The 110,210-nt window shown below is 43.9% G+C and overlaps 2 protein-coding genes across 2 annotated transcripts; one reads left to right on the top strand and one right to left on the bottom strand.

The window, feature by feature from the left end:
- The first annotated feature begins 21,483 nt into the window (after positions 1–21,483).
- On the top strand, positions 21,484–59,903 carry LOC140847149 (zinc finger protein 541-like). Its single transcript, XM_073226399.1, has 19 exons — positions 21,484–21,727; positions 34,611–35,014; positions 37,611–37,854; positions 39,720–40,374; positions 42,009–42,067; positions 42,335–42,511; positions 42,710–42,881; positions 43,562–43,688; positions 43,992–44,123; positions 49,480–49,543; positions 50,116–50,258; positions 52,369–52,432; positions 53,027–53,169; positions 53,545–53,645; positions 54,835–54,910; positions 55,467–55,555; positions 59,129–59,269; positions 59,432–59,613; positions 59,725–59,903. Exons 2-19 carry the CDS (start codon positions 34,708–34,710, stop codon positions 59,894–59,896), a joined length of 3,048 nt encoding a protein of 1,015 aa, XP_073082500.1. The 5' UTR covers positions 21,484–21,727; positions 34,611–34,707; the 3' UTR covers positions 59,897–59,903.
- Positions 59,904–60,673: 770 nt separating this feature from the next.
- On the bottom strand, positions 60,674–98,209 carry LOC140847148 (uncharacterized). The gene is made up of 4 exons (XM_073226398.1): positions 98,203–98,209; positions 97,648–97,980; positions 69,661–69,765; positions 60,674–61,154 (listed from the first exon to the last, which is right to left on the bottom strand). The coding sequence occupies exons 1-4, from the start codon at positions 98,207–98,209 to the stop codon at positions 60,814–60,816; spliced, it is 786 nt and encodes a 261-aa protein (XP_073082499.1). The 3' UTR covers positions 60,674–60,813.
- Between the last annotated feature and the right edge of the window lie 12,001 nt (positions 98,210–110,210).

Genomic DNA, 110,210 nt, shown 5'->3' with positions numbered 1-110,210 from the left:
CAAAGCCAGATAAGGAAACTACTAGAAAAGAACATTACAGGCTAATATCCTTGATGGATATAGGTGCAAATATTCTCAACAAAGAACTAGCAAACGGAAATCAACAGTATGTCAAAAGGATAATTCACCATGATCAAGTGGAATTTATTCTTGGGGTGCAAGAATGATTCAACATATGCAAATCAATCAAAGTGATACAGTACATTAAGAGAATGAAAGAAAAAATCATATGATCATCTCAATAGAAGCAGAAAAAAGCATTAGACAATTGCAACATCCACTTGTTATAAAAATCTTAACAAAATAGACACAAAAGGAATATATCTCAACATAATAAAGGCCATATATGACAAGCCCATGCCTGACATCATAATCAGTAGCTCAAATTTGACAACTTGTCCTGTAGGATCAGGAAGAAGACAGGGGCGCTCACTGTCACCGCTGCGAAGTCTAGAAGTCCTCGCTGGAGCCATCAGGCGAGATAAAGAAACAAAATGCGTAAGAACAGCCTTGTAAAATCCTATTGGCAAGGGTTGTTGGCCATGTGACAGTGTTTGTATCCCTTATTTAAAGTTCATGCTATTAATTAATAAATGTCTGCTTGTCTGCTTTAAAAAAAAGAATTAGAAAGGAAGAATTAAAATTGTCTCTATTTACAGATGACATGATTTTTATGCAGAGAAAATCCTAAAGACACAACCAAAAACTATAAGAACTAATCAACAAATTCAGTAAGTTGCATGATACAAAATTAATATATAAAACTCAGTAATGTCTCTATACACTAAGAATTTTCTGAAAAAAAGAAAGAAATAGATCACATTTACAATAGCATCCATCCGAGTGTCCATCAGTGGATGAATAGATAATGAAGTTGTGGTGTATATATACAATGGAATAATATTCAGCCATAAAGAAGTGAAATTCTACCATCTGCAACAACATGGATGGATGTTGAAGGCATTGTGTTAAATGAAATGAGAAAGACAAATACTGTCTGAGCTCACTTTTATATGTGAGTCTGATAAAATAAACCCAAGAAGCTCAGCTCACAGAAAAAGATCAGAAGCAGGGCTTGGATGCAGGGGGACCTGGAGGAGGGAGGTCAAAGGTACAAAGGTTCCAGTTATAAAATAAAGAAGTTCTAGGGATGCAGAGAACAACATGGTGACCAGAGCTAATTCTCCTGTATCATATACAGGAAAGTTATTAAGTCCTATGAGTTCTCATTACAAGACTACACAAATTTTTCCTTTTTTTCTTGCTTTATCTTTTCATTTTATTGTATCTATATAAGATGGATGCTAGCTGAACCTATCACGGTAATCATTTCACAATATATGTAAACCAAACCATCACATGTATACCTAAATCTTATACAGTGATGCCGTCAATTATTTCTCAGTGAAATTAGAAAAAATAAAAATAATGAAAATGTAAGCATATTCTTGTCTCATCCTGGTGCGAAACTCCACCTTATATTCCTTCTATGCTGCCAGTTTCCTTGATATCAAACTCAAGACCTGCATTGTTGTGCTCTTTCTTTCAACTAATTTATATTCTCTCCCTGGACCAGAGGTAACGTACTCAGTTGCCCACATCACGCTCAGCACACGGGGATTCCAGGGGCTTTCTACGGGCTCATCTCCTCGTGAAGCACCACAGTGATGGAGACCATAGGATTCCTTTGTTACCCAGGGGCTCCCAAAGGGGAGGGGTCGCGGAGGGCGGGTGGGAGGGAGGGAGAAGGGGATCGAGGGGTGTTTGACAGGCACACATGGCGTTTGGGGAATCATGGGGAAGACAGTGTAGCGCAGAGAAGACAGTGACTCTGTGGCATCCTACTGCACTGATGGACCGTGACTGCAATGGGGTGTGTGGGGGGGACTCGATAATATGGATGAATGTAGTAGCCACATTGTTTTTTCATGTGAAACCTTCATAAGAGTGTATATAAATAATACCTTAATAAAAAAAATTTTAAAAAGAAAATGCAGCATTCACACCCTTCAGCCACAGGATAGGTAGGGATCTGATCTGATCCGATCCCCACCCCCTCAAAAAAAAAAAAACTAAACAAGATGATCCTAAAGCTACCCTTCTGTTCCAGAATTCTAGGATTCTGTCAATTAATAGCATTTATTCCTAGTCCACGATAGGTCGGTCCTACTGTTTAAAAAAATAACCTATACCAGGTTTTTTTCTTTTGCCAATGTTTGGCTAGTATTTATTTACTATATATAACATGAAGAGGAATTGATACCTTGCATATATAGACAAATGGAATAAAATAATTTCAAATAATTCCTTTCTTTATCAATTATAGATATACAGAAGAAAAATGATATGGAAACTAATTTTATAGTTACACTTTAAGAAAAATTTAAAAAGTTTTATATTTCAAATCTAGTGGTCTGACAAATGGCCTAAGAAAATTATTCTATATTACATAAAATACTATAAAAAAGGTAAGACTGATAGGATCCACTCTGCAGAAAGGGCCTTCTCAGGATTGTCACAGTTGCACATAGAATGGGGAGCAGTGTCTCAGATGTATTTGAGCAGAGATCAACCTTACCTTAAAAGACCCTTATACTCTGGTGAATTCATGCCCAACATAAGCCATGATGAAAATGCAGTTATTCTTGTAAGAGTTTATTTTCTGGTAATACCTGGCACCTCATAGGGAAATAAAAGTCCTAAAGGTGGTATTGGTTTCTGGAAGAAATGTATATTGGAGACTGTAGTAATCATGCACTTTTCCTAACTGTGATTACTTCAAATCTATTTTGTACAGTGACAGTGTTTAAATAATAATGTTATTTTGTGTTTGTTGATGTGTTAGTGTATTCTATGTAAATTCTGTAAATCATAATCTTTATTTCTTACTGTCATCCTGCTAAGATATCTGCCTTACCCTACCTAGCTTTCCAAAGTCTGCTCTACTATCCTGATATATTTCATTATGGTTATTCTGCAGTCAGCCCACAGCTTATTTTCAGAAATTAAAGCCCTCAAGACAAATGTAAACTCTTTCTCTTCTTTCCTCTCTCTCTATCTGCCTCTATGTCCCTTCCTCCCTTCTTCCTTCTCTCCCTTTCTAGTGCTGGTTAGATGTTTCCAAAATATTCTGAGTATATTTACAAAGCAGAACATTTTGCAAAGGACAACATAGTTTTGTCATTTGCCATTATATTTCAATGATTTTTATCATTCTAGTTTAATATTGAATTATTTTTGAATAATTGAAATATTTGGCTTTGCCATTATATTTCAATGATTTTTATAATTCTTGTTAGAATACAGTTGTTAAATTTAGTATAAATTTCTGTAAAGTGAGATAAATTAATTTATAGAAAGGAAAACTTGGTTACGATGAAGGAAAAGGTGTTTAACATTCCAGCAGAACTCCTGGTATACAGGGGTAACTTAAAAAAGAACCATTGGCCAATGTATTTAGGCTACTAGTCCTCAGTCATTACTGTACATTACAAATACTTAGAGGACCGGACAAAACACAGATTGCTGAGTTCCGCCCCCAAAGTTTCTCATTGAGTAGGTTTGCGATAAGGCTGGAGAATTTGTTTTGAAATCGCTTTCATGTAATGCCAATGCTTTTGTTTCAGGGACCACTTTTCAGGACGACTGATTTAGGCTCTAGTCAAAAGAAATCTAATTGTTCCTGGTGGTTTACATATACCTTTTGTAAATAGTATTTAAGGAAATACAATTTCTATGACAAGGACTTGGTGACTTTACGTGCAAAAGTAAGTTTTGATCATTCAGGGATTATCCCTGAATTATAGCTGGTGAATTATCCCTGCTTAATACTTTGAATATTTTTGTCCTTTGCCATTTGATGGTTTTTATTTTTATTCTTATCTACCTCTAATGAAGGAGAGCTGTTGTGGAACTCCTTATATAACACTAAGTACTAGAAAATTTGAAAGCAGGTTTGGCTGCATTAGTTTACTGCAAAATATATGTCTGCATAACAGTGACCTTTGATCTGTGAACAGAGAAGAATGTCTATATTCCTGGTATATTTTAAAGTCACATTTCAAAATAAAGGAATGAAAAGAAGGAGAAAGAAAGGAAGAAAATACTCTCCAAATCAGATACCCAGAATAGCCAACCCAAATTGATTGAGTTAATATTTTAATACAGTGTAAGCTTTTTAATACTCTCATTTTGTATTATCAGTGACAGTACAGCTTTCCAAATAAAGATACTTTTTTATTCATGAAAAACTATCTTTAATGTTTAGCTGCACACCAAACATTTTATTAACATTTTGTCTTGAGTTCTTCTTGGCATGATATTTCCATGCATATTCGGCCCATGACATTTTTTGGGCTGATGAACACTGTATAATGCTATGTGGATTCTTCCAGTCCATAGGAATTTTGCATTGGAAGCCCACAAGATCAAAGTATGTGTTCTTTGGCTTTCATGATCTGTGAGTAACAGGTCAACTGAATTCCTGTATACAAACATGAAAAACAAAGAGTGAAAAATACTAATATCATTTTTGACTGATGAAATACATAGATACATGTGATCATTTACCTTATTTCTACCCATATGCAAAATACATTATTTAGCTCATTGTGAAAAAATGCATCAGAAAGATTTTAATTTTTTTTAATTAAACAAGTTATTTTTTTGACAGTCAGTATGTGCTGAATGTTAACGGAACTCTTTAGTACTGGTTTATCTGGAGAGTTATCAAATAGCCATAGAAACTGGCAATTCAGAAATCAACCAATAGAAATCTTCCACAAGTGATCTCAATTCTTCTAGAGCCAGAAAATTCCAGTTGACTGCAGTTAGAGTAAATTATCTGGAAATGCAGCTTAAAAATAACATTTATGTAGAATTCTAACCATATGCTGGCATATATTATCTCTTAATAAAATTTTCTCTTTTAAATTAAAGGGGTCATAAGATAGAGAATGTTGTAACTTTTTCTAGAAGGACTTCATGAGTAATGGTAATGAGTATTTGTAAATCATTGAGTTTCATTTATTTCTATGTCTGAAGAAAATAAAAGAACAATATTTGTTAACTTTTAATTTCTGTCCTCTCCATGAAGATGCTGCTTTTGTTTTGTCTCAATGTTAAGTAATCATTTTAATGGAATTTTCAAATTCTTAAAGTTTTAGGAATTTTACTCAGTAATGTAAAGCCCTCTAAAATTGGCCATCATTTCCCAATCACTTAGTGAACTGAACCATTATGAGGTCCCAGCCAGTCAACAGGAAAAATACTAAGTATGAAGTAAAGACATTGAGGTCAAAAGGTAGCTGATATTTTTAAAAGGCTACAAGAGTTCCTGTCAAGGAGAAAGTGTACAGAGTACACCTATTAAAAGCCATGGCTTGATCTGATTCCGTCTTTCATTCAGGAATGGCATGAAGGAAATCTTACTAATCTCCAGAAATACCCAACCACAGGTCCATGTTTCATGACATCGTGGGGTCAGTTAGTGTACTGGATACCTTACTAATGCTCTCTGGTTATTTTCTCTCTTTAGACCAAATGTATAAACTGCCCTTTGTTTCCACACATTCATTCCACTGTTTGGAACTTCTGGTAACACTAATGTTCATTCCCTTTAATTGATACATCAGTCACACAAACCATTTTCTACCACATATACTTCAAGTATCCTGTAGATCAAACATATAGTAAGTAACAGGATAAATGTGACTGGTGTTTGGAAATATAAAACTTACTCTCCCTTAACCACCCACTTTCTGATTTCCTCTCAAGGCAGACTTTGAAGGGGTATTTTTAGATAATTATTTCTTCTTTATTCCTCCCAGAAGAATTTAACTTGTTTTCTTATTGAAAGGGGAGAATAGTTTTTGCAGACTTTTTTCATAGGAAAACAAAATAGAAGATCAAACAGAAAAAAATGGGGAAAAAAGCATTTTTCCAACAACACAAACTTGGAAAATAGCTGTTTTAGCAACATGTTACTAGCAAAACAAATAATGATAGAAAGTTAGAAAATTATTTTTCAATAGAGATAATAAGCATAACAGTATTTTCACACATTACACCAATGAATATATACTAAAAAGCTCTGAATTTTCACTCTCTGATTAACCATGTGATTACCTTGGCCAAAGCAAACAGCCTTCACAAATAATAATAATTGCTCTTCTTACCATTCAGGACAACTGCCTGAATGAGATGAGAGAATGATGCATATAATTTTAAAACTTTCATGTGTTATTTAAACATACAGTGTTTTTCATACTGTTGTTTTCCTAACCTTATCAGCTTAGATAGGATTAATATTAGCTTTCATTCATTCATGAGTTACTTGATGAACATTAACTGATTGCCTCATGTGAAAAGTTTGAATGAACATTTCCACTGATAGAGTGTTTCCAAAATAGAGGTAAAAAATGGAACTGACTTTTTATATTCATTTTTCTGTGTTCTGAGAGGAGAAAGGGGAGAAGGAAAGAGACAGATAATACACTATTAGACTGTTCAAATGGGAAATTCAAGTATTAGAGGATTTTCAATGAATTCTTTTTGAAAATGGAATGTAACAAAAACAAATAGAAAAAGAACAAATGATAATAAGGAGTGGAGGCCCTCTGTGGGAGTGGAATAGATAAGACTGGAACAGATAAGATTTAAAGGGCCTGGCACTTCCGGTGCAATTTAGTAACTGTCAACAGTATGTGTATGATACTGTCCTTTTACCTCCTTTGCCCCTAATCTAGCTATCTGATATTTATTAATTCCCACAAACATAAGTTATACCAAGAGGCAATATGTGCAGTGGTTATGAGCACAAACTATAATGAAAGATTTTCTAGGCTTAAATCTTGGCTCCATTACTTATAGCTTTGTGACCTTAAAAAGGTTCCTTGAAGTCCACCAGTAGAATGGATAAAGAAGTGGTACATAAACACAATGGAATATTATTCAGCCATAAAAAGAAAACAAATCCTACCATTTTCAACAACATGGATGGAGCTAGAGGGTATTATGCTCAGTGAAATCAGCCAGGCAGAGAAAGACAAGTACCGAATGATTTCCCTCATTTGTGGAATATAACAACAAAGCAAAACTGAAGGAAAAAAACAGCAGCAGACTCACAGACTCCACAAAGGGACTAGCGGTCATCAAAGGCAGAGGACTGGGGAGGGTGGGTCAGGAGGGAGGGAGGGAGGAGGGGATTAAGGGGCACTGTAATTAGCAATCACAATATAGGGAGGTCACGGGGAAGGCAGTGCAGCATGGAGAAGACAAGTAGTTACTCCATAGCATCTTACTACGCTGATGGACAGTAATGCAATGGCGGGTGGGTGGGGGACGGTGAGATAATATGGGTGAATGTTGAAACCACAATGTTTTTCATGTGAAACCTTCATAAGATTGTATATCAATGATACTTTAATTTTAAAAAAAGGTTACTTAAATTCTCTATGCTTCCACCTCTTCATTGCAAAATTGGGGTGATAATAGTACCTATCTTGCAGGATGGAATAAATTCACATATGAGAAATACTTCAGATTGCATCTGGTACATCATAAGCACTATATTGCTGTTAAATATAACTATCTCCATATGTTTCTTTAGTCTCTAAGTGAAAACACCACACATTAATTGACAATAAGATAGACTGTGATCTGGACCATCCCCCCAAATTTAAGACATTAATAATAATAATAATAATAATAATAATAATAATAATAACTATCATGGATAGAGAGAGATTAGCTTTGTCTGGCACTTCTAAATTTGCTCCATTCAATTATCAGCTCAATGCTAGTTACTATAATTATCTCCATTTTGCATATAAGAAAACTGAGGCATCTTGAGATAAGCTAATTTACCCAAGATCATAGAGCTAGAAAATGTCTGAGCCGTAGTTTTGATTCAGACACTTTGTCTCCAGACCTGCACTGTCAACTTGTAGAGCCTCTAAGAGCACCATATAGATATAAATATTTATGTCTGTAGCAATTTAAAACTACTTAAATGTTAACAAGAATATCCAGTTTCTCTATTATTCTGGATAAACAAAATTTTATTACACATACTTGGAATGCACTCTTAAATATTCTAATAAACTGTAAGCCCTGAGCTGCCTTAATAACCCTGCACAGTAAATTGTGTTAAAAGATTTGCCACAAGATGGCAAACTTCAGTGAGAGGTGCTCATCCTTGTCAGGTGCAAAGACATATTATTAGGTACTTTACAGTGAAGCCAGGGGAAAACAAAAAGATGAGCAGACTTCTGTATTTTATATAAACAAAAATACTTAACCTTCATTTAATCATGCTCATTCTTGGAAGAAAAAATGCAATAATATTATTCAGTTCATACATTCAAAGTCACATCTTTTGTTTCTCCTTATTAAAAGCATCATATCCTGTTTCATATACTCAATATTCTGCTCTCAAGATCAAAGCTCTTGGTCTGGCTTTGTAATGCTTTCTCATGAAATATGTTGATTATACAAAGATTATATATCCCCTGGGAAAAACACTCTTTCAGTGTACCTATACCATGTGGGTGCTTCAGATGGAAACAAACATTTGCATTTGCACTGTTCTGTGGCCCATCAACACTGGCAGGGCATTACCAGGAGACTAAACACCGGGGCAAAAGCCTTGATAAGTTAGACTAACTCTGAACCCATGAAAATGGTCCTTTATGGGAAGATTCTGAGGGCTAATCCCATGCAGAAAACAAAACACTGACCTGTTTTACACTTGTAAGTACAACTATATTAAAAAGTGGAATGAAAACACTATGAGACACATGACAAAACACCTTCATATTATCAAAATGCAACTAATTTTTCACACCGCGGTCCTCATGGAGTTCTAAGGCCTTGCCTGCACTTGAAAAAGTTGGATATGATTAAGGCAGATTTTCATGTTTAAGTAAGAACTTCCAGTGAGTGATAGGATCTGCTCAGAGAGTTGTCAGTTCTCTTTAAAGTGCATAGTACAATTCCCAGACAGCTAGAGGACAGTCCCTCTACAGCGGGGTGAGGTCAATGAAAAGTCATGAGTGGCTCAAACTTTCTCACCCCTGAATCTGAGAGACAAAATCTGCAGAATTCCCAGCTCCGGCCAGCTTTGGAGTGGAAAATGGGTTGGCGAGATTAAACCTAAATCTCTTGTGTGTGGAGGCAAGGAATTAAATTCAGGACTCCTGTGCTGGCTGAGTGAGGAAGAAATGCTCAAACCAAACCCCACAGACCATAATCTCAGCATTGACATCTAAAGCTTAAAAAAAAAACCTTTTTTAAAACCCGTCAGGAGGAAAAAGGAAGTTTTAAGATGCAAAGCTTTTTTATACATAAAAACTGTTGTTTTTAACTTTCTATCTGTTTATTTATATATACAAGAGGATTTGCATGGGTTTCTAACCCACAAAAAGTGCATTTGGTTCTGGAGCACACACTTAACACAGAGCTGAGAACGACAGCCCCGATGACTGCCACCTCCTGCTGAGCGCTTACGCTGAGCCAGGCACTCGCAAAACACTTGTCCACACAGGACCTCACATGATTGACACAAAGGCTCTTGAAAGAAACATCTGTTACTATTCTTGTACTTCTGGTTTTCTAACCTGGGATTAGAGAAGGGAAATAACTTGCCTCCACATCACAAGGTTAGAAGGGGCAGAAAGAAGACTGGAACCTGGGAGGCCGACCCAGGTACCCCTTACCTCTGGGGGTCATCCCATCCATCCCCCTACCGCTGGCCAAACTTCTCCAGCTCACCCTTTACCTGGATGATTTCTGCACAGAACAGCAGCATCTACACCCACACTGAACACCGCAGGTGTTAAGTCCCCAAAACCGTGTAATCAGAAACGGCCCCTGTGGTGCGAGGTTCTGGGTGGCCCAGACAGCAACCTCAGCAAGGTCCCAAAGAAGGGGGCACAGAGAAAGGGCAACCTGACCAAAACCCTCTCCCTGCTGCCTCAGTTTCCCCAACTGTGAAATGGACCTAATGTCTTGTCTGTCACAGAACATGACAGATCCTGGAGGTGGCGAAACAGACTCGCACTGCAGAACCAATGCCATCAGAATGCACAGTAATAATACAGCTGAAATAGTATGAAGGCTGGAATTTCCTTTATGGTATCTACCAAAAAAGAAAAAAAAGTGTGGGGTTGGGAGAGGGGTAATGGACAAAAAAAGATCAGCAGAAAGCCAGTAATGGGTACACAGGGTTGATTATGCTATTCTCCCAACTCCTGGTGAGTGCTTTTAAATTTCCATGATAAAAAGTTAATAATAATAATAATAACAATAAGCAAAGTGAACCCTCACTGCCAGCTCCCAGATCCACCCGGGCCACCTTCAAGACTTTCTGCATCTTCACTCAATTCAGCCTCACAAAGAACCCCCGAGGGAAGTTCTGATACAGGGGAGGAAGCTGAAGCCCACAGGGTTCTGCCTTGGACCCTGTCCTCGGTTTACAATGCCAACATTAATTGCCCAGGGTTTGGGGGAAGGCAGTAAGGGCTTGGGGATGTGAGCCCATGGGAGCCTTCGCTAATGCGCTGATAATCACCACCACCTCAGCATCACCACCCCCCACCAGAGCCACTAATATGACCACCAGCATGGCCACCATCAGCATGGCCACCTTCACCACGGCCACTAACATTTTCCTGAGCACCTGCTATATGCTAGGCACATACTAAGCACTGAACATCCATGAGCACGTCTGAAGTGGGCTTCCTGTCATTCTCATTCCCCCGGTTGAGGCCCAGAGCTCGCAAGCCCCTGGCCTGCAGCCACTCAGCCAGCAGTGGCAGAGACAGGATTTGGACCAATGAACAGTTGGCTTCCAGAGCCCATGCTCTTGACCTCCACGCCAAAGTGCAAGCACATGACCCAGGCCACAGGCAGGAAGGAGGAGGGCAAGGAAATCACAAGAGGGTAAAGACAGTGGGACTGACAGGTTGGCTGTGCAGAACAGGAGGGGAGCAGCTTCCTTCAAGGCACAGCTGCAAAGGTACCAAGAAAGACCAAATGACACAATGCAGGCTCTTGATCCAGCAATGCCACTTCCAGGAGTTTATCTCACAGACATACCCACCTCCCGATAAGATTGGATGTGTACCTTCCAGCTCTGCATGCAAGGAAACGCCTCCACACCCACGTTAAGTAAGAGAGGGTTCGCCCACCCTGCAGAATATCATGCAGCCAAGATGAAGACAGGGTGTGCGATAGGGTCTCCCAGGGAGATGACCTGACGAAAGCGAGGTGCAGCACGATGGGCAGAGCGAGCTGGCCCGTGCGAACTGTTTCTGAAGACATACACGGTATATAAATGTGTGTGCACAGAACATCAGCACTGAGGTGCTGCCCCTCGGGAGGCAAACTGGGGGTGGGGGGCAGGGAGGCCAAGGGGGTGGAAGGAGAGACTTACTATGCTTGGGTTTTTAATTTGTCCCACATGAATGTGTGGCTTGGAAAACAAGAATGAGACAGAAAGAAAGAAGCTGCTTCCTCCTTGGAGCCCTCCAGACCACCCAGACAGAATTAATCAAATGCCCCAGCAGCTAATCCAGCCGTGCGGACAACTTATCTCTAACCTCCTCCTGGACTGGGTCCCAGTATCCTAACTGAGCCCCAGGGCCCTGGCACACAGTAGGCCCTCAGGAAGTTTAGGTGGGAACGACAGAAAGAAAAAATTCCCTGCCACTGTGAATACACAAACATGTACCCAAAACTAATTGCCACCAAACTAGGAATATCTTAGAAAACTCCATTGGGGGATCTTGCATGTCATGAAGGCTTCAGTCTGAGGGGACAAAACTCTAATGGTGGCAGGGACTTCTACGGAAGGAATGAGGAGGGAATCCTTGGGGACAATTCAAGCAAACATTTCCCCATGTGTCTCTGGTGTGACAGATCCTACTCTGGGAGCCGCCTCAGACAGGCCCTCCAACCTTAAAGAGGGAAGAAAAACTCAGATATGAACAGGAGAGTCAGTGGGGTCAGGAGGGATCACTCTGATGAGGGGGGTGGCTTACATCCGTGGACCACTAGCTCAGGGAACTGCTGTTTCCACCAAGAGGGAGGGTGCCTGGGGCGGAAGGCCCAAAAGGGCAGGGCAAGACCACCGCAGCCCCCACCCTCTCCCCTGCTGTGGGACAGGGAGAAAGGCAGCCCTTCCAAGCCCTGGCCAGCTAGAAAGGAATGCCACGTTTTCCTGTTTCCAATTAACTTCCCCCACCAGCAGCCTTCTGCATTCTTGAGACCAGGAGTCAGAATGCACAGGGGAAAGCTGGGACCGCTGGCGGGAACTCCCTGGTGGCTGGGCTGGGGGCTAGAAGGCGGCCCTTAGGACCCTGGGAGGGAGACCCCCTCACCCCTGCCCCAGGACACCCTGCCCCTTCCACAGCCTCAGAGCAGGTGGTGTGAGAAGACCCCACATCCCCAGGGAAGGTTGGGAAGGCCCAGGAGGCCTCTGGGAAGGAAGTCAGCAGGAGGGGGTGGGGAGGTACAGGCCTGTCCCCTGTGGGCCTTACTCACGCTTCCCTGCTCAAAAAAACCAATTCCTACTTTCAGGAAACACTCACCCTCGAGATCTGTGTGTTTCCTAATGCCCATCTTCTCCTGCCCCCCCACCCCACCCCACTCCTCCCCCAGGAATTGTTATTAAGCCTGTCTTCTCAGGAGGGTGCACGTCAAGAAGAGGGCAGCAGGGGAGGGGCGGCACAGGGGCTCCCTCAAAACACTGCCTCTCCAGCTCTGCTGACAAATACTGAGTCCCTGCCCTACCACGCCTGGACCCTGCTATCTGGGTTGGAGTCCCCTCTCAGCCCTGGACTCAGTTTCCTCATCTGTACAATGGGAAGATCATCTGTGTCACCTCCCTCACTGGGCCATCCCCAGCCACCCCCGCAAATGTTTATTTACCACCAGAAGTGCTGAAGGGGTAGGGGCCCGTTCAGAAAGCTGGAAGGCAGCCTATCACCAAAGTGGATTTATTCACAGTCTCCCCTTTGCCCCCCACTCCCACCCCAAAGCACAGGGAATTCCTCCAGGGTGCCTGCCGTGGCTACTACCCCTTAAATGCCCAGCACTCAACACTGCTCCCCTTCCCTACAGGCAGGCCATATCCCCTCTGCTGAATGAGAAATAAAAGTTAACATGCTTGCATAATACTTCCCCCACCTCAAGGTCCATTAAAGGAACTCTAATTACGCCCAACTGCAGAGGAACCTGAGGACTAGCGAGGTCAATGGCCTGCCTAAGGTCACAGAGTGGGACAGGGGGTCTGACACCCAGGCCAAGGGCAGAAAGCTCCTTGCCAGCCACATCAGGTCACCGTGGAGGCTGACAGGGCAGAGTGACTGCAAAAGTCCCCAATAGTTCAGCTGCCCTCCCAGCAGCAGCAAGCTGGGCCAGCTTCCAGCTCAAGTGGAAAAGGAGGAGGGTGACAGTGGGGCCACTCCCAGGTGCCCCCCCACCGTGTCCTGCTTGGCCAAGCCTGGGGCCCTCCGTCCCCTGACTCCCCACCTCCAGCTCCCAGGTTCTGTAGGCAAACACTCTGCTCCCACCCCAGGGGCAACGATCCTGCCCTCAGCCAAGTTTCCAGGTCCTCCTTACCCCTCCCAAAACCAGCACTCAGGGGGAAAAAAAAATCCAACACCTTTTCCAGGTATTATCCCTATTTGAGACCCATGCCAACAAAATCAAAAGGGACAAAATGCCACAGAGGGGGTACAGGAGAACCTGACAGTTGGAGCTGAGCTGGAGAAACTTGAGAAGGTATAAATGGGGGCTGTGTGACCCCAGGCAAGTCATATAGCCTCTCTGAGCCTCCATTAGCCTGTCTGAAAAATGGGAATAACTGTTTCCAACTTGGGCTGGTTCCACTCGTAATGCAGGTAGCATCAGCCAATCCATAAAGCTCCCTGGGTAGACAGATGTTGTTATTTCCGGCTTGTAGAAGTTGGGGAGCCAGGGAGGAGGGTGGGGTAGGTAAACATGCTCCTCAAGTCCCACTGCACAAGGGCACACGGGAAGGGATGGTTTCTCAGCTGTCCACTGTCCCCGATTCCCACCACCCGGTACATCGGAGGTGACTGCACCCCCAATCCCCAGCCCAGGTGAGAGAAGAGACTGAAAGACCCAGACAGGGCTTATCATAAATCTCAGGCCTTGGAGTCTTGGGTGGTCCCACAAACTGTTCCCCAACAAGCACCCTCGGAAAGGAGGTGTGAGCGCAAGGCCAACACATCCCCCAGTGCAGAAACAGCACCTCCGCAGACTGCTACTGCTCTGCTGGAGGGCTGTGCGACAAAAGCGGCTGATTGTCAGGACAGAAGGCTGGGCACAGACAGCAGCCCACGGGCTGGGAACACCAGAGGGCTGGGACCTGTCACCCCCGCCACCCCGATAGCCGACACGGTGGCCTCTGACCCCACCTCCGAGGAAGTTCAGCTGCTCAGAACCGCAAAGCAAAACAAAGGGGCGCGGAGGGGAAGGGGCCGCGGTGCCTTCCAATCACGGCTGGCTGCGGACCCAGAGCCGGCCCTCCCGCGGCTGCTCGCCCCGTTCTCCGCTGGCCGCGGACCAAGGCCTGGGCAGCCCCCGCTCCCTTGTCTCCCCGCGGCCGCCCGTGACAGGAGCCGGGGAAGCAGCCGAAGGGCAGCCAGGGATGGGAAAACCAGACGGCTCCATCCCGCCTCCCTCCTCCTCCATCCCTCCCTCCGGGAGCCCGCGGCCTGGCCGCCCTCCGCAGGGCCCTGGGGAGGCCGCGGGCCCGGCTCGTCCGGGCTCAGCCCAGGGAAAGGGTTGCCTTTGTCTAAAGGTCACCACCCGAGCGCGGTGCCCGGGCGGGGCCTGGTACCTCCCATTCCCAGGCCGAGGAGGCGGAGATAGGGGGCCGCCCCAAGTCTCGGGAGGTGACAGGGGTAAGGCTCACCTCCCTCCTTTTACCCCCACTCTCCCCCCGCGTAACGCCCCCCTCCGGGACTGGCCAGTAAGCGGGGGAGGGGGCTCAACTCCTTTCAGTGCTGGGGAGTGGGGGACCAAGTCAGCTCCTTTCATTGTTTAGGGGCGGTGGGGAGGGGGAGACCTAGTGGCCTCCTTCCGCATCCATCCCTGCCCAGCCTGCCCGAGGCCCCGTTTCTCCCCGGCACCCCCTGGAAGGATTTGGGGAGGGGGGCGCAGGGGACGGGCGAGAAGCGGGGATGAAGGCTTGCCGCCTCCACCGGGAAATCACCATCCTCGGCCCCACTGCCCTCTTCTCCATCGAAAGGCGGGGAGCACGGCCAGGGGAGGGGTCCCCGATCGGGGTAAGGGGGGGTCTCTCGCCCCTCCCCCAGTGGAACGTTAGGTCTTGTTTTTCCGCCGCTCCATTGTATCCCCGGCAGCCGGCGGGAGGGCCTGGGAGGCCCCGGGCGCCGCTTTTGGGCAGGGGAGTAGGGGTGGGGTGTCCGCGGAGGATCGGGCGGCTGTGGTGGTGGGAGAGACGCGGGAGGTGGGGGGCTGCCGGGGGTGGTGGGGGCCGAGCGAAAAAGGAGGCAGCGGTCGCTGCGCCCCGATTGGGGGTCTGAGTGTGTGAGTGTTGTGGGGGGTTCGGCCCCGGCTCCGGCCCCCCCCCACACTCGCTTTTGCGCCCTGTCACAGCCCCGACTCGCAGGTAGAGAGTTAAGAGATTTAAAGAGAAATTGCTACATTGTGAGAAACTCACCCTGATGTCCGAGCAGCCGTCGGCGCGGCATCTCGGAGACGGCCCCGCACGGGCTGCAGAGGGGGGACCCAGAAGGGGCCGACCGGCCGGGCCGCTCAGCGCACTGCCTGGTAGCATGGGGGCCGCCCGGCAGCCTCCGCCAGGCCCCGGACCCGTTCCCGCTCCGGGGAGGACCCCTCGGGTTTGGGAAGAAAACAAAATGTTTTTTTAATTAAATGCAAAAGAAAAAAAAAAACCTTGCAGGGTTTGTGTTCCGCGCCCCCCTTCCGCCACCGCCGCCTCCTCTTCCTCCCTCCGCCCTCGTGGGGGGACCGGCTTGGGGGAGGCCCCGCCCCGCGCGCCGCTCCAGCCCCAGTCCCGGGGCTTTGGGGGAGCGCCTTCCAGGCTCCGAGGCAGTCCGCTGGCTGCGTGGAGCGGTGCTGTGGCTTGCGAAGGGGGCCAAAGGGCTTCGCGTTCTCGGACCCGGGCGCCAGGCCCTGCAGGGGAGGGGGCGCCGTGCGCCCTGGGCGGGGCCCTGACGCAGGGGATGGTCGCCGGGTGGCAGGTCGTCCCCGGGGCGAGCGCCGAAGGTTCGAAAAGGTAGACGGAGGCGAGGATGGAAAAGAGGGGAGGCTTCGCAGGTGGGACCGCGAAGGAGCCGGAGTACTAGCCAAGAAGGTGAAAGGCGGTGGGGGCCTTGGGGCCACCGGCCCGGACACCCAGCGTGGTTTGATCACACACCCCAGCCTGTCTTTGCCAAGCGGTGACGACCCCAGAGAAGGCGCCGGGGACGGGGCCGTTCTGCCTCCCGACGCCTCTCGGGCCGCGCTGTTGGGATTCCCAGAAGCTTTGATCCCAGCGTGAGAAGCACTGTCCCAACCTATGGAGAAGATCGGGTGGTCTGCCTGCAGGCGAGGCAGTGGTGGGAGGCACAGAAGACGAAGGGGGCAGCTTCACCCAGCGATGTCCCAGGGAGAACGTGGTGAGCATGTGACTCCCAAGACGAGGTCAGCCACAGCAGGGATTCCCAAACCTGGCTGCACACCGTGATCACTTTTAAACAAAACAGCACTGGGGTCACATGCCTGCTCACTTACTTCATAAGTGTTCAGGCATGAGACCTGGCTGGCGGGCCCCAGGACAGCACCCTGGCTAGCACACGATTCCGTCTGGGGTTGGTTGTGTGAGATCTGGTTACAAGAGAAGTTTTGCCAGGTGGTGAGTTTGACGCCCTTCACAGATTCTCCTTCTTTCCAATTACATATAATGAGCCCCTGTGACAGCTCTAATTGTTACCTGGAATAGTATTGCTATTAACATTAGTAAGGTGACATATATGGAGGACAGTTATGGAAATTTAATTTGGGCTGTTTGATCAAATATTTGATAAAAATCAAGGATGAGGATAGAAATTTAATGCACAGAAATCTGTTACATTCCTATATACTAACACTGAACTAGCAGAAAGAAAAATTGGGAAAACAGTTGCATTCACAATTGCATCAAAAAGAATAAATACCTAGCAAGGAAGTGAAAGACCTAAACCCTAAAAACTACAAGACACTCTTAAGAGAAATTAAAGAGGACACTAATAAATGGAAATTCATCCCATGCTCTTGGCTAGGAAGAATTAATATTGCCAAAATGGCCATTCTGCCTAAAGCAATCTACAGATTTAATGCAATCCCTGTCAAAATACTATCAGCATTGTTAAACTAACTGGAACAAATAGTTCTAAAATTCATATGGAACCACAAAAGACCCGGAACAGCGAAAGCAAAGCTGAGAAGGAATAAAGCAGGGGGTATCTCGCTTCCCAAGTTCAAGCTCTACTACAAAGCTGCAGTAATCAAGACAATTTGGTACTGGCACTAGAACAGATCCATAGAGCAGTGGAGCAGAATAGGGAGTCCAGATATTAACCCAAGCATATATGGTCAAATAAAGGAACCACGGACATACAGTGGGGAAATGACAGCCTCTTCAACAGCTGGTGTTGGCAAAAGTGGACAGCTATATGTAAGAGAATGAAAATGGATTACTAACTCCATACACAAAAGTAAACTCAAAAAGACCTGAATGTAAGTCATGAAACAATAAAACTCTAAGAAGAAAATATAGGCAAAACTATCTTGAATATAAACATGTGCAACTTCTTCATGAACATATCTCCTTGGGGAAGGGAAACAAAAGCCAAAATGGACAAGTGGGACTCTATCAATAAAAAGCTTCTGTACAGCAAAGGACAACACAATTAGAAAAAAAGCCATCCTACAGTGTGGGAGAATATATTCATAAATGACATATCCAATAAGGGGTTAACATCCAAAATACACAAAGAGCTCATGTACCTCAACAAACAAAAAGCAAATAATCCAATTACAAAAATGGGCAGAGGAGCTGAACACAGTGCAAAGAATAAATTCAGATGGCTAACAGGCACATGAAAAGATGCTCCACATTGCTATCATCACAGAAATGCAAGTTAAAACCACAGTGAAATATCACCTCACACCAGATGGGATGGCCAACATCTGAAAGACAAACGATAACAAATGTTGGCGAAGATGTGGAGTCAGGGGAATCCTCCTACACTGCTGGTGGGAATGCAAACTAGTTCAGCCATTTTGGAAAGCAGTATGGAGGTTCCTCAAAAACTCAAAGTAGAAATATCATTTGACCCAGGAATTCCACTGTCAGGAATTAACCCTAAGAATTTACGAGCCCAGTTTCAAACAGACACATGCACCCTTATGTTTATCGCAGCACTAGTTACAATAGCCAAGAAATGGAAGGACCCTAAGTGTCCATCAGTAGCTGAATGGATAAAAAAGATGTGGAACATATACACAATGGAATATTATTCAGCCATAAGAATAAAGCAAATCTTACCATTTGCAGCAATGTGGATGGAGCTAGAGGGTTTTATGCTCAGTGAAATAAGGCAGGTGGAGAAAGACAAGTATCAAATGATTACACTCATCTGTGGAATATAAGAACAAAGGAAAAACTGAAGGAACAAAACAGGAGCAGACTCACAGAACCCAAGAACGGACTAACAATTATCAAAGGGAAAGGGACTGGTGAGGATGGGTGGTAAGTGGAAAAAGGAGAAAAGGGGGCATTATGATAAGCACACATAAAGTAGGGGGGGTCATGGGGTAGGCAGTATAGCACAGAGAAAGCAAGTAGTAGTGACTCTAGCATCTTACTATGCTGGTGGACAGTGACTGTAATGTGGTATGTGGCGGGGACTTGATAGTGGGGGGTGTCTAGTAACATAATGTTGTTCAAGTAATTGTACATTCATGATACCAAAAAAAATGTATCCTCTGACAGTCTGTCCTCTTTCCTTATTTTTTTTTAAAGTATAACCATATTATATTCATAAAGCATTGGTCTGTCCCCCACTAGAGGTATGCTGTGGAGTACCGGAGCCAATCGCTATATGTGGCTATGATGTGGCTAGTCCGAACTGAGATGTCCTGTGAATGTAAATATACATCAGATTTTAAAGAATAAAAAATAAGTATATTATCTCATTAAAATTTTTATATGGATTAAATGTTAAAATAACATTGCAGGTTGAATTGTTTATTAAAGTTGTTTTCACCTTTTTTTGTAACCTTTGTTTAAAAAAATGATTACTAGGAAATGTAAAATTGTGTCTGACACTTGAGGCTTGTATTTCTTTTGGGTGGTGATGTTCTGGAATACAAGCTGAGGCAGAAACGTTTGTTTCTGAGGTACAGACACTGCTGTACCTCAGAAGAGAACAGAAACTCAGTAAGCAGTATTTGCTGAATTAAGGGACCCAAAAGTAGAATGGCAGTCCTTTTTGTTGTCTACCCCAGGGGTCCATTATGAAAAAGTAAGAAAACTTTGAAGCATAATTTCCATAAAAGACACCCATTTTAAGTGTATAATCCAACAATTTTTAGTGAATTCACAGGATTGTCCAACCGTCACGTCCCTTTTAGAATATTTGCATCACCCCAATCAGATCCCCTCATGCTCCTTTACAGCCCATCCCCATCCCATCCCATCCCAAGGCAACCACTGTACGTCGTATACGATTTCCTGTGTTGGATTTCTAAGGAATGAATCCCTGTGTCCTTCCAGGGAGCAAACTCCCTGACCAGACCGGGCCATTGCTCCTCCCGGCTTCTGTCTGTCCCTCAACGCTGCTCAGCACAGGGCCAGACCCGCACATGGCTCAGGGTTTGCTCAAGGGAAGGCGGGTGAGCTCGCGCCCCGCCCCCTTAGGGGTTCTCAGCCCCGCGCCTTCCCAAGGCCCCGAAGGGCAGGCCTGGGGGCTCGTGGTCCGCTGCCGCCTCCTGAAGAGCACGTGGGGCCGCCTTGCTGAGCCCCACAGCCCTGCGGGAGGGGCGCCTACTCCCCAAGCCCTCCTCGCGGGGACGGGGACTGCGGCTCCCAACGGCCCGCACGGGCGCGAGCTCCGCATCAGCGCGTTCCGGGGCGTCCCCCGGCGGCTCCTAACCCTGCAATGCCTTCCCCCGGCCAACTGCCTCCCTTCCCGTCCGCCGCCGGGCGCCTAACCGCGCTCAGCCCCGCCCCGCCGGAGGCCCCGCCCGGGCCCCGCCCCCGCCCCTCGGCGTTGGGCAAAAAACCGCCGAGGCCGCCCCGCCGGGCCGCACGCGCGGGGCGCCCGGGCGTCTAAGGTGCGCGCGAGGATGCTCCGGGCCGGGCAAGGCGGCGGCGGCCGGTGCCGCGCACGCGTGCCCGCGTCGCGGGTGAGCTCACAAGATGCCCCGGGGGCAGGCCCGGCTGCGCGAGCGTGCCCGGCCGGCGGGCAGCGCTGTGGAGACCTGGGGACGCTTGGAGACCCGCGAGGCCCGGCGCGCGACCCCCGGAAGCGGGTAAAACCCGGTTGCTGCCGCCACGGCCGCCTCTCTTCGTCTCTATCCACCTTCCCACTCCTTCGTCATTTTCAGCCTCTTATCCCTTTAAAATCTAATTTGTTTGTACATTTATTTTTGAGAGCACCTATCAACCTTTGTAAGGGCGCAGGGGGCGCCGTGGGCGCCCCTCGCCCCGCGTCACGCACGCACTGTCTGCCCTCCCAACGGCTCCGGGCCTCGCTGCACCCCGCAGCCCCTTCTCTCTTGGAGAAGACTCAGCGGCCGCTGGCCACTGCACCCCTTTTCTTACCCACGCCGCCCCCCAGGCCCCAACTGCCCCCTCGCAGCTCTCCAGCACGTATCTCGGGCCCTGCCCGACCTCCGCCCTTTCTGCATCTTGGCCTTGGATTTGCCGACCCCCACTTCCAGGTTCGTTCTGCTAAAAATTCTGTTTCCTCCTGAAGAGTCCTCCTCATCTTGGGGACCCAGGTTTCTTTCTTTTTAGGATCATCCAGCAAAAACAAAAATCTCTCTCTATCCCTTGAGTACAACCCTCCCTCTCCTTTTTGGAACTTAGAAGAAAAAATATCTTTCTTTCTTCACAGATTTTTTCCCTCCGTCCAGGATTGCTGTCCAGCAAAAATTCTTCCTTTCCGCCAGGATTTTTTGGTGTGTCTTTCCAACTCATTAACAAACCATTCATTCCCAGTTTCTCTCTGGTCTGATACTTGTTTTCCCAACCCTCTTCCCCAACTCTCCAACAAAAGCCTCTCTTGATCACCAGTTCTACCCCAGTTAGGCTTGTCCCAGCAAAATCCCCAGGTCCCTCCCCAGACAGGGGAGATAGGAAAGGAGGAAAAAACAACTTTTTCTTAACAACAGAACCCTTTCTCCCACCTAGATCTCTCCCGTTTGCTATTGCTTCCTTTCTTCTAAAAGCTGCCATCTCCTCCAATTTCTCAGCAGTGTCCTGGCTTCCTTGGGGACCCAAGTTCTGAATTGTCCCCTTCCTTTCCAGCACCTGCTCTTCAGGACAAAAGAAGTTGGACGAATCCTGAATTTACCACCCGGCGTTCCAGGAGGCAGTACCCAGTGGTCTGACCGTTGCTGTCCCTGTGGGTCCTGACCTGGGCCCTCCTGTTCCCTGGAGGATCCCTCACTTGCTCTTCCGGTGAGTTTCTGCCCTTCCTCGGTGGATTCCTTTCTTTCTCAGAAGTGTTTCTAATCCCTCCAAAAATCTCTGTACCAGTGGTGAGATCATTATGGAATTGCTGTTTGGGAAATCAGATAAGGAAAGGGGTTTTTTGTTGTGCATGTTGACCTCCCTGGAGGAATGCAGACATTTATTAGACTGGCTTATGTTGCCTTGTTTATTGCAAAAATGCCTTTTCCTTCTCTAGCCCAGGCTAGCAACTTAAGATACCCACAGGCCCTGAGTGTGACCATCCAGACTGCGCCCTAAGCGACGCCAGTCAATGCAAATGGCCACATAGAAATGCCAGGACAGTGTTGCGAGAACTTCATTATTTAAAATTAAAGTATCGTTGATAGACAATCTTATGTTGGTTTCAAATGTACATCATTTGGTTTAGCAGTCCCTGTGACCCCCTAACGTTGTGACTGCAAATTACTGGGCTCTCTTATCCCCCTATCGCCACACACCCCACCCTCCTCACTGGCCCCATCCCCTCCCCCTTGGTAACCACTTGTCACCTCTCAGTGTCCATGAGTCTAGTGCTGTTTTCTTCTGTTTTGCTTTGCAGAACTTAATTTTTTTTTTTTTTTGGTGAAGAGACCAGAACACTGTCTCTGTGTGGAACCTTTTGAACTTTAAAAATACTGACAAGTTTAATGAATATTTAAAGACAGTGTAAGCCCCTTACAAAACTTGTCTGGTGGCCGCCAGTTTAGAAGTTTTGTTTTAGGGTTTCTTTCTGTGTTAGACACACTTACACAGATACATATACCCCTGGGCCTATGCGTATATGCAGGACTTGTTTTCTTTAGGACCAAAGTTCTCAAACTTCTTGATCTTAGGACTTGTCTGCACTTTATTATGGAAGACCCCAAAGAGGCGTTCTGCATGTGTACTCTATCTGCTGACATTTGCTGCATTACAAGTTTAAACTAATAAACTTAAACAATTTTTTAAATTCATTTATAAATAGCAATAGTAGACCAATTCTGTGTTAACATAATTGACATTTTTATTAAAAGACTGTTTCAGAAAACAAAAAATGTAGTGAGAATAATAGCATTGTTTTATAGTTGTTTCTTATAACTGCTTTTGTATTCAGACTCTTTGGATATGTCCTGTAGCCTCTGCAAAGTTTCCCTGAGAATGAAAAAGGCAGATATTTTTATGAAAATAGTTTTGACCTCGTTGACTTCCTGAAAGACTCTTGAAGACCTGGGGGCTCCCCACATTGCCATCCACCTCACCATGAAAACTGCTCCTCTAGATTTTAGTGCTTATTTGCACCTTCTTTTAGGATCAGCTTTTAGAGTGAGAAACTTTGGTGTCTCTTTTCTTCGTTTAGTTAATTCTGGGTAAGAAATTTTCCTGGGAAGTACAGTCAGAGGCTACTGATTGCACCATGTCTTTCTCTTTCACAATGTAAGCTTTAAATCTGCTCTTTTCATGAGATATCGGAGGAAATGAGTTAAACCTCTGGTAAAAATTATATTGGTTGGATGGCCAGAGGAGGGAGTCTTTCCTGACTAGTCAGTTTAAAAATGTGGGTGCAGAGTATTACACAGGAGTTCCTGCCTCAAGTGTGGAATTACAACACAGTGGAGTGGTTATGTGTGAGAGCTTTGAAGTCAGACTACCTGGGGGTGAATCATGACCTTGATTTGGGGTAAGTTACTTAACTTCTCTAGACTACGTCATCCATAAAATAGGGTTAATAATACAGCATATTGCCTCAAAGGGGTATTGTGGGAATTAAATGAGATGATACATACATGGTTAGAGTAGGGCCTGGTATATGATAAAGCCTTTATAAATGTTTGCTTCTACTCTTACTATTATGATGATGATTATTATAGGGGCCTGGCAAGAAGATAAGTGAGGACTGTGGGAACCGGAGGCCACAGCCTTCTCCAGAGACGGCACCATCTGTCAGCTCTCTCTTATTGATGACTATCAGGGAATATCAAATCTGGTAATTTTTAAGAGAAGTCAGAAATCCACATATTTAGTTGAAATCTCTCCATTAAAAGAAATGTCAGTGGCTGATCCATTTTCATTTTATTTTATTTTATTTTTTATGGTTTTTTTTCATTTTATTATCTTTAATCTATAGTTACATGCTGAACATTATGTTTCCTAGACTCCCCCTTCACCAAGTCCCCCCCACAAACCCCATTACAGTCACTGTCCATCAGCATAGTAAGATGCTATAGAATCACTACTTGTCTTCTCTCTGTTGCACAGCACTCCCCATGCCCCCCCACACATTATACATGCTAATCGTAAGGCCCCCATTCTTTTTCCCCACCCTTATCCCTCCCTTCCCATCCATCCTCCCCAGTCCCTTTCCCTTTGATAATTGTTAGTCCATTCTTGGGTTCTGTGATTCTGCTGCTGTTTTGTTCCTTTAGTTTTTCTGTGTTCTTATACTCCACATATGAGTGAAATCCTTTGGTATTTGTCTTTCTCCACCTGGCTTATTTCACTGAGCATAATACCCTCTAGCTTCATCCATGTTGTTGCAAATGGTACAGTTTGTTTTCTTCTTATGGCTGAATAATATTGCACTGTGTATATGTACCACATCTTCTTTATCCATTCATCTACTGATGGACACTTAGGTTGCTTCCATTTCTTGGCTATTGTAAATAGTGCTGTGATAAAAATAGGGGTGCATCTGTCTTTTTGAAACTGGGCTGCTGCATTCGTAGGATAAATTCCTAGAAGTGGAGATTCTGGGTCAATAGGTATTTCTTTTGAGCTTTTTGAGGAGCCTCCATACTACTTTCCACAATGGTTGAACTAATTTACATTCCCAGCAGCAGTGTAGGAGGGTTCCTTTCTCCACAACCTCGCCAACATTTGTTGTTGTTTGTCTTTTGGATGGTAGCGATCCTTACTGGTGTGAGGTGGTATCTCATTGTGGTTTTAATTTTCATTTCTCTGATGACTAGCGGTGTGGAGCATCTTTTCATGTGTCTGTTGGCCATCTGAATTTCTTCTTTGGAGAACTGTCTGTTCAGCTCCTATGCCCATTTTTTAATTGTCTTATTTGCTTTTTCTTTGTTGAAGTCCGTGCACTCTTTATATATTTTGGATGTCAACTCTTCATTGGATCTGTCATTTATGAATATATTCTCCCATACTGTAGGATACCTTTTTGTTCTTTTGATGGTGTCTTTTGCTGTACAGAAGCTTTTCAGCTTGATATAGTCCCACTTATTCATTTTTGCTTTTGTTTCGCTTCCCCGGTAAGATATTTTCATGAAGAAGTTGCTCATGTTTATGTCCAAGAGATTTTTGCCTGTGTTTTTTTCTAAGAGTTTTATGGTTTCATGATTTACATTCAGGTCTTTGATCCATTTCAAATTTACTTTTATGTATGGGGTTAGACTGTGATCCAGTTTCATTCTCTTACATGTAGCTGTCCAGTTTTGCCAGTACCATCTGTTGAAGAGACTGTCATTTCCCCATTGTATGTCCATGGCTCTTTTATCATATACTAATTGACCATATATGTTTGGGTTAATGTCTGGAGTCTCTATTCTGTTACACTGGTCTGTGGCTCTGTTCTTGTGCCAGTACCAAATTGTCTTGATTACTGTGGCTTTGTAGTAGAGCTTGAAGTTGGGCAGTGAGATCCCCCCCCCAACTTTATTCTTCCTTCTCAGGATTGCTTTGGCTATTGGGGGTCTTTGGTGTTTCCATATGAATTTTTAAACTATTTGTTCCAGTTCGTTGATAATTTGATAGGGATTGCATCAAATCTGTATATTGCTTTGGGCAGGATGGCCACTTTGATGACATGAATTCTTTCTAGCTGAGCGCATGGGATAAGTTTCCATTTGTTAGTGTCCTCTTTAATTTGTCTTAAGAGTGTCTTATAGTTTTCAGGGTATAGGTCTTTCACTTCCTTGGTTAGGTTTATTCCTAAGTATTTTATTCTTTTTGATCCAATTGTGAATGGAATTCTTCTCATGATTTCTCTTTCTATTAGGTCATTGTTAGTGTATAGGAAAGCCACAAATTTCTGTGTGTTAATTTTGTATCCTGCAACTTTGCTGTATTCCAATATCAGTTCTAGTAGTTTTGGAGTGGAGTCTTTAGGGTTTTTATGTACAATATCATGTCATCTGCAAATAGTGAAACTTTAACTTCTTCTTTGCCAATTTGGATTCCTTTTATTTCTTTGTTTTGTCTAATTGCCATGGCTAGGACCTCCAGTAATATGTGGAATAACAGTGGGGAGAGTGGGCATCCCTGTCTTGTTCCCGATCTCAGAGGAAAAGCTTTCACCTTCTCTCTCTTCAGCATGATGTTAGCTGTGGGTTTATCATATGTGGTCTTTATTATGTTGAGGTAGTTGCCCTCTGTACCCATTTTGTTGCGAGTTTTGGCTGATCCATTTTTAAAGAACATTGTGTAGCTCAAAAAAACAGGCCTGTGGTTTTTTTAGTTTTTGTTTTTTTGATTTTTTGTTTTTTGGTATCATTAATGTACAATTACTTAAACAACATTATGGTTACTAGACTCCCCTTTTATCAAGTCCCCCCCCCACGTACCCCATTACAGTCACTGTCCATCAGCGTAGTGAGATGCTATGGAATCATTACTTGTCTTCTGTGAATATGCTGCCTTTCCTGTGTCCCCACCTGCTACATTAAGTGTGCTAATCCTAATGCCCCATTTTCCCCCTTATCCCTCCCTTCCCACCCATCCTCCCCAGTCTGTTTCCCTTGGTCACTGTTAGTCCATTCTTGGGTTCTGTGAGTCTGCTGCTGTTTTGTTCCTTCAGTTTTTGCTTTGTTCTTATACTCCACATATGTGTGAAATCATTTGATACTTGTCTTTCTCCACCTGCCTTATTTTACTGAACATAGTACCCTCCAGCTCCGTCCATGTTGCTGCAAATGGTAGGATTTGTTTTCTTGTTATGGCTGAATAATATTCCATTATGTATATGTATCACATCTTTATCCATTCATGCACTGATCCACTGATGGACACCTAGGTTGCTTCCATTTCTTGGCTATTGTAAATAGTGCTGCCATAAACATAGGGGTGCATCTGTCTTTTTGAAACTGTTCTACTGCAATCTTAGGGTAAATTCCTAGGAGTGGACAAGCCTATGTTTTATAACAAAGTTAGGACTGGGAAATGAGGAAAAACTTTCATAGGGTAAAAGCTGCAGGTCTGTCTCTTCATGCAGCTTCCAGCAGCCTGCTGTTACTCAAAGATGATCACTTCCTCCCTGTAACACCGATGCAGAGGGAAAGAAGAGGGTGGTGGTTGGGTAATAAAAGGCTGATGGTCCAACAGGTTGGGGCTTCTCAGAAAGGAAGAGAGGTGGCACAGTGGAATCCTGTCACTCTTCAGTGAAAGCGCTGCTGAGAGCCTTCTTTGATCAGAGTTCTGTCCCAGCTGAGATGTTATGAGAAGTATGCACACATAAAGCAGAGTCACAGCCACCTAGAGCTTATAGTCTAGAGAAAATTGAAGAACCTGAAAAATAAATTCTGAGGCCATTTGGGATAAGTGTTAGGATTATCAGACAAGTGCTTATTGGAGTTCAGAGGAGGAAGAAATAACCTCGGACTGTGTTATGTGAAAAGTATTCTCCAGGTCAAGGGGGCATTTAGGCATGATTCTGAAGGGCTTCATTTGGCAAAACTGACTAAAGAGATGTTGGTCAAAGAAAACCACACAAATCAGGGTTTTGAATTCAGATGCCTCTACAGGCCTGACAGGGCATATAAATGAGAGGATGGGTGGGTGTGAGAGAACAGGGAGTGGTGAAGACTGTGGCAAACTGATGGGGGCATGCTCTGTCTAAAGTAGCTACAGCTTCTTAGCTCCAGCCAGTTGTTACTTTACAGGAATGTGGACTCAGTGTTGAAAGATGCTCAGATTTTTTCCCCCAGAATTTTAAATACAAGTTGGCAGCCTTACTTAACATAGAATCTCTTAATCTGTAGTGTCCAATTTGGTAGGCACTAGCCACTTGTAGCTATATAAATTTGAACTGAATTAAAATAAAATAAATAGTCACTCAGTTGCACCAGCTGCATTTCTAGGTATTCCTTAGCTCTGTGGCTCGTGGCTATCATTAGTGCAGATTTAGAACATTTCTGTAAGTACAGAAAGTTCTTCTGGAGAGTTCATACGCTATCCAAAAGAACTCAGACAGATTTTTCAATTTGATAACTAGTAGAAAATATTTAAATTTACTGCAGGCTAAACAAAACATCTTTGTAGACCAGGTAAACATTCAGCTTTTCCCCTCCCTCCAAACAATGCTACAGTAAACATTATTTATCTAGTGTGGACTTCCTGCTGCAGTCTAGAACCATATGGCAGGTTACCCCCCACCAAAAGGTAGCATTTCACAGAGTTCTTTCTCTTCCTACCCCCACCAGTCATGGAGTGATGACCCTGTTTTAAAAGAAAAAAATTGAAATTGCATTGGATCGCCAGTATTGACTTATTGTTTTTTAAACAGTTAATGCAAAAATGTTGATGAAACAAGGCTTATATTCCTAGAGTTTAACAGTTCTTATACAGTTCTCTCTGCTATAAAGTCAGCATACACTTAAACACAAGCCAAACAACCGAGCCAATGTAATTCAAAATACAAACATGCTATTTTGTTGAAGTTTAGCTGCTTCCTTGAAACAACTACTTTCCCGACTGCCACACTGAGCCCTTCTGCATTTAGCAGACCCTGTGATGTCTCAATTCTTCCATTCTTTCTCAGTTTGAACTACAGTAAAACCTCCATTTGTACCAGGATGCCTGTTGGCTTTTAATTGAACAGAAGGCATTGCAATGAGCTAAATCCACCTCTAGCTTCTCATTAGCCTGCGGCAGTAAAAATAGTCCTTGTTTGCCTTAGTGCCATTGTAAACATACCCTAGGCATCAAAACCAAATGGTAGCACTTGGTTATAGAGTGTTAATCCAATCATATAGATACACTGATTTTTTTTCTTTTAGTTAATTCTTAAAATGAAAACACATACAATTCTTGGAAAGAGTATCTGGACCCTTGGGTATGTCTACAAGAATCCAGGGCACCACAGACCCTGCCCCACAGGGACATGGAAGGTGCTGACACTTGATGAATTGAATTTGTGTGATGACAGAACCCAAGTAAATTCAATATCGGCTGAGGGGGGCTTGCTTTACTTTGTGGAAAAGCACGGCCTTTGGACTTTGGGCTTGCTTGCCCGAGGTTGTGACCAGACCGATGTGTTCTCTGGACTTTGGGAGTATGCTGGAAAGCAGGTGATTCAAGCGTTGGGGGATTCCAGAGACAGTCTGTCTCCCGCCCTGGCCCCACCCAGAACCTCTTGTGTTTTCTAGTTTAAAGGGTACACAATGTGGTCTGCTGTTTATTCCGTAAGGAATCAGTGTTGTGTGGTGGATAAGCACACAAGCTCTAAGGTCAAATTATCTGGGTTTAAAATCTGGCTCAACTACTTGTTAAGTACATGACTTTGGACAGATTACTTGTCCTCTCAGAGTCCCTTTCCTTCCCTGTAAAATGGAAGTAATAATAGAACCAGCCTCTGGGTAGTGAGTGAGGAGTGAGTGAATGAATGCATGTAAAGCACTTGGTGTAATCCATGAGAAGGAGAAAATGCTTAACATCTTATTTTACAAAATACTACTTTATATTTTATCAGCTTGTTTTATTACTGGGAGATGAATAAAGCTGGGTTCTTTGCTCCTCGGAGGACTGAAAACAGCTTCCAGCAGCCCTGTAAAAGAAACTTGAGAATTGGCAGGGAAATCATTTTGCCTCTGAATATAAACTAATACAGTTCACACATACCCTTTTCTCTGCAGTCTAGAAACCTAGGAAGTTCTGAGAATGCCAGGGTGTCTCCAGTCTCCTTTGGTGGCCAAACCTGAATTCACATGTTGCTCTTTGCAGTCTATTTATTCCGCTTTACTCTGAGTCATCCTAGGTGTTATGATTTGGTCACCAGGTGCTGTCCTGGACTCCCTGGGGATTATTTAAAACACGGTGTATGCATTATGCACCTTTCTAAATCCCCCATGTTGTGAATTCTGGAACTCGGTCAGGTCCCAGAGCTGTGGTCCAGGTCTGTGGACCTGTATTCAACTTTGAATTTGAGCTCCCTCGGTGGGCTACACACGCAGACACACAGGGAGATGCACAATGTGAAACGCAGGTGTTGAGGGCACAGCCGTTCCGTTACATCTCAACACAAAAAGTTTTTAAACAGTACACGCTGATATGGCCTGGAGTCCAGGCCCAACTCCTGGTATCCTAGCGTCCACCAGATTTGTTATCAGTGAGTCAGTGCATGTTTATTAAGTGTTTAGGTGTGGATAGAAGTATTCATAAAAGCCAAAATGGAAACAATCCAGATGCCCATCAATAGATTAATAGAGGCAGAAAATGTGGTCTCTACAGACAATGCAATGTTTCCTGGTCATAAAAAGGATGACGTTATGGTAGATAAATGCTGTGAAATGTGGATTAACCCGAAAAAATGCCATGCTTACTGGTAAAAGAAGCCAGACATAAAAGGCCACATCTTGTTTGATTCCTTTTGCATGAAATGGATGACCCTGTGATTGGAACATCTTTGTTTGCATGCGTCGTAACTTTTTGTTGAGAAACTGGACATGCTGAACATTCCAACGCGGGGACTCTGGGAGTCGGATTTTCCCTCTACCCCAGGGCTGCCTGCTGCTCTTCCTCGTGGTTGTAACTGTTCAGGGACTTTTCTAGACTACTTCTGTGGACTGTTCTTTGTCAAATGCTGTCAGTGAAGACTCTTTCCATTATTATTTTTTAATATTTTATTCAGGTATTTTTGATATACACTCTTACGAAGGTTTCACATGAAAAAACAATGTGGTTACTACATTCACCCATATTATCAAGTCCCCCCCAGACCCCATTGCAGTCACTGTCCATCAGTGTAATAAGATGCCGCAGAGTCACTGTTTGCCTTCTCTGTGCTGCACTGTTTCCCCGTGATCCCCACACCATGTGTACCAAACATAATACCCCTCAATCCCCTTCTCCCTCCCTCCCCAACCCTCCCCTTTGGTGACCGCTAGTCCCTTCTTGGAGTCTGTGAGTCTGCTGCTATTTTGTTCCTTCAGTTTTGCTTCATTGTTATATTCCACAAATGAGGGAAATCATTTGACACTTGTCTTTCCTGCCTGGTTTAATTCACTGAGCATGATGTCCTCCAGCTCCATCCATGTTGTTGGAAATGGTAGGATTTGTTTTTTTTAGCTGAATAGTATTCCATTGTGTATATGTATCACATCTTCTTAATCCATTCATCTACTGATGGACACTTAGGTTGCTTCCATATCTTGGCCATTGTAAAAAGTGCTACGATAAACATAGGGGTGCATATGTCTTTTTGAATCTGAGAAGTTGTATTTTTTGGGTAAATTCGAAGGAGTGGGATTCCCAGGTCAAATGGTATTTCTATTTTTAGTTTTTTGAGGAACCTCAGTATTGCTTCCACACTGCTTGAACTAGTTTACCTTCCCACCAGCAGTGTAGGAGGGTTCCACTTTCTCCACATTCTTGCCAGCATTTGTTGTTACTAGTCTTTTCTATGTTGGCCACCTTAACTAGTGTGAAGTGATATGTCATTGTGGTTTTACTTTGCATTTCCCCAATAATTAGCAATGTGGAACATCTTTTCATGTGTCTTTTGGCCATCTGAATTTCTTCTTTGGTGAAGTGTCTGTTCATATCCTCTGCCCATTTTTTAATCAGGTTATTTGTGTTTTGGGTGTTGAGGTGTGTGAGTTCTTTATATATTTTGGATGTTAACCCATTGTCGGATATGTCATTTACAAATATATGCCCCCATACTCTAGGATGCCTTTTTGTTCTGCTGATGGTGTCCTTTGCTGTACAGAAGCTTTTTAGCATGATGTAGTCCCATGTATTCATTTTTTATTTTGTTTTCCTTGACCAAGGAGATGTGTTCAGGAAAAAGTTGCTCATGTTTATATTCAAGAGATTTTTGCCTATGTTTTCTTCTAAGAGTTTTATGGTATCATGACTTACATTCAGGTCTTTGATCCATTTTGAGTTTCTTTTTGTGTGTGGGGTTAGATAATAATAAGTTTCATTCTCTTGCATGTAGTTGTCCAGTTTTGCCAACACCAGTTGTTGAAGAGGCTGTCATTTCCCTATTGTATATCCATGGCTCCTTTATCGTATATTAGTTGTCCATATATCCTTGAGTTATATCTGTGCTCTCTAGTCTGTTTCACTGGTCTGTGGGTCTGTTCTTGTGCCAGTACCAAATTGTCTTGATTACTGTGGCTTTGTAGTAGAGCTCAAAGTCAGGGAGCATAATCCCCCCGACTTTATTCTTTCTTCTCAGGACTGCTTTGGCTATTTGGGATCTTTTGTGGTTCCATATGAATTTTAGAACTACTTGCCCTAGTTGCTTTAATGTTTTCAACAAATGCCATCCCCATGGCTACTCTACTCGCTGTCCTGAGTTCCAGGTTAGGCAAAGTCAAAGCAAGACCTTTGTGTTAGCTTTTCAAGAGCCATCCGGGTCAAGAGAGACATCAGTTCTTTGAGAACAAGATTGTCTCTGCTCCCTCCTACACCAGGAGGAACTGGGTGCTGTCTGCAAACTGCCGTGGAGCTGGGGAGTGGGATGGGGTATGGGGAAGTTACAGTGTCACAGGCTTCTCCTACCAGATTTCAGTCACCATTTTCTTGATAGGAGTTCACTTGGTTACTATAAACCATTGACTTTTTTCCAGAGTTCTGATAAAGTTTTTCTTGGGGGCACAGGGAGGAACTTTTTAAATTACCAATTCTATCTTTTTACTTATTACAGGTCTACTCAGGTAGTCTGTGGTCCCTTGAGTCAGTTTGGATAATTTGTATCTTTCTAGGAATTTGTCCATTTCAATCCAAGTTTCCTAATTTGTTGGCATGTAATTGTTTGTAGTATTCCTTTATAATCCTTTTTATTTTTGTAAGGTCATTAGTGATGTCCCCTCTTTAATTTCAGATTTTAGGAATTTGAGTCTTTTTTTTTTCTCTCTTTCTTTTCTTGAGATAAATCCTACTAGTTTAAATGCTACATAGTTTATTCCTTTCCTTTTGGTAGTTACACTTAGATTCCTTTAGAGTTTATACTTAAAATACAAAATCAATCATTGTCACTTTCTTTTTCCCAAATGATTCAGAAACCTGTGAACTCTTAAGCCTTGACTGAGAAAAGTCTGCATTGCTCCTTAAATACAGATGTTGCCGTGTGTTGAGTTCTGGGCTGGCTCTCTCCTTCCCTTTGCTGATGGTATTATTCCACACCTTCCAACGTTATTTCTGTTGAGAAGTTTGCCACCAGGCTAGTCGTCTTCCCTTTGTAGATCATCTGCCTCTTCTTTTTGGTAGTTTTTAGGGTGTCTCTTTGTCTTTAGTGTTCGTCAGTACTGCTGCATGTCGGAGTGAATTCATTTTCATTTATTCTGCTCTGGCCTTGGAATGATTGGTTGTTATTAACCCCATGTCTTCAAGGATCAGACCTTTCAGCCTGGCGTCATGTGCTTCTGCAGTCCCGGGAGCTCCTCCGTGATCTCCTTAGTATCCTGTCCTCCTGTAGTGTCTCCTCTTTCCTCATTTCCCTATTAGACACAGGCCTGGGACTTTTGCATCTGCTCCTCATAATTCCTCAATTCCTCAGTCATATTTTCCACGTCTTTATCTCTCTGTGCTGAATTTGGGAGGGAGTTCCTCAGATTGCTCTGCTGATTAATTATTCCTCTTTAGCACTGTTTAATCTGCTCTTTAACCTGCCAGTGAATTTTTATTTAAATGCCTTTCATTTCTAGAATTCCAATTGCTTCTTTTAAAAGATATTTGCTCTTGTCTCATACTGACTTTTTCTTTTCTTGTGCTGGGTCTTCTCATCTCTCATCTTTTAGTTCTTGGAATGCTTCTCCAGGCTTGTGTGCAGTTTCTCTTTTATTTCTTTAGTTGTCCTGTGGATGTCACAACTCTTCTGGGGTCCCAGGTCCCCATTTCCTGTGAGCTCAAGGTCCTGTTCCTTTTCCCTTGTGTCTATTTTGACCCCAGGTGCCAGCCTCCAAGGTAATGCTCTGTAATAGAAATTTAATATAAGGCATATATTATTTATAATTTTCTTGGAGCCACATTGAAAAGTAGAGGTAGACGAAATTAATTTTAATAACATTTAACCCACTATATCTAAAGTACCACTACAACATGTAATAATGTAAAACATTACAGATACATTCTTTGTTTTGATTTGCATTAAATCTTCTAAATTGACTGTGTATTTTATACTCACAGTCTGTCTCGACTTGGGCCTCCCACAGTTCAAGCGCTTCAGAGCCACATATGCCTTGCGGCTGCCGTATTAGGCAACAGCTCCGAGTCCTGTATCTGAGTCTGATTTTCCCCTAAGGCAGACCTGAGCTTGTACCTCCAAGTCGTCTTTCAGTTTTCACATTTTTCCTGGCAACTTGGGGTTTTACCTGTCTCTTGAGCCTGGCTATATATTAAAAATTATCTTTTGTCATATTTGTATATGTTCATTGCTGGAGAAGAAGTTGGTTCAGTCCATGAATTTGCTGGAAATCTTTAAATTTATTCCCAACAACCACCTTATGATGGAGGTGCTCTTAGGCCCAACTTACAGAAGAGGAAATAGGCTTGTGGAGCTTAAGTGAATTACCTGTGTTGACATGGCTGTTAAATGGCAGAGGACAGACCCAGATACAGGTCTGTTTGAAGTCCAAGTCCATGCTCTGTATGCTCCATGGCCATCTCATGATTTTGATTCCTCCTTGTTTGTTTTCAGGACTTAGAAACCACCGAGGGATCTCTCCTCCCCGATTCCTTGCAAGCCTCGCTCGTCTGGAGAGTAGCTCTTGGCCAAGATTTGGCAGCAGAGAGCCATGGACCAGAACAGCGCAGGGGAGGAGGGTGCCCATCCATCCGAGATACACCTCCCTTCATTTTCTGAGAGTCAAGGACTCAACTGCAGCAATGCCCTCAACCAGGATCTGGGTCCCAGCTCCCGAGACCTCTTCTGTGCTGGCCTGAGTGGTTTGGACATGGACCCCAGCCTCCCAGCACCCAATGTGCCCAGCAAGGTGCTGGAGGACAACGTAGATGCTTTCTCCCTGTACTCTGGGGAGGACCGTGACTCCGTGAAGCTGCTGGAGAAGTATGCAGACCCGGAATCTCAGGCTTCTTTACAGGGTGAGGCTGTCCACCTGGGTCCCAGGGCCTGGTGGGCTGTGTGGAATTTCCTGGGCTACCTACATGTTGATTCTGTGTGGATTGGTTAAGGAAACTTTCCGTTTCTGTGGGTGAATGGGGAAGGACAGTCACCTTGTGGTTTTCTGCTTGGGCATTGTTCCCAATTCACTAGTCAAGGAAACTGAATACTGATCCTAGGAAATAATGCTGAGAAATGTGGATGTTTGGAGATATCCTAATCTTGTGTGTGGAGTGGGCAGACCTTTGAGGTGGTGAGAGACTTTCCTGCCCATGCCACATCTCAGAGGCTCTTCTCCTGTTTGCAGAATGAGCTAGGATCCTGTCCATTTGCTCCTTGGTTGTCTCTTCTTCCTAAGGATCAGTGTCTTCGTCTGCAAAGTGGGGGATGACAATACGCACTCTGCTTTCCCCAGAGTGACAGCGGTCAGAAGCAAAAGAAGAAGTGAATGTCAAAGCCCCTCGTAGATTATAAAGCACTGGACAGTGCGCAGATTTTTATCGATATTGTTTGAGTTAATGCCGGCAGCCCATTGATTTAGTTCTAAGTCTTCTCTTCAGCAAAGAGAGAACTACGACAGTAATTAGAGTCCTTGCTTGTTGCCTTTTGCTTTGCCTTCACGCTTCCCACACAAGATAAACTCAGTTTTTGTTTTAGCCTCTTCACGATATCCTTAGGTAGGATGCTTAGGTGGGTTGATCGAGTGAGAGTCACAGCACGTGCGGGGAAAGCCACATCTGGAGTGGCCCTGCAAACCAGATATTACTGCTGGTTGGGATAAGCAGCTCACGAAGCCCCCTGAAGACTTGCTAAAATGAAAAACATCCGAGGCCCCCACTCCACGCAAGGTGCAGTGCTCCCGTGTTGCAACAGTGGCTAAATATAAATTCCTAGAGTTGGGACATCCATGGTGCTGCCCTGGGCACTGGACAGGCCTGTGGGTACCGTAATTGGGGTTCTCAACCCCGTCCACAGAAATTAACATGAAAATGCCAGTGTTAAAACATGTGCACATTTCAGAGAAGATAGGTAGTGATTCTACAGGATCTTAGTACGCTGGTGGATGGTGACTGTAATGGGGGTCGTGGGGGGGACTTGGTGAAGGGGGGAGCCTAGTAAACATAATGTTCCTCATGTAATTGTAGATTGATGATACAAAAAAAAAGTGTGTGCACATGTGTGCATTTTGCTGGCCAGAGAAACTGCAGCTTTCACCAGATTTTCATACGGATCCATGCGCCCCACTGAAAAATGTTACAATCATTAACTTAGTTCAACATTTCCAAATTCATTTTAAATTGCATTTTTTTAACCTTATTAAAAAAGTCCACTGAACATTAAGTTTTAACTCTTTGTTTTTTAATGCTTACATAACTTAAATTCATAAATGCATATACTTTTATTAATTTTAATTTTTAAGTTAGAAAAGTAATGCTTATTTATTTAAGAAAACCTAGAAAATGAAGAAGAGTAACAGGAAAAATCCCCACCCCGGCTCCCACGCATAGATTTTTTAAACCATGGGTGAAGTCACTCAGAAAGACATGGTTTTGCAGAAATTAAGTGGACATTTCTATTTGAAAATTTTAAACCTTAGTATATTTGCTTTCATATATAAAGGTAGAATATTCAGTTATCGTTGTAACGATTACTCCGTGGCGTTGGGTGGCCATATTCTTGCTGGTTAGACTGTTACGGTGTTTCTGTGAGCAACTTCTTACACGTGTTTTCTCTTGGATCGGTTCTTTGAGCGTATTCCTAGCAGTGGGTTTGTCCGTCAGGGACGCACACAGCTGGAGAGCGCCTGGAACCCGGCCTCCGGGGAAGGGCAGGCGGCTTGCTGGGCCGGTGACTCGTTTGCCTCTTTGTCAGGGTCCTTGCTAATCTTTTGAAGCAACATTTTGTTTTCTAGTTTAATTAAATTGCTTTAATGAGCATTGTAAAAGTAACTCAGCAAGGCTGGGGACTTGCCCCATAAGGAGTCCTGTTTTTCCTCATTTACACTGTTGGAATCATTTGACCGCTGGGGACAGTGATTTCCCACAGGAGGAGAATGTAGATCAGGCAGGTGAAGTCACAGGAGGCAGCGGCCAGAGGCAGGTCGGGACGAGAGGCCGGGCCTGGAGGCCCAGCCCGGGCTCCGTGCTGCTGGGTCTCTCCGCTGGGTCTCAGGCTCAGACGCTGAGCACTCGGCTCCTGAAGCTGAGCCCCTCCGCCCCCCACAAGCTGGCCTGTTGGATTCTTGGATCCCACCTCTGCGGAGTCCCAGATAAATGGTGTCATAAAGCCCCTGCCGCCACAGCACCCTAGTCTTTAGAAGCCTTCCAGGCCACAACTGTCCTGAGTGTGGCCTCTGACTGGGCGCCGTCCTGCAGCGTGGCCGGGCCAGGGTCCTTACTCTCCCCACTGCCCAGTCTAGGCCTTGTTCTCTCTGTGAATTAAGGTGCTGGAGATGGAGAAAGGGTTCCCGGGCCTCTCTTCCCGCGTCTACTGCGGTTCTGAGAGTCGGGGAGCGCTTTAGCCGAGCTCTTCCATGTCCCCGGGTGTCTCTAACGTGGCTTTCTCCTGTTTGTTTAGACCTGAGGCTGGCCGTGCTTCAGGTGCCTGGAGAGGCTGACGAAGGAGGCAGGGCCACCTCCGGGAGCGCAGGGAAAGAAGAGCAGCATCACACTTCGCCTCAGAAGCTGCTTCTGGACTGCAGCGTCTGCGGGAAGGTGTTCAGCAGCACCAGCTCCCGGAGCAAGCACTACCTCACGCACAGCCAGGAACGGAAACACGTTTGCGGAATCTGCAGCAAGGCCTTTAAGCGCCGGGACCACCTGTATGTAGGAGTGTGGTCACCAACGTCTGTGCAGGGGCCTGGGGTCGGGGGGCATGTTCCTAGGTCATTCTCATCACCTCCCAGATGAGCCCGGCACACCCTGTTGGTGTTGGGTCCCTGTGACCGGTGCTTACACAAGAACTCCATGTCTGGGGACAGGTCTGGCACTGCCCTGAACAGGTCACCCTTCCAAGCCCCCAAAGTCTACCAATGAGAAAATCACTGCCTTGATTTGCAGACAGGACGTCCCGAGGCAATGTTGTCATGGAGGGAGTCGGGTTAACTTTATAGAGAAATGTTTGGAGACAGTGGTGGGTACCTGAGGAGAACCAGCCCCTGTTTATATGAGGAACATGTACCTGGACTCCACAGGGCATGAGAGACTCTTGTCTTTTTTAACTTATTATTATTATTATTTTTAACTCGATTTTAAAAAGAAAGCCCAATAAAAGAGTCTGAAGCAGAATTCCTTTTGTTCTTAATGTCTGGTAAATGATAAGCTTTTCCTGCTAGTGAGGAAGGACAGACAGACTTTCTCAAACCAAGAGACTGGCAAGTGGGAGACAGCAGTCCATTGCTTTTTTTGTTGTTGTTGTTATCATTAATCTACAATTACATGAAGAACATTGTTTACGAGTCTCCCCCCTTCACCAAGTCCCCCCCAGAAACCCCATTACAGTCACTGTCCATCAGCATAGTAAGATGCTGTAGAATCACTACTTGTCTTCTCTGTGCTGTACAGCCCACCCCATGTCCCCCACATTATACATGCTAATCGTAATGCCCGCTTTCTTCCCCCACCACCCCCTTATCCCTACCATTTGCAACAACATGGATGGAGCTAGAGTCCATTGCATTTTATATGGTCCTGGCCGTCCCACAGGGCTTTGACTGACCCACCTTCCAACTCATCCTCTCACCAAGCCCCCCAGGGAAGGGCCACGATTTGCTCATGTCACAGACCAGTTAACAGGGGAGCTGGAGATTGGGTCTCTCCCACTCTCCTCCGATGGAGGCCGGGGCTGACCTTTAGGGAAGGGCTTTGTCATTTATCAGACACGTCCCATGTGCAGTATTATTAGGACTGTCCAGACTAGGGCTGCTTGGAGTGCAGAGGGTGATTTTCTCATCTGTTTATAGTTATTAATGTAGATATGAGTATGACATAATCATTGTGCATATTTGTATTCATTTATATTATAGGAGGCACATTTGGCTGTTTTCTAGAAAGTTCTGGTAGCACATCTGTAAATTGTATTTTTTCCTGTGGGGGATTTCAGGCAGCTGTCTCCTTGTAGGAATTCTATGGTAGGGGAAGGACTCCTTTGATAAAGGCAGGATCCTCCCGAAATGAGCTTTTCCTCAGATGTATTCTACAAAACTTTGGTTCTTAAGGGTGCAAAGAGGGGCTATTTCAAAAAACAGTTCTGTGGGCAACTATGTTTCAGAGACATGGCAAGTTACATAGATGACCCTCTATCTATCTACCTGCTATGTGGCTTTTAAATTTGCTCCCGTGAACCTCCAAGAAGCAAATGGTGTTTTATAAGAACGGACTTGCCAGCTGAGCCCACGTCCTCAGGGAGCAACTGTGGAGGGCTGGTGTTCCTGGGGAACCCATTCTGGGGAACTCTGGCCTGGCTTCTGTTGATTTTTCTCTCAGATAAGGGGTTTGCTTAATGGTGAGGGAGAGGGGCACCCCTTCCAGATGCTTTGACTGTAGCCGGGGCTGAGTGCAGGTTCTGAACTGTGGTTCTGAGCTCCACTCCCCCTTTGGAGCACTGTGGGGGGAGTCAGGCTCGGGACCCTGCAGTGGGAGGCTGAGCCCCAGTGACCTCTGACTCCCTTCTCATGTGTGACTCCAGGACTAGGCACCTGCTCACCCACCAGCAGACCAAGCCCTTTGCATGCATGGAGCAGGGCTGCAGCAAGAGCTACTGTGATGACCGCTCCCTGCGCCGGCACTACGAGGACCAGCACGGCTTTTGCATCCTGAAGGAGGCCCCCCCCAAGGAAGAAGCCTGTGGGGACTCCTCTCCTGCCTACGAGGTGGCCGACCAGCCTGCTGCGGATGGCCTGCGATCCCTGGTGCCTCCAGAAGCCAGGACCCCGGGCCCCCTTTTGCCCAACCGAGAGCCCCTGCGCTCTATTGTGAGCAGCACAGTCCACCAGGAGATCTCTTCTCCCGGCCCGGTCCTGGTTGGGGCTTCAGATGACGGGGAAGGGAAAAACACAGCCTGTCCCTCCCCACCCTCACTGGGGCCCTACCCCTGCACGCCAGCGGCCCCAGTGACCCTGGGCACTGATGTTCCCAAGGAGTGTCACCCCCTGTGGAAGGAGCCCGCCGCTGGGTTCACAGCCATTCACTCCAGGGAAGGAGAGAATGGTGGTCCACACCCAGCTGAGTCGGAGCGGCCACCCCAGCTGCCGCCCACCCTGGAGAGCTGGCAGGACGCTGTGCCTTCGGTGGACCCCCCACAGGACTCAAAGTCCAAGCTGACGATATCCAACAGGATCCAGGTACCTGACTTTATGCTGTGAGATGAGAGTCTCACTCATCACTTGTTTCTGAATTTGAGTCATCCAGGCATTTTACTTAGTGCCCGTGCGTCCTCAGACCCAGTTTTACAGAGGGGAAGTGAAGGTTCAGGGAGATCGTGGCCCCCCCACCAACCTCACCCACAGAAAAGCCAGGATGAAGGCTTTGCAAGTCGCTGGGACGCCCTGTGTCACCTTCCCTCACTGAGTTTTTTCTGCTTGCCCTCCTTTTGCCCATCTCTTCCTTCTGGGTTTGCCCCTCAAATTCTCCAGAGGATATAAAGGGAGAGTTCCTTCCCCCTCAGTATTCCTGCATGAGATGCCATCTCTGGCTGTGGGGCAGGGGTGCCCACATGTGTCAGCACTTGTGCAGCATTAGCCTGGTTCCTGCCCAGGTGGTGGCCACGAGGACCTGGGCGCCAGGCGGTCAGCCGCTTCTCTTTGCGACGTGCTCAGGTCTAGCACCCAACAGCTGCATCCTCTATTTTTTTAAACAGCTTTAATATTCGTGTGCCATCTAACCATTTTAAATCACACCATCTGGTGACTTTAAGTATACTCAAGAAGGTTGTGCACCATTACCACTTTTTCCAGAACATTTTCATCACCCCAGAAATTAACCCCATACCCTTAGTTGTCCCCCCAGGTCTCCCCATAACCTCCCAGCCCCTGGCACCATGAATCTACCTCTGTCTCTATGGATTTGCCTACTCTGGACATTTCATATAATTGAAATCATACACTGTGGCCTTTCATGTCTGCCTTCTTCCACTCAGCATAATGTTTTCAAAGTTCATTCATGTTGTAGCATAAGCCAGGCTTCGCTCCTTTTTATGGCTGAGTAATACTCCATTGTGTGGATACATCACATTTTGTTTATTTATTCATCAGTTGATCGCCATTTGGGTTGTTTCCACTTGGCCATTGTGAATAGTGCTTCTGTGAGCATTTGTACAAGTTTTTGTGGGGACATACATTTTCATTTCTCTTGGAAATTACCTAGGAGTGGAATTATTAGTTCATGGGGTAGCTCTGTGTTTAACCATCTGAGAAGCTGCCAGGCTTTTCCAAAGCAGTTGTGCTATTTCACATCCCCATCCTCGGGGTATGAGGGCTCCGATTTCTCCACAGCCTCATCAGCACTTGCTATTGTCCAATTTTTTTTTTTACCATAGCCATTCTAGTGGATGTGAGGTGCTACCTCATCATGGTCTGACTCACGAGGCTCTAATGGCTGGTGGTGCTGAGCATCTTTTCATGTGCTTATCAGCCATTCATGTGTCTTTGGTTTGGTGTCTGTTCATATCCTTTGTGCATGTTTGAACTGGGTTATTTGAGTTTTGTTGAGCTGTACATACAAGGCCCTTATGAGATGTATAACGTGTAATGACTCTCCCATTCTGTGTGATCTTACTTTCTTGATGGTGTCCCTTGATGCAGAGAAGTTTTCAGTTTTGATAAGTCCAGTTTGTTCTCTTTCTGTGTCATCCAAGAGAGCATGGCCTAATCCAAGGTCACAGAGTCACACCTGTGTTTTCTTCTTGGCACTTTGTAGTTTTAGTCCTTGCATATGCCTCATTTTTTATATGTTGGCTCAAATGTATTTTCATCTTCAGGATGGAAATACCTACCGGCTCCCCGATCCAGTGAAGGAGGAGAGCACGGCAGGCGGATGGTAAGTTCAGAAGCCCCTCCCTGCCGGGCCTGGGGGCTCAACCCCTCGGGAGTCCTCTGGGGGCTTTTATGTGCTGGCCTTGGGCGAGTGAGCTCTGGATGCTTCAGCCCTGAAGAGGTGCCCGCCAGGCCATGAAGGAAGGGGGTATCGTCTCCATTTCTGGGGATTCATCGAGAGTTGTCAGTGGATCAGACTTAAAAGAAAAAAAAGAAAAAAATGGGTGGAGTCCCCTTCCCCCGTTCTTCCCCCTGCCGTGTCTGTCCACAGTAACCAGCAAAATGGAGGCCCTGCAGACTGGGCAGAGCCAAGGAGCACGTATGTCTGCAAGAATTGCAGCCAGATATTTTATACAGAGAAAGGGCTGACCAGCCATATTTGTTTTCACAGCGACAAGTGGCTGTCACCTCGAAGGAAGCAGGACCAACAGGTGAAGGCGCGCGTGCAGTAGGTTCTGTGTTCGCAAGGCGCTCACAGGCTTTGGGGGAGGGAGTCAGTGGCTGGGTGTCATTGTCTCAGGATGGAGGCGTCCTCCTGGGGAAGCCTGGGCAGTGACCAGGAGTCTGGCTGCGCTGCTCCGGGGAGGGCGGGCTGGCGCTTGAGCCTGGAGCGTCCCCTCTGCCGCTTGCCTATGGTTCCTCGTAGGCTACCATCTCTTCTCTGTCGGTGTGTGGGTGTCCGGCATGGAGTTTTTCAAGCCTCTGAGACAGGTGCTGAGGCCGGAGGTGGAGGCACAGAGCCCCCCAGGAGCCTGGAAACCCTCGACGGCATGAGCATAGCTCCTCTGGGGACTCCTGCATCGGAGCCTGTGGGCCCAGTGAGCCAGCCCCCGGGAGCATAGCCAAGGTGGGTACTGGTCGGTCCACTTCCCACTGCTTCCTGCACAACCTGCCAGTGGAAGCCATGGGCAGAGCCCAAACCAAGTGCCACAAAAAATCTCTCCAGAACAGCTTGTCTTGCGCATTCATTCATCCACCTTCCATGCCGGCCCTGTGGAGGCAGTGCTGAGGAGACCATGGTGACAGGGACGGCCCCAGCCTGGCGTCCTGGGGCTGCCAGTCCAGGTGAGTAGATGGACCCATGCCAGACAGTGAGGTCTCAACTGGGCTGGGCTGGGAGGGGGAGCAAAGGGACTGAGGGGACCCCAGAGACCCCGCCTGAGGAGGTCAAGGAGGACTTTCTGGAGGTGGTTAGAGCTGAGACCTGGAGGATGAGGAGCAGTAAGACTGGTAGAAAGAGGGGAGATTGTGTGGAGGTGGGTAAGAGATGTAAGTTCATGGGATCAGCCATTGCAGCCTGGACTGGAGGGTCCCACCTGGAGAAGCCCCCTCCAGGCCGGGCGACAGGGTGCATAGATCCCCTTGTCCATCTCATGGAGCTGCGGTCATTTTTCATCTTGTGGTGCTGTTGCACTGCATCTCCGGCCCCATCTCTAAGTGCCGGTCATTTTAACAAGTTGACGCTGGCCTCATACATCTCCGAAACCCTTTGTATCAGGGCCTCTCCCTGGGGGCGGGGCACATGAGGAAGCTTCCCGCACCACACGTCCATGCCGAGAGTCTGGGGTCTGGCTCGGGCGTGGTGGCCCCGCTCGGCTCCCTTGCTGAGGCCGGCTTCGACAGGGGTGTTGGGTGTTATGTTTCCCTCTGGCTCCATGGGCAGTGCCCTTGCCTATCCGCGCGCCCCCTTGAAGACTGAACTGTGCACACGTGGCCTCAAGTCACCCCCTGTGGCTTTGAATTCTCTTCTCCAGGGACAAGACAGAGACGGGGAGGAGAGTAGCCAGCCCAGAAAGCGGAGAAAGTGCCTGCGGCCCAAGGCATCGCTCCTGTCTCCCGCTCCTTCTGCCTTTGGGGAGCCGGGCCCCGAAGGAGGCCACCAGCGCTGCCCGTGGTCTCCGGTGCTCCCGGTGGACCACTCCCTGCAGGGATCGTTCCAGTGCTCTCCCGATATGCCGCCCCTGGTGCTGAGCCCCATCCGGGAGGGGTCTGGGCTGTATTTAAACACTGTTCCATGTCCACTCAGGATGATTCTGACAGAGTCATCGGCAGCAAGCTTGGTGAGTGAGGCTCAGGCCTGTCATCTCTGACCATCACACGGCAGGCCTGCTATGGGCAGATGCAACTCGACATGTAGCATTTGATCCAGGCGTTCTCTCTGGCCTTCGGCTGTGTCCAGCCTGGGGGTCCCATGGCTGCTCAGAGGTATCCCAGGACCATGTGGAACCAGCAGCCTTCTAGGTGCTGAGAATTTTACAGGCAGAAGGAAAATATGGAGGCCATGTAGCCTGACCACCCTTCTGCCCGTCCTCTTGAATAATTTTGTTAGCAGTTTTATTGGTACATAATTCACATACCATATGAATCACCCTTTTAAAATACAGTGTTTTTTAGTAAATTCATAGACTTGTGCATCCATCGCACCATGTAATTTTAGAGCAATTTCATCACCCCAGAAGCAGCACTGTACATTTGCAGTCACACACACCCCCCACAGCCCCCATCTCCCCAGCCCTGGGCAACCACTGATCATCTCTAATCATCATGGACGCAACCTGCTCTGGACATTGCATGTAATTGGAATCATACAGTATGTGACATTTGGCGTTTAGTTTGTTCATTTAGCATAATGTTTTCAAAGTTCATCCATGTTACAGCATATACAGTGCTTCAATCCTTTTTATGGCTGAATAATATTCCATTGTGTGGATACACAACATTTAACGATTTATACCTGATGAGTATTTGAGCTATTTCCATCTTTTAATTATCATGAATAATGCTGTTATGAACATTCACATACAAGTTTTTGTTGGACAAAGGCTTTCATTTCTCTTGAGTTTATGCCTAGGAGTGGAATTGCTGGGTCATAGGGTAACTATGTTTAATGGTTTAATGCCAGACTATTTTCCAAAATGGCTGAGCCATGGTAATAAATTTCGATGCACATTACATGCAAGTTCCAATTTTCCACATCCTTGTTAGTGATTCTTCATAAATTATAACTCTCCTAGTGGGCATAAAATATCTTATTGTGGTTTTGATGTGCATTTCTCCTATGGTAATGATGTTGATATCTTCCGATGTGCTTGTCCATTTGTGTATTTTCTCAGAAGAAATGTCTGTTTAGATCCTTTGCCCCTTTTTAAAATTGAGTTATTATCTTTGTATTACTGAGTTGTAAGAGCTCCTTACATATTGTGGATGCAAGCCCCTTATTAGATACATGATTTGGAAAGTCTCTCCTGTTTCATGTCTTATCTTTTCATTTTATTTATGGTATTTGCGATACAAGAGTTTTAATTTTTTGTCACTTGTGCTTTTGGTGTTGTATCTGCAGCTTTGCCTGACTAAAAGTCACAATTGCTTTTTTTAAGTCAGTTAAGAAAAGAGAAGAAATATGCAATTATGCTGACTTTTACTCCTTTCTCTTCAAAGAGTTTTATAATTTTAGCTCTTACATTTAGGTCTTTGATCGATTTTAAGTTAACTTTTATATATTATGTGAGGTCAGAGTCTAAATTCATTCCTTTGCATGTGGATATCAGTTGTTCCAGCACCGTTTGTTAAAGAGATTATTCTTCCCCCCATTGAGCTGGTGTGGCACCTTTGTGGAAAATCAACTGACCATAGTGATTTTAGATTTTTCTTAGTTTTTAATACAGGCAGTTACAACTATATGTTCCCTCAGAACATTGCTTTAGCCACATTCCATAAGTTTTAGTATGTTATATTCTTCTTTCCATTTATCTCAAAGTATTCCCTAATTTCTCTTTTGATTTCTTCTTATATACATGGATTATTGAGGAGTGTGTTGTTTTATTTCCACATATTTGTGAATTTTCCAAATTGTCTCCTTTTGATTTATAATGTAATTGTATTGTAGTCAGAGAACATGCTTTGTATTATGTTGTTCCTTTTAAATGTATTGAGACATGTTTTATGGCTAGAATATGTTCTGTTCTGAAGAATATCCCATGTGCGCTTAAGAATATATTCTACTGATGTTGGGTGGAATGCACCAAAAATGTTTCTGTCTTGTTTTATTCTGTGTGGTTGTCCTATCCATTACTGCAAGTACTGAAATCTCCAACTATTGTTTTGAATTGTTTATTTCATACTCAATTGTGTCAGTTTCTGCTTCATGTATTTTTGGACTGTTTTTAGGTGCATATATGCTTATAATTGTCATATCTTCCTGATGGTGTGATTGTTTTTTCCAAGAAGTGACTACAGTGTTCTTTATCATCACTGCAATAATTTTATCATTATCTCTAGTTTTTTTTATAGGCTAATTAGCCTAACATTAGTACCATTCTGCCTCTTTTATGGTTGTTTACTTGGTATATTTTTTCTGTACTTGTATTTTCAACCTGCTTGTGTTTTTTTCAAATAAACCATGTCTTCTATAGATTATATTAGTTGGATCATATATTTTTTATCTAATCTGACGAACTCTGCATTTTGATTGGTTTATTCAATCCAGTGTCACTTAATGTTACATTGTTATAGGGAGGTTTACATTTGCCATTATGCTTTTGATTGTATGTACCTTGCCTTTTTCTCCTTCTGTTCCTCTATTCTGGCTTTCTTTTGTATTAAGTGTTTTCTACTGTAACATTTTAATTCCTTTAGTTTTTCATTTTTTTCTTAGTCTTTCCTTAGTGGTTGCTCTAGGACTTAAAACTACATCTTAACGTTATCAGAATCTGTTCAGATGTATAATAACTTACAGTGAAATATAGACACATTACTCCTATGCAGCTCTATTTCTCCTAACCCTTTTTCTCTTATTATGTATATAAATACTTTATATATATATTTTATTTTCTGTATGTGTGTGTGTGTATATACATATAAATCCAGCAATACATTGTTTAGTTCTTACATTATACTCTTTTGTATTATGTAACAAAAACTGAGAGAATAAAGGAAAGCAAGCATTATGTATACAATTTGTTATGTAACATTTTTAGTTATCCTTTCTCGTCTCTTCATTTATTTATTTCTGTGGATTGGAGTTATGGTATGGAGTGTTATTTCTCTACTCCAATGCATCGCCCCTCTGTTGTGCTGTTGTTGTCATATATATGTTTATAAATTACAGGCCTATAACACTAATGTTTCATGCACTTACTTTTTAAGTCAAGAAAAGAAAAAATATGCAATTATACTGCCTTTTATAATTACCTACATAAGTAGATTTACCAGTGTTTTGTATTTGTTTGGATTCAGGTTACTATCTAATGTATTTTTTTCTTTCAGCCTGAAACTTCCTGTAGTATTTATTTTCATTGTGGAGGTGTAATTCACATGTCATACAATTCATCCCTTTAAAGTACACAATACAGCAGTGGTGGGTACATTCTCAGAGCTGTGCAACTGTTGCTACCATCAGTTTCCAGATATTTTCGTCATGTCCCAAAGAAGCCCTGTACTCAGCAGTCACTCTTGTCCTTCCCCTCCCAACCCAGTCCCCAGCCGTAGGTAACCACGAATCTACGTTCTGTCCTGTAGGCTCGGCTCCTGTGGACATTTCATACAAGTGGAAATCATATGATGTGTGCTTCTTTGTATCTTCTTTCAGTTAGCATAAAAACTTAGGGTTTCATCCATGTTGTGTATATCAGAACTTCATTTCTTTTCATGCATGGCTGAATAATTCTCTACCTTTAATGTTCCTTATAAGACAGGTCTGCTAACAACAAGTTTCCTTGGTTTTTATTGACCTAAGGATATCTTTTTTCATCTTCATTCTTGAAAGGTAATTTGCTGGATATAAGATTCTTGGTTAACAGTTTTTACTTCCAGCAATGAGATGATGTTGTCCCACTGCCTTCCAACTGCTATCATTTTCAATGAGAAGTCAGCTGTTAATCTTACTGGGGTGTACATCTATATCATGTTATTTTACTTTTTTGATTTCAAGGTCTTTCTCTTTGGCTTTCAGTATTTTGCCTATGATGTGCCCAGATGAAGAGCTCTTTGTGTTTATGCTACTTGGAGTTTATAGAGTTTCTTGGATGTATGCATTGTTTTTTTGTCACATTTTGCACATTTTCTGCCATTTAATACTGTAAATATTTTTCTGTTCCTTTCTCCACTCCTCCTTGTATTCCCATTACACCTGTTGCTACACTTATTGATGCCCCACATTTCTCTGTGGCCCTTTGTTTTCTTTCATTCATTTATTTTTCTCTCTGTTCTTCAAAATCCGTAATCTCCATGAATCTATCTTTAAGTTGGCTGCTGGTTACTTCTGCCAGCTCAAATCTACATTTTGGTTATTGTCCTTTCTTAACTCAAAAATTTCCATTTGATTCTTTTTTTTTTTTAAACAATTTCTACTTCTTAATAGTATTCTCTCTTTGATAAGCATTTTTCATTGTACCTTCCTTTAGTTCTTTAGGCATGAGAGCTGGGAGGAGAGGGACCCCCTGTGTCCCTGGCTGCACCTCCCTGGAGTAGAGCCCTCCAAGTAGCGCTTCTGATACACAGTGCACGGGGTTGGTAGGTAAGGGAACAAGTCATGGCTCAGATGCCACAAACTCACTATTCTTACTGAGATTTACTCAATTGGCCTGAATGAATATTTCTTAAAATGCTGGATACCTTTAGGATAACTTCTAGAGACTTTAACTGCTTTAAAATAATTTTGACCTCTTAATTTGTTGCTTTACTCTTTGTATTTTCAGAAGTCCTAGTCCTCTTCCACATGATCTTTTGAACAATTTTTGTTGTGACAAGAAGAGTGAACATAGACCTACCCTCTAACAAATCTTTTAAGTATTCAATATAGTACTGTTGGCAGTGCTGTACATCAGATCTCTAGAGTTCATTCATCTTCCTAAATTGATACTTTACATTCCTTGGTTAGTAACTCCCCATTTCCGACGACCCTAACCCTGGCCACCACCATTCCACCCTTTGGTTATATGGATTTGACTGTTTTAGATACTACATGTTAAGTGCATTCATGCAGTATTTCTCTTTCTGTGACTGGCTTATTTCATTTAATATTCTCAAGGGGTTCATCCATGTTGTTGCATATTGCAAAATTTCCTTTTTTCAATGCTAAGTAGGATTCCATTGTATGTATAAACCACATATTCTTTACCCATTCATATGTCGATGGTCATCTTGGTTGTTTCCACGTCTTAGCTATTGCGAATCACGTTGCAGTGAACATGGGAGTGCAGGTGTCTCTTTGAGAGCCTGATTTCCATCCATTTGTTTCAATACCGACAAGTGGGGCTGCTGGATCATACGGGAGTTCTATTGTTAGTGTTCTGAGGGAGCTCCCGACCTTGCAAGCTTGGAAACCCTACTTTCAGCTGCTCTACAAAAGCAGGGAGAAGGGGACCCTGCATCCCTTCCACTCAGTGTTCTTGAAGCTTTCTGTTGCATGTTTTCTAGATCAAGTGGATGACTCTTCTGGCAGCCATGTTATCAAGGATAACACCAAGCCCCGCATTCGAATGTGAGTTTGAACAGACTTAGAACCTGGGGTTCCTACCAAAGTGGGGATATTTTTACCCTTCTTGTGTTCCCCCAGAGTTCCTTCCTCTCTGGGAGAGAAGTGGTAGATTTCTCTGGGTGTATGTGGGAAGTTCAACCAATATTCCTTCCTTCTGGGCATCCCATAGTTGGGCCCACGGGGACAGATGCCCAGGGCCCTGGGGTTTTAGGTAGAATTGGTGATGGCACATGTGAGGCTTGAGTATCCATGGAATGTGACTAGAGGGATGTGGCCATGGATGTAGAAGCATGCCAGGCATCAGCATACACCTCCCCTGTCCTGGACCCCTAGAGGGGTACCTGAGGGAGAAGCCTGGTGATAAAGAATATTGGAGGAAGGGGGTGTAACTGGACAGTATCTAGAACACTTGTCCATGTCTGTCTGGGGTGACGAATACTCAGCAGATGCATCTGGGAGATGACAGAGGTTTCCACAGAGCAGGGCTGTGGCCTGAGAGCAGGGCACGTCACACATCTCCGTCTTATTTCCCATCTTAGTCACATGTGTATGTCTCATGGGTGGCCTCATTTCAGACGCATCAGGATAGGAAAGAAGTTTCAGGTCGAGATCCCAGAGCTCCAGGAGCACCCTGCGGCCGAGACCAGTGAACATGGAGCTTCTCTGGTCTGGAAGCCATCGGACGATGTGATGGGCCATCCAGAAACACAGGATAGAGGTGGCTGAGACATGGGGCCAAATTCCCAAGGGTACCCCCCCTTCCCTCATCTCCAAGGAGTTCCTCCTCCCAGTCCTCACCTGGACCAGGAAGCAGTATCCCTGGGTGGGGCACCCGGCTGTGGGACCAGGCCGTCTCCTCCCGCCCCCCATTATCCTCATGCAGTAACCAGCCAGGCCATCCTGAGCAGGTGCCAGGAGCAGGGTTTCTGCCCTTCCTCCCTGTCCTTCCCATCACTTAAAGTGAAATATGGAAGCATTTCTACTATGCAGCTCTATTTCTCTGAACCCTCTTGCTCTAATTATTCATATATGTACTTTATATATGTATGTGTATATGAGTGTGTGTGTATATAAACCCAGCAATACATCAATTCTTATATTATACAATTTTGTTTTATGTAACAAAAAGTGAGAGAATAAGGGAATGCAAGCATTATTTATACAGTTTGTTATATAACATTTTTCGTTACCATTTCTCATCTCTTCATTTATTCCTGTGGATTTGAGTTACTGTATGGAGGGCTATTTCTTTACTCCAATGCATCTCCCCTTTGTTGTACTGTTGTTGTCATATATGTATGTGTGTGTGTGTGTGTGTGTATATATATATATATATATATATATATGTTTATAAATTACAGGCCCATAACAGTAGTGTTTTATGCAATTACTTTTTAGGTCAATTAAGAAAAGAGAAAAAATATGCAATTATACTGACTTTAATAATTACCTATATAAGTACATTTACCAGTGTTTTTTGTTTGTTTGTTTGGATTCAGATTACTATCTCATGTCATTTTCTCTTTCAGTCTGAAGAACTTCCTGTAATATTTATTTTCATTGTGGAGGTGTAATTCACATGTCATACAATTCATCCCCTTAAAATAAAGTATACAGTGGTAGTTGGTATTTCACAGACCTGTGTGTGCAATCGTTGCTACCATCAATTTTCGGATATTTTCATCATATCCCAAGGGAGCCCTCTACTCAGCAGTCACTCTTGTCCCTCCCCTCCCGACCCTGTCCCCAGCCGTAGGTAACCACAAATCTACTTTCTGTCCTGTAGGCTCTGCTCTTCTGGACATTTCATATAAGTGGGAATCATACAATGTGTGCTTCTTTGTGTTTTCTTCCAGTTAGCATGAAAACTTAGGGTTTCACCCATGTTGTGTATATCAGAACTTCATTTCTGTTCATGGCTGAATAATTCTCTCCCTTGAATGTTCCTTGTAAGACAGGTCTGCTAGCAACAAGTTTCCTCAGTTTTTATTTACCTAAGGATGTCTTTCTTCACCTTCATTTTTGAAAGGTAATTTTCAGGAGATAAGATTCTTGGTTGAGTTTTTACTTCCAGCAATGAGATCATGTTGTCCCACTGCCTTCCAACTGCTATCATGTTCGATGAAAAGTCAGCTGTTAATCTTACTATAGTGTGCATGTAGGTCACGTTATTTTTCTCTTTTTGCTTTCAAGATCTTTATCTTTGGCTTTCAGTATTTTGCCAATGATGTGCCCAGATGGAGAGCTCTTTGTGTTTATGCTACTTGGAGTTTATAGGGTTTCTTGGATGTATGTATTGTTTTTTCATCTCATTTTGCACATTTTCTGCCATTAAATACTTTAAATATTTTTCTGTTCCTTTCTCTACTCCTCGTATTTCCATTACACGTGTTGCTGCACTTATTGATGCCCCACATTTCTCTGAGGCTCTTTGTTTTCCTTCATTCATTTATTTTTCTCTGTGTTCTTCAAAATCCATAATCTCCATGGATCTAGCTTTAAGTTGGCTGCTGGTTACTTCTGCCAGCTCAAACCCCCATTTTGGTTATTGTTCTTAACTCCAAGATTTCCATTTGGTTCTTTAATAAAAACACAATTTCTACCTCTTAATAGTATTCTCTCTTTGATGAGCTTTTTTCATTGTACCTTCCTTTAGTTCTTTAGGCATGAGAGCTGGGAGGAGAGGGACTCTCTGTGTCCCTGGTTACACCTCCCAACCTTGCAAGCTGAGAAACCCTACTTTCAGCTGCTGTACAAAGGCAGACAGAAGGGGCCCCTGCGTCACTTCCAGTCAGTGTTCTGGAAGGTTTCTGTTGTGTGTTTTCTAGATCAAGTGGATGACTCTTCTGGCATCTGTGCAATCGAGGATGACACCAAGCCCAGCATTAGACCGTGAGTTGGAACAGACTTAGAACCTGGGGGTCCTTCCAAATTGGGGATATTTTTACCCTCCTTGTGTTCCCCCAGAGCTCCTTCCTCACAGGGGGGTTAGCTTCTCTGTGGGAGAGAAGTGGTAGATTTCTCTGGGTGTATGTGCGAAGTTCCTCCAATATTCCTTCTATCTGGGCAGCCCATATTTGGGCCCACTGCGACAAGTGCCCAGGCCCCTGAGGTTCTAGGTAAAATTGGTGATGGCATGTGTGAGACTTGGAATGTCCATGGAATGTGACTAGAGGGATGTGGCCATGGATGTAGAAGCATGCCAGGCATCAGCATACACCTCCCCTGTCCTGGACCCCAAGAGGGGCACCTGAGGCCAGCAGCCTGGTGATAAAGAAAATTGGAGGAATGGGGGTGTAGCTGGACGGTATCTAGAACACTTGTCCATGTCTGTCAGGGGTTACAAATACTCCCCAGATGCATCTGGGAGATGATAGAGGTTTCAACAGAGCAGGGTTGTGGCCTGAGAGAAGGACACGTCACACATCTCCGTCTTATTTCCCATCTTAGTCACATGTATATGTCTCGTGTGTGGCCTCATTTCAGACGCATCAGGATAGGACGCGAGTTTCAGGCCGAGATCCCGGAGCTGCAGGAGCGCCCCCCAGCCGAGACCGGTGAACAAGGAGCTTCTCTGGTCTGGAAGCCATCGGACGATGTGATGGGCACTCCAGAAAAACAGGATAGAGGTGGCTGAAACATGGGGGCCAAATTCCCAAGGGTACCCCTCCTTCCCTCATCTCTAAGGTGTTCCTCCTCCCAGTTCTCACCTGAACCAGGAGGCAGTATCCCTGGGTGGGGTAGCCGGCTGCGGGACCAGGACGTCTCCTCCCGCCCCCCATTCTCCTCATGCAGTAACCAGCCAGGTCATCCTGAGCAGGTGCCAGGAGCAGGGTTTCTGCCCTTCCTCCCTGTCCTTCCCTTTGCCTGCTTTTCAGGGAGCTGTGAGGGAGACAGGGACAAGGAGCCCCTCTCTGTGCTCTTGGGGACGTCTCCTCCCGGCATTCACTGACTCCCTGTGTCTCCCTCTCTCACACTCTTCTGGGGATGTTTGCTGTGCACAGTGACTGAGCTCTGCAAGATGGCCTCCAGCGCAATGCCAGGAGGGGGCACCAACCTGGAGCTCGCTCTGCACTGCCTGCACGAGGCCCAGGGCGATGTCCCGGTGAGCTGGAGGCAGGGGCGGGCTTGGCGGGTCCCTGGGAAGCCCCTGCTCTCCTGAGGCTGGGGATCTGGTGCATGTAATGTGCCCTCTGCAGGCTTTGCAGCTCATGAAAACTAAAGAAAGACCACCCATCCTTCTCCCCAGTGGCTGTGGGGTTGATGTCGTCAGTTGTAGGGCAAACGTGCAGATGTGGCCCAGTTAGTCAGTTATTTACCTGGGGCAGCTGCAGAGCACCAGGTTCCTCCGAGATCGCAGGGGCAGGGGGAGTGGAGCCCAGTAGACTGACTCAGGTCCTGCACTGATCTGGTTTATCGATGGAGCTTTACCTTTTTGATTAAAATCCCATGTACGAAAACCCCTGATGCAATGAAAATATCTGCTTCCTCCAAGGACCCGCTTCACAATCCTGAAGTTTAGAAAATGAAAAGTTCAACTCTGAGTAGTGGAAATGGGGGTCATGTCACCCAAGTTAGGGCCCCAGGAGTCAGTATTGGCAACTGTACTTTTCCTCAAGTTGCAAGGCAGTGGCTGCCACATAGTGGGTGCTCAGCAGAGTAACCAGCACATGTGTGTTTGCCCTCATGAGTGTTGTGGCCCTGGGGCAGGGCTGGCTTTGGGACCCCCCTCGGTCTAATGCTCTGCTTCTACCATTTTTGAAATTAACAAATTTTCAAAAAGCCTGCAATTTCATTTTGCACTGGGCCCTGCAGGTTCCGTGGCCAGTCCCGATCGGGTTGACACTGTTGAGCGAGACAAAATCCTTCTCCGTGGGGCTTGCATTTTAAATTTAGGACAGTCAAAGGGAAATCTGTTTTTAAAAGTTGTTAGTGATTAGTTCTATGAAGAAAATAAACTGGGGCATGGCACAGCCAGGGCTCCTACAAATGCCAGTCCTTGACGAAGGAAGGAGCTGGCACAAGAGTAAATCTGCACACTGCTTCATTCATCAAGAAAACCCTACTATTAGAAAAACCCCAGCTGCACTCAGTATGCGTAGCGACAGAGCCGGTACGTCCACATGCAGTTTGCAGGCCGTGGCCAGTCCACGGCCCCACCACGCGCTGAGTAGCCCTGGAGTGAGGGAGGCTTTAGGGAGGCCTGTGTTTCTCAAATGAATGTAAGGATGAAGGCAGGCCTCCACCTCACCTTCCCTCCCTCAGAAAGTAGCCCGCTTTCCTTCCTGCTCCAGGTGGCCCTAGAGACCCTGATGCACGGAGGACCCCAGAAGCCACCAACTCACCCACTGGCTGACTACCACTATGCAGGTACTGGAGCAAGGCTGCGGGAGTGGGTGTGCCCGGCTACTACCCGGGAGCCAGTCGGTCTCGGCGGCAGGCCCTGCTTGTGCCCCTGGGTGTGCTCTTGGGGCCCTCCTTCTCCTGCCTTTCCAGAAGGGCCTCTCCTCTCCAGGGGACATCAGTGGGTGCCTGTCTCTCCTGGCTGGGTCCTCCCTTCCCCCTTCCAGTACAGTGGTTCCCTCAGGGGCTGTTCCCAGCCAGGAAGGGGATCCCTTGGCCAAGGAGCCGTGAAGGCGGGCTCAGATTCAGTGGCTGAGCACCCCAACCTAGGAGTCAGGCAACTGGGGGTCCCTGCCTCCCGTTGGCAAGTCTGTTAACCAATGGAAGCCTTGTTACTGCATCTGTAACGTGGGGATAGTATTGGTCCCAACCTGCTGAGGTTTTTCTAAGGATTGTATGAGACAAAACAGAATTCTTGGCACATACTTGGTACTTGGTAACGACAGCTTTAAAAAGGGCAGGCTGCATTTCCGCCATGGCTGCGGCTGCAGAACTGTCCTTTTTCCTCCTGTTTCTCTGATAGGTTCTGACGTCTGGACCTCCCAGGAGAAGGTTCTGTTTAATAAGGCATTCCAGGCTCACAAAAAGAACTTCCACTTGATACACAAGATGGTAAGGTATACGTGGGTGGGCTGGTGTAGACAAGGCCTCGACTCACACCGCTGAGCTGAGCTAGAGCTGGAGGGCCTATCGGGGTTACACGCTGTTCACACTGTAAACAGTTGGTAATTTAAAAAGGCCACTGATGTGAACAACGCCAGACAGTACAGAAATGCCATCATGTGCTCAAAGCCCTCCACACCCATCCCCATCATCCCGCTTCTGAATGATGACCTCTGACTTTGGCTGGGCACCTCAGGCATTTCCCCGTACAGATCTTACGTGCATATACACATGTATTTAGGAAAGGATGCAATCATACTACACTTAATGTCTGCTGATGTTTTTTGTTCTTTTAACTTGATATACACAAAACTGCACGTAACAAAAAATGTACTATTTCATGTTTTGACATATTTATACCTGCAAAACCATCACCATAGTCAAGATAAGAAACACATTCATCACCCCCAAAAGTTTCCTCCTGTCCCCTTGGTAAATCCCTTTTTCCTACCACCCCTGTCCCTCCCTAATCACCTCCTTATCTTCTTTCTGTCACTCCAAATTAGTTTGCATTTTCCAGAGTTTTCTATCTGTCCTGCAGCATCTGCACTGCTTGTCTGCCTTGTGTGACTTCTTACACTCAGCATCATTGTTTTGAGGTTCATCCATGTTATTGTGTGGACCCTTTTTCTTGCTGAGGAGTATTCCATTGTGTGGATGTAACACAGTTCATTTAATCATTCACCTATTGATGGACATCTGTGGGGTTTCCAAGTTATCTGCAATTATAAATAAAGCTTCTGTGAATATTCACATTCAAATCTCTACATGAACACGTACTGTAGGTGGGGGGGGAGGGCAGCAAATACTTAGGAAAGGAATGAGTGGCTCACATGGTAGGTGTACATTTAACTTTTCAAGAAAGTGCCAAACTTAACCAAAGGGGCTGTACCATTTCACATTCCCACCGGCAGGTACAAGAGTTCCAGTTGCTCCACAACATCTCCAGCACTTGATATGGTCGGTTTTTTTAATCGTAGCCATTCTAATGAGTATGCAGAGGTATCTCACCGCGTTTCCCCCTGACTAATGTTTCTGAACAACTTTTCATGTGCTTGTTTGCTATCTGTGAGCCTTCTTTGGTGTCTGTTTGCTTCTTTGCCTTTGTTTTCACTGGGATGTTTGTGTTTTTATTGAGTTGTAGGAGTTCATTATTTGTTCTGGGCACAAGTCTTTTATCCAGATATATGCTTTGCAAGTATTTTCTCCCAATCTGTAGCTTTTTAGTCTTTTAACAGTGTCTTTTGAAGAAAGTTTTAAATTTTAATTAAATTCTATTGATTACTTTTTCTTTCATGGACCGTGATTTTGGTGTTGTATCTAAGAAATCTTTGCCTAACCCAAAGTCACAGAGTTTTTCCTCTATGTCTTCCAGAAGCTTTATAGCTTTAGGCTTTACATTTAGATGCGTGGTCCTTTCGGGGTTAGGGTTTGTATGTAGGGCACGGTATGGATTGCAGCTCCATCTTTCCTGTGGGTGTTTAGCTGTTCCAGTGCCTGTTGTTGCAGAGGCCATATCTTCCCCACTCAGCCGCCTTTGTATGGGGCCAGATAGCAGCTGGCTGTGTGTGTGTGGGTCTGTTCTATGTATTGTTGGATTCTATCTGTTAAAACTGTGTCTGGAATTCCCCCCCCGAGTCCGTGGTGGGCACTGGCCTGTCGCTGTCTCTCCTGCGGTGCGTTTGTCTGGCTTTGGGATGGGGGTAGTGCTGACCTTGTAGAATGAGTTCAGGAGTGTTCCCTCCACTTCAGTTTTTTGGGGGAAGAGTTTGTTTAGAATTGGATTACTTCTTCCTTCCTTAAATATTTGGGCCTGCAGCTTTCTTTGTGGGGAGGTTTTGAAGTGCAAATTCAACTTATTTAATAGATATATGGCTACTCAGGTTATCAATGTCCTTTTGAGTGAACCTTGGTAGTTTTTATCTTTCAAGGACTTTTGTACATTTCTTCTAAGTTGTCTGATGTATTAGCATAAAGTTGTTTATTATATTCTTATATTCTCCTTTTTGAATTTATAGACTATAGTGATAGCCCCTCTCTCATTCCTGCTTTCGGTAATATATCTTTTTATTCTGATCTGACTAAAGGCTTATCAATTTTACTGATTTTCTCAAAAAACCAGTTTTGGCTTCCTGGTTTTTCTCTATTTGGTTTATTTATTCTGCAATTTCTTCTGTTTGCTTTGTGTTTAAATTGCTCTTCTTTTACTAGTTTCTGAAAATGGAAGCTGAGCTCATTGATTTCAGACCTTTCTTCTTCCCAAACATGGGTTTGTAGTGCTGTAAGTTTCCCTCAAAGTACTTCTTTGATAAGTTTTCTTATTTTGGGTTTTCATTTTTATTCAATTCAAAATACCTTTTCATCTTGCTTTTGATTTCTTTTTTGAAGTATGAATATTTAGAAGTGTGTTAGTCTCCAAATGTTTGAGGATTTGCCCCCCAGATCTCTGGAATTTTCCTCTGAGCAGCTCTTCCCTGTCCTGCCTTGTCCTGTGAACTCTCACTGCCTTGTTCTCCCAGAATCCTCCCTCCCATCTCAGCTCAGGAAGCCCACCTGGCTCTGCCCGGACCCCTCTCCCCGGGCCACAGCCTGGAAACTCTCCCAGGGTGTAGTGTGTAGGGACAGTGGGGGCTTATTTTCTGTCTCTCAGAAAGACTTGTTCTTGGCTTGCCTAGCATCTTACCAAACATTATTTCAGACATTTTGACTGTTTCTTCTCATTGTTTTGAATGGGAAGGTCAGTGTAGCTCCTGTTACTCCATCTTGTTTGGAAGCAGAAGTCCAACTTCTTTTTTTTTCTTCTAACCGAGTAATATTTCTTAGCAGAGGATTTACTACTTTGGCTCCTAGTCTTTGAAGATACACAGAGCTGAAAAAATTTCACATGGAGAAAGTATTTTCTGAATTGAGCTCATATCTTAACTGGCCAATTAAATTTTCCTGAGAAATCATCTTCCTAGAGCAATTAAACTTTCCTGTTCCGTTTTGTTTTTACAGAAGTTATTATTAATGGAGTCAATTCTTAGTGGTGGGAGAGCACACGGTGGGGTCTGAATGCCCGAGGATCTGACTGTGCCCTCAAAACCCCCTCCTACTCTCGTGGGCCCCTTATCTCTGTGCTGCAGGGCACTGCCTAGCTGTTGCAAAGGCTTTGTGGTCTCTGCTGATGAGGGCAGCCTGCTGCAGGGAGTCCCAGCTGGTAAATGCATAGCCATTAGGCCTGACGTCACAGTGAGCGCCTGTGTAGGGAGCCCTCGTGTACACCTTCCTGTAGGGAAGGCCTCCCGGGATTGACTTGGGGCTCAGAGAGCATGCAGAGCTTGGACGGTGCTGGCTACAGTGGCGTCACCCTGAGCCCCTTATCAGCAGCAGGACTCTGTGCTTCTGTGCTCCTTGTAGCCCAGGGGCGTGCCAAGCCCAAGGGGAGAGACATTCCAGGAGAGCTTTCAGGAAGTGCCTAGCCCCACGGCGAGGGGGCGTGTGGGGCAGTGCCCAAAGCCCGCTGCTGTTATCTTTCACCAGGTCCAGACAAAATCGGTGGCCCAGTGTGTAGAGTATTACTACACCTGGAAAAAAAAGACCAGGTTTGCCTATGTTCGGGCCCCAGGCCTGGAAAATGGGGTCAAAAGGAAGCTGTTCGAGTCAGACCCAACAGAAACAAAGGTAGGGGATTCTGGGGCAAGGGGTCTCACTGGAGTTCAGTGCTGGTCTGAACAGCTGCTGATCACCCAGGTCAGGGTGGGGAAGGGGCCCCTACAGAGGAAAGCATCTCCCTCAGAAGGGTGGAAGGTCGGCACCCTGATGTCATTTCTGCCCCTTGTGCAGGCCACTTGCAGCGCTAAGAAGAGACGCAGCCGCCGTCCAACCCCTGAGTTGAAGACAGAGACGGAGAGTTGCAGGGGAGAATGCGTCATTGCCACCAGCCCAAGTGCTGGTCCCAAGCGGACCCCTGAGCCTCCGGGGCATGGCCAGGGCCAAGGCACTTTTCCCTGCAGGGAATGTGAGAGGTGGGCACCAGCCCTGTCCCCGGATGCACCCACACAGCCTGCCCTCTGTCTCCGTGTGCCCTCAGCCCACCTTCCCCCTGCTCTGACCCATGTCCTCTGCTGACTCTGCAGGGTATTTGATAAGATCCAGAGTAGAAATGCCCACATGAGGCAGCACCGGCTTCAGGACCCCGTGGAACCAACTGTCAGGGCAGAGAGACCAGCGAAGGCCTTTAAGCTGAAAGAGGAGGAGAAGGAGGAGGAAGGGGAGCTGGGGCCTGACATGGGCCCCTTGCAGGGGTGATTTGGGCCGTGAGCCGGGGCAAGGCAGCAAGTCATCGGGATGAGGACCTCGGGCCCTGTCACCTCTCCCTTCAGCCTTCCCGAGGTGTTCAGGGCATCCCTCTGCCTCCACCCCCACTCCCCTGCCCCCCACTGACCAGCCCAGCTTGCAAACAGTGGGCATTGACCATCAACACGCAGAGCGCTGCCATCATTGGACACTGTGACATCCTTGCCAGCTGGTGCCAGAGGCTCCGTTCTCTTTAGGTCAATAGTCTCTCCCCTTCTATTCTCTGGAGCAGAGAGCCTTGTGTGGGGAAACATGTTCGATCTGAGTCCTCACCAATCTTTGCCTCAATTTTGGGGTTTCATTACATCTGTTAGAGAAGGCCGAGGTGTGGACACCCAGTGGGAAAATAACTCCGGATCTCCCAACATGTCAGACTCCTCATTAGGAGAGTGTGCCCTCTGCATTTAGCCCCTAGTATGATAATGACTTTGTACATTCTTAAGTTTTTTTTTTGTACAAGTCAATTTGTAAATCTAATTAAATTGTGTTCTTAAGCAGCTATCTTCTGGCTTCTCTGGCCTGTTGAGCCAACAAAGGCTTTAGGGCTCCTGCCAGTCACCAGCACCACAGAAACGAGTGAGCTTAGTGTCCGCCCTGGAGGGGCAGGGTCCCCATACATTCCGGGAACCGGCCCTGAGGTGCCCACTGCAGTGTGTGTCTGCGCCCAGTCCATGCAGTGGGCCCACAGCGACACAGGAGGGACACAGGTGCTCCCCTCAGGGAGCTCACATTTTAGGAGCAGGAGAGCAGCAGGAATAAATAAGCAAAGTGGTTTTAGCTCCTGCTTTGGGCCATAAGGACAGAAGAGTCAGCAGCGTGGTGAGCAGCAGTCAGGACATGACGGGGGTTCCAGTGTGTCCGGGGTGAAGTCAGGGTCTCCCAGCAGCGGCCAGCTCAGCATGCGGATCGCAGCGGGGACGAGGATCACCCCCTCCTGCCCCGAGGTCCACACCAGAGGGCACAGGAAAGAGCACGTTCCTCCCTCCCTCCTCGTGTCCCTCTTTAAGAGCGGGGAGGCTTGTAACGGTCTCCAGAAGAATGCCTCTGGGTCCACTGGTCAGGACGGGGGCCCATGCTGTTTCTAAACTGATCCCTGGCAGTGGGAAGCGATATGGCGCAGTCATCCCCATATCCAAGGTCTCCTCAGGACCGGGGGAAACCAGCATGTTCGCCCAGGTTTCCTGCCTCCTGACGAAAGCGGAAATTCTTCCTGCGGGAAAAGAAGAGGAAGCATGAGCGGCTACCGGGTCGGCAGCCCTTGCGTCCACCACAAGGTGACGGGAGGGAAATAAGGCAGGGGCTCAAATCCTAAAGAGTGACCAGGGTGTGGCCGATGGCGTTAGGGGGACGGCCAGGGAAGGCCACCCAGAGGAGGCTGCTGGGGCCACGGTCTGGACTCCAGGCCACGGCACAGCAAGTGCTGCCACGGGAACTAGCGGAGGGTTCCAAGCTCTGTGGCTGCCTTGCCGAGGTTGCAGAAGGCAGGACGGCAAGCCTGGAGAGGTGACAGAGGCTCTCAGACGACGGTGGCCTGGGCTGGGTAGCCGTAAAGAGGGACAGAAACTCAGGGATTAGGGATGCATCTCAGGAGACTCAGACTTACTGATGGGTCACACTGTGAGAAACCCACTCACTGGTCCAAATTCACTAAGTGGACACGGAGACAGGAGAGCGGAGCGAGACTTTAATGACGGTCTTGCAGGATTGGGAGTCTGGTGGGCAGGCACACCTGGGGAGTTTGGCCCCAGTAATTTACCTCAGCGCGCGCGTCCCTCCCCTGGTTCCTCATTGGCTGAGTACTGCAGGGTTCACATTCTTTCCCGGACGTCGCCTAAGCCAGTTACATCTTTCTTACTGGTACATTTAAAAAACTCAACCAGGTATAGCCAGGCCCTTATCAATTCCCACCCCTACTCTCAGCCTGAGCAGCTTCCACCATGTGGCCTTTTGTTAATACCTTACTGTTAAAATGTTTTAAACCTCCTGGTGGGAGTAAATCACATTTAGGTTTTATGCTGTTTTCTAACGGCTGTGACAGTTTCTCAGGCTTTCCTTGTTTCAGATGCCATGACAGCTTTGAGACGTCCTGGTCAGGTATTTTGGAGAGTGTGCCTCAGTTGGAATTGTGTGTTTTTCTCATGATTAAACTGGAAGACCATAGAGGTGAAGTGCCACTGTCATCGCATGTTATTAAGGGTACATGTGTCAATGTTTTGATTTATCACTGTTGGTGTCAGCCTCCGCTGCCTGGCCGGCAACGTTTGTCAGGTTTTTCCACCCTCAGCTCAGCGTTCCTCCCCATACTGTGCAGGAAGTCACTTAAGGAGAAAGGAGTTGTGCTCCACCTTTTTTATTTTGGTATTAATGTACAATCACATGAGCAATATTGTGGTTACTAGGTTCCCCCCTGTGGGATTGATGGGGTTGATACATAATTCAAGTAAGGTAGAAATCAAACTTATAAGCTCACATGACTTGACTGTTTTTCCCACACACTCAGTTGATGTGTAATCAAGGACTGAGTGATGGGAACCAAAGCAGTTCTCATGGCTCGGAGCCATCTTCACACAGTTTGGTATCCTTGAGAAGCGTCGCGACCTTGGGCTAGACTCAAGGCCGGATAATGATGTTTAAGTTCATTGTAAGTTCATTTGCTCAGTAAACATGAGGAGTGTCTTCTCAGCATTGCTCCTGAGCTGTTACGCCTTGAGCCCCCTGGCTGACCCTTTCAGGTCTTCAACGACTCATCACGTCTCCTCCTTTGTCTGGGGCTTAGAGGCAGGGAGGGGACTGACTGGCAAGCGGGGCTCCAACAGGGACCGTTGAAAGAGCAGGGAAGCTCCGCTCGGCGACCCTTGACAAGCAGAGCTGGCAGCTCCGAAGATCGCTGATCCGGTAAGACTCCCGAGAAATCGCGCGTAGGGACAGCGAGACGTCAGGACACTATAATGGGCCAAACAGACCAAAGCAGCTAACCGGAGGACTATTTAAAATTACTCTGTGCCCTCCTAAAAACACCAGGAGTGAAAACTTCTAAGAAGGATTTTGCCCAATTGCATAAATACATTAAAAAATATTGTTATTGGTTGCCGCCGCAGGGAACCCTCAAACAAACAAATTGGGCTAATGTTATGAGATCTTAAGAAAGCTCCTGGACGGGGCGATGCTATGCCTTGGCCTGTCTAATCTTTATGTAACTTGATCACTCTCGCTTTGCAACCTTTACAAACTCCCCCTTTTTAGGGGCTCGCCCGGGATGACCTCAGAGGTGAGCATCAGCACCCAAGCCTGCCTTTTCTCTCCCTGTCCTTATAGAAGGGAGCCGTCTGTGGCGCACATCGGGCGCTCGTCAGCCACTTAAATGGGACGAGCCCGGCTGCCGATGTCAAAGTCTCGAGCGACAGTTTCCCCTGCGTCTCCCTCAGTGGATCCCCCGTCTCCCTCGGGAGCCGGGAATGTCAGCTGAGTGGAGGCCCGGATTCCCGTTCAGAGGCGTCTCCTTGGATGCGAGGGACCGAGGAAGGCCGTGGGCACCTGCGAGACTCTAGGCTGACGCTGCACTTCAGCAGCTTCTGAAAGGCCCGCGTGTCTGGAATCAGACCCCGACAGCCCGACTGGGTGTCCGTGAGGAGCGCCTCTCTCTCTCTGCCTCTGACTCCCAGCCTGCTTCTTCAGCCTGCCCTGGCCTCTGAGTGAGGCAGGGGGTGTCCCTAACTCTCTTCTGACTTCATCAGTCTCACGGAACCTGACGCTCATCCCCACAAGGTAGGAGACCCACGCTTCGCTCTTATTCCTGACTTAATGCTGCACTCTTTATCTCATAAAATGTGTCTGGGCACCCATTAGCCACTTAAAAGATGATTAGTGGTGGCTACCAGTCTTAAGTCTCAGGTGAAAGGTTTCCCGGTGTCTGCCGCTCCTTGATCCCCTGCCTCTGGACCAATGGGAATGTCGGGGAGTGGTTGAGCCGATTTCCTACTTTCCTATCCTAATCGGCGGACTCCGAGGGCGGACTGGATCAATAGACCATGGTCCTTAGATCTCAGCTCCGGCTGATTGATCCTATGGCGCTGAGTGAACCTCCAGCTAGGCTGCTGCCTATGCGAAAGATGCAGATGATCCCGACCTCTTATCTCACAGATCAGATCTCTTACAGTAGGTGATTAGCAGGATAATTCCCAAGCAGTGAGAGAAACTGGTGTTTAAGGGTATAAACCCCACCATAAATGTCCCTAACTGTCTCTGAATTTTCTCTCTCCCTTTGCAAGCGTTCCTCTGCTCCTTTTCAAAGCAGTCCTGTTAGGCCTGCGCCACTTTTTCCTGTGTAATGTAATGTAAGTGGCGTCTGTAAAGCCATCAAGCTGAAAGGTCAGACCAACAAGTCAATAGCTCTGTTCTGTTAACTCCTTTCCCTAGAGGCAGTCATCCTGGAGCTGAGCATTTCCTTGTCTGAAGCCCCAGGGAAGCGAGACAAGCCTGTGACTCAGATCAAGACTCTAAGCAGTGAAGAAAAGTCACACACTCCCTGCACTTATCAGACAGGCAGGGGCCTCTCGAGGAAGGACTAAAGCTCAGGCAGAAGAAACTAGGAAAACTAACAGAGTAATTAAATCCCTAAACTAAGAAAGAAGTGTCTTATCTTCTGCACATAAACCTGGCCTCAACACAAACACTGATTAGAGAGGCTTGGCCCCTGAAAGAAGTATGCGATATAATGTTATGCAGCTAAATATATTTTGCCACAAGGAAAATAGTGAGAAGTCCCGTGCACTACTACAATATGGAAGTAGTTTTCTAAATTCCTTTAGTGAAAATCTATTCTACTTACTGGTTCATCATGATCTTTGAAAATTGGGAAGTCTTAAACTAGACTCCCTGAGATAGAAGAGATTTATATTTTATAACACAGCCTGGCTTTAAACGACTGGTGCTAGAATTGTACTTGCATTTCATTTCCAGCCCCCTGGACACACACAGTCCGTATCAGTTCAGAGCCTTCGTTGGCCCTGTTAGTCTGGGGCCATCTAAACCTTAACCCAGTTACGTAAACTGCTCGCCCTTAGAGTGTATTCTTGAAAACTGAAGTACTTTAATCAAGTAAGCTAAAAAGAAAGAAGGCAATTGAGTATTAGTAACTCAAATCTTTAATCAGTTTGTGTGTATGTTTTTGTATGAAAAGTGTTGCTAACTGTAGTCATTATGTCTCAGTCTGTATGTTTGTGTGTCTAAGCATGTAAATGAAAAATATTTCCTACCTCCGGATGGTATTAATAAAAACTGATTTAAAGACAAGCGCTTGTGAACATTGAGCATTCTAAAACTTCCATGAAATCTAATAAAAAATGTTAAGCATTAAAGCTAATTTAAGTGAAACGGACATGTCCTTACAGTTAACAACTGCCAAAGTTTACTTAAAGTCATTTAAGTTGATGTTACCTGTTAAATATTTCAAGAAGATGCTTAAAGAAAAGCTTGACTTTGATGTTTGGTAAAAGTTTTATAAGTAATCTGGCATGGTTGCTAAAAATAAGTAAATAAGTGTAGCAAATAAACATCTTAATAATAATACTGTATTAGTGTATAATGGTATATATATCTGCAAACAGCCTGAGAATTTTTGTGGTAACCAAAATTCTTAAAGTTTGCTAAGTTATATAGATATATTTTGTGCTTAATGAGAAATTGTGCTGTAAGGCACATTTCCAAAAATGATAAAATATGTTCATAGATGTATCAATCTGAAGAATGCTGGTGTAACAGTTTACAGTGGCCTGTTTTTCAGTGTTCACTGAATGTTAAGGTACCAAATGGTTTTAAGTTCTAATGAAAACTACTTAATAATAATAAGGAAAACATTTCTGTATGCTAAAGAGTGTATGTTTTAATAAGAGAAGGTATAAGGAATAGAAATGCATTGTATAGGAAGTAAAAGAAGATAACTATTCAAAAGTATAGCTGTTTGTTTAAAGACAGTTATGTAAAATGCTTTATTCATATTTATAACTGAGATTAAACAATGTCATTTTCATATGTCAAAAAGAAAGAACAAAAGTTTCTTACTCTACCTTTAATGTTGAAAGATTATAAAAAGTTTTCTGATTATTAAAAGTTTCTTTTGCTTAAAGTTTCAATGAATTGTCTGAGTATTTAAGAAAATGAGATCTTAATATTAAAAAGACTAAGCTAAGTGTTGTTAGCTGTGTAACCTTCTGCATTTGCTTTTAAACTTTCTTATTATCATTCTGGTTAAATAATAAGTGTTATTTAATAACTATAATTCTATTTAGGCAAGCGCCTTAAAAACTTTTGACAACTTCCCAAGACCAAATTTTAAAAAGTTTTTTTACCTCTAATTAACTCTGATATTTTCCAGAGGGCCCCTGAAACATATCAGAGGAATTTCTTCTCCTCATCAAGGAAAATATTTGACTAATTTGGCGTATTTCCCCGATATATATTTGCCTGGAGAGCACCGTCAAAGGGAATGATGGCAAACTTTAGTACTGAATGTTGTAAGTTACAGAAATAGCACTCCTCCCCCTGAGACGCTTACTCCTGATGCCCAATTAAATTTCCCTGTGAGCACTGCTAGCATCACGGACTGTGTATGTACTCACTGTACTCATGTAGCCTCTTACTGTAATTCCACAATCAATGTGAAATGGTCTTCTGGATATAGACTTCCAAATGGTTGGGTAATTTTGTGTAATGACAAAACACATCAAGCCCTTTCTTCCCCCTACCGAGGTGTTTGTGGGGTGGGACGCATTCTTCCTGATCTAATAGACCGTCCGGATATAAGCGTAAGAGACGTCTCTGAGCTCTGCCGTCAGATTGTGATGAAAACTTGAAACTTGGAGACCCTGCTGCTGTTGCAGCTGCAGCTGCGTTCCTCCTGCCGGTTCCTGGACTTGTCGTAGGAATGCAGAAAGAGATCTCTAAGCTGGCCTGTGCATATAGCAAAACAACAAAATTGACTGCTTCTATATTATCGGAACTCAACCCAGAACTGGGAGAAGTGCGAGCTGCAGAGCCTCAGGATCGCGCTGCTGTGGACCGTCTGCTGTTAAAAGAGCACGTAGGATGTGAACAGTTTCCAGGAATGTGTTGTCTCAATTTGTCTGATTCTCCTCAAACTATTCAGAATCAATTAGATGATATCCATCATATTGTCAATAAGTTTTCACAAATGCCTGGGTTACCTGACTGGTTTTCTTGGTTTCGTTGGATATGGCCAGTAATTGTAGGCCTGCTTTTACTACGTATCTGTATTCCCGCTTTGTTAATGTGTGTACGCAATTTAATTAGTAGTTTGTTAAAACCTATACATGCTTACGTTACTCTACAGGAAATCATGTCAAAGAAATAATCAATCTTCTCATATTCTAGAAATAATCAATCTCATATTCTCTTCCATCTACTTCTATAGCTTTTTTTCTTCCTTTCAAAATACAGCTCTTTACTAGAATTCGTGCCTCATACTTAAAATTGCTGTGCATCATAATCCTTTTCACTGGCAAAGATGTCTTAACGCAAGTGCTGGACACAAGCCACGGGGCATAAATCTGTAAAGAAGTGGAAAACTAACCTTTTCAAAGGATATTACTTCTCTCTCACTTACCAACTTTACATGTCCCTGTATGGCCCCGGAAGATGGCTGGTTAGCCAGAGACGGGTAAGATTCCTCAAGGGAGGAACAACCTAAGACAGGCACAGTCGCAGGGGGGCCATCAGGTGAGAGATGGGGGGCCAACAGGGGTGAGGCTTAGAGCCTCAACCCCCCAGTTTTGAGAGAAATCTTCTGCACCCATGGATGTTTTGTTGCCCTTGCCCAGCTCAGACCAAAACACAGTCTATAGCACAGACCTGCTCACCTGCACCTACCCTCTAATTGCACTCCATTTATTTTCTATCTTTGCTATCCTTTACATAAGTTCAAAACATAGACTTTTACTTTATACTGTAGAATGTAAAGAACTATTCTATGTCAAAAAACCTTCTATTAGAACTGGTTTACTTATTATACTCCTATATCTTAAAAGAAAAGGGGGATATGTGGGATTGATGGGGTTAATACATAATTCAAGTAAGGTAGAAATCAAACGTATAAGCACACATGACTTGACTGTTTTTCCCACACACTCAGTTGATGTGTAATCAAGGACTGAGTGATGGGAACCAAAGCAGTTCTCATGGCTCGGAGCCACCTTCACACAGTTTGGTATCCTTGAGAAGCGTCGCGACCTTGGGCTAGACTCAAGGCCGGATAATGATGTTTGAGTTCATTGTAAGTTCATTTATTCAATAAATATGAGAAATACCTTCTCGGCATTGCTCTTGAGCCCCCTGCCTGGTCCTTTCTGGTCTTCGACAACTCATCGCGTCTCCTCCCTTGTCTGCGGCTTAGAGGCAGGGAGGGGACCAACATCCCCATTATCAAGTCCCCCCCACATACTCCCTTACAGTCACTGTCCATCAGTTTAGTAAGATGCTATAGAGTCATTACTTGTCTTCTCTGTGGTATACTGTCTGCCCCATGTCCCCCCTCCACTTTATGTGTGCTAATCGCAATGCCCCTTTATCCCCTTCTCCCTCCTTCCCCACCCAACCTTCCCAGTCCCTTTCCCTTTGGTAACTGTTAGTCCATTCTTGGGTTCTGTGAGTCTGCTGCTGTTTTGTTCCCTCAGTTTTTTTCTTTGTTCTTATACTCCACAGGTGAGTGAAATCATTTGGTACTTGTCTTTCTCCACCTGGCTTTTTTCACTGGGCATAATACCCTCTAGCTCCATCCATGTTGTTGCAAATGATAGGATTTGTTTTCTTCTTATGGCTGAATAATACTCCACTGTGTATATGTGCCACCTTTTCTTTATCCATTCAAGAGATGCTGTCTTTTTAAGACTATGATACATCTTTAACTTTGTGTTTATTGCTGTCCTAGTCTCAGCAAAGATACTCTTCTACTCAAATAACCAACATGCTGATCATTCTCAAATATACCCACTTATCCTGAGGGGAAAATGTTTTCTCAGAGTTTAACAAATGATGGCAAAAATGGGGACTCCCTGCATTCCAATTTATATTTGCCATGACAAAATCACTTCCAAGTCTGGTCACATACTATTTCTGTCACAGATTTAGGTGAATATACTATTAAGAAAAATATCACCTTTTCAACTTTAAATTTAATCTACTGGCCTCTGTATTACAAAAGTCACATGGAAATGAATATTATGATTGTATTTTATTAATCAACACACCCATATTTGATATATTTCATTTACTAGAAAAATTAATTCAACGGCAATTAGGTAACAAAATGTACTGGTTCTTTCTAAATATATCATAGGAGCTTGTCTAAATTTCAGCAAGATACCTGAAAATACTGTTAGATTATGAAAAAGAAGCAAGAAAGCTACTTAGAAAGATTTCTATAAGCCTCCTATTTTGCATTTAAATAAATCAGTTATTATGAACTTTTTTCCTGGATTGCCAATATTCTCAGAACTCTTATGAAAAATGGTATTGAAGGAAATGATTGGGGAGAGGAAGCTGGAATCAGTGGGCACAGTAATTCCCATCTGTTGAAGGTCTCCCTTCATTGCGCATAAAGTAACCAGCCTTGTAGGGATGTGGGTCCTATAAAACAAAACCTTACACTTTCACTCTTCAACACTGCACTTCAGTAAAGATATAATTAATACAAACTCCACCACCTGCAGAGAAGCGAGGGAGTTTGAGGACTCTGGGAGAGCAGTGTGGACGGCCTGGGCGGCAGGAGCTCCCGGGGCAAGGCGTCCACACAGCCGTGACGCCACAGCCTGAGAATAAAAACATACGACAGACGTTAAATATATGAATGTCATTGAAACATAAGAATGTCTCTTATTTTTGTACTAAAATTAAGAGAAAAAATAGATTTCAACCATGGTATAAATTTTTAATTTTCTTACACATTTATGAAGGTGACTAAAGGGTCACCTAAGAAGGCTGAGATTTCTTTAAGGTACTTTTACAAAAAATAAATTAGATCCTCACAATCTTGGTACGAGGATCTACTCCATAATGGAAGAGAGGAAGACTAGATTAGACTTTTAACATCTGGGTAGTGATTTTTACCATTTATACACCTATTTCCTGTAGGCCGTCTCATTTGCTTCTTATAACTCCCTTCGAGTGCCTACTCGAATACAAACAGGAATAAAATGTATTTCCTGCCCTCCTGGAACTTACAGTCATGGCTTTCCTTCATTACTCATTTTTAGTATTGTGACTTTTTAAATATAAGTAAGTGAACATCAAGTCTGACTGGAAATTGTAAGAAAAAGGTAAGTGGAGGTGGGAAGAAGAGGAGCAGAATTTGTGTTTATGTTAAGGCAGCCTTGAAAACATAAAGGAAGCCGAGGCAAAGAAAACTGGACTGTGGACCTTCAGGCAGAGGGCGAAGAGCTCCTGTGTGAAGGGGGGCGAGGGTGAGCGAGTGGGGGAGACGGCGCGCCTGGCGCAGGGGAGGCCGTGAAGCCGGCCAGGCTGTTCTGCTCTGGGAAGGGAGCTGAGGAATGGACGCTGGACCGCCCCGAGCTGAGCTTGCTTAGACACACATCACCCCAAAACTCTCCCCAAGTCAGAAAAAGGGTGCATCTGTGAGACAACATTGGAAACTAGGATGACTCAACAACTACAAGAAATAAATTAGACCCCAGTGAGCACTTGGATAGAGAACCAGTCAAAGAAAATGTGTCTGCATATTCATGCCTCAAAACAAGACAGATTCTAATCACTTCAGTAAAAACAATAAGCAGTGTGTAGCCATCATAACTAGTAAGTAAAATAACTATTAATAGCTAATACCTACTTAGTGCTTACTATGTCAGGCACTATTTAAAGCATTTTACATACTTTAACTTGCCATAAAAAAGTAAGACATAGGTATTACTATTCTTATCCTCATTTTACAGACAAGGAGACTAAGGCACAAAGAGGTTCCATGACTTGTCCAAAATATCCACTATTTATGAGGTGCAGCATCTTAACCACTACTTAAGTTGTATAAGATAGACAGCACTGGTGTGCATTTGCTTAATGGCACCTTATTATATTGCTTCCTTCTAGTAAACAAAAAATATTTCTCAAGGTTTTCAAGAATTCACTTGCATCCATAGTCTTTCTAGCACTAGTTTCTCTCTCAACATCTTGGGTTTTTAGCTGTGACTTCTCAAAAGGGAGTTTCCAGAAACTCTCAGCTGGAGAAACTGATATCATGATGGACAGATGCCCAAACATTACCCAGAATAGGTGCTGGAGTGGACAACTTGGACTGGGCTGGACGGGAATAGGAGCAAAGGTAAGACTTTGATTCAGTCATAATTGAACCGAGGGACCAGGTCAGGAAAAGAGAAGCGTGTCTACGGCACTGAGAATAAAGGTGCTGGATGACATACTAGGAAGGGCCAGAATCAGTGTATGGCTGTGGCATCACTAGTTATGGAAAATAGCAAGAAATGAGGCTGGAAAACAGACAGGATCCCAGCCAGGAAGAGCTCCCCATCGTACTAAGGAGTGTGACGCCGAAGGGTTTACGCCGGAGTCACAGGATCACACGGGATTCCAGAAAGGACACCCATGACCATCTTCCTCTCCCCTCCGCACCCCCCCCACTGCCCCCAGCCGTGGGGCTGCACTTCATCCATCTCCCCCAAGATTTGTAGTCTATTAAACTAGTCAAAATATGAAACAAAGTCTGTGCAGAGAGAAGAGAATGGATCCAAGGAATAAACAAACAAGCCTCAACCAGACTTTTTATGGGGCGTTGGAGACTGAGAGAGAAGGACTCCAGAAGAAGCTGACGTTTCTGGGGTGCATCTGGGTGGATAAGGGCACCTCCGCTGAGACACTCTACTCAGGGGGACACATGGAGGGGGAAGGACATGACTTCAGTTTGGGACGTCGAAGTTCTCAGGGCCCAGACAGACACCCAGACAGATGGAGCCGTCAGGCATCCCAGGTGAGGGGGCGGAGCTCCAGGGGGTCGGCGGGTCTCAGGAGCGAGGAGGACTCACAGAGGACACTAAGGAAAGGCAGCTAGACGGCGGCAAAGGGAGAGCCACAGTGTCACTGGGAGTCACGGAAGGAGGACGTTTCAGAGCAGAGGCTGTGGCGAGTTTCATGAAGTAGGTGGAGTCAGAACCGGATGCGTTGGGAGACCCGGGGGAACAAGGGCTGGAGAGGCCTGCTGGCTCTGGCGGTTCCGAGGCCCTGGAGAGCAAGAGGGATCACCAGGCAGGGACGGCGGCCAGACGGCACGGAGGGAAGCTAGCAACGGAAGGTGGCGAAGTGGAGACGAAGCAGGAAAAAGCTGGCTCTGTCTGGAAAGAGTTGGCAACTGATGCTAAGACCTCACTTGGAAATGTCTGTGTGCTGAGAAGAAAGAGGCAATCCTGAGAAAACGGCGGGGGACACCAGAAACAGCAGGGGGAGGGGCCCTCGCCCACGGAGGAGCATGAGCCTTGAACAGGAGAGGAAAGTCCCGCCCCGAGGCAGGGCGGGGACGAGAATGGGGGTGCGGGGTGTGGAGGGGGAGCGAGGCATTGCGGAGAGCTGTCCGAGGGCCCCTTTCTCTCAAAGGCAGGAGGAAAGGTCACCTGCAGAGCAGTGAGGGCAGGGGTAGGGGGACGGGAAGAAGGAAGGTTTGGAGGGACTCTCCCAGGGAGCAGGAGAAGAAACTGAGCCAGGACAGACAGCGTCGGCTGGGACGCAGCGCTGGGCCGCTCACTGGGTGAGGCGCTGCTCTCTTCCCTGGGCTGTGCTGTGCGGCCCAAATGCAGCAGAAGAAAGCCAACGGCTGGGCTGACTTTGGATAAGGGGTCTCCAAGGTGGATATTCTGGAAGAGCAAGGGGTGAAGGAGACGGCACAAGTTGGCTTCAAATCATTAAATCAAGGAATTGTGGAGCCCCCAGAGGGGTGGACAAGTTGTTAGAACTGCACGGGACGGACCGACAGAAGAGACGAGAGGTTTAGTCAACAACAAGGAGCAGGTGTGCAGGACAGGAGAGAGTATCAGTGCCAAGGGCCAAAGGCTGTGTTCTGAGATTGAGATGCTGTAGAGTTAAGATTTTTAAAGCAGAACACACGTGTGTCAAGATAAGTCCAGGGTGTGAATCACAAGGGTGAGATGTCGTTACAGCTCTAGCATCAATATGATCCCGTTTTACTACCGAGCCAAAGATTCGGCGGCATCCCAAGTCACAGCCGGTGAACGGCAGGCCGAGGCTTTAATCCAGACCTTTGCTGCCAGAACCTGCAATCTTTTTATACAAAATCATTTTGTTTGGTACCTTTTCTTCCAACCTTTGAATAAGAAATAAATGGATAGTGATTTTGCTTTCAGTCTAGGACCAAGTTATAAATGAAAGGAAGCTATTAATCTGACTTAAAATGCAAGTGGAAGTGTTTATTTCCAGGATGCTGGTTATTACCTCTAGCATAGAGGGCTTACAAAATTCTGCTAAAGTACATCTTTGCATAGTGTTTTCTTATTAGAAATGCATTAAAAGTGAATGGCTATCTAATGTGGCAACAAAAAGAGTTAAGAACCATTTTAGCTCATGGAGCATAAATCCAGCCTGAAGCGCGGTGGCCATTATTTCACTACACTCTGAACCCACAACCTGTACATGCCCAGATGCGTTAGGGTGATTTAGAGAATAGAGATGGCACATCACGTATTCTCCGACCAGGTGGACAGAGGCATATACCCAAATGTGAAGCTCATATTTGTTCAAATGGTAACGTCAGTTTTCTTTGAGGGAGAATCACGCAGGAACTCGTGACCACTGCCAGGCAATCTAAGGAGGGTGAGGACGCGAGACTGGGGTAGAAATGCCATGTTCGTGGCCCAGGGCAGATAGATAGTGCTAAACCCCATTCTGGGCAGCCCTAGGACTTTTCACATTTACAGGCATATTCAAATAGAGTTATAGCAGTAAACGTTAGCATATTTCAATCTTGAATAATTCATTACAAAAGATAAAGGAAAGGTCAAATTTGCTGACTATGACATTAGCTATTACTGCCCTTTACTATATATTAAAGTGAGGAGCCTGCAGGATAGCCTGCTATTCACACATTCTCACACACCATACAATCACCAAGACGTGGAAACAACCCAAATGCCCATCAATAGATGAATGGATAAAAAAGACACAGTATATATGTACAATGGAATATTATTCAGCCATAAAAAAATGAACTCTAGCAATTTATGATAATATGGATGGACCTAGAGGGTATTATGCTAAGTGAAATGAGTCAGAAAAGACAAATAACATATGATTTCACTTACATGTGGACTCTAAAAAGCAAAGAAACAAAACAGAAACAGACACACAGACACAGAGAACAGACTGGTGGTTGCCACAGGGAAAGGTGGTAGGGAATGGGTGAAATAGGTGAAAGGGAAAAAGTTAGTGAGATGCTTGATATCTCGATCTGGGTCATGGTCACATGAGTGCACACATGTCAGAAAATATTTAAACACTAAGATTCATGCATGCTATTGTATGTATCTCATTTTTTAAAATTTGAAAACATGTAAGCTATATTTGCTAGAGTCCTTAACTTAACAAATTGTAATGCATATTTAATAATTTATCATTTTGAAAGATTGCTTTGTTCCCATCTATGTTTATATTATACTTATAACTATGTACTATGCATGTATATTGAGAAATTGTTAAAGTTTCTCTCTAGCATGTATATTTTTCAATATTATTAAATAAAGTAATTCATGCTAACTGAAGACCAGAAAATACTACTTCCCATAAAATAGTACCTTTCATCTAGTTTCTCCTGTACTACACAAATCAGTAAATATCTTGGCAGGCAGCATTCTAGGATGACCTTCAGTGTTTCTCACCTCCTGTGTAGTCCTTTTCCTTGAGTTGGCTAGATCGAGTGACTTGCGTGCAGTGAGCAGGATATGGCAAAAATGATGGTATATAACGTCCACGACTGTGCTACAAAAGCCTGAGAATTCCATCTTGCTAATGCTTGCTTTCTGTCTCTCTGTCTTGTTGATTCTCACTCACTCTTTCTCGCTCTCTCTGCCCTAAGACAAGGAACTGAGGGTGACCTTCTGCCAACAGCCCTCAAAGAACTGAATCCTGCCAAAAACCACACAAGTGAGCTTGGAAGCAGATCCTTCCCCAGTTGGGCCTTCACAGGAAACCACAGTGTTAGATAACACCTTGATTTCAGCCTGTGAGAGGCCCTGAAGCAGAGAACCCAGCTAAACTAAGCCTCGCCTAGACTGATTACCAGCCGACATAATAGAGATAATAGATGGGCACTTATTTCAAATCACTCACAAAGCTTTGGGAGTTATTTGTAATGCAGCAATAGAAAACTAACACAATCATTTAGCACTTTTTCTTTCTAAATCCAGAGTACAGTAGAACAGCATTCAGAACTATAAAGAGAGTGCTTCATCTTTGACAACCACCTTAGTACTCAGCACTTAAGTTGATATTCCAGGAGCAGAGGATCATTGTTCCCTTGCTTCTCAAGCCAAATAAACACAGGAATTGTCCTTCAGCCAAAAAGTAAATTTTGTGTCTGAATTTTTCTATCATACCTGTGCGTAAAATAAGTGAATTCCTCTGCCTCACCAAAGCACCATATATTCCCATATTTAAAAAATTGAGATATTAATATATAATGCAATATTCAGTTATAAATTTATATGTATATATATACATAATCACTAATCACCACCCAAAACAAGCTATACAATGTTCCATCACCCCAGGAAGTTTCTTCTTACCTTCCTCCTATCATTATTCCTCCTCCCTGACTGCAACCCCCTACCAACAAGTATCTATTTCTGTCAATATGAATTTTATATTTGTCTCAAGCTATATTTTATAAGAATGGACTTAAACATTGTGCATTCTATTGTGTCTATATTATTTTGCATAACATTATCATATTTATATTCATCCATATTGGTGCATGTATCAGTAGTTTATTCTTTGTATTGCTATTTCATTTATGTGGATTTGTTTATCCATTATTTGTTTATTCATTTACCTGCTGATGGGTATTTAGAGTATTTGAAGTTTTGCATATTCCTAATAAATCTATGAACATTTGAGTACAAGTTTTGTGTGTGCATATGTTTTTATTTGGGTAAATACCTGGAAGTAGGATTTTTGGACAAGCACATAGGTAACTTTCAAAAAATTGCCGAAGGTTTCTTCAAATAAGTTATACCATTAGCAATATAGAAGAGGTCCACTTGTTCGATATCCTTGGTAACATTTTATCCTGTAATTGAAAAAGAAAACTAGCCATTGTAGTAGGTAAAAGTGGTATCTCCCTGTGGTATTAATTTGAACTTCTCTGATAACTAATGAGGTTGTGGGTTTTTTCATTGTTTATAAACCATTCATGTATCTTGACCATTTTTATATTGAGTTCCTTGAATTTTTGTCATTTGTGCATATATACATATATATTTAATATGTATATTATATATGTATATGTGTGTGTGTGTGTGTGTGTGTGTGTATGTTCTGGATACAAGCCCCTTGTTAGATAAATGCACTATGAATATTTTTTCCCAGTAGCTTGCCCATTCATATTTTTAATGGAGTCTTTTGATGACCCAAAAGGCTGAATTTTAAAATACGTATTTTTTAAGTGTTATGGTTTGTGCTATGGTATTGTGGCCTGTTGAAGACATTTTTGCCTACTTTGAAGTTAAAAAGATAGTCTTCGATTGTTTTCTTTGAGAAGCATTATGACTGAGTTTTAAATTTAGGTCTACATTGTTCTCAAATTGTATTCCTTGTGTATGAAGTGAGAGAGGGGTCTTGATTCAAAATTTTTCATTTTCATATATAACACAGTTTGTTGAAAAGACTTTTCTTTCCACATTCAATACGTTTTTCAGTTTTGTTGAAAATCAAATGACCATAAACATGTAGGTGTATTTCTGGACATTCTATGCTATTCCATCAATCGGTTTTGCTCACATTATCAATACCTGTAGCTATAGTTTATCACAGTTCTAGAAATCATAAGGTACAAGTCTTCCAACAGTGTTCTTCTTGGAAACTGGTGTGACTTTTAAGTCAACTGAATTTCCACATAAATTTATGAATATTGTCTATCTCTTCAAAATATCCTGCTAGAATTTTGAAAAGGATTGCACTGAATCTATAATATTAATACAGGAAGAACGGATAACATAACAATAGTGAATCTCTCAACCAATAATAATGTATCTCTCCATTTAGTTGTCTTTTTTAATACCAGTGATTTCTGTAATTTGAATGTAAAGGTATTGCACATTTTGTTAGCTTTATCCCCAAGTATTTTTCTCATGAATTATGAGTTTCTGAAATTTTACTCTATTTGCAAGCTAACAATTTAGCTTACCACAGTTAGGTGCATGCTGGCAGATGACAGGAGACTCCTGGATCACAAACTAAAGATAGTTTATAGCTCACAGCAACAGCACCTGCCAGAGTATCAGAATTTGTACAGCTTCTCCAAATGCAGTTCCCGTAGGATGATGCAAAAAAGGTCATGTGATAACTACACAAACTTAGAGGCCTGAAAATTTTATAATAAGCAGTAAGTAAGCCTGCCCTTTGCTCTGTAGCAAGAGACACTATCTGTCTTCTGGTGTTTTTTCCAACACAAGCACCCTTGAAAAGATATTTCAGAACAAAGGCAGTGCCTATGCTGCTAAGATATGCAGAAATGAGAGAGAGGAATAGAAAATTGTCTACCAACAATGTTATGTTTTTTTGATGCTATTTTCACATGGGATTTAAAATTTCCAATTTCCTCCTGTTGATTACTAGTACATAGACATGTAATTAATTTATGTACATTTAAGAAGTCATCAATGATCAAAAATATCCAAACTACCTTAAAATTAAGAAACATACTCTTAGAAAATCATTAGATAAAAGAAAAATCAAAAGTGAGATACAAATTCACTGGAGTACAAAGAAATGGAGAATAATTTGAATCTAAACTTAGAAAAGACAGGAAAAGCTGTCCTCTGAGGGAAAGGTGTAAGCTTAAATGCCTTTATTCAAATTAAAAAAGATGAAAAATATGAAAATAATATTCATATAAAGAAACTTTAAAGAATACAAATATTTTAAACTATCAGATAGTCTATTAATTCCAGATTTGTTTAAGTCTAATAACTTTTTAAAAGATAGAAATGATAAACAATCCAATGATGAATCTTTGAAAAAAATCTATCAAACCCAATGTGGTCTTGATTAAGAATAAATTAGAAACACACACACACACACACACACACACACACACACACACACACACAGAAGATTAAGAATTAGAAAAGAGTAAGAAAGACCATTTAGAGGAGACACTACAAGAATCATGAGTAGAACTACCATGTGATTCAGCAATCCCGCTTCTGAGCACAGATCCAAAGGAAATGATACTAGGCTGTCAAAGAGATTCTGCACTCCCAGACTCGCTGCAGCATTCTTCACGAGAGCCAGGACATAGAAACAACCTAAATGTTCATGAACAGATAATGGGTAAGGATGTGATTTTACATATATACACAGAAGGAAATCCTGCCATTTGTGACAACACAGATGGATCTTAAGGTCACTACGCTAAGTGCAATATGCCAGAGAAAAACAAACACTACATGTTGTCACTTATATATGAAATCTTAAACAAAATAAAAAGTTGAACTCAGAGAAAGAGTAGAAAAGTGGTGGCCAAAAGCTGGGGAATGGGAGAAATAGGGAGAGGCTGGTAAAAGGGTACAGACTTTCAGCTCTAAGATGAATAAGGTCTGAGGACCTAATGTAAAACATGGCGACTATAGTTGATAACACTATTGAAATTTGCTGAGAGTAAAACTTAAATGTTCCCCACACCCAAAAAAAAGGTAAATATTTGAGGTGACGGATGTTAATTAACTAGATGGGGGGGATCCTTTCACAGTGTGCACATACACTAAATCACAGAGTGTACACTGCAAATATCTTATAATTTTATGTCAATACAGCTCAATACAGCTGAGATAAAACAAAATACAACCTGTGGTGGAACCACTCCCCCCAAAAAAGAATTATAAGAGGCTAGAACATACAATTCCAGGCATTTTAATTCCTCTAGGTTTGTAAAATATTTGAGAAAAAATATGAACTACCAAAATGATCACATGTGGACAAACCAATCATACCAGTTACCACTGAAGAAACTTGAAAAATGATTTAAGATCTACCATTGAAAAAGGCACTGGGATTACACTGGTTTATCACTGACTCCCATCTACCTTTCAAAGAGTAGACAAATTAAATGTCAAATACACTGTTATAGACTAAAGGAAAACTTGTTAAAGTCCACCATTCATTGTGCAAAAGCTGAAGTAACAATAACTCCAAACTAGATAAACAACATAAATAGTACAGATAAACCTTATAACACATTCAAATTTGAAATAAAACAGTACCAAATAGAATCTAGCACGTAGCAAATGAATAAGGCATGATAAACATTTGGAATATGGGCTATGGAAGAAATATTTATTCCTGTAATGCAAGGATGATTCCACATTGAGAAATGTCAACTTAATAAAATACGTCAAATAATTTAAAGAGAATAATGCCAAGAAAAGCATTTGATAAAACTCATCATCACCAATAAAAGCACTAAGTAAAAGGAATTGAGGAAACTGCTTAAATGCAATAGTCTCTTTAAAAAAATCAAGAACAAATATTACTCTGGCTAACACTAAAGCCAATTTAATAAAATATATTAAATAATGTTATTATCTATTATTTAATATTGTCTGGAATCTAGCAAATATAGTACAAATGAAACATGATCAGTGTAACCATGGTGAGGTCGTCAGTGGGGGTGGTGAGGCTCTTTTTGTGGCAGTTACGTTGTACACCTGGAATTACGGCTGTAGTAAAAACAGTCACTACCATTATAGGAATGCAGAGGGATATAAAATAAGTATGTTTTTAAAATTCAGTACTATTCTCTAAATAGACAATAAGAAACTGGAAATGGAAATGAAATCATTATGCTTTGCCCAATATTGACAAAGATTATGAAGTCTCCAGAAATAAATTTAACAAGAAGAACACATGCCCTATATAAAGAAAAGTATAAAATCCCGTAAAAGATAGAAGATCTGAATGGGAAGACAGCCTACATTCCGAAATGAGACGTTTTAATATAAAACGTTATTTCTCTCAAATGTAATTTTACATTTACTGTTATTCCAATTCGAATTCTGGTTGCAATTTTTGGTTTCCTCTTTATTTTTGGGTAAAATATGTCAAAATTAATATGGAAGAGTAAATCCCTGAGACTAACTGCATGCCCCTCCTCAAACAGCTGATCTAAAAGAACGCTGAGGAAGGCTTGCCTTAGCAGTCATCACAGATCTCCACACAGTCACAGTAATCAGGTCAATATGGTACTGAGACAGGAATAAAGCAAGAGACTGGTGAAACAGGTCCAGAAATAATATATATGACAAAAGGATTTAAGTGTAAAAAACAAAAATCTAAATCCTAGAGGGAAACTAGGCAATTACATATATAATCTACAGGTGAAACTGTATCTACCAGGGAAACTTCTTACCAAGACAGAAAATCTAGAATACCTATATGTAAGTAAAACATATTTTATGTATATACATACCATATACATGTTTTATATATACACCCATGCATATAATATATACACACACATACACATATATATGTATATATATTTGACAGTAGATGAGGAACAATATACATTGTTGCAGGGGGCACTGCAATGACAATGCTGGTGGTAAAAGGAGAAAAGATTTCTTTTTAAAAAGTAACCTGGCAACTTTAATTAAAATAAAAATTACATATACCTTTCTACCCACCGCAACTCCTGGGAATCTATTTTATGGAAATATCCCCAGTGGGTGAGGATACGTGTACAATGTTGCTTGTGTCGACACTGTGTTTGTTGATGAGAACGAGAAATAATGCGAATGCCCATTGCTAAAGGAGTCGTTGAACCTACTGGGCAACAGTCCCCCTCACTGACGAGTCAATAAAGAGAAAGAGGTAAAGCACAGGGGGACAGTTCCCAGTGACACTGCTAAGCTACCAGAGCAAACTGCAAACAAATACCAAACCCAGACCAAAAACAAAAACATATTCTATCAGTTAGAAGCAAGTCGGTAGGTCCAGACCACACTAAAGGGGAGTAGATTAAAGGAGGGGGTGAACCCCACGAGACGGAAAGCGCTGGGAGCCGTGTCCGAGGCTTCCTACCATAGTTTAGGTTTTAATCACATGTTTAATCTGGTGTTTTCCTCACGCACACATTTGAAGACTCTAAAGCCCTACTGTTGCAAAACAAATACAAAGCCGTGAATCTAGTCCTCAAACCTGTATTTTATTTACTGATTTTATTCAAGTATAATACTGCCTGTCCCTTTCTAAGAAATCTTTGCCCTTACCAAAGTTGCAGATTGCTGTTTCATTTAATTATAATTTTGGTAAATTATATTTGAAGTAATTTTTCTGGCAAAAGTCATTCTTAATATTCTTTTTTTTCTTTTAGTATCTATCAGAGAGGGAATGCATCATTTATTCTTGATTTCGCTTTCTCCCTCTCCTAGTTCTCATCCTTTGCTTGACCTGCAATCTAGGAGCTTATCAATTTTGTTGATCACTTCAGCTAATCAGTTTTGGCTTTAAAAATGTCCCTATTCCTTGTCTGTTCCCATTCAATTCTACTCAAATTTTTCTATGTACATTGGGTTTAATTTGCGGTACTTTTTCTGGCTCCTAAGGTGGATTATTGATTTAGAACTTTCCCCCTTTTGCACATAAAAACTTAAAGCTCTAAATTTCCCTCTTAGCACTGCTCTAGAGCTCTTTACCAGCAACTCTGATATATTCTATTTTTAATATTATCAAAAAACTTTTTCTACTTTCCCTTACAATTCCCTATGATCTATAAATTATTTCACAATGTATTATTATTTTCCAGATGTTAACAGCTTCCCTGGAATATAAATTTCTAACAATTTTGTTCTGGTCAGAAATTTCTATTCTTTCAAATATATTGAGACTTATTTAGCTGCCCTGTATATGGTCTATTTTCATAAACAGACCATAATCACTATATTTATGTATAGTGTTCTGCAAATATCAATTGGGTGAAATTACTTTTACGGTATTTTTCAGATCTTCTATGTGTTTACTGATACTTTATCTAGTTTTTGTATCAATTGCTGAGTGTGGTGTTACTACTTTTTTTGTGAGATATAGTTTTCACTGGACCTTATATTCACGCATATTTTGCTAGGTGTGCCAGGACTGCAGGACTCTGACTTATTTTTATCTGAGCCATTTCTTAGAGTTTTTAATGTCACTGGTGACCTTAAGAGAGGACATACCATCCCACAAACCCCAGGAATATGGCACACTTACTGCTTGTTATAAAAGCAGTAGATTCCTCACCTGCACTGCACACCCGTCTCATTCACCTCAGGGTACTCAGCACCAAGGGGAACTGATGCAAGTATGTTGATATTTATGCTTGTGGTGAAAAATAAACTCTTTCTCTGACTCACAAGTGTTGTATTTTCAGCTAACATCTATGGAACAGAAAGTAGCTAATTTACTGTCTTGTAGAGTATACTCAAATCCCAGACCTAATACTCTACTGTGATTGTAGAGTTATTATCTATTTTTCTTTTAATTTGATCAATTCTTGATGAAGTAAGAAGCCACAGTGGATAATCCCATGGGTCAAGGAATGGCAGGTTGCCTCTAGGAACGATTGGAAGGCATTAATATCTGAAGATGCCTCCTGTTGACCACCATTAACATGCTGGGTCCTTAGTCACATGAAGAAATGAACTCTGCCAACAACATGAGTAAGTTGGGAAGCAAATTCTTCCCTAGCAGAGCCTCCACGTGAGAGCTCAGCCCAGAAGACACCTTGGCTGGACCCTTTGAATGCTTGAGCACAGGATTTCCCCAAGCTGTGCCTGATATCCTGACCCAAGGGAACTGCAAAATAATAAATCTATGTAGTTTATGCAGTTAAATTTGTGATAATTTGTTAGCAATGAAATGATTATAGCCTCTGATGATTACCTGTTTCTTTGAGAATGTGTCACATTTTCCTGGTTCTTTGTGTAACAGTAATTTTGGATTGTGCCCTGGATATTGTTGAGTGTTGTGTTGTGGAGACTCTGGTTTCTTTTTTATTCCTTTGAAGAGTGTTGGTATTTCTGACTTGGCAGGTAATTAACTTGATTTGATTTTCAAACTGAAAAGTCTGCCTCACCCACTGCATCTCAAATCTCAGTTTATTATTATTTTTTTTGGTCCTTATGCATGGTTTAGAGACGTGTAGAATTTATCCACAGAGCTTGGGCTTCTCCTTCTCTGGTTCTGTAATTTTCAGGGTTACTTGTCATTTTCCTACAGCAGTAATACCTTGAGTTGTCTTCTGATTTGTTAAACCAGGAAGACCACAAGGTTTCTACTGGACCTCAATGTTTTGTCTTTAGTCCAATACTTGCAAAAACTGGTGACTCAAACCATGTCATTTCCTTCATTCAAGTATTGACTCCCCTCCAAAATTCCTCACCCTTTTTTCATTGTCTTTATCCATAGCCTTCAGGTAGTTGTTTTATGTATTTTCTCCAAAACTGATAGTTGTCATCTGTGGGATTAGGAGTCTTTTAGGAGTTCCCACAAAAGAGAAGCAATCCACCGAGCCTGTAATTTGATCAACAGATCACTGGTGCAAAAATCTTCTAAACATTTCATCTTATTAAAATGTAAGTTACATTAACAATCTAAACCATTCTCTATGTTTATGGACTAGCTAATAACCTGTAACAAAATACATTACTGTGCACTATCAATGGGCTCATAAAGACTTGCTAAAATTGTGGTATATATATATATATATATATATATATATATATATATATATATATATATATAGAGAGAGAGAGAGAGAGAGAGAGAGAGAGAGAGAGACTCATACCATGATGTGTTCCTGTTTTGTTTCTTAAGTATCTTCAGTGAATAAGGATTAATAAAGCCATTTCTTCTGCTTTTGGGCCCTTACTATTTGTTGAACCCATAACATGTGTCTACTGTTCTTCATATATATTCAGAGCATACCTTAAAACAGTTTCTTTGGAACCATTATCCATGTATGCTGTGAATGCATATTAACAGAATACATCTTCATTATATGAGTTCATATTGAATGCATAGCAAAATCTTTAGAAAAATATAGCTACAATAATCAGAAGCTATTTACTTAACCACATTACTTACTAGTCTACCGTTCATTAAATGCTATTTCTAAATTTTGTAGTAGAAATTAATAGAAAAGCCATGTTTCCAGAGGACTACGTGACCAAAGTTAAAAGGGTTTTTTAAATAAGCAGGGTCCTTCCTGCTGATACACCCCGAAGAATGCCGCCCATACAGGTAAAAGAATTAGCATCTTAGGTTGTAATGAACATATTTTCATCGTGCTCCTTGCATAGCTCTTATTTTTAAAGGCCTTGTAATAGCTGCAGAAGTTTGGATAAATTCTCAAAGTCTCCTAATTCTGCAAGATGTATACGAAATTAAATTTATAGCCATTTAACAAACCACATGGCATTATAGTTATTTTTTCATCAACTAAAAGAATCCAGAAATGACCTAATCTCATAATGTGAACAAACCCAACATACCCTCTGGTTTCCTGGTGAATCTTTGAAGATCAACTGGTTGTTGAGAAATTAAAAGCGGAAAAATATGTGAGTTTCTGTGTAATTTTGACACCTTGGATAGTGTACATCCAAGTTGCATGACTTTACATAGCTGAGAAATTCAAGAACTCTAGAAAACTAGAGCATTTTATGACCCATTAGCACAATTAAATCAAATTTTAGAATAGCACAAAAAGAAAGGGTCAGATATCTAAATTCAGTAAGTGTGCTAACATGAGCGTGATACCTAAGACATTTACTCAGGAGATTCCAATTGTTTATACAGTATACCAGTCGCTTCATAATCTGGATAATGTTGCTTCAGCCTATAGTCCCTGGGTTCAGGAATATGCACTTTTATTATTAATATAAAATGCCCAGTGGCAAACGTTTATTTAAGCAAATATAAATAACTGAATCGATTGCACAATAAAACTGTCACAACATTCATAAGAAAGCATTCTCTTAAATGCAAAAGTTTACACTTATAGGGAAGTAGGTTTTCTTCCAACAAGATGATCAGATTAGAATCAAAATTACCAAAATTATCAAAAATATATGTCAGAATGAATATTAAAAGTAGAGACAGAAATTAACAAGGATACCTACTCTCTCCACCTTTACTCAACATAGCATTAGAAGTCCCAGCTCAAGAAATCAGACAAGAAAAAAAGAAAAAAAAAAAAGAAAAGGCCTCAAAAACCAGAAAGGAGTAAGTGAAAGTGCCACAATTTGCAGATAACATATTATATGTAGACAATCCTGAGGACTCCACCAAAAAGTGGTTAGAACTAATCAATAAATTCAGTAAATTTGCAGGGATACAAAAATCTACATATAAAAACATCAGGTGCATTTCCATAGACTAATATTGATCTATTAGAAAAAGAAATTAAGAAAACAATCCCATTTACAATTCCATCAAAAAGAATAAAAAACCTATATATAAATTAACCAAGAAGGTAAAAAAACAGTATACTGAAAACTATATGACACTGATGTTTGCAAACTTAAGTAAATGGAAAGGTATTCTCTGCTTAGGGATTGGGAGAATTAGTAGTTAAAAAGTCCATTGTGCTCTAACCAAACTACCAACTCAACACAATCCCTATCAAACTGCTGATGGCATTTTTCATAGAAGTAGAGCAAAGAATCCTAAAATTTATATGGAACAACAAAAGACCCCAAAGACCCAAAGCATGCAAACTTTAGAAGAACAAAGCCGGAGGCATCACAGGGTTTGATTTTAAACTATACTGCAAAGCTATAATAATCAAAACAGGATTGTATTAGCATAAAAACAGACAAGCCATTCGATGGAAAATAGCCCAGAAATAACCCCACACATATGCAGTCAATTAATTCATGACAAGGAAGCCAAGAATATACAAGGGAGAAAAGACAGACTCTTCAGTAAATGGTCGCGGGAAAACTGGACAGCCACGTGCAGAAGAATGAAACTACCACTACCTAATGCCATGCGGAAAAATTACCTCAAAATGGATTAAAAACTAATGTTAGATTTAAAACCATAAACCTCCTGGAAGAAAACATAGAGGATAAGCTCTTTGACATCCATCTTGGTGATAATTTTTTGGATTTGACAATAAAAGCAAAAATAAAAATAAAAAATGAGACATTAAACTAAAAAGCTTCTGCCCAAAAAGGGAACATCAACAAATTGAAAAAACAACCTGCCAAATGGGGGAAAATATTTGCAAGTCATAACTGATTAGAGACTAATATGCAAAATATATAAAAACTCATTCAATTCAATAGCAAAAAACAAATAATCTAACTAAAAAAATAGGCAGAAGATCTAAATAGACATTTTTACAAAGATAAACAAATGGCCATCAGGTCCACGAGAATGTGCTCAACATCACCGATCACCAGGCAGATGCAAAGCAAAACCACAGCGAGGTGTCACCTCACACTTGTTAGACTGGCGATTTCCAAAAAGACAAAATAATAAAGGAGGCAGAGAAAAAAGAAACCTTGTGCACTCTTGGTGGAAAGGTAATTGGTAACAGCCATTATGGAAAACAGTATGGAGGTTGCTCAAAAACCTGAAAATCGAGCTATCATATAATCCAACAATTCCACTTCTAGTATTTACCCAAAAAAACAAATACAGAATTCAAAAATATATATACACTCTCAGGTTGATTACAGCATTATTTATAATAGCTAAGATATGGAAACAACCTAAGTGTCCGCTGATGGAGGAATGCATAAAGAAAGTGTGATACACATGCACGGATTAGTATTATTTAGCCATGAAAAAAGGAAATCCTCTCATTGCAACAGCATGGATGGGCCTTGCCAGTATTACTCTAAGTGAAATAAGTCATACTGGGAATGGGTGACACATACAGTATGACCTCACCTACATGTGGAATCTAAAAAGCAAAATAAACAAACAGAAAAACCAATTCAGATACAGAGAATGGATTGGTGATTGACATGGGTGGGTATCAGGGGTGGGTGAAATAAGTGAAGGGGATCAAAAGGTACAAACTTCTAATTATTAAGTCATGGAAATATAAATATACAGCATGGTAACTATAGTTTATAATACTGTATTGCATATTTGAAACTTGTTAAGAATAGATCCTAAAAGTTCTCATCACAAGAAAAAAATTGTATATGGTGATGGATATTAACTAGAATTATTGTGGTGATCACTCAGCAATATACACAAATACTGAGCCATGTTGTACACCTGAAACTAATATACGTCAATTATACTTCAGTAAGAAAAAGAGAGAAAATAGGGACACATTAAAAAAAATAGTGTCTACTATTATGGATATATGTAGACATAGTCTTTTTTTATCTGAACTATAGTTTATTCTCTTTCCTATAAGCTAGTTGATTCCACTGCAGTAGGTTTAGAATTCTTTGTTCAAGTGAAGGGCTCCCCAGCACCATGTGCAGTATAGATAGTATCAGGGAAAAGGTTATTTTAAAATTTTTTATTGGTTTGTGGAAACTTCTGTGTTTGGCCTAATCCATGATGTGCTTCCATGGAACCGGAGAGTTTTAAAAAACAGTTTGAGAAACACTGCAAAGGCCATTCAACTCTTAGAGGGAAGAGGCGAGTCTATCTCACAGCTAAGGTGCTTCCTGCATCTGGCGAGGGCCTGGCCCCTGTAGGCACTCTGAAGACTTCCTGAAGACATGAGCACCTTGAAATGTTGTTCCTTTTGGTGACCTCATCTAGTGTTAATGTGGACAAAGCCTTATATATACAAGTAGTGTTGGAATTACTCTGACAATAAAGATATATGTGGTATATGAACTGGAATAGTAAAATAAATTACACGGTACTTTCCAGAAACATAGTGTATGACAAAGATCCTTGGATTGGATGAGTACGGATATGGGGTTCTGTCCAAAGTTCTGCCTTTACCTTGCAAGCCCGTCACTGGGACCTGTGCCAGTGTAACCTCGTCTGTTAAACTACCTGACCAGAATCAGTTAGCTCCTAAGTTCTTTTCAGTGGTAAAATTCATACAGTAGTACCATCTTAAATGCTATGGAGTATTTATTAAATGATGACAAAATAGATATCCTAAATTTTTCTTTCAAGCCATTATACAATTTGGGGCATGGAGGCAATATAGACCCATAAAATAAATGTTCTCAAACATTCACACCTTAGCTGGGTATTACGGACTGTCACACCCTCCATCGCTTCCTCTGAATTTTCATCATTTCACTTGTCATCTTAGCACTTAAGATTTCATTTAATTTCTTTTTTTTAATAGACGTAAATGAATGAAGAATGAAAGCAGAAATGAAGGGTGGAGGCAAATATTTCAATTCCTACAAAAATAGTTAAGTTTCTGCTCTTTATAGAGAATAAAATTCTGAAAAACTAGATCTAGATAAATAGCCTTTGAGAGTAGAAACCCAGTAGGCAAATAAGAATTGAGTAGAGTTGACATTATGTGACAATAGAGTTCATTTCTTGAGAGTAGGAACCATGTTTTCTTATATTTCTTTCAGTCATTTTTTAAGGTTTCCTAAAACTTACTTCAGGATTGGATGAATGTGCTCAGTCAGTAAATGTTGATCAAAAACAATAAAAAGGAAAAAGAAACAGAAAATAAACTTTTGATAGGACGTAAATTAAATATATGTACATCATATAACAATATATAAAGCTTTTATTCATTTAATTCAATTTATTAAATACATAAAGCTACCTGCTATATTCTGGGGATTAAGCTAGATGCAAGAAATTTCAAAATAAGATATGATTCTGCACTAAGTTACTTAATTGTGGTTACTAACCACAAGGTCTCATAAGGGGTCACAAGAGAGAGAAACTATGCAAAATAAAATCTTTATACAAAGAAAACATTGAGGTGTGTCAGAAACATCCACAAATAGAACTGGGTGGCTAAGAAAGAGCACTGCTTCATCCCCCCAATAATTCATCTCCAACCTTATTGTCATTTCCTCTTGGCTCAGTCATCAACCCTACAGGAAGTGGTTTATCACGGCACAATCAGCTTCATTCTATGGGAAGACACCACGCTGTCAAGGAGGAATCTGCTTATGTCCACTACTAGCAAAGGAGCAACAAAAAGGGGGTCTTACTGCTCTTGGTCAACACCACGGATGTACTGACACACTTTTAAAATGAAACTTGAATAGTAAATAATTTGTCAAGATTTTAATAGCCGGCACCGTGAGTTTATGTGTGTGTGGGATGTACAAACATGTGCACCTCTACTACTCAAGCCTTCTCTTCTCCTTGTTTCTATGTCTATTCACGCCAATGATATCTCCCTACAACCAAGCCCTTTTCATCTTTTTCCTCCTTTTTTCCATTTTCTTCTTAAAGAAAAAAAAATGGTAGCACCACCTTGAAAATCTGGCTCCCAAGTGCAAACACTGCCCCTGAGGACTTAAAATCCAGTGGTAGCTGCTGCTGCCGTGTACCGAACCCAGACAGGATGTGGTAAAAGCCACACTTTAATAAATAATAGAAGAAAATAATTAAGGAGAATCAACTACTTCTGCCCGGGGCAGTGGGGGAGATGGTCCAAATCAAAGTAGAGCCCCTGCTTTCCCAAGTTAGGGTGGCATCCTGAACACAGAGCTTATTTTACCGGATGAAACATCTGAAAATAAGTGAAATCATATAATTCGTGCAACTTCACAATTCTCTCTGCCCCGTTTTCTTTTCCCTCACTGAACAGCCAGGGAAGAGCAGTGAGGGCTGGAGGAATGCAAAACGCAAAGTAAAGAAATTCCAAGATCATCTCATAGTAAGTCTGTCATCAAAAAGGATTCTGGGCAAGGATGGTATCAGTTCAAAAACTGACAAAGTCACAATTCTTATTACTAAGTAGATCCACATCTCAGTGAGAAGCTAAGGCAGGAGGGACATAATAATACAAAGCTCCTTAGCTGTTGACTCCAACTAAAAAGAAAAATAATTCCAAGCAGGGCAAAGGCCTGCCCAGCCTCAGTGCGTGTGGTTTGGTCTATTTCCCAGTTACCCCGACTTGACACTGTGACTCCCCAGGCTCCTGCACGCCTGCCTCCAGGTGCTCAGTGAGTCGGCGCAGCTTCCTGCTCGCGCTTCCCACCCCCGTCACACTCCCCTCACTCAGCCTGCGCACGGCCTACATGTGGACAGCTACCCCAGCTTCCCTACTAGTTTCCCTAGTCTGGTTTCTCTCTTTCAATACATTATAGAGACCAGTCACAGATTAAGTCTTCTTGTAACCTTGAATTTTTATTAGCCTCTTTTCTAAAATCTTCTGTTCAGCCACTTCCTGTAAGGTCAAGTTCAAAGCTTTCAATCTGTCATTAAGCCTCTGTGCTCACTCTCCTTATGCATCTTGACCTCACTCTTCTCTGTCCCAGGAGGCGCCTCCCCATTGCTCTGGCCGTCTACGCTCATTCCGGAGTGGTTCTCGGGCTCACGTCATCTCTCTGCAAACAGATTCTTTTCTTTCTCTCCACCTTCCCAAACTCTGACAATCCTACTATTCCCACCAATCACAGTATCATGTGCAGCACTCTTTTCTGAATCATACCTTCTTGGGCAAGATGTGTGTGAACACTGAGGTTTAGAGAAGACCATCAATGGCCACTGGGTTCACTAAATGTTTTCCTGAAGATTTGAGATTCGGAATAATTATCAGACGGGCAGAATTTGAACAAAGAGGAGTTAGTACAACTATTTCCCCTATAAAGAGAAGTTTGAGGAAGTGGTGAAGCCTGAGGGATCTTACTTCAGACCGTCTTGGTTCCAGTTCTGACTGTCACTTACTCTGTGCACCGTGGATCAGCTACTCGATAGGACTGACTCAATTTTCTCATTGCGTGGTTACTTAGTAAATGTAAGTGATGCACAATACTATTAGTAACAAAATCATACCAGTGATATGCTTTGGCAGTACTAACCAGTGGAGGGATTGAAGATATAAAAGTGATGGAATGGATCACAAAGAATAAAGTCCAGGGAGATGAGAAGAGAGGTACAGAGTGATCAGCAGCCAGTGAATGTGGTCATCAGGGGAGCCTCACGCGGCCGCCCTTCCTACCAGACTCTGTGACAACTTCATTTACTCCCATCAGGCTGACACAGACCCAGCAAACTGTAAAGGCAATGAAGATACTGAGAAGACTGGTTATCTAGTTAATATGCATTGGGCAACAAAGTTTTCCTACAGAAATTAATAATCCTCACAAAAATCCTTATAGTTATATATTCTCCCCCCACTTGGAAGATAGGGGCAACAGGATGCTGAGAAATTGAGTTATTTGCTTATTCACGCAGCTAAACATTGGTAGAATGTAACTAATTAGATGGCTCCATATTTCAAACTCTAGCAGAAATGTATCCTGAATCCTAGACTCCAATTTTCAATTTCTGGATGGATGTTTTTCAAACTCAAAATTGAAAATAATGTTCAACATCAAACTTATCATCTTCCTAATTTGTTTTTCTGTCTACTGTGCCCTTTCAAAAAGCAGTGAGGCCTCAAGTTGCTGGATTCAGTAGAAAGCTGGAATGAAGAGACGGAACAGGATCGTAAGGTAGGATACACTGCAAAGGTTTCTCCGTCAAAGGTGAGCTGCCCTAGATGTTTCTGGGTAGGTATATGCATTTGGTGTTTCTCACGTGTGAAAAGCAGTTCTATTAGCTACAGTTCTTAGCTGTTAGTAAGAATGTCCATTCCATACTTAAGTCTCAGGGGCGCTGGAAAAAGGTAAAACGTGGTTCATAACAATTTTGTTAGGATTTAAGAAATCAGAGAAAAGTTAACCTTACCATACATACTGTATGTCTGTATTTCTTTTAGAGCATATGGCTTCCTGGGGACAGGTGAATGCACAGCTCACATCTCTGCTCTCGCTCAGTAAGTAGAAAGTGATGGTAGTGATGTGTACAGATATGAACTTACAATGCTTCTGCAAAGATACACTAGGCGAGACTTGTTAAGATGAACTATTTGGAAAATAATGTAGATTTTATAAGAACAGAATGCTAGAGAATGACTAAGTGAGAGGCAGGGGAAAGAAGATGAGAACAAATGCAGGACTTAGGAAAAAAGAAGTCAGAGATGCTAAAGGGGACGCGGGGGCAATGAAATGTCTCCTCGGCCCCTCCCCGTCTTCTCCCTGCTGAATCCTTCAGGGACTGTCCTCTCCTGCCCCAACTCCGCAGCGTTCTGTTGGGGCTTTCGGTCAGTGTGCACTGCCTATGGTCACAGGGGCGGACATGAGCCTTGGCCCCGGCCATCACGGTAGCCAGAGCTGGTCCTGAGGAGAGTCCTTCCCAGAAATTCATAGCAAGTTACTGGAAAAGAGAAATGATCTTTCCCCATGATTCACAAACTTCAGTGACTCAAGCTGTGAACAGCCTTACTCTCTGCCCAGTGGAGAGCATCCCTTTGTATTAGGAAAGAAAGAGCCTGGAATAAATAAGAGGCTGACAGGAGGGACGGGGAAACGACAAGAATCCTGTTAGTTTAGGAATTCAGTTTGACCCAAGAGTAGGCATATCCCTACTCTTCCCAGTTTCATGAGCCAAAATATTCTCTTTTTGCTAAAGCAAGTTTGAATTGGGTCTTTAGTCACTTGTGACCAAACAGATCATAGTTAATGAAGGAAACAGAAACCAGAGGGGCTGCACATGTGACGGTAAAGTCAAAGAAGTTGAAAAAGAGCTTGAAGACCAAAAAATGATCTTTGGCTTTTAACTTATAATTTTTACCAGTTATCTCGGAAAGGGTAATTTTATTATACTGCTGAGGACAGAAGCTGGTTTGCAAGTGACTTAAACACCACCTAAAACTAGAATAATTTTTGAAACTTTTCTTGATTCCTACCACCCATCCATACAAAGACACTCAAAATAATCTCTAGTTTTTGTTCACAACTAATAAACTAAATTCCCAGTATTACAGTCTATCTAAAGTTAGAAATGAAACAATCATATAAAAAATTAACTTTTGTTCAGTGACTAGGGGAGTAGTTCTTATAAACATATATTCTCCTTTCAGAAGTAAGCTACTTAACATAAAACTGACATAGAACCCCAAAATCACTAAAAGGTACCCTTTCTAATAGATGAAGTAATAGTAAATTAGAAACAAAGAGAAGGGCTCCAGTTGATATTTGTTAAGATTTAGAAAGTACCCTAGATATAAAAGAGAATATAGATAGCACATAAGCTTGAACAATATGGAGACTAGAAATTTTATATAGTATGAGAAACAAGAATACATTAAAGAACATTTGGAGAAACTGTTTTTCTCAGTTGGGATTGTCACGTTGAAGGCCAATCTTCTGCTCTGAGTTCTTTAGCTCCAGGTGGTGGAATTAATCGCTGCTGTGCTCTCTGGGGCAGAGCGGGAATCCCTGTCTCGCTCTTAGGACATTTCTGCTAATTATGACTCAAAAGCAGGCTAATCAGCAAATTTAATAATTTCTTCACATAAAATACTTTCTAGCCTGGATCTAAGTCTAGATTAGTGGGATTGTGACGCTTGTGTTTTGTAAATGAGAGGTCATCATTCCCTTCCCTTGTGTTACTATGATGGGTGACCTTCGTGAGCCAACCTCTTGCTTGGAATAGTAGCGCTCGGCATATTTTTGTTCTCTGGCCATTAGCACCCAGCTTATGTACTTTTAGAGTAGAAAACTCCATTTCAGAGCCAAAGAGCATGATTGTCATTCTTTGTTAGATTTGTTATATACTTTAAGAAATTACAAATTTTGATTGAGTTTTTTGATCTGAACACATACTGTAGCAATGTATTGTTGAAGCAGAAGTTTGCTGGACACAAAAGCATATCTTTAAAGACATACACAGTCCAAATTCTAAATGCTTAATTTTCTAGTAAAACAACAATTAGCTGAATGGGACATGGCGAAAGAATCAAGAGACAAACAACAACCAAAAAAATTCTCTTAACAATTAACCTTGGGAGTCTTACACAATTTCAGTAAATATGTCAGTGATCACCTAAGGACGACTTTCCTTTTTAGCCCTTGTCCAATATTCAGTTGGCAAATAGCACAAGAGACAGGGCGGTAGAGGTGTGCAAAAAGAGGAAAGAGAAACGAGTCAGCACGTAAGGCTCACTCTGCTATATCATTAGAAAAACAGGATCTATTATTCATTTTGAAGCTTAAGAAATTGAGAATAAATTAAAAAGTGTCACTTGCTATTTAAAGACATTTAATACAGATAAAGCAAATTTTATATCAATTTGTATCTCAAAAGCTAAATATTCTCAAAATAAGGTCATTTCAGCACTTGCCAGTAACATAAAATATGACAAAATATTGAAAAATAAATTAGCTTAGAAAAACACCAAACATTGTTCATATATGCCTATCTACATAATGTGAAACTAGTTCAATCAAACAAATTGTTAATGCCAAATAGCCTTACAGAATTGTATAAATCTATTTTGTACTAACCTTGAAAGATCTCCAAGGCAAACTGCTGGGTGAAAAAAGACGTGGACTATCACCATGTATGTGGAAATGTAAGTGCCTAGAAAATGTAATGGATGAAATGCTTCCAAGCTATTAACTGTGTTTCTGTGGATGCATCAGGGTAAGTGATGAGAAAAAAGGAGGTGGGATGAAAAAGGAACTTTCCTGGTTTACTTTGTATTTTTTTTTTCATTGTATTAAATCTTTCACACTGAAAATTTATTCTCTTATGATTTCGGTAATTATAATTTTTAACCAGTTTCAAACTTTAGCCACATAATTATCTCCTTATATATTATCTATAGATATATACTTGTATGGTAGTTTATTTTTATAAAGATTCTAACATTTTATAAAATTTAGTTCCCCCAGGAAATATGCAGTTAAGTAAATGGCTTTTAAAATTTCATTATAAGCTATGTCTGCTAAATATTTTATTACTCCAAGTGCCCAGTAAAACGTTCTATACATAGTGAAGATCACGGATTGACTAGCAAGAATTAAATGCAATAAAGTAACTAAGGAACGTGTTTTGGTACAACTTACTTTTCAGAAATAAATAGGTTGTTGTGTTTCAAAAAAAACTGTCTTCTTGAAGAGGCTTTTTAAATGAAACAACAAAAAAACTGTTAGAAATTTTCAGTTTATTTAATTTTACAATTCAGAGAAGCTCCTGCATTCATTCCTTTATGTAAACAATAATTTTTGAGCACTTATCCTGAGCCAAGCCTGGTTGAAGGCACTGGAGAGTCACTGATGAACAAGACTATGTGTCTGCTGTCGTGGACACACACACACACAGATCAAACACCCAAAGAGTGAAGATCGAGAAGCCAAGAGACAAGGCAACATGATGGCATGATGAGCCACCTCCTCGGGTAGGCTTCATCCGAACCATCCTGGGCCCAGCTATGAAGCAAGATAGAGCTCAGAATTATGCAACTATGGCATAGTGGCCACTCAAAATTGGGGCCCTGCATGCCAGTAGCCTCCCCATTATGCTCAGTATATAGAAGGCACACATCCCTGGCCTCTGACTGAACTGCTCACTCAACACAGGTGACCACTGACCTTCAGGGAGAGCAAAGCAGGCCACAAGCAGATGCATATCCACCCCACGGTTCCCTGAACTCGTGGAATCTCTGCCCTGTAAACCGTTTGCTGGGTCAGTGGTATAAATCAGGGGGAAAGAAAACATAAGCGGAGTCCCTGTTGTTACCAGTTTTTAAACTTGGATCAGCATTATGCTCTCTTTTAAACTTTCTCTTTAAATTTTAAAGATATTTATTAGCTAAGATCATTCAAGGTTGAGAGGGTCCAGACCACACTGGTTTTTCTGGTCTCTAATAATATTTTTGTAAATGAAGGGAAAAGCAGGAGTACAAAGATTTTGATGTATTTAAAATATTCATATGTAAAAAATTAACCCTGTTATCACACACATAAATCTCATGGGAATTTTGAAATAAAAATGTCAGAACTCTAAGTTTGATGGCTTTCATTCACACTGACCTTCACCTTTCAAGTTAGGTTCAAAAAAATATCGGAAGCACATGAATCTTCATTCCATGTATCAGGCTTATGCATTTCACTTGATATTCTCCTTAACAATAGTTTTGCAAAATATTCAGAAATGCTCCATATATTGCTATGTCTTACAGCCATCCTTCATGAAAGGGAAGGACATAAGTTTCAGCTGCACTAAGGAAACTCTACAAGTCCCAGTATTCTCAAGAAATGAACAGATACTGTACTGTACTCTTTAGCGGACAGGTTTCCAGTGCAAAACCATGAACTACAAGCCCCTTGGAAACGTTCTAAAAATACAGATTACCAGACATTGTCCACAGGGATACTAATTCAAAAGGTTAAGATGAAGTCCAGGCAATTCTCTCTTTTAAAAACTCTTTATTAGTTGTAATAAAAGAACAGGTTGGCTACCACAGCCTTCAACTAAAACTTTTCAGTAGCGTTACTTAGGCTGGGCTTTTTGTTCTATTAACTTTCTGGTCTTGTTTTCCCAAGCATAGATCTTTTGTTACATAGTGACAAAAATTAATTCAATTTCCTTTTTGTTTTTTTTACATTTTTTAAAGTTGAAATATTCCAATTAAAAAGAAAGTCGAAGCCATATGATTCCTCAAAATAATAATGTATATAAATAATTTACTTAACATGTTACTTTTAAAACTCAGAAACACAACAGTGGCACCAATTTGCAAAAAGCAATATTACTCTGGCAGAAAAAAGAAAGAAAATTTGCCATCTGTGACATGATGGACCTAGAGGGTATTATGCTAAATGAAGCCAGCCGGACAAAGGCAAATACCATATGATTTCACTTACATGTGGAATCTAAAAAACAAAACACATGAACAAAACAAACAAAACAGAAACAGTCGCCCCCGCGCCGCACATTAATGGCGGCCCCTTGGCGCACTTGTCAACCGAGCCTGCCAACACCCCGACTCCCGCAGCCGACAATGAAGCAAGGGCGTGTCTACACTGTCCTCGAGGTTCCGAGAATTCGGGCCTCTTGTTTAGGGGCCCGGAGTGGGGGTGCGGCTCCAGGCCCTGCAGGGGACAATCAAGCAATGCCGCCACCACCCTCTGCGGGCCCCCGAGGCACTCCAGGCGGAGGCCCCCAAACTGCCTCTCCCAGTCCACTGCGTGCCAAGTGTTTTCCTGACCGACACTGCCGTTAATCTACACGACTTCCCCATTTCACAGAAACCACCATTGAGCCCCGAAGAGTTTAAACCAGAGAAGAAGCGTCTCCCACACTATCTCTGCGCTGCCTCCGGCCCCACTGCCAAGCCCCAGACCCAGCGCACGAGGGGCGCCGGCTGCCCCGGGGCGCGCAGGCCTGCAGCGCCCGATCCCGGCCCCGCCAGCTGGCCAACCGAGGCCCGCACCTACCTCCCTCGGGCGGACAAGCGTTGCAGCCGCCGCCCACGGCCACGAGGATCCAGAGAAGTTGGCAGAGGCTCGCGGCCCGGTGCTCCAGGGTGCAGAGCGGGCGGGCCCCCCGAGGGTGCCGGGGAGCGGCAAGCAGAGCGCGGGGGCCGCGCGGGGCCGCTGGAACGATCCCGGGGCGTTGGGGCGCGTGCCAGGGGCGCGAGAGCTGGAGCCCGTCAGCGAGCTGGAGCAGCGGCAGCGCAGGGCGTGCAGGCGTTGGGTCCGGGACGGAACGGAGCAGAGCTGGGCTGGGCTGGAGCCGGCGGCGGGGGCGGGGCTGCGGCAGGGCGGGCGCTCACGTGACCGCTCCCCGGGGGCCGTCCCGGCTCCTGCAGCTGCCACTCAGGTCTGGGCTCCAGCGCGAACGCTGGAGCTGAGTCCGCGGCGTCCCAGCCAGCCAACACTGGCGTGGGATCCAACGCGTGGCAGGCCTAGCTAGCGCTTACCCGCCAACGGGGCGCCCTCCCAGTGGGTAATTCGAGAAGGGGCTGCTAACTCCTTCCTCTGCCACCCCACCTTCCATTCTCGTCTACTGCCTACCTAGTTCAGGTATTGGAGTCCTTTCCAAAATTACTAGTAATCAATCTCATTGTTTGTATGAGTCTCCATGCGTAACCTTAAAATATATTTATCGGAAATTGCTTGGCTTTTGTGTGTGTGTGTGAGTTCTGCTTTGTAAAAACTTAGGCCCTTAAGACAATTCCAATTATTTGTGTAATTATTTAAGATCGCCTCTAGGCGTTACTTAACCTGTCTTGTACATTGCTGGATTCTGAACTAGCACAAGGCCTGGAACATAGTAAATGCTTAATAAATACCTGTGTAATGAAGGAATAAATATGAAAAGGTATAAAGAAAAGGTAATAAACTAATGATAATGACTGTGAAAAAAAAAAGAAGAACAAATGAGGCCTAAAGTCAGCAGAAGGAGGGACATAATAAAGATCAGAGAAGAAATAAACAAAATTGAGAAGAATAAAACAATAGCAAAAATCAATGAAACCAAGAGCTGGTTCTTTGAGAAAATAAAGGAAATAGATAAGCCTCTAGCCAAACTTATTAAGAGAAAAAGAGAATCACAAATCAACATAATCAGAAATGAGAATGGAAAAATCACGATAGACTCCACAGAAATACAAAGAATTATTAAAGACTACTATGAAAACCTATATGCCAACAAGCTGGAAAACCTAGAAGAAATGGACAACTTCCTAGAAAAATACAACCTTCCAAGACTGACCAAGGAAGAAACACAAAAGTTAAACAAACCAATTACCAGCAACGAAATTAAAATGGTAATCAAACAACTACCCAAGAACAAAACCCCCAGGCCGGACGGATTTACCTCGGAATTTTATCAGACACACAGAGAAGACATAATACCCATTCTCCTTAAAGTGTTCCAAAAAATAGAAGAGGAGGGAATACTCCCAAACTCATTCTATGAAGCTAACATCACCCTAATACCAAAACCAGGCAAAGACCCCACCAAAAAAGAAAATTACAGACCAATATCCCTGATGAATGTAGATGCAAAAATACTCAATAAAATATTAGCAAACCAAATTCAAAAATATATCAAAAGGATCATACACCATGACCAAGTGGGATTCATCCCAGGGATGCAAGGGTGGTACAACACTTGAAAATCCATCAACATCATCCACCACATCAACAAAAAGAAAGACAAAAAACCACATGATCATCTCCATAGATGCTGAAAAAGCATTTGACAAAATTCAACATCCATTCATGATAAAAACTCTCAACAAAATGGGCATAGAGGGCAAGTACCTCAACATAATAAAGGCCATATATGATAAACGCACAGCCAACATCATACTGAACAGCGAAAAGCTGAAAGCTTTTCCTCTGAGATCAGGAACAAGACAGGGATGCCCACTCTCCCCACTGTTATTTAACATAGTACTGGAGGTCCTAGCCATGGCAATTAGACAAAACAAAGAAATACAAGGAATCCAGATTGGTAAAGAAGAAGTTAAACTGTCACTATTTGCAGATGACATGATATTGTACATAAAAAACCCTAAAGACTCCACTCCAAAACTACTAGAACTGATATCGGAATACAGCAAAGTTGCAGGATACAAAATTAACACACAGAAATCTGTGGCTTTCCTATACACTAACAATGAACCAATAGAAAGAGAAATCAGGAAAACAACTCCATTCACAATTGCATCAAAAAGAATAAAATACCTAGGAATAAACCTAACCAAAGAAGTGAAAGACCTATACCCTGAAAACTACAAGTCACTCTTAAGAGAAATTAAAGGGGACACTAACAAATGGAAACTCATCCCATGCTCATGGCTAGGAAGAATTAATATCGTCAAAATGGCCATCCTGCCCAAAGCAATATACAGATTTGATGCAATCCCTATCAAATTACCAGCAACATTCTTCAACGAACTGGAACAAATAGTTCAAAAATTCATATGGAAACACCAAAGACCCCGAATAGCCAAAGCAATCCTGAGAAAGAAGAATAAAGTAGGGGGGATCTCACTCCCCAACTTCAAGCTCTACTACAAAGCCATAGTAATCAAGACAATCTGGTACTGGCACAAGAACAGAGCCACAGACCAGTGGAACAGATTAGAGACTCCAGAAATTAACCCAAACATATATGGTCAATTAATATTTGATAAAGGAGCCATGGACATACAATGGCAAAATGACAGTCTCTTCAACAGATGGTGCTGGCAAAACTGGACAGCTACATGTAGGAGAATGAAACTGGACCATTGTCTCACCCCATATACAAAGGTAAACTCAAAATGGATCAAAGACCTGAATGTAAGTCATGAAACCATTAAACTCTTGGAAAAAAACATAGGCAAAAACCTCTTAGACATAAACATGAGTGACCTCTTCTTGAACATATCTCCCCAGGCAAGGAAAACAACAGCAAAAATGAGCAAGTGGGACTACATTAAGCTGAAAAGCTTCTGTACAGCAAAAGACACCATCAATAGAACAAAAAAGAACCCTACAGTATGGGAGAATACATTTGAAAATGACAGATCCGATAAAGGCTTGACGTCCAGAATATATAAAGAGCTCACACACCTCAACAAACAAAAAACAAATAACCCAATTAAAAAATGGGCAGAGGAACTGAACAGACAGTTCTCTAAAAAAGAAATACTGATGGCCAACAGACACATGAAAAGATGCTCCACATCGCTAATTATCAGAGAAATGCAAATTAAAACCACAATGAGATATCACCTCACACCAGTAAGGAGAGCTGCCATCCAAAAGACAAACAACAACAAATGTTGGTGAGGCTGTGGAGAAAGGGGAACCCTCCTATACTGCTGGTGGGAATGTAAATTAGTTCAACCATTGTGGAAAGCAGTATGGAGGTTCATCAAAATGCTCAAAACAGACCTACCATTTGACCCAGGAATTCCACTCCTAGGAATTTACCCTAAGAACGCAGCAATCAAGTTTGAGAAAGACAGATGCACCCCTATGTTTATCGCAGCACTATTTACCATAGCCAAGAATTGGAAGCAACCTAAATGCCCATCGGTAGATGAATGGATAAAGAAGAGGTGGTACATATACACAATGGAATACTTCTCAGCCATAAGAAGTGGAAAAATCCAACCATTTGCAGCAACATGGATGGAGCTGGAGAGTATTATGCTCAGTGAAATAAGCCAAGCGGTGAAAGAGAAATACCAAATGATTTCACTCATCTGAGGAGGACAAGAACAAAGGAAAAACTGAAGGAACAAAACAGCAGCGGAATTACAGAACCCAAAAATGGACTGAAAGATACCAAAGGGAAAGGAACTGGGGAGAATGGGTGGGCTGGGAGGGATAAGGGAGGGGAAGAAGAAGGGGGGTATTAAGATTAGCATGCATGGGGGTGGGAGGGAGAATGGGGAGGGTGGGCTGCACAACACAGAGAGGACAAGTAGTGATTCTACAACATTTGGTTAAGCGGATGGACAGTAACCGTAATGTGGTTTTAAGGGGGGACCTGACATAGGAGAGAGCATAGTAAACATAGTATTCTTCATGTAAGTGTAGATTAAAGATTAAAAAAAAAAAAGAAAGAGAGAAAGAAAAGGGGGATTACTCCTTGATAGGATAAAACTATTGGTAAATCAAAGATCAACGCATGCTTTAAATATCCTTAATGTTGATCACTTAAAGGGTGTCAGATGATCAGCTATGGAGGTACTCTTTTCTGATAATATTCCTTTCTCTTAATAAAAAAATAAAAATAAAAAAAGCAGTGCTGACCTCCAATGAGCTCTACACAGTGGTATAGAGGGCATGTCAAAGTGTGGGCAAAGGGTCTGTTTGTTTCTATGCAGATCAAGGCCTAGCTTGGCTACCCAGAAAATGAACTAAGATACTATATGAGGAGAAGCTTCCGGCATCAGCACTCTCTGGAGGACTTGTCCCAGGGGATGATCATCAAAAAGCCTCCACAGGGATCCGGACGATGCTGCGGTTGTGGCTGCGTCCACCCCACTGTTTCCTGGACTTGCCATTGGATTGAGGAGGGAGATGTCTAGGGTGGCATGTGCATACAGTGAGACAACGAATTTGACCGGATCTGTACTGTTGGAACTCAACCAGGAGTTGGGAGGGGTGCAAGGTGTAGCACTCCAAAATCTTATGACTATAGACTATCTACAGTTAAAAGAACATATGGGATGTGAACAGATCCCAGAAATGGGCTGCTTTAATTTGTCTGATTTCTCTCAGACTGTTCAAGTACAGTTGGACAATATCCATCATATCATAGACAAATTTTCACAAAAGCCTAGGGTGCCTAAATGGTTTTCTTGGCTTCACTGGAGATGGATGGTAATTATAGATTTGCTTTGTTTATGTCACCGTATTCCTATTATGTTAATATGTGAGCTCAAGTTAGTTGGTAGTTTAAAACCTATACATGCTTAAGGTACTCTACAAGAAGATATGTCAAAGAAATAATCAATCCTCCCATGTTTTCTTCCATATGCTACCTCTATAGCTTTTCTTCTTCCTTCCTAATTACAACCCTTAAATAGAATTCGTGCCTCATATCGAATTTACCGAGCATCATAATTCCTCCAGGTGGTAAAGATACCTCGAGACAAGTGCTAGGCATAGAAGCCACAGGGCATAAATCTGCAATGAAGTAAAAAGCTAACCTTTTCAAACAATATGGCTTCTCTCTCACTTGCCAACTTTACATTTCCCTGTATGGCCCCGGAAGATGACTGGTTAGCCAGAGACGGGTAAGATTCCTCGAGGGAGGAACAACCTAAGACAGGCTCAGTCACAGGGGGGCCATCAGGTGAGAAATTGGGGATCAACAGAGGTGAGGCTCAGAACCTTAGCCCCCCTGTTTTGAGAGAAATCTTCTGCATCCATGGATGTTTTGCTGCCCTTGTCTAGCTTGGATTAATACTTAGTCCATAGGCACACACCTGATCATCTACATTTGCCCTCTTACAGCACTAAACTATGTTTTCTACCTTTATCTTGCATCTACCTACCACTTCAGCATTTTATTAAAAATAAAAATAATAATAATAATAAAGGGAGAAATGTGGGATCCACATATAAATCAAGTATAAAAATCAAACGAATATTCATATTTGACCTGATTGTTTATTGTTCATAATGCATGATCAAAACCGAAAGTTTCTGTGATGAATGCCCTTGCACTGTTCACCATGTAAGAATTTATTCACTATGTAAGAATTCGTTCACCATGTAAGAACTTGTTTGTTATGCTTCAGAAGATTGGAGACTGACGAGAATTAGGCTTGAGATGGATTAATGATTGTACATTGAGCATTGTCCCCCTATACAGAATTTTATTGTTGTTAACAACCATTTGATCAATAAATATGAGAGATGCCCTCACAAAAAAAAAAAAAAAGGAACAGTGCCAAACCCTGTCAATGAATGTTTTATGTCACAAAAACATCCAAATCTCCATATATCAACCGTCCCACAGCAAGCTCCCATCAGATCCCCAACCATTGCCACCTGCAAATCTCCTGCCACCCACAATCACCAAACCAGCAAAGAACCAGACTTCAGCAGAACGGACACCGGTCACATAAAATTAAGTAAACTAAAGAAAAATTACTTGATAGCCCTTTGTCCCAAACGTCGCTGACAAAATGCTTCAAGCCTTCTCCCTCAAGCTGACTGACAACGCTCCAGTTTACCTCTGTTCTATACTAAAAAAATGTTTTCAGCTATATAATCACTCATAAAACAGGCATTTCATACAATTCTACAGACCAAGCTCTAATTGAACATCGTCATCTTACTCTTAAGCATTATTTATTAAAACAAAAAAGGGGATTACTGCCCGATATGATAAAATTAACTGCAAATCAACAGTTAATACATGCTTTACATATCCTTAATTTGGATCTTTTAAAGGGTGATGGACGATCAGCTATGGAAGTGCATTTTTCTGACAATTTTCTTTTTCCAAAACAGCAGCAGTTCCTGTATGGCCGTCTCCAATAGGTTCTTCACGATGGTATAAAGGTCGCATATCACAGCGTGGGGCAAAGGGTTTGTTTGTGTCATTACAGAGGATCAACGTCTGATCTGGTTGCCCAGAAAACGAATCAAGATACGATATGAAGAAGAACTGCCAACATCAACATCCTCCGGAAGAGTTGCGCCAGAGGACGGCCACCAGCGAACTTCGCCAATGGAATGAAGCTTCCTGGACAGTGAAGTTTCCACTTTTGTCTTTGGTGATGGTATTTATACACACACGCACTGCACAGGCGTGCACTATTAAGGCTAGTGTGAGCAGTCCTCCGTATTCAGGCCGAGGAGTAGCCCTTGGGTGTGTATCCACCTGTTCCCCTCCTGTGGGTCCCAGGTGCCCGTGGCGTAGGCCGTATTCTTCCCGCTCTCGCGGGCCATCCTGGGCACGTGCACAGGAGATCCTCTCGAGCCCCACCGTCGGCTGCGAGGACAATGGGAGGTGGTTCAGTCTTGCTGCTGCCGCAGTCGCTGCCGCATTCCTCGGGCGGGTCCCCGGACCTGCTACTGGGCCATGGCTGTCAGTATCGGCGGAGAGGATCAGGCATGTTAGGGGCTGTTTTCGGTGACAGGCGCGCCGTCCGGGCGGCGGGCGCGGGCGGGGCCGAGGGCGCCCCGGGGCAGAGCCAGGCGGCAGAGAGGGGCGGGCGCGGGGAGCCGTCCGCGGCCGCTCGCCACAGGGCCGCCCAGCTGGCTGTGTCCCCGCCGCCGGGCGCGGGCCTTCAGGGAGCCTATGGCGCCCCCAGCCCTTCCCTCTGGCGCCCCCCCCCGGCCCTTCCCTCGCGCGCCTCCAGCCCTTCCCTCCGGAGCCCCCCCACCGGCCCTTTCCTCGGGAGCCCCCGGCCCTTCGCTCGGGCGACCCCCGGCCCTTTCCTCTGGCGCCCCCAGCCCTTCCCTCGCGCGCCCCCCGGCTCTTCCCTCGGGTGTCCCCCCGCCCTTCCCTCGGGAGCCCCCGGGCCCTTTCTTCTGGCGCCCCCAGCCCTTCCCTCGCGCTTTCCCTGGCTCTTCCTTCCGGCGCCCCCTGGCCCTTTCCTCTGGCGCCTCCGGCCCGCGCCCCCAGCCCTTCCCTCTGGCGCACCCTAGCCCTTCCCTCGGGCGCCTCCAGGCCCTTTCCTCTGGCGCCCCCAGCCCTTCCCTCGGGCGCCCCCAGCCCTTCCCTCGCGGGCCCCCCGGCTCTTCCCTCGGGGGTCCCCCGGCCCTTCCCTCGGGAGCCCCCGGGCCCTTTCTTCTGGCGCCCCCAGCCCTTCCCTCGCGCTTCCCCTGGCTCTTTCTTCGGGCGCCCCCACTCCCCCCGGCCCTTTCCTCTGGCGCCTCCGGCCCGCGCCCCCAGCCCTTTCCTCTGGTGCCCCCAGCCCTTCCCTCGCGCGGCCCCCGCGCCAGCGCCCGCCTTGCTCGTCCCTGGGGCCCCAGCGGCCCGAGAGCCTCAGTTTTGTATTCAGAATGAATCAGCCCGGCCCGGCCCGCTGGTGCCGTCTGGACACAGCCTGACCCTGCACTGTCACTCGGAGGCCGGCTTTGACAGATTCGCCCTGACCAAGGAGGGAATCCAGACCCCCCAGCGTCTGGAAGGGCAGCCCAGCCTCGACTTCCCCCTGGGCCAAGCGAATGGCACCCACGGGGGCCGGTACAGATGCTACGGGGCACACAATGTGTCCCATGCGTGGTCGGCCCCCAGCGCCCCCCTGGACGTCCTGGTCACGGGTGAGGTCCCCTCCCTGCCTGGGTCCTGTCTGCTCAAGCGCTGGGCCATGGGTGGCCCAGGTGGTGATGGGGGCCAGGGAAGGGATCTTGGAGTAGAGGCTGAGGTGGGCCAGGGGTCCGAGGGGAGGGGGTGAGAAAGGGGCACCGAGAGGCTCGGAGACAGAGACCCCTCCCCCCAGAGACTGAGGGCAGCCGAAAGGGGTCAGAGTTCCTGCAGAGAGGACTGAGACCCTCAGCTCCGGGTGCACGGTGTGTGGGGAGGGGGCAGCTCTCTACACACCAAGCCCTTCCCCTCCCCAGGAATGTCTGAGAAACCCTCCCTCTCCGCCCAGCTGGGGCCCTCTGTGTCCTGGGGAGAGACAGTAACCCTGCAGTGCCTCTCTGAGCTCTGGGGGGACTCCTTCCATCTGTCCAAGGAGGGGCCACCTGCTCCTCTCTAGCACCTTTGAGAGAGAGACACAGCTGCACCCTTCCAGGCCAGCTTCACCTTGAGCTCTGTCACCTCAGACGAGGAAGGGACCTACAGGTGCTACAGTTCAAACACCAGCTCCTCCTACCTGCTGTCACACCCCAGTGACTCCCTGGAGCTCCGGGTCTCAGGTGAAGGGCCCCCAACCCATGTCCACTGAGGGTCCAGACTCCTGGGTCACGGCCTGTCCCCAGGGAGCTCTGGGCTGGGGTGGGAGGGAAGGAGGCCCAGTGAGGTCAGCCACTGGGGACCCCACCCCGTGGAGTGATGGAAGGTGGGGAGCCCCAGGCTCTCTCTGTGCCTCACCCCTCAGAGGCACAGAGGCAGGGCCGGGCTGTGCAGGGCAGAGACTGAGGGTGTAAAGAGCTGACCTTTGAGGCAAAGCCCTGGGGTGAAGATACATGAAGATGGGCCACAGCCCCACAGCCTCTCCTGTCCTGTTCCTACAGCATTTGGGGTGTAGACCCTCACCCCCACGGAGGAACCTCATGTCTGCTGGGTAACAAGGCCTCCACGCCCAGAGGTTCAGGTTCTACCAGGCTTTGCCAGATTCTCAGGTCAACATGCCAGACGTACACAGAAGGCGCTGTTCCCCACAGCGGCTGGGGAGGAAAGGCGGGGTCTGCGGAGGGGCCTCCTGTCTCAGGCAGCCTCCAGGTCACTGGCGCCTGCCAGGTGGTCAGTGTGGGGCATAGCCAAAGAGAGGAAGGAGCCCCCTGAGGCGGGTGAGGCGGGCAGAGAGACCCCAGGCCTGGACCCTGTCCTTGGTGCTGATTCCAGGATCCCGGCCCCACCAGGGCTCCGAGGGCCTCAGCCTGCGCAGGAAGAGCGCGGGGCGCCTCTATGCTCCGGGTAGGACTGTTGGGGGCCTAAGCCGAGCCCTGGTTGGCTCAGCCACTCTTGGACTGACCCACTGACAAACCCCACCGGTATCTGGGACGTCGTTCTGCCAGCCGGCAAAGACAGAATCTGTCCCGGTCAGTTCTGACTCCAGTGCCAGTGAATTTCTGTGGAAGGAGGCGCAGGGGTCCTTTCTCTCTCCTGGGACTTCAGGCCATGCTGAGCAGGTCCTGGCTCCCCAGTAACCGCTGTCATTATGAGGGAGAGAGAGAAAGGCAGGGTTTCTGCCCCAATATCCACGAGCAGTTGGCCGTCAGCTGGACCGGGTCCCCTTCCGAAACATCTTCCCTAACAACGCGTGTCAGTACTCCTTCCCCACAGCGGGCACTGGTGCTTCTTGGTGGTCCTTGCGTCAGTTTATCAGAGCCTGTCTTAGGTCTACAGATGCCTGTCTTTTTGTCCAGATGAATATTCTACTTTATCATATATCTTTATTTGATTGTTTCTTATCAAGCTTCCTGTCTAGACTACACACGGGTTGTATAATGAGAAGTTATGTTAATTGTGTGTAATTCTGGATCCTAAAAAAAATTTGCCTGATGTGTTGTACATCTCCCATCATTTATTTTCAAAAAGGAAGCAACATGACTCAGAAACAGAAAACCAAAGTCAGGGGCAGAAGTTGCTGGCGGAGGTGGGGGAATAAAGGGCAGACCAGCCTCTCACCCCTTCATGTTCTGACTCTCTGGACACGCTGAAGCCCCAGATGTCCATCTTTGCCTCCTAATTAGATGCATGATAATCCCCCCGGAATGCCCACCTCATGACTGCATTGGCATTACTAGTTGAGAGACTCCCTGGAGATCAGAGAAGAGATTACTCCAGCATTTGCGTGTCCCAAGCCCCTTCCCCAGTCACGCCGTATCTTCTTGGTCCTCAGGAGGAGCTGATACCCTCAGCCCATCACAAAGCATGTCAGACTCCAGGAGGGATGAGAAGGAGACGTTCTCAGTTATAGGGGCTGGGCTCAGAGGGTCAAACCCTGTCAATGGAAGGCAGGTGCCCTCCGTGGATACACAGGGGCCCCAGGATGGTTCTGGTTCTCCCTGAGCCTGACCTCATTGACCGCCATCCCTACTCTCACATCCTCTAGATCACACAGTGGAGAGTCTCATCCAGATGGGCTTCACTGGCTTAATTCTGGTGGTCCTCGGGGTGCTGTTGTGTCAGGCTGGACACAGCCGGAAAACAACCCAAGAGGCAGCCAGGAGTTAAACACAAGAGACAACATCCCACCATCCAGCCAGGGCAATCCTGGAAAAGCAATCGTGTGTGACCAGGAGGCTCTGGACTAAAATCTGGAGCATGAATTGAGGGAACTGCCTGCTGAGAAGGTCAGAGGAGTGGGAGGCATGGGCAGCAGGAGCCTTGGGGAGATGTCCTGGAGATCTGCCATCAAACCGGGGTCTTTCCTCTCCTCCACTATTGATTACCCCCCCCCCCGATCCCCTTCTTTTCTCACACATATCATGTGAGGCTCCATCCACATGGCAGGCTTGGGACCACACCTGAACCGCCTTCATGCTGTGACCCACGTTTACATACACACACACACTCTTCCTTATTCTGATCAGCCACATTCCTTGATGTACTTCTCTTCAGCTCAGAGCACAGAATCTGTGTTAGGTAGCTGAAAAAAATGGGTAAAAATCGGGTCTAGCACAGAAGAGGTAAATCCAGAACCATTTCCTAAACCCCCCTCGGGACTCACCGGGCACTTCTCCCTCCATCAGATAATGCCTGTGTAGTTTCTCCAGAGAAACACTGAGTCTGAGAGCACACCAGTGTTTGAAGTGGGAGTTAGCGCTGTGCTGGCAAACCAACTCTGAAAAGTAGTTTCTCCCAAGGCCCTGATTCATGGCATTTGCTGTTCCTTTGGTGTATATACTCCCTCATGGCCAACTTCAAGACGCCAGTGTACGTGCAGCTGGGGTGGAATGAATAAGACGCCTCTCGCGAGTGTGTACCGTCCAGCTGGAGCCCAGCTGACCAAGGACCTTGAGCTGCATGCATATTTCTTCTGTTTCAAAGGCCATGGTGATTTCTGCCTTAAGGTTATGCCACAGTTTCAGTGAGATCATGATGCCCAAATCCCAGTACATATCCACCTGACAGGCAAAAGGAGAAAACAGGCCATTGTGGGAGAAATATGGAGTGCCTAGAATCCCAGCACATACTGGGAGGAGTGAAAGCTGCTTCTGTCAGTTTGAGGAGTAAATAACAATCACCGGTGGAAAGGAAGTCACACAGCTCTGGCCCGTAACTGCATACAGGAACATGTGTGGGCAAGCGTGTGACACTTCCAAAAGAATATTGACATGCATGTCGTTCAATCTAGACAAATACTACGGAAATCGATACCACAGCCAGTGAATGTGATGTTATATATGTGTAATGGAATATTTTACATCGGGAAAAGCACACACTGAAACTGTAAACAGGAATACAGATAACTTTTCAAGCACAATAGCAAAGGGAAATACTAAACATGAGGTAGTTATTCCATTGTGTGCATTAAGTTCAAAGGAGAAACATGCATTATTTGGGGGACATAATTCTGTTTAGGCCTGTAAATATTTGAAGGGAAACTGCAGGGTTTCCCTTGTAGCCATTACGATGGTTGGCTCAAGATGGAAGCCGCCGTCTGGAACTGGCAATGTTCTCAGGGACTCATTTGTGGGCCCCTAAGTCCACTTATTGTTATGGGTAAGTAACACATTTCTATCTATAACCTATGCTTATATTGTACATGTTTTAGTGTGATGGGGTTGGGTTAGGGTGGGGAAAGCCATGGTCTTCCCTCGACACTGCGCACCAACCAAAGTTGCTCCTGATCTGATTAAGCAAACACTTCACATGCTGGCACTGAGGTTCCCTTAAAACATGACCACTGTCT

Source organism: Manis javanica, chromosome 17, assembly GCF_040802235.1.
Source record: "Manis javanica isolate MJ-LG chromosome 17, MJ_LKY, whole genome shotgun sequence".
Taxonomy (NCBI): domain Eukaryota; kingdom Metazoa; phylum Chordata; class Mammalia; order Pholidota; family Manidae; genus Manis; species Manis javanica.
Note: the sequence above shows the minus strand (reverse complement) of the source record. Positions and strands in the feature narration are given on the sequence as shown.

Excerpts from the sequence above, each read along its gene's own strand:
- LOC140847148 (XM_073226398.1), bottom strand. Across the intron at positions 69,766-97,647 it reads CGCTTGTCCGCCCGAGGGAG|GCTGTGGCGTCACGGCTGTG; the intron begins GTAGGTGCGGGC and ends TTTTATTCTCAG. Across the intron at positions 61,155-69,660 it reads ACTCCCTCGCTTCTCTGCAG|GAAGAATTTCCGCTTTCGTC; the intron begins GTGGTGGAGTTT and ends CTTTTCCCGCAG.
- LOC140847149 (XM_073226399.1), top strand. The coding sequence starts at position 34,708 with ATGGACCAGAACAGCGCAGGGGAGGAGGGTGCCCATCCATCCGAGATA. Across the intron at positions 44,124-49,479 it reads AGTCATCGGCAGCAAGCTTG|ATCAAGTGGATGACTCTTCT; the intron begins GTGAGTGAGGCT and ends CATGTTTTCTAG. Across the intron at positions 59,270-59,431 it reads CAGACCCAACAGAAACAAAG|GCCACTTGCAGCGCTAAGAA; the intron begins GTAGGGGATTCT and ends CCCCTTGTGCAG.